General features: G+C 41.6%; 1 protein-coding gene across 4 annotated transcripts; it reads left to right on the forward strand.

Moving 5' to 3' along the window:
• Positions 1 to 9676: 9676 nt before the first annotated feature.
• On the forward strand, positions 9677 to 114044 carry LOC137341681 (protein FAM107B-like). 4 transcript variants are annotated; one of them, XM_068005044.1, is made up of 5 exons: positions 9677 to 9739; positions 10017 to 10086; positions 106322 to 106505; positions 112166 to 112316; positions 113454 to 114044. In XM_068005044.1, exons 1-5 carry the CDS (start codon positions 9737 to 9739, stop codon positions 113571 to 113573), a joined length of 528 nt encoding a protein of 175 aa, XP_067861145.1. In that variant the 5' UTR covers positions 9677 to 9736; the 3' UTR covers positions 113574 to 114044. The 4 variants fall into 4 exon arrangements, with proteins under 4 accessions (XP_067861145.1, XP_067861146.1, XP_067861147.1 ...); XM_068005045.1 differs by lacking the exons at positions 9677 to 9739; positions 10017 to 10086 and adding an exon at positions 29053 to 29244; XM_068005046.1 differs by lacking the exons at positions 9677 to 9739; positions 10017 to 10086 and adding an exon at positions 89933 to 89985.
• The last annotated feature ends 30135 nt before the right edge of the window (positions 114045 to 144179 follow it).

Raw genomic sequence — 144179 nt, forward strand, 5'->3', positions numbered from 1 at the left:
GACTGGGAGATCAACCACAGCTAAAGGGGTTTACTGCCCATCTCCAAAGGCAAAATGCCATCAATAGCAAAGGTAAGTGGCTTTCTTAAAAAGTACTTGCCATTGGGTCTGCTGTTTTTGATTCTGTCATAGGGAAGGTCAGTGATTGGAACAATAAGGGTGTGGGTGTGGTTTCGTGATAACTGTGCAGATGTAGTTGCTTTAAAATCATGTTTACAACTGTTGAATCGTCCCAGTCATGCTGAACCTACCCTGCAGAGTAAATAGGGCAGATTTAACAACAAAAGAGCTGACTGATATTATAGAATCATTTCTATTGGTGAGACTTATCCAGATTTACCTACTCCTTTAATTGAGAAAACCTGAAACCCTTTTTCTCATAGCTTGCTGCAAAGTCAATTTCATAGTGACACCTTACATTATATGTAAATTTGAATCATTTAACAGTATATTCACGTAAATATGATTAGAATAGACAGTGTTTCTTTTTACCCAGAGTCTCTTAAGCAGTTCTGTAAATTATAAAGCAGTACAAAATTGTGAAAATATTCTCCATTTCACTGATTTCTTTAATCATTAATGTTGTTTATCACTCATCCAATTTTATAGATTTTTTTATTGTCCTAAATCCACTTTCAGTTTAATATTTCCTGTTTGGGTCAGTAAAAGACTCTTGTTGCACAAATATTTATTAATAGTCTAGGTGTGGACCAGCGTGTGTCCTAGTGAATAATCTCTCTAATCTGGAGAAAGAATGTTCAGAACATGGTGATCAAAAGAAGGGCTATCTATTCAGCAAAGCAGTTCACTGCTTGCGGTGTAAAAAGAATTAGTAAACGTAGTCTACTAATGGAGTGATAATTGACAGATTCTTTCAATGGGACATTGGCGTCTGGTAAATTATCCTGCAAGACATTCTGCCAGTTTAGTGACAAGTGGAGGACTCAATGATGTGATTGGCAACTCAATGATTTTGCAGTCTTATCGATCACATCTGTTGCTAAAAGTGAAATTTACTTGTATTGAAAAATGTTCAACTAGAACAGCAATGAGCTCTCCGCATCCCTTGCCTAGGAAGGAAAGAAAATGATTCATTCTCCCAAATGCTATCCAATGACCACTCCTGCAAAGCATATGTGTGTTAGTGTTGGTGTTGTATTTCAGGGTTTTTTTTTCCAAACACTTACTATGCTGTTCATGGCTAGATGGCAGCTTCTACAAGCAGACAGAGTCCCTTCTGAATTCAAACTTGTGTTTTCATTCGCTGCGGTATACGGGATAGTGTGCCCAAGTTTAACCCCTAATCACTGTAACCACCCCTACTGGAAATACATGGAGTGTCCACCACATTCTCCCATTACTTTCAAAGGTGGAAAATAGCACATCACCCAAAAAGCACGTACAGGCTAGAAATATCTGTTCAGATTTATTTACAGGCAAATAATATACAGAAGCAGCAAGACATGGCTAGATACGGAAACAGTACAGCACTTAAAAACAGTAGAACTAGAATCAGTTGGCAAGGGGTTAACAAACCTTTTTCAGAAATCTATTTCTCAAAGTATCCTGTAGACAGCATATCCTTTGGATGGAACAATCTTAGACTTTCTAGAAATGTTATACTTGAATAATGTGAGTTTCAATTTGTCCATGAAGTTCATTGCTCTTATGCCTGGACTGAAAGCTAACAGACAGAGCTGTTGCTTTATGCCCCTGGGCTTCTTTCATGTTATAGCCATTCTATCTGAAGCAAACATAAAGAAACGGAAATGTTAACGCTCTCTGCACCTTGGGAGGAAAAGTGTCAACAGCTTGAAAGCCCATAATGTCCCTTCCTCAGGGTCTTCACACTTGATCGTGACTAGAAATCTCGATTCCATCTGTGGATCCAGATACAACATTTCATATAAATTGTTCTAACCATCAAAGCAGTTGTAACTTATTTGGCTTTTGAACACAAGCATTTGCTTCTTTCCCATGGAAAGATGATCTGCAGTTCTACATTTTGAACCTTAGTGAGGGGAGACAGCTTCCATTTTAACTCAGTAAGTAAGGACAAGAATGGTCTCAGCTGTCATTTCCCCTCCCACAAGCCAGATAGCCTGTTGACACTCAATGGTGCCAGCTCTCCATATAATTGAGTGTGGCGGATGAGGTCTACCCCATACCTGATGAACTTAGCATCCCCCAAAGCATTCGGCCGGCATGAGGTAACTTGGAGACCTGCACACAGTGTATAAGGCTCATTAAGGCCCTGGACTGTGTATAAATAGGGCCTGCTCCCTATAATGCAGCTGAAGTGCTTGAGCAGTGCCTATTGAGCACTGAAGGGACGCCCCATTCATATTTTTTTGTTCCCTGCTGATCTTGACCTTGCACCAGGATTACCCACCTTACTTTTATTTGGACCATTGATTTGCTTTCAACACCATGGTTCTTCCCCCTACCTTCCCCAAAAAAGACCATTTTGCCTGTTGGCACCCCACACACTCAGTGCACTCTCATTGCATCATGCGTTATACACTGATGAGATGACCTTGCTTTGTAGGGAAAGGGCAGCTCCTTTGGATGCAGGCGCTACATCAGGTCTGGATTATTGGCCCCACTGTCTAGGTTTGCACATGAAGAATGGCCCTTTGGGCAAGATAACAGGTTACTTGTGTGTATGGAAACATACTCCAGCACGAGAACACATTCAGGAGAGGAAGGAAGAAACTGGGAGAAAAATTGAGGGAAAATACTAAAACACTGGGATTCGTATTGCTATCTCCATATATCAATAGTGGAGTGCTAAGTTATAGAAAATGGAAATTTAATTTCTCTTTAGCCAGAACATGAACATAAAAGTCTCAGCATTTCTTGTGCATACTGCTTTCCAGGAAAGAAAGAAGGAACGAAAGAAAGACAGAAGAAAAAAGAAACAATGGCTTCTTCCTAGAAAGGAGACCAGCAACTGTGATTTTGCAAGCTTGTGTCGATAGAGTGGAGTAGAAACAACATAATGGGAATGTGTGGTGAGGAAACCATTAAAGAAAGAAAGACTTGCATTTATATAGCGCCTTTCACAACCTCAGGATGTCCCAAAGCGCTTTACAGCCAACAAAGTGCTTTTTGAAGTGTAATCACTGTTGTAATGTAGGAAACGTGGCAGCCAATTTGTGCACAGCAAGATCCCGCAAACAACAATAAGATAATGACCAGGTAATCTGTTTTTTAGTAATGTTGGTTAAGTGATAAATATTGGCCAGGACACTGGGTAGAATCCTGCTGCTTTTCTTCGAATAGTGCCATGGGATCTTTTACGTCCACCTGAGAGGGCAGATGGGGCCTGAGTTTATTGTCTCATCCAAAAGATGGCACCTCCGACAGTGCAGCACTCACTCAGCACTGCACTGAAGCGTCATCTTAGATTATGTGCTCAAGTCTTTGACATGGGGTTTAAACCTACAATCTTCTGACTCAAGAGGTGAGAATGGTACTCCTTTTTAATTTGGAAACAGGACAAGTGGCATAGGCAGGAAGGGGGCCTCTAGAAGCCAAAGGAGCTGATGGAAGAGATGACACAGTTAGAGGACATTTCAAGTAAAATTACAAGACAAGGCTACCTCAGATCACTAATTCCACCATTTCTTTATTGATTGAAATGTTAACCTGTTTCCAACATTGGCTAGCAAAAATTCACTTCTGGGAAGGAAGGCAGAATTTGAGCTCATTGGAATATTACATACAAGAGGACAGAGCAGTAATATTGTTCAGTCACCAATGATAGAGGCCAAAACCAGCAATCTGACCATTGGGATGAGAGGGAGCCAAATTAACATATTATATAATGAACAAGGAATTCCAAAGTTCTACAAAAAGTTGTGTGGGTCAGACTGCTTTGCACCAGATGAGGATGTGCACAACTTCTTAAATCCGATGAACCTCCCACATTAATTTAACAACAATAAGAATGGTTGGAAATTTCTTTCTCCCTGTGGAGTGTACAAGTTCTATGAATTCAGTGTCAAAAAGGAAACCCCCGTGTCTAGACAGCTTACCTCCCACTTAATGACACTGGTAACAATCATTCTTTCTGCAGCTGTTAGGAATAGTTTGACAATAACTACACAGTAATTACAGATAGATATCATCCAACTGTTAGTATGCTATTTTCCACTTTGGTAACGTGTGGTAATTTAATTCATCACTGTCACTAAATTAAGATACATAAGATATAATAATGCAAATCAAACAGTTTAACAATGGTCTGGCTCTGTCAGCAATCAGATGATGTTTATGGTCTGTTACTTGGCATCCTCCTATGCACAACAAAGAGATACCAATAATCAGACCTCCTTGGAGGCATCTGATGGTCAGTTCAGGAGTTGTCCCCATGACCTCCATCCCTGGTGTAGCGATATGACTGCCCTGTACCACACAACAAAGTCGGCTGACCACAAGTATCTGAGCAGAATGGCTCTTAGGGATGTTGGCCTAGATATTTGGCAATGCAGCTTCCATTTATCAGAAGTGACTCTCGGGGGGGAGGAGCTAAATACGATTAAAATCACTCAGGAGATGGTACTCAGTAAAATAATGGGACTCAAGGCGGATAAATCCCCTGGACCTGATGGCTTCCATCCTAGGGTCTTGAGGGAAGTGGCAGTAGGGATTGTGGATGCTTTGGTGATAGTTTTCCAAAATTCCCTGGACTCAGGAGAGGTCCCGGCAGATTGGAAAACTGCTAATGTAACACCGTTATTTAAAAAGGGTAGTAGGCAGAAGGCTGGAAATTATAGGCCAGTTAGCTTAACATCTGTGGTGGGTAAAATTTTGGAGTCTATTATTAAGGAGACAGTAACGGAACATTTAGATAAGCATAATTTAATAGGACAAAGTCAGCATGGCTTTATGAAGGGGAAGTCATGTCTGACAAATTTGCTTGAGTTCTTCGAGGATATAACGTATAGGGTGGATAAAGGGGAACCAGTGGACATAGTGTATTTAGACTTCCAGAAGGCATTCGACAAGGTGCCACATAAAAGATTATTACTTAAGATAAAAAATCACGGGATTGGGGGTAATATTCTGGCATGGGTGGAGGATTGGTTATCGAACAGGAAGCAGAGAGTTGGGATAAATGGTTCATTTTCGGACTGGCAACCAGTAACCAGTGGTGTTCCACAGGGGTCGGTGCTGGGTCCCCAACTCTTTACAATCTATATTAACGATTTGGAGGAGGGGACCGAGTGCAACATATCAAAATTTGCAGATGATACAAAGATGGGAGGGAAAGTAGAGAGTGAGGAGGACATAAAAAACCTGCAAGGGGATATAGACAGGCTGGGTGAGTGGGCGGAGATTTGGCAGATGCAATATAATATTGGAAAATGTGAGGTTATGCACTTTGGCAGGAAAAATCAGAGAGCAAGTTATTTTCTTAATGGCGAGAGACTGGAAAGTACTGCAGTACAAAGGGATCTGGGGGTCCTAGTGCAAGAAAATCAAAAAGTTGGTATGCAGGTGCAGCAGGTGATCAAGAAAGCCAACGGAATGTTGGCTTTTATTGCTAGGGGGATAGAATATAAAAACAAGGAGGTATTGCTGCAGTTATATAAGGTATTGGTGAGACCGCACCTGGAATACTGCATACAGTTTTGGTCTCCATACTTAAGAAAAGACATACTTGCTCTCGAGGCAGTACAAAGAAGGTTCACTCGGTTAATCCCGGGGATGAGGGGGCGGACATATGAGGAGAGGTTGAGTAGATTGGGACTCTACTCATTGGAGTTCAGAAGAATGAGAGGCGATCTTATTGAAACATATAAGATTGTGAAGGGTCTTGATCGGGTGGATGCAGTAAGGATGTTCCCAAAGATGGGTAAAACTAGAACTAGGGGGCATAATCTTAGAATAAGGGGCTGCTCTTTCAAAACTGAGATGAGGAGAAACTTCTTCACTCAGAGGGTGGTAGGTCTGTGGAATTTGCTGCCCCAGGAAGCTGTGGAAGCTACATCATTAGATAAATTTAAAACAGAAATAGACAGTTTCCTAGAAGTAAAGGGAATTAGGGGTTATGGGGAGCGGGCAGGAAATTGGACATGAAGCTGAGTTCGGATCGGTCAATGCCCTGTGGGTGGCGGAGAGGGCCCAGGGGCTATGTGGCCGGGTCCTGCTCCGACTTCTTGTGTTCTTTAGATTTGTGGTTGGGATCAGATCAGCCATGATCTTATTGAATGGCGGAGCAGGCTCGAGGGGCCGATTGGCCTACTCCTGCTCCAATTTCTTATGTTCTTATGTTCTTAAATGACCTCCTGTGCCTCCAGTATGGAGGCAGAAAGCGTCTGCTAGTTACGAGCCTGAAGTGCGGCACCAACCATATTGGTAAAGGCCAAAAAATTGGTGTGCAGTGTCCATGCCTGAAACAGGCATTGGTCTATTTGCATATGCAAATAAGGAGCCAAATGCCTGATTGAGGACCCCTCTGCAAGATTGGTTTATCCTGAGTCAGCCAGCGCTGGCTGCACTAACAAAAAACTGGTCTTTAAAGGGATCGCCTATAGGGTGTAACCAACAAGGTAAGATTTTAAAATATACTTACCTGAATGTGGAGACGGCAGGAGTAGGAGTGCTCCTCCAGACCCCACATTTAAAGAACGCAGGCCGCTGCCGGTCCATTGGTCCCCCTCCCGATTACCACCCCAACTTCTTCTAGCCACATCTTCCCCCCACCCCCGACTCCCCCCTACAGGACACCATTACTCCCCAGCAATCACTACCTCCTGACCTGATCACCCACCTTTCCGACTCGATCACCCCCTTCCTGACCCAATCAACCCCTTCCCGGTTGCTCCCCCTTCTCGGTTGCCCTCCTTTCCGGTCGCCCCCCTTCCCAATTTGTAACCCGGACCAGGATTTTGAATTCAATGTACTGGGAGACAGGGATACTTTGGAGGGTGGCAAGGATGGGATGATGAATGAGGAAGACTTAGTGTGGGACAGGATATGGGGCTGCACAGTTTTGGACAAGTTGGAGTTTGTGTATTGTGAACCTTGGAAAGCCAGCAAGGAGAATGTTGGAGAAGCCATTTCTGAAAGTGATGGAAGCGTAGATAAAGATATTAATGGCAGTGAGGGTGGTGATGTTGCAGAGGTCCGAGTAAGCAGTCTTTGTGTTAGATAGGATATGGAGATTGAAGCTCAATTCAGGATCAGACAGGACACATAGGTCACGTACTGTTATGTTCAGCGTAAGCAGGGAGGGTGTTGGAGTCGGGAGCACGGCTGTAGAATTTTTGGTGGAAACCAAATAAGATGTCTTTAGTCTTCCCATTGTTCAACTGGAGAAAGTCATGGCTCATCGACCACTTGATGTCGGCGAAGCAGTCTTGACAACACAACAGTGGCCTGGAGTCAAGGACAATGCTGGAGAGGTAGAGTTGGGTTTCATCAGCACACATATGGAACTACACCAAAGCAAGATTTTCCCCTTAAAAATGTTGAGGTAGAAATTCGTCTTGGGACGGTGGTGCAAAACAGGCGGTTTTGTTTTGGCCACCCGTTATCCTCCCCACTTGATATTCAGTCCCATTGACTTCAGTAGAACTGAATCTCCAGCAAGGCATGTAACGGGCGGCCGATGTGAAATGCCCGTTTAGCACTACAAGATGGATTTCTACCCCATAAACTTTGCATTAAATGTATTGTTGCTGTAACACAATAAATTTTGCAGTAACCTAATATGGCACAGTTTTACAGACATACTCACAAATATCCTTTAGACATTATTGGCACAAAAAAACCAATTTAAGAGTAATGCAAACACTTTACTCAGTCCCAGCAGAGTTCAAATGTGCAACCTTTTGGGAATAAACACTTCCATTTATCCAGTAAGAAATGACAAAATCCATATTCCTGATCAATGGTCATTAGAATAAGTGAACTGGAGTTGACAGAAGTACAATATGAGTCTACTCACCCAAGTTTAACCTCTCTTATACACAGCTAGCTGAGGGCAGACAATAATTTAATACAGGCTTCACTATACAGGCATACTTATTCTGCATCACACTCTAAGTACTTCCTCTGTCACCTTTCCTCCAGGAATTTTAAATGATGCTAATATTTAATTAAACATTAGCATCATTTGAAATTTTAAAATATTTAATTTTTATTTGATTTCCTCAATGCAGCAAGTACATTGTGATGAAACAATATTGATGTTAAAGATAATTAAATATTTTGAATTTGTGCTCATATTTTCTTGGCTTAAAAAATGTTACAGTAAATTTGCATATTTTTTAAAGGGCATTATCATCGTGAAGAAAGTGTTTGGCAGACGTTTCCTTTTGTTTGAGGAGGGAGATGAGCCAGAAGAATATGTCTCACTTTTGTTGCAATGACAACAAACTAGTGGCAAGTGTAAAACCACTGGCATAGAGTTTGTGCAAGTGGCTTTACATCTGTTACTTTTGTGCAATGTTATCTTGTACAAAACAGGGACTATTGTTTTCAAAAGCAAAACACTGCGAATACTGGAAATCTGGAATAAAAACAGAAAATGCCGGAAATATTCAGCAGGTCAGGCAGCATCAGAGAAACAGAGTTAACGTTTCAGGTCGATGACCTTTCGTCAAAACTGGAAGAGGTAAAGATTTAACAGATTGTAAGCAAATACAGAGCCAGGTGGAGAGGGGAGGACAGAACAAAAGAGAAGGTCTGTGATAGGGTGGTCAGCAGGTATGATTAAATGACAAAAGGGATGAAGGTGCAAGGCAAAGGGAGTGGTAATGGGTCAAGTAAAGAAACAAAAGATGGGTCAAGAGGAGCTGTAAATGGCAACATCAGAACCATTACCAGTAGCTGCTGTCCGAAAAAATGGGAGCAGTGGTTATGATCTGAAGTTATTGAAATCAATGTTGAGTCCGGAAGGTTGTTTTTACTCAAGCCTAAAATGATGAAAAAGAAGAATTTAATCCAAAGTGTTTCATCCATAATCTCAGAAGAGTGAGATTGACAAGTTAATACCGAATTAGGGATAAAATAAACTTAAAATTTTAATGCTGGATATCTGAAATAAAAACAGAAAATGTTGGAAATGCACTACAGGTCTGTCAGCCACTGAAAGAGAAAATATAGGTTAACATTTCAATTGGAGATCTTTAACCAAACACAGATCTCTACCCAAAATGTTAACATGTCTCTTTTGTTCAAATGCTGACAGAGTTGCTTTGTATTTACAGCGATTTTTGTTTTTAAACTCTTTAAACTCTCTAAATGGCAAATAAAGGGCATTTTGTGACATGAGCCACTAGGAATTGTATGCAGGAGGCTTATAGCCAGCAGCAAGAGGAGATTTTGATCCCATCAGTACGGCAAGATTCCCAGAGGTGAAAGAACAGTGTAATAGCACAATGCACCACCAGTTGCCCAAAAATATTTAATGTTCAACACACTGTGCAGAAAAGACGTGGTTGAATATAGCTACTGAGAATGACCAAATATGCTTATGAGAGTTTGAGGAATTGAATCTGAAGGAGAGAGCATTGTCCCTGGGATCAAAGCGAAGTATTAGTGAGGCCGATGTTGTATCATTCTGTCTCAGAAATAATAACAAACAGGAAGTGCACTTTCTTCAGCCTGTTGTACCTATGCCTATCGAGACCACACAGTGAACCACAGTTCTGTTCATCCGGTTTCTAACTGTGTCGCAAATTGTGTTTGGACTCTGTTTAAAAATCCAATTCTAAGAAGCATGGTACGTTTGACAGAGTTGTAGACTAAATCTACAGCTTTATTTCTGACGCGACAGTATTTTACATTTTTGTGACTGCGCCACTTAAAGCAGATTGTGAACCGAGTCACTGAAGTACTGAGGTTGCAGAATAACCTACGTTTATTTCGAGATACAAAAGATTATTGCTGCTGGCTCTTGAGGCTCATTTTTTTGTCTTGATTATATGCTGCTATTTTGTTCCTAACTTGTTTTTATTTTGCTTGTCTTCTCGCCATCTTCTGCGGTTTCTGCTAAGCAGCAGCACTCACAAGAAGAGGAGTTATCTACGTTGCCAGATATGCCAGAGACAGTTAATGGGCCCTTATCAGGTACAGTGCAATGTATTGTTATCGTCAACTTCCTCTCTAAATTTCTTTATTGAGTGATTCTAACTCTCAGTTAGCAATTTGTTCCATGAAGTTCCTCCTCTTGGCTAATCGTAGGGATGTAATGATTTCCAATATCTTATCTGGAATTGTGCATTGTGAACTCTTCCAGGGTGAAGTTTTTAAGACACAGTGATATCTAGATGACCTGGTTAGTTTGAGTGCTTCTCTCTTTAGTAAGAGTTTAATTTATAGGTTTAACCAACCACATTTAACTCATTTCGCTTCGTTTCTAAGGGGGTGAATTTTGGCGGATGTTTTTCCTGCTCTTCTGCCGTAACTTCGACAGAAGAGTCGAGGAAACTTCGGATAAATGGCACAAAGAGCGGCTCTTCCGCTGAAGTTATGGCCGACAAGAGGGAGAACCCCTGCAGAAATTCATCCCCTAAGGGTTTTAATTTTTCAATTGGATGATATAAATCAGTTCATGAAGAAACCAGATGCTTTTCTGGAGAGGGAGAGAGAAGGAATTTAATGGATATGATGAGAAGGCAGTTAGGATAGCGTTGACATCTGTCAGACTTGTTTTGGGCCTTTATTGTTATTGTATTAATTTTCAACACACTGTGCAAAAAAGACATGGTTGGAGAATGACCAAATATGCTTATGTGAGTTTGGGGAATTGAATCTGAAGGAGAGAGCATTTTCTCAGGGATCAAAGTGAATCGTTCTGTCTCAGAAATAATAACAAACAGGAAGTGCACTTTCTTCAGCCTGTTGTACCAAGCCTAACGAGACCACACAGTGAACCACAGTTCTGTTCATCCGGTTTCCAACTGCGTCGCAAATTGTGTTTGGACTCTGTTTAAAAATCCAATTCTAAGAAGCATGGTACGTTTGACAGAGTTGTAGACTAAATCTACAGCTTTATTTCTGACGCGACAGTATTTTACATTTTTGTGAGTGCGCCGCTTAAAGCAGATTGTGGCCGACAAGCGGGAGAACCCCTGCAGGAATTCACCCCCTAAGTGCTTTAATTTTTCAATTGGATGATATAAATCAGTTCAAGAAGAAACTAGATGCTTTTCTAGAGAGGGCGAGAGAAGGAATTTAAGGGATATGGTGAGAAGGCAGGTGGAATAGCGTTGACATCTGTCAGACTTGTTTTGGGCCTTGAGGCTTTTTCCTGTCCTAAAAAGTTTTTTTTTCCCTGTTTACATTTGCATTAGTTGCATTTGATTAGTTCCCAGTTTGTTAATTTAAAACATGATTTTATATTTGCTTATTTTTAAAAATGTCTTTCTTAGTAAGTGCTTTAACGTGTTGCACAAAGGTTTGACTCTTTTTAATTAGGCCTTAAGAGGCCTATTACCAAGGGGTGCCAATTTGTTAAATTGACCTTAAAGACAACAGTGCTAATCGCTGCACACACCTGAGGTTTCACTTTAATTGACTTTCCTTCACAGCAGGAATAAAAGTAAAATCAAAACAGTTAGCATCGAAGAGACGGATTTGGGGGCAGAAAATAGTTAAGAGTTTTACACTATTAGAAAACATGAATGACACTATCAGGCCTGGGGCCTCTGTAATATTGGTAAAGGGGGTGAATTTCTGCAGGGGTTTCTCCTGGTTGCCCATTGTAACTTTGGAGGAAGAGCCGCAGAAACGCTGCAAAACGGAGTAAATGGTGCTTACGCCATTTTTCCCAGGTTTTCACGGCTCTTCATGAAGTTGCAGCAGACGAGCCCCCAAAATCAATGCCACGACAATACTTGCTGTCAAGGCTCACATGTGAAGAAGGACCTCAACAGAAGAAGAGGAAAGGAAATTCTGGATAGAAAAGAAAGTTACTATGCTGTCATTTATGGGCTCTCCACTTAAAGCAAATATTTTAGTATAAATTTATCTACATGTGTTTATTCCTGGATTCGGTCAACAACTGTGGACTGAGGAATCATATATCTGAAACTTAAAAATTCTCCGGCTTGAAATGGATAGCTCCCCAATGCAGCAGCACACTCCCTGGACTGATGCTTCGACATGAGGCAAACTTCAGTTGGCTATACTTGATATAACAAGTCATCTCCGACTGGGGGCACTGTTGTTAGTTTAATCAATGTCAAACAAAGCTAAGGTTATCCGACTACTATTAGCAACACGGTGCCAATCTTAATACATTTCCAACCCTGGAGAACGAGTGAAAATATACAAATATTAATACAACAACACACATAAACAGTTGATGCCCTGAGACAACTGAGCTTCCAATAAATAAGCACGGGCATAAACTTCTAAAAAGGTCATATGTTGTATTTATATTACAATATTGCTTCATGAAGAAGTAACTTCTGCGCTACCCAAGGCTGCCAGTTCCCTATAGCCGGCACCATTTACACTGTACTATCTTAGGCTGCCAGTTCCCTGTTGCTGGTACCGTTTACACTGTACTCTCCTAGGCTGCCAGTGTACTGTAACCAGCACCATTTACACTGTACTGTCCAAGGTTGCAGTGCTCTATGGCCTGCATCACGTAGATTGGACTACCCTAGAGTGCTAGTACACTGTAGCCTTCACCGTTTACATTGTATTACCCGAGGCTATCAATACTGTATCAAAAGCAAAATACTGCTGGATGCTGGAAATCTGAAATAAAAATAGAAAATGCTGGAAAAGCTCAGCTAGTCAGGCAGCATCTGTGGAGAAAGAAACAGAGTTAACATTTCAGGTTGAAAACCCTTCATCAGAACAGTTCTGATGAAAGGTTAGCAAGCAGAAATGCTAACTCTGTTTCTTTTTCCATAGATGCTGCCTGACTTGCTGAGCTTTTCCAACATTTTCTGTTTTTATATCAGTACTGTGTAGCTTGCCTTTGTTAATGTTATACTATCCCAGGCGCCCTATGCCCTGTTCCTGGCCCATTTAAGCTGTGACATAGATACCACATCACCAGAGCAACAGACGTATAATTTGCACATTGGCAGTAGTTTGAAAGTTGCAAGAATTTTCTGGCTGAGTAAACACTCAGCTTACCTGTAGACAGAAATGTGAGCCTGTTCTGCACGAGCCACCGACTACTTTTGTTGCTATCTCTGGTGAAAAATCCTTCTTCAGGTCAGTCTCAGGATCTTTGGAGGCAGCATTTACTTTACTGCAATGCTGATGAACTTGGGGCTGCCGCCGCTGGTAGTATTTTATAATAAATGTAGTACTAACAAACCTTGGAGAGTGAGGAGCACAAAAATATAGGCAAGTAGAAATGAGAAAAAACCTTTCGGTTGATCTATCTCTCCCCGTAGTTTGGGTCCACATGCAAGAGCCACTAAGACTCTTTTGCTGTCTTGACATCAAGCCCATGTCCTTATTCCCTCAGTTCTTCTAGAATCGCTTGATTTCTGTTTTCGAATATTTGGGGTAATAGAAACTAAAACCTTAGACTCATTCAAGAGACAACTGGATGCTATGATGGAGGAGTGTAGCTTATTTTCCGGATGGATGAGCTAGAATGGACTGCATGGCCTTCTGTATCTATCATCTGGTATTGTGCTATCATAAGGTTGGGAAGGAGAATCAGAAGGCCAATCAACCCAAGCCAACTCATGCAGTTCTTAGGAACTGGTCATACAAAGGATAAACATGAAAGAAAGTCCCCAGCCCATCCTTTCATCCAGAGAGAGACCACAAGGCAGGGAGACAGAAGAGAAACTGGGACAAAATCATAAAGAACATGCAGTTGTAAACAGCACTGAATTTTTTATAGGCACATTACTTAGTCATACAGAAAGTGCTGGAAATACACAGAAGTCAGTTGGCTAGTTAAAGAGAGGTTTACATTTAAGCTGTAACCCTTTTATGTTAGCCATTTATCAGAACAGTTCTGATGACTGTCTCATTCTAAACATTTAGCTTGCCTTTTTCTTTCAGATACTGACTAATATCCTGTGTATTTCCAGTATTTTCTGATCTTACAAATTTCTAGCATTCATGATGTTTCTTCTCATCACTGGGTTTTATTTATATCACTGAGTAGAAAATATTATAACATTATAGAAAAAAGATGAAAATCAACACTATCCTACATATTAAAAAAACACATATTAAGATGAAAATATACCCAATTAATCTTTCAAATATATTAATCTTTAACAGTTAATATCCCAAGGCACATGGATCAGCATGGTTGCACAATGCAGTTTGCACCTCAAAGGCTCTGTGTCATGGAATTATAGAAAGAAGGCGAGTGAGAACAATGCAGTCGTGGGTGACTCTTTTTCTGTCGGGAGGTATTTGCCAACTGCTCAATGCATCCCCAATGAAAAGTGGCTTAGAGCCAATTTGGGAACTCTCAAGCATGTGTGTGTAAGTTGTGTGAGCCTTGATTGTTGGCAGATTATTCAACTGTCCCCAATCCTGTTACCATCTTATGTTTCTTCCAGTTAAACATTGCAAATTCCGAAACCATCGTCTTCAGCCCCCACCACAAATTCCACCCATCTCCCTTGGTCATTGTCCCAGTCTGAACCAGACTGTTCGCAGCCTTGGCATCCTATCTGACCCCAGGCTGAGCTTGCGACCCCATATCCTCTACATCGCAAAGACAGCCTACTTCCACCTCAGTAGCATCTCCCATCTCCACCCCTGCCTCAACTCATCTGCTCCTGAAACCCTCATCTGTGTCCTTGTCACATCTAGGTTCGACTGTTGCAATGATCTCCTGGCCTGCCTCCCATCCTTCACCCTCCATAAACTTCAGTTTATCCAAAACACTGCTGCCCGTATCCTATCCCGCACCAAGTTCCGCTCACCTATCACCCCTGTGTTCACTGACCTACATTGGCTCCCAGTCCCTCAGTGCCTCAAATTTAAGATTTTCATGCATTTATTTGTCAAATGCATGAAGCCAGGATATAAATTGTATTGAAATCTATCGCTTACATCACCACAATGTAAATGATGTAACTTTTTTCCATCTCCTTTAGTTTGTCACTGTTAAAAAGGACATCTGACACCCAATCCTCTTTTTCCTTTCCAATTTGTTCCTCTTGACTCCTGAAGATGTTAGGTCATCTTGGACGTGGTGTTCCTTTGGTGTCAGCAACCTTCTCCTGCCTTGCCCAGCTCCCTCCCCAGATGGAAATTGAAGATCACGAGGGAAAGGAGCACCTCTGAAGACTCAGCAAGCTTATCTATTGTGCGGTTGAACCATGCAGGGCAAAATGTCCCAGATTCGATCCCCAGCCTCTGCTGATCTCAGCCAAGTTTGGCGGTATAACTGTTGACTTCAGAACCCCTGGATTAGAATTCCAACTTCTGATTGGTATCCAGAGACCTCCCCCGCCCCCCACCCCCCACTGGAAATGTGCATTTGTTGAAGTTGGGTGATGGCAGGATCAGGTTTGGTTGTGATCACCCCCGTGTCGAAATAGCCATACTCCAGGAAGCACCTTTAGAATACAAGGAGAGGGGTGAAAATTGGCAAGAAAGAAAATCAGAGGGAAAATTACCTCGGCCCACTTCAGATATCTGCCAACAGCCCATTCCAGAGTGGCATCAGTGGAGACCCAGGAACAAGTCATCTGCCTATCCTCTTAGCTTGTAGTAGCACAGCAAGTCCCAAAAGGGAGAAGGAGAGAAAACACAATTTTAAAAAAGGGTTACATACTCGATAAAATACCTATCAGGAAAGATTGAAGATGCTGGGGCTCTTTTCTCTCAAAAAGAGAAGACTGAGGGATGACCTGATAAAGGTCTTTAAGATTATGAAAGGGTTTGGTAGAGTAGACGTAGGGAAGATGATTCCACCTGCAGGGGAGACTAGAATTAGGGGCCATAAATATAAGATAGTCACTAATAAATCTAATAGGGAATTCAGGAGATACTTCTTTACCCAGAGAGTGGTTAGAATGTGGAACTCACTACCACAAGGAGTAGGTGAGGTGACTAACATAGATGCATTTAAGGGGAAGCTGGATAAACACAAGGTAGAAAGAATAGTAGAATATGCTGATAGGATTAGATGAAGTAGGGAGGGAGGAGGCTCATGTGGAGTATAAACACCAGCATGGACCTGTTGGGCCGAATGGCCTGTTTCTGTGCTGTACATTCTATGTAATTCTATGTAAAATAATATTACACCAGTGGGAATACATTACCAGGCTTTTCTGGGACCGATTGTTGTCAGTAGTAACACGCCATCCTGTATTTCTTACTCCTATTTACGTCAACAGATGTATCTCCCTTTTGAGGACCTGACATGAATTAGAATGAAAATATTATGGTTGGTGCTGATATGACTTTGAACCTGTCAGATAATAATGCATTAAAAGAGTATGTGCTTGGCAGCATGGCACATTGCTACATGACACACTAAGTCACTCAGTTTTAAGAGCCATGATCTCCAAAAGGATGAGCTTCTGATCTTAGCCAGGGGTTATGTGGGGAGATGTTGACCAGATGTAAAGCCTTTCCCCAATGGCTTAACCATAACATGCTGCTCTTGTAGTGGCTGCTTTCAGAGTGGCCCTGTCAGGCCCTTTGTAAGGAAGATCACTGATGCTTTTTTTCCCCTCTTTGCTGGAGTTGCTGCATAACATAAATTAACATAAAATAAAAAATAAGAGACAATATAATTTAAATGTTTACTAATAATTAACAACACATCTGCGTTCATTTTTATACTCAAATATTGCTATTTTGGTAAGATATTTAAAGCAGGTTGTAAGGTTTGTTTCATCAACAGCTAAAGCTTACTTAACATAAAACGGATTCCAGAAATACACAGCTTTAATCTGATCTAAAAAATGCCAAGGGTTATTCCACAAGACGTCCATCTAGACCGATACAATTAATCATCAGAGATTTAGTTCAAAAAGCATTACAAAATTGAGAGCATACAGAAGCAGTTATAAGTAAAATACCCTTGTTACTGCCAGGGATATCTCAAAGGAGATCATTCAAATGAGAGCATGATGGTTATTAAAAGGAGCAAACCGTAGCCCCATGAGGTGATTGTAATCTAAGGGTACACAGAGAAGGATAACAGATCATTTTAATAAACTGAGTAAATTCTCTTCAAGGTCAGTTAGTTGTAAAATATTGTCAGTTTAAGGGGATCATGACAATTCTGTGGCTTTATTTGTAGTTTACACTGTAATTAATTTTTACTCCAAAGCAACAAGACTCCAGGATTGCAATAAAATATCGACATGGTCCCAATTCAGTCCCCAGTTTGTGCTGACTGATGAATCAGATGATCTAAGCTGGACCTGCGGTAGGGAAGCTACAATTTGTTTCAATGCCTCTGAGATAGAGAGAGGAAAAATTCAGCCAGTGCTCCTACTCCTGGTAACTACCGGTGATGAGGTAAGCACAGTATTGGGCTCAGCTATGATGCCTTCTATGGTCGAATAGGCTGCTGGCATTCACTCTTAACTTTCACATGAAGAATGGCCACTTGCATGAGGTCACTTGGGTGCCCACCCTTGGTTGCAACCTAATTCATCCTTGAAGAAGAGGACGGGAGGGAAAAGAAAGAATAATTATTGATGATTTTGAAACAGCCACAGTCCTCACATTTATAATACATGCATAGTCTCTGCTTTCTCAGTTGTTTTTGTCTTTATAAACAGTGGTTATTTCCACTTGGTTGTTTCAAGTGGATAGAATCACCACATCGGTCTTTGTTCCAACAGAAAACTACAATTTCCCCCTCTAGTGTCCGGATGAATACACTTCATTCAACTCAACCATTTTAAATTTCCAGTACTCTGATACATTTAGTTATGTATATGATATTGAAACTGAACGATACAGAAAATAAATTTTGGGTCTCAGTGAGGAGATTTTTTTTAAACCCTGGAAAGAAAAAGTGCCACAATACATCAGAAATATGATTTTAGGATCCGTTGCACCTAAACTTTTAGGTATAAGCAGATTTATGTGTCAGCAGTCGTAGAGCTTCAAATTAAATCTATTATTAAAAAAAAGTGATTGGCTTTGGCTGATACCTTCAGTAAGGTGCACAGTTGAAAAGAGAGGCCTTAATTTTCTTCACTTTCTTCCATAGTGTGACCTTTGTGCCTATTTGTGTAGCTACAAAGTTGCTCTATTTGATAAAGTGATGACAATTTGATACTCCTACTTATTGAACTGACTCATTGTAAAAGTGCGTAACATACTACTGTATAATGTGTCTGGTCTGTCTGTATTCAAGTTACCTTTAGCCTATTTTTAACCTAAACTTTAGTAATCCCTTGTTTAAGTGGTTCTTGTTGAAGTCAGATGATCTTTGTGCTGACCAGTATTGTGTGGCTGGGGTTACATGGCAGATACACGGTGAACTGAAAAAGGAATGCAGATGTTTCTCTGATTAGAGGCATATCTATTTATTGATTTAAAAACTGTGGTGTAAATTGGTAATTATAATCGTAATCAGGATACTAATCTATAGTCACTTTTCTTCTGTGTATTAGTTTTAATAAATTTTGAAATGCATTGTTTCTAAATTAATTTATGAATTTGTTAAAATTAATGCACAGGGTATAAAAATATCAACGAACATTTTTGACAAATTCTACCCCCCACCCCCGGCCTCCTCTCGTGAAGTTCTGAGTCATTTGCTTAAATATATCCGTGTGCATCTTTACTACACTCCCCTCTGAGTTGAGACTCCTTCCCTGAGTAGTCCTTTAGTCAAGCATCTTTGCTCTATTGTCTTATACAGCTCAGTAGTCTCCGCTGTTTCCTTTCAATATTTAAGAGCTTTTCTTTCCCGTCTTCTCCCGCAGTGACCGTGTGATCTATTGTTCCTTGTACTTATTCCTTTAACAGTTTTTCATCCGCTATATCTGAAAAGTTTTTCATTTTCCTTCTGCTCCACTTGCACCTTCTACTGTTACTTCAAAGTCTTCTTTGTAGTTTATGTAAAGCTGTTTCGTTGTATTGCCCTCTGTAATTGTGTTCAACTTCTTGCATCCTGTGAGGCTGACATTCCCCAGGACGGACAAAAAACAGGAGAAAAACTTGTTTCACGATCATTTTAAAGAAACACTAACACAATTGGGGCCTCCACACAGCATTCTGACACGCTGCTATTTCATTAGCAACAAAAAAAATATCAACTATGATAAAAAAAATTGAACATTTTGTCTGTCGTTACTTTTTTTTTCATTACTGTGTCTCTTAGTTTAAATTAATTTTGAAACATCATACTCAACTTGAAAGTTACACATTTGTTAAAAGACAAGAGGGGTGAAATTGGTCTCGGGCGATCGCACTAAATGGGCCATAATGAATCAGCAGCCCGTTGTACATTTTGTCTCATTTTCTTTTCCATTATGTTAAAGAAAATCAGGCAGGGTGTAAAACAAGCTGCCAATTTGCTTTTGCGCTGTTGCCTAAGACCAATTTCACCCCCAAGATGTCTACGGAAACTCTGTGATTGGACCAAAGCATTCTTAATATGTGAATATTGTGATTGCATAGTCACGAGCCATTAGAAACAATTGATTATCCATCCAGTAAGAAACATAGAAAAACATAGAAAATAGGAGCAGGAGGAGGCCATTCGGCCCTTCGAGCCTGCTCCACCATTCAATATGATCATGGCTGATCCTCTATCTCAATACCATATTCCCGTTCTCTCCCCATACCCCTTGATGCCTTTTGTGTCTAGAAATCTATCTAGCTCCTTCTTAAATATATTCAGTGACTTGGCCTCCACAGCCTTCTGTGGTAGAGAATTCCACAGGTTCACCACCCTCTGAGTGAAGAAATTTCTCCTCATCTCAGTCCTAAATGTCCTACCCCATATCCTGAGACTGTGACCCCTCGTTCTGGACCCCCCCCCCCAAGCCAGGGGAAACATCCTCCCTGCATCCAGTCTGTCCAGCCCTGTCAGAATTTTATATGTTTCAATGATACCCCTCTCATTCTTCTAAACTTGAGTGAATACAGGCCAAGGCGACCTAATCTCTCCTCATACGGCAGTCCTGTCATCCCAGGGATCAGTCTGGTAGACCTTCGCTGCACTCCCTCTATGGCAAGTATATCCTTTCTTAGGTAAGGAGACCAAAACTGCACACAATACTCTAGGTGTGCTCTCACCAATGCCCTGATTTAACTGCATAAGACATCCTTGCTCCTATACTCAAATCCTCTTACAATGAAGGCCAACATACCATTTGCCTTCCTAACTGCTTGCTGTACCTGCATGTTTGCTTTCAGTGACTGGTGTACAAGGACACCCAGGTCCCTTTGTACATCAACATTCCCCAATCTCTCACCATTTAAATAATACTCTGCCTTTCTGTTTTTCCTTCCGAAGTGGATAACTTCACATTTATCCACATTATACTGCATCTGCCATGTATTTGCTCACTCACTCAACTTATCTAAATCGCCTTGAAGCCTCTTTGCATCCTCCTCACAACTCACATCCCACCTAGTTTTGTGTCGCAGCAAACTTGGAAATATTACATTTGGTTCCCTCATCCAGATCATTGATATATATGTATATTGTGAATAGCTGGGGCCCAAGCACTGATCCCCGTGGTACCCCACTAGTCACTGCCTGCCTCCCCGAAAAAGACCCATTTATTCCTACTCTCTGTTTCCTGTCTGTTAACCAATTTTCAATCCATGCCAGTATATTACCACCAATCCCATGTGCTTTAATTTTGCACACTAACCTCTTATGTGGGACTTTATCAAAGGCCTTCTGAAAATCCAAATAAACCACATCCACTGGTTCTCCCTTATCTATTCTACCAGTAACATCCTCAAAAAACTCCAGTAGGTTTGTCAAACATGATTTCCCTTTCATAAATCCATGTTGACTTTGTCTAATCCTGTTGATATTTTCTAAATGTCCTGTTATTACATCCTTTGTAATAGACTCTAGCATTTTCCCTACTACTGATGTTAGGCTAACCAGTCTGTAATTCCCTGTTTTCTCTCTCCCTCCTTTTTTAAATAGTGGGGTTACATTTGCCACCCTCCAATCTGCAGGAGCTGTTCCATAATCTGTAGGATTTTGGAAGATGACAACTAATGCATCCACTATTTCCATGGCTACCTCTTTTAGTACTCTGGGATGCAGATTATCAGGCCCTGGGGATTTATCGGCTTTCAGTCCCATTAATTTCTCCAGTACTATTTTTTTTTACTAATACTTGGTTCCCTAGCATTTCTGGGAAGTTATTTGCATCCTCTTCCGTGAAGACAGAACCAAAGTATTTGTTTAATTGCTCTGCCATTTCCCTGTTCCCCATTATAAATTCTCCTGTTTCTGACTGTAAGGGACCTACATTTGTCTTCACTAATCTTTTTCTTTTTACATACTTGTAGAAGCTTTTACAGTCCACTTTTATGTTCCTTGCAAGTTTACTCTCATACTCTATTTTTCCTCTCTTAATCAATCTCTTGGTCCTTTTTTGCTGAATTCTAAACTGCTCCCAATCCTCAGGCTTGCTACTTTTTCCGGCAACTTTATATGACTCCTCTTTGGATCTAATACTATCCTTAATTTCTTTTGTTAGCCATGGTTGGGCCGCATTTCCTTTTATGTTTTTGCACCAGAAAGGAATGTATAATTGTTACAATTCATGCATTTGTTCCTTAAATGTTAGCCATTGCTTATCCACTGTCTTGCCTTTTAATGAAGCTTCCCAATCTATCATAGCCAACTCGCTCCTCATATCTTCGTAGTTTCCTTTGTTTAGATTTAGGACCCTAGTTTCGGATTGGACTACTTCACTTTCCATCTTAATGAAGAATTCTATCATGTTATGGTTACTCTTCTCTAAAGGACCCCGCACAACAAGGTTATTAATTAACCCCTTCTCATTGCACAATACCCAATCAAGGATATGATGTGGAGATGCCGGTGATGGACTGGGGTTGACAATTGTAAACAATTTTACAACACCAAGTTATAGTCCAGCAATTTTATTTGAAATTCACAAGCTTTCGGAGGCTTCCTCCTTCCTCAGGTGAATTTTTTTTCCACATTCACCTGAGGAAGGAGGAAGCCTCCGAAAGCTTGTGAATTTCAAATAAAATTGCTGGACTATAACTTGGTGTTGTAAAATTGTTTACAATCAAGGATAGCCTGTTCCCTGGTTGGCTCCTCAACGTACTGGTCTAAAAAACCATCTGGCACACACTCCAAGAATTCATCCTCCACAGTATTATTGCTAATTTGGTTTGGCCAGTCTATATGCAGATTAAAGTCACCCATGATTACTGTAGTACCCTTGTTACATGCATCTCTAATTTCTTGTTTAATCCCATCCCCTACATTACCACTACTGTTTGGAGGCATTTGGACAACTCCCACCAGTGTTTTCTGCCCCTTGGTGCTTCTTAACTCCACCCAGACTGATTCTACATCTTGAATTTCTGAGCCAATATCTTTTCTCACTATTGCTCTGATTTTATCTTTTACTAACAACGCCACCCCACCTCCTTTTCCTTTTTGCCTGTCCTTCCTAAATATCGAATACCCGTGGATATTCAGCTCCCAGCCTTGGTGACCCTGCAGCCATGTCTCTGTAATTGCTATTATATCATATCCGTTTACATCTATTTGCACTGTTAATTTGTCTACCTTATTACGAATGCTACGTGCGTTCAGATACAGTGCCTTTAGATGTCTTTTTAACATTTTTAGACATTTTAATATTTTTTTTACTATGGCCCTATTTGTCTTATTACCATTTCTTCTTACCCAGGCCCTATTTGTTGTCTTTTGTTTGTACGCTCTGTCCCTTCCTGACACAATCTGGTTATCCTTACCCCAATCACTTTCCTGCACTGTTTCTTTGTCTTTTCTCTTTAGCAAGGCTGTTTGCTTTGATCCCAGTATCATCGGATTGTTTCAATGCCAAAAAGAAACAACTTATATTTATATAGCGTTTTTCATGATCTCAGGATGTCCCAAAGCGCTTTACAGCCAATGAAGTACTTTTGAAGTGTAGTCACTGTAGTAATGTAGGAAAATGCAGACACTGGATGTCTAGAATTCGCATTAAACCCCACATGTTGCCACTGCATGTTTTCAAAGGGTTTTATGAGTATAAAGATTCTGGACTTTTTATGTGTCGGCTGTTCAGTTTTGTCTGGCTGTGAAGGACAGGGTTCCATGGGTGTGCACCTGTAAAGGCTGTATTTTGTTGGTTTCAGAGTGCTGTCTCTTTCTGAAAGTTATTTACTTTATCCCACTATTGTGCACAGAGGTTTTAGGATCTCATCGAACGGCTTTGTCTGTTTAACACTTTGTGAACTGGCATCAAGCTGCTATATTTGGACAGATTCAAAATCTCACTTCTACTACTGCTTCTGCAAATAACTCTATCCATGAATAAACCTGTTTGATATGTTATGAAAAGTATCTGGTGTGGCTGATATTATCTGTCTTATGAAACATAATGTCATGTCATGTTCTGGTTCATTTCGAATGAAGGTTTGCCTACACAAGCAGAGGTCTTGCATTTCACAATAGAAAAAAGTATCTGTTGTGAGCTCGAGTTGTATTACCAGCCCATCATGATGTAACTGCAATAGTGACCTTTTCACATTTTGGGAGCCGTTATCAAGCCATTTAACATTCCCATAAATTTAGAAAATCAGAATTCAATTGTGCCATTCTCATCTCCTTCTAATGACTGACTAAAAAGCAGCATTGGTAGAAGCTTGAGAGCAGATCACTAGCCAGGGTATAGAACACATCCAGTGGCCTCAGGAGAAGGTGCGAACTAAACAAAAGTAAAAACAAATAGAGAAATTATGCTAATTATTAAACAATCTATACATTTCTAAAACATAGATATAGATTATATACATATGCATTATACAATACAATGAAATGAAACTACATTTTAACCTTGAACATAAAAGGCAGTGATATTTTTCAACAGTACTTTTGCAGTATTTACCAGTTGTTGGCATTGCCACAATCTTTAACATGTCATTTATCTTACACATTGCATGACAGGATCCTTAAGCTGCTAAAACTTGTTCAGAGCTTCTTGTCAGAACAGAGCACTAATTGAAACAAGCCCATAGCAGCGCCACTCACAGACCAGGCCTCTTGACTGAGCAAAGTTTACTGTCTGTTAGAGGTCGCGTATAATGCCAGGGAATAGGGGTTAGGCTGAAAAGTATCACTGGGGTGGTTGTTTCCAGTCAGAAGGGCGGCCGGGACCGTTGAATAACAGCCACCTAATAAATGAATCTTTCATAACATGTACCTTGCAGGGCACACCAAAATGGCTAAAAACATAGGGATCTTCTTGTTTTCTTGATTTATTTCAGAAGGCTGCAATCATTTCAGGCTTCCTGCTATTTCATATAGCCATGGACGTACTTCAGGTTTTCCACAACAAATAGAAATTTTAAAATGCTGGCAGCACCTAAATAATACCACATATTATTGTTTGCTGACAATAACCAAACTTATTTTCTTTATGATTGCTTTTCAGCATTCAAGAAAAAAAAACAAGACATATTCAGGGTAGAAATTGGTGGGTGCTGTGCCCTTTTTGTGGGCGTAAAGCATACTAATTTAACAGTGGGTTGGCCCTGGCTGATGCCTAATACAGGCATTAGGCCCTTAAAATACATTAATAAGAAGCCTAACGCCTGTTGCAGGACCGTTTGGAGAAATTAGTTATCAATGAGCAGAAGCAGGTGGCCTGCCCGGCTCAGGATTCTTCAGCGGCTCCCGCAGATTAAAGGTTTTTAATTTTTTTTTTTAAGTAACCCTTTCTGTGGAGCCAGGACGAGCAGGAATGCTCTTCGCAACTCCACAGTACTGGTGATCACCCCCCCCCCGCACCCCCCCCCCCCCCCCCAAACTCCCTTCCTGGAACTTAACTGAAATTGATTTTTCTCGTGGGGTGAGCTGCCTGTGGATACACGAGAGGCAGCGGCGGCTCGCCCCAAATATGTAGATGAGGCCTGAGGCCCAATTTCGGGACAGCCTCAGGCCTCTCTATTTGGGCGCTTGCTGCGTAATGTAACAAAAGGTCTTCAAGATTATGAAGGGTTATAACACGGTAAATAGTGATAGATTGTTTCCAATAGTTGGTGAGTAATCAGGGAGCACAAATTTAAGATAATCGCAAAAAAAATTAAAGGGGTGATTAGAAAATTTTCTTTGCACAGAGGGCGGTTAGAATATGGAGTTTTCTGCCACAAACTCTTGTTAAAGCTGGGTTGATATTTTTTTTGAATGGAAGTAGATAGATATTTGAAAAAGAGCAATATTAAAAGACGTGGGGAATGAACCAGAAAGTGTGATTAGACTAGATAGCTCATCTGGAGAAAAATACTGGCGCAGACTTCATGGGTTGAATAGCCTGTTTCGGTGCTGAAACATTCTATGATTCTATGAATATCATTAGAACTGAAAAGATCTGTTAGCTCAAGACCCCCAGTAAAATGCAATGGTGAAAAAATGAGAGGGAAATTCTGAGTGACTTGGAACAAAAACTTGTTGGTTTGCAATTTGATTGAAATAAAAAATTTATAATAGGAAACTGGTGATGAAAATAGTCTATGCAACCTGTTCACTGTCATTGCAAAGGAAATAATATTCACTATTTAATTAGTATATTAAACCCCTTGAATAAAATTATTTGTAGAGCCATTGGTTTACAGTGACTGAAAAGTCAAGTTCCATTTTTATTATATGAGATTCTGGGATTTTTATCGATGTTTATAGTTGAATTCCACTGCCTATTTTTCTGTGAAAAATATAAATCAATGCCTTGACCTTATACGTAACTAAAATAAATCCTGTTAAAGGAAATCAGTGTTTTCAATAGATTTTAAAATCCAGTCATGTCAATAACTGTAACACACTGTACCAGAATACTAATGATTAATACAGAGCAATGCAAGGTGAAAACCAAACTGTGTCTCAAAATACTTTGCCCACTGTTACTGAGCAAACCATAATTCATGGAAAGTTTACATAACATCCAGTAATACATTGGTTCCTGGTCTGGCAATGCCTCGATTTTAAAATTCTCATCCTTGTTTACAAATCGCTCCATGGCCTCGCCCCTCCCTATCTCTTAACCTCCTCCAGCCCTACAACCCTCCGGGATATCTGCGCTCCTCCAATTCTTGCCTCTTGCATATCCCCGATTTCAATCGCTCCACCATTGGCGGCCATGCCTTCAACTGCGTAGGCCCTGAGCTCTGGAATTCCCTCCCTAAACTTCTCCACCTCTCTACTTCTCCCTCCTCCTTTAAGATGCTCCTTAAAACCTACCTCTTTGACCAAGCTTTTGGTCACCTGTCCTAATATATCCTTATATGGCTCGATGTCAAATTTTGTTTGATAACGCTCCTGTGAAGCACCTTGGGACATTTTTCTATGTTAAAGACGCTATATAAATGCGAGTTGTTGTTGTTAGTCAGAATATATATTTCACTCATCTCCTGCATTTTCAAGAAGTACAGAGTCAATCCAAAATTCTTGAGTTTCTTTCTTAACCAAATGTCATGCATGCACAATACATCAATAATCTTGAAACTAACTGACAATTACGAACTAGTGTACTTATGAATTCTGTATTATGTTCTTTCTAAAATCTTTACTTTGCAAAGTGATTGTGAAATGCACAATCATAAGATAGAAATTTATTAGGGTTTGGAACTTCACTTCACAGAACAGTGCATTTTCAAAAATAATACTGGGGTTTCTAATGCGAGTTTAGCAATAATGTACCGAGTAATGAAGCAACGTGTGATGGTATCACAACAGGATGTTGCAGCTGAGCCTTAATCTAACATGTGGAAACTAAGCTAGTGCCAGTAACGGCTAGCTTTTGAAATTCAAACGGCTGCCAATTTGGGGGTTGGTGGGGGGTGGGGGTTGGATTAAGTGCCTCTGTTCTTGCTCGATAAACATGCAAAGCATGTGTGCATGAGCATTTGTGTTATTTCACGTCATGTCGCAAGCATGCAGATGCATGGAACTGGTTCTGTGTCGATATGAATATTAAATCTTGTGACTTGATATTGAATAATAAAGATTCAGGTAAATTATATGATTATTTTACTGATTTAGTTTGTCTTTTTTTATATTTGTTTTCCCTGGAACAGGGGAGCGAGCATTATCAGGTTGACAGGCCACATTCCCTTTGTGCACGTGCAGGTGTGAGTCCTTAGGATTTAAGCAGCGCATCAAAATATAAATTAGGTCGAGTGGCACACAAAGATCAATAAAACAACTTGCAGCTTCGATATGGCTCTTCACAGAGACAAAGAGCTCAGGGGGTTTTACAAGCAGGAAAGTTCGACAACAAGTATGAACTGAAGGAAATTTGGAATGAGAGACAAGTCCATGGTTGAAGCGAGAGGTTTTTTAGGAGCCCTTTGAAGGCAGGGAGAGAGGCAGCAAAACAAAATGCTTTGGAAAGGTAATGAAGTAGGGCCAAAAAGATCAGCCTCCGATGGAGAAGCGGAGGAAATGGGAAACAAACAGTAATCCGGAGTCAGAGGAATGCCAGGTGTAGGCTGGGATGAAAGGCTGGAATGTTTTAACACCCCCTTCCCTGAGACTCGACCACAAAGGTTGAAGAGCAACAAGAGGTGCTATTATCAAGAGGAGGAATAGCAGAAACATATCATTTTCATTATAAGTAATGCTATGACACTTCAGAAGTAGATTACAGCAGTCTTATCTTAGAGGCAGCACTATAATACAAACGAGACACCTTACATGCCTCTAGACGCAGGGAATGCCTTCACAGGGTAAATCAGATAGCAAAGATACATGGTCAGCACTGGCACCTCATACCATCAAGCCCGCCATTTTATTCTGGCTGTGGATGTACTGGCCATCCATATAGGCCAGCAATAGGGTGTTGACATTGCTGACTTGCACAGACCCTACCCCAACATTAAGCAGGTGGGGGGGGTTCATGGCTGGAATGGTAAAGTCACAAACACAGCAGCTGTGCCTGCCCGAGAGCACACATTTATAATTGTTCTGCTCTTCAAATCCAACCCACAGTGTAAAAAGGGAGAATTCAGGACACAGGGAGAATTGAAAGCAATTCTACAATGCAAATGAGGTATTAAACTCAATGAGACATTTCGATATGAATTGGCTTTGTGTTGGAGTGGTTGGCAAAGACAGAAAAAGCAGTTTGACAAACACTTTTCAGCAAAGGGAGTGGCTCTTTAAACCTTTGTGTTTATAAATGGAACATGTCTATAGCTTTTGTATTTAATTATTAATGGGTTTTAACATATTTACCCTTCCAAAGTCAAACCTTTCTTAACAACTGAAAAAGAAAAAAAAACCTGCTGAGAGCAAAGAGTTAACAAAGATGCATCATTTTGCTGACACCACAATCCTCATCCACGGGAATGTTTGAATCGTGACTCCAATAGTATGAAGCCCTGGAGTACGAGTTTTGAAATGATTATGTGTGCGGCCGATGGGTAAATGCTGGTCAGGAGCCCATCTGGAAGCAGAGAAACAAACATATTACAGATGCTTTATATCATAAAGAGCTTCGTAGAGAAAAGAGGGGAGTCGCTGACTGCATAAGGAGTCTCTTAGCAGTAACCCTGAGATAGCATTGTTCACCGTTAAGACAGTCTGCTTCTCAATGCAAGGAAATCATATTGTCACCTCTGCAGATCAGAAAATTCCCTCTTAAGAAAAACAAATGGGCTTGCACATAAACAAACATACTTTTAAAAAACAGTACATGGCTCAGCCACAGACAGTTCCTTCTCTATCTATGTGCAGTGCTTGGAATAATTTTTAGCCCCCTGCCTTTCCTTTCACCTCAGGGAGGAGGGGGCTGCACAAATAATCTCTTTGACTTCCTCTTGCATCTGAATTAAATTTGAAGAGGGAGAAAAAAGCTAGAGGGAGGAGTTAGTCCCGAGGGCGGTCCAACTGAGAGAAATACTGTCACGTGACCCGGCCTGCTGTAGTAATCAACGTTTTCAAAGGTTTTCCCTGGTCTTTGAGCAGCACCAGAGCAGTGAATTGTAGGCACGCCTTAATCTTCACTAGCACAGTCTTCATGACAAAAGCAAGGAGGGAGATAGCTGCCTGCTAGACTTCCCTAAGGGGGAGAGAGAGAGAGAACTGTCTGCTACGTCCACTCCAGGGACTCATTTCTTCATAAGGTATGGCAGTTAGTTTTAAACAAAGACCTACAGTACAGTGTGAATGAGTCCTACAGTGTGTAGAAAGCATTTTTTTTTTTTAAAAAAGCTGCTGGGGCTGGCTGTAGTGGTTTGCAACCTTCCATTTGGTACTGGTGTGAAGCCTTTTTAAACACACAGATAGTAATGTAAATTGAAACATAATGAACCACTTATGTGGAAAACGACTAACCCAGCTCGGTGTCTGGCTTGTGTGTGGCTGCCTCACGACAAGAGCATATGGCAGCCTCATGTTGCAATGTGACAGGTTCAGACAAGTAGGTTTGGATAATTGTTACTGATTCCCTTTTTACCTTTGTAATATTCTTACCTCTTGAAACATGCTATGTTTAAAGCAATGTAATTTATACAGTCTCTTACACAATGCAAGATGTCTAATGTAGTTCAGGAAAAATGAGAACTTAAAACTGATGGTCTGTTAGCATGGTTTTTTTTACTGTATTCAGCATTTGGTAATGTGATTTTCCAGTTTAATCAGAGGAATGTGTTTCTTTAAATCAGATTCAAAATGTGTATTTTTGTATCTCCTGTGACCCAGAACAGATCGTGGAAAGTCACTGAAAGCTTTTTTTTTAATATTAGGCGAGTGCTGTCAACCACAGGCACGAGGTAGTCCCACAGATTATGACACTCCGTGTTATAAAGCGGGGGAACTCTAGAGGCTGACAGCATCAGAGACCCACGTAAATGTAAAGCTGCAACGTCAGATTCCCGTTATTTTTGCTGTGGGAATTGTGTGTCTCCGGATCTTGTTGAGGTTTTATTGGGAGTGTTGGCAGTAAGTAAACAGGGGGAGAGCTGTGCACGGAGTCTGCAGGTTTAAGCACCACTTTCGTACAACCCATCTAAGAAACGTAAAAGTGCCTTAAGATGTGGACAGTGCAAATCCACAGCATACTCAAACAATGGGATTTTCCAAAATGTTATTTTGATTGAAATTTTCCAAAACATATGTATGTATCAGTTTATTGTCAGACTAGCAGATAAACTGGTTTTACCTGTAGTAGTTTAGAGGAAAGATGACTGGGGCTCTCAGATGCACAAGTAAACGGTGTTCTCCGATGGCTCAGTGGATAAATGTACCACATGGTGCAGTACTGGGCCATACAAACCAAGGTTCCTGTGTCAGCCCCTGTCATACGATGCTTCGATGTGGAGATGCCGGTGATGGACTGGGGTTGACAATTGTAAACAATTTTACAACACCAAGTTATAGTCCAACAATTTTTTATTTTAAATTCACAAGCTTTCGGAGGCTTCCCCCTTCGTCAGGTGAACGATGTGAAATGAAATCCTCGAAATGAAATCGCATTTATAATTCACAGAACAATGCTTGGTGAGTACAGACAGTTTTTTCAACTGCCCGTTGCCAAGGCAATCAGTGTGCAGACAGACAGGTGTTACCTGCCAGGTCTCACAGAATATACAAATCACCAAAAAAAAACAACAAACAAAAAAAAACAGAGATAGAGAGGTAGAAACATAGAAAAGACAGCAACTGACCCGTTATATTAAAAACAGATAACATTTGTTCGCTGGTGGGGTAACGTGTAGCGTGACATGAACCCAAGATCCCGGTTGAGGCCGTCCTCATGGGTGCGGAACTTGGCTATCAATTTCTGCTCGACGATTTTGCGTTGTCGTGTGTCTCGAAGGCCGCCTTGGAGAACGCTTACCCGAAGGTCGGTGGATGAATGTCCATGACTGCTGAAGTGTTCCCCGACTGGGAGGGAACCCTCCTGTTTGGCGATTGTTGCGCGGTGTCCGTTCATCCGTTGTCGCAGCGTCTGCATGGTCTCGCCAATGTACCATGCTCTGGGGCATCCTTTCCTGCAACGTATGAGGTAGACAACGTTGGCCGAGTCATGTGTCTCGAAGGCCAAGGCGGCCTTCGAGACACACGACAACGCAAAATCGTCGAGCAGAAATTGATAGCCAAGTTCCGCACCCATGAGGACGGCCTCAACTGGGATCTTGGGTTCATGTCACGCTACACGTTACCCCACCAGCGAACAAATGTTATCTGTTTTTAATATAACGGGTCAGTTGCTGTCTTTTCTATGTTTCTACCTCTCTATCTCTGTTTTTTTTTGTTTGTTTTTTTTTTGGTGATTTGTATATTCTGTGAGACCTGGCAGGTAACACCTGTCTGTCTGCACACTGATTGCCTTGGCAACGGGCAGTTGAAAAAACTGTCTGTACTCACCAAGCATTGTTCTGTGAATTATAAATGCGATTTCATTTCGAGGATTTCATTTCACATCGTTCACCTGACGAAGGGGGAAGCCTCCGAAAGCTTGTGAATTTAAAATAAAATTGCTGGACTATAACTTGGTGTTGTAAAATTGTTTACAATACGATGCTTCAACTGATCTCAGTGTCATTGGCCCCTTTGACAGGTTATTTTAGGATCCTCCAGGACGCTACTGAGTCATACAGATCAGGAAGCTCCCAGGTGCAATCTGTGTTCAGTTATACCACTTCCACCTTCATAATAACAATTGTAAACAATTTTACAACACCAAGTTATAGTCCAACGATTTTATTTTTAATCCCACAAGCTTTCGGGGGCTTTCCCCTTCCTCAGGCAGTGTGGAAAAGACACACTGCCTGAGGAAGGGGAAAGCCCCCGAAAGCTTGTGGGATTAAAAATAAAATCGTTGGACTATAACTTGGTGTTGTAAAATTGTTTACAATTGTTAACCCCAGTCCATCACCGGCATCTCCACTTCATAATAACAGACATCTCTGTCTCTAACTCACCCCCCACCATCACTGCAATCCTCATTTATGTCTTTGTCACCTCCAGTCTCAGTTTTCAACACCACCTTTGCTGGCCTTCCAAGCTACACCCTATAAACTTTCCAACTTATCTGAAACTTTGGTGCACCAGCCAATCCCGCACAAAGACCTGCTCGCCTGTCTTCCTTTTTTTTGCCAACTTCCATTGGCTCCCCACCCCTGGAAGTACCACTTCATTCCTGCCCAGTGGAGGGCTTGAAAATCGGCCCCTTGCATAAAGTATCAACCAGCTGCTCGCACCTCTGTAACTCTACCCCTGCCTTAAGGCAGGGAGGGGGGAAATAGGAAAATATAATGATACATACACAATCTTGTTTATATTTAATGTAGGTCAAAAGTTGTTTGTAAGCAGATTTACATATAATAGGACAGTTATGCCAGTTTTTTTTATCGTAGGAGCAAACTGAGATCTGGGATGTGTGCTGAATTTGCTTGTATATAAGGACACTATGTATGAGAAAAGTATTGTTAGTAAATATATTCATATCTAGAGTCTCTGTCATAGCCTGCAACGAGATGTGATCAATGTCTTCTCAAGTGAGCCTGACTGATTATGGTCAGATTCATGAGCGATGATGCTGTTTCTTACCAAGCTCAAGTGGGCTACCCAGCGGTGAAAATAGTTTTGATTTTGATGCTCTCCATATGTCACATTTTCTTAGTGCTGTCATGTGATGGATTTCTCAATTTTTTTTTTCCATTTATAAAATTGCACAAGTGAAGAGTGAAATGCATGTGTTGCTGTTGTCCTCTATTTTTCGCCTGGGTATTCATTCTTCATGTGTGAGCCAAGAGAGCGAGTGCTCTCTGGATATGTAACCTTGGGTGTCATCACAACCAAACAGTACCTTGTCCTCACTGAATCCTCACACATAATCATTTTCTGGATGGAATCACTGGATATAAATCAGGAGCTGAAAGGCTGGCTGATTTTTATTTACTCCTGCTCGAGTCCTCTACAGCTGCCCTGGCAGAGATCAGCAAACTCCATAAAACCAGGAATCAAAATTGGGATCTTTATGGACCCTATAAACCCAGCATTCCAGACAGTGTCTTTACTCACTGAGCCATTAAGCGAGCTGAATTATGATTTTTATTTCTGCAAGTCCACAACTGGATAATTCAGCTCTGATCTCGCCACTTGTGAGTCATCAAGTCTTACTCATATAGACACAAGGTGGCCACGAAATGCCTTATTTTATACTGTTTCTTCAAAAATGTTCTATGACGTGGCAAGTGTGGAGATGTTAAAAATGTTCAACAGTTTTGTTTGTGTGTGTGTGTGTGTGTGTGTGTGTGTGTGTGATTTATGCTGTAATTTGCCAAACTGTCAAGCCTAGTAATACTACTCCACTGGCCAATATGAAACAATAAATCACAGTAACAGCAGATAGGATATGAGAAGGTGGATGATGCAGATGATTAAGGGGGAGCAATAATTGATCTGAACAATTGAATCGTTGGATACTGGTTACAATTCCACTGGTGTACCAGTGGAAAAGCACACAGCTATTGTACGAGCTGCTGAGAAAAATCTACAGACTTGAAAGGCATAAAGGATGTCTATCAAATTGTTACAGATTGTAAAGGTCACGGCTGTATTAGTGCTGTGGTGAGGAATGTTAAAGTAGAGCATTGACAGTGTGATCTGAAAGATTTATGTTGGGGCTGTAGATTCAATTAAGAAATAGCAAAGATAAAAATGGTTACTCGTATCTGTGACCAGTTCTGCTAAATGTTTCATCACATTTCTTTTTATGAAATGTGTGTCTCTTGTAGTTTATCTCTATTAGTTGTTGTAACAGTACTAACAGTACTTTACTGTTACAACAATATTTCCAATTGTCTGTGAGCCCTACTGCAGAAGGTGAAGCATCATAGTTTCAAATTGTAAGTCTCGGGAGTTCCAAATTAATTGTGCATTCGGTGTCTACAAAGTGTTTTAATTGTTAGGTGGGAGGCTGAAGTAGAAAATCCAAGACAGCCCGAAACTTTGTTAAGCAACTGTTATCACGGTGCTATTTCCAGAACATTGCGCTGGCATAAGAGGCATGCCAGACCATGAGTAAAAAATGATGCCATAGCCACACATTTGATTTGGGTACCCCTTATCTTCTGAACGGAATTATTAGATCCATGTTAATTCTTCCTTAACCCTTTAAGCCCATTTCTTCAGCCAAATATTATTTAGATTCAGAGCGTAAGGGTTAACAGTCTCTTTATACGAATAGGTTAATGCTGTTTTACAATATTATGTTAATCCATAAAGGTTGCAACGAATTGCGAGGAACTCACAACTAGGTTTGCAGAAATATTAGGATAATGCTTTAATCCAGATATCCAAAGAGAGAATATTACAGATGTCTGCTGTATTTTGCGATGTCCATAGCGTGCAAACAGCTTTGCCAATCAGGTGCATTACAGATGTGTTCCAGCCCACTTAATCATTCTGCAAGCGCATCATATTAGCATAGCACAGAATGCAATGGTGTTATAAAGCTATTTGATGACCATGATCTTTTTACAAGACCAGCTGATCTCACGTGGCATTGCTCACAAGTAATCTGTGGTCTGAAGCACGATTGTAATGTTTAGTTTCTAACTTGATCTGATCCATGAAAGGTGATCTCATTGAACCATATAAAATTCTGAGAGGGCTTGACAGGGTTGATGCTGAGAAGCTGTTCCCCTGGCTGGAGAGTCTAGAACTAGGGGTCATAGCCTCAATGTAAGGGGCCAGCCATTTAGGACTGAGATGAGGAAAAATGTCTTCACTCAGAGGGTTGTGAATCTTTGGATTTCTCTACCCCAGAGGGCTGTGGATGCTCAGACGTTGAATATATTCAAGATTGAGATCGATAGATTTTTGGACATTAAGGGAATCAAGGGATATAGCGATAGGGCAGGAAGGTGGAGTTGAGGTAGAAGATCAGCCATGATCTTATTGAATGGTGGAGTAGGCTCGAGGGGCCATATGATCTACTCCTGCTCCTATTTCTTATGTTCTTCAATGTTTAGGTATTAGTTGCGGAGAAGTGGTTTAATTAGATTCTGAGGTCAATCGGACACTAATTATTGTTAAAAATTTCTGTAGGTTAGCAGCTGCTTGACTGCTCTACTTGTTATCTCAACAATCTCTCTCGGTTGGAAAAACCACTGGAAATAAGGCCTGTTTTTTTCTCTTTCCGTATCTTTTAAAATATTGTTCAGTTTTGATTTGTTGGTCTTTTATTTGGAGTGTGATGTCTGGAGTCATGGACACTCTTAAAACTTTCATATAAGTAGAAAGATGTTGACTTGCCAAACAAAAAATGTTTAAAACTTTTTTTCAATTGAGAAACCCAGGTGAAGTGGCAAGGCCCATCGTGCAAATCACCAAGAGTACAAGAAAGACAAGATATATCAAGAAGTAGTGGTTAGCTTGGGTTTTAAATCACTTTTTAAATAAGTGAAATTAAATTGCAGTATTCAGTGTGAAGATATATAAACATAATTAGGGAAAGGTTTTTTGCAAAAATGTTTTTGCTTTATTGTAATCTAATACAATTTTGCCTCAATATATTGATATAGTGGAATAATAAACTTGGGTCTGATCGATTTTCTCTTACATTTGCAATTAAATCTAGTGGAAGTCTTGTAATGGGCATGGGAATACATTTAATAAGAACAACTTTTTTTTTATTCGTTCACGGGATGTGGGCGTCGCTGGCGAGGCCAGCATTTATTGCCCATCCCTAATTGCCCTCGAGAAGGTGGTGGTGAGCCGCCTTCTTGAACCGCTGCAGTCCGTGTGGTGACGGTTCTCCCACAGTGCTGTTAGGAAGGGAGTTCCAGGATTTTGACCCAGCGACAATGAAGGAACGGTGATATATTTCCAAGTCGGGATGGTGTGTGACTTGGAGGGGAACGTGCAGGTGGTGTTGTTCCCATGCGCCTGCTGCTCTTGTCCTTCTAGGTGGTAGAGGTCGCGGGTTTGGGAGGTGCTGTCGAAGAAGCCTTGGCGAGTTGCTGCAGTGCATCCTGTGGATGGTGCACACTGCAGCCACAGTGCGCCGGTGGTGAAGGGAGTGAATGTTTAGGGTGGTGGATGGGGTGCCAATCAAGCGGGCTGCTTTATCTTGGATGGTGTCGAGCTTCTTGAGTGTTGTTGGAGCTGCACTCATCCAGGCAAGTGGAGAGTATTCCATCACACTCCTGACTTGTGCCTTGTAGATGGTGGAAAGGCTTTGGGGAGTCAGGAGGTGAGTCACTCGCCGCAGAATACCCAGCCTCTGACCTGCTCTCGTAGCCACAGTATTTATATGGCTGGTCCAGTTAAGTTTCTGGTCAATGGTGACCCCCAGGATGTTGATGGTGGGGGATTCGGCGATGGTAATGCCGTTGAATGTCAAGGGGAGGTGGTTAGACTCTCTCTTGTTGGAGATGGTCATTGCCTGGCACTTATCTGGTGCGAATGTTACTTGCCACTTATGAGCCCAAGCCTGGATGTTGTCCAGGTCTTGCTGCATGCGGGCTCGGACTGCTTCATTATCTGAGGCACTTGTATAGTGCCATTAATTAAAAAAATCATCCCGAGACACTTCACAATACAGCTAGATAGGGGAACAGATGCCAAGCAATGTGGGGAGAAGAGAGATTTAGGGAGGGAGCCTCGGAGAGTAGGGCTGAAGGTATGGGAGGGGATATAAGGCTGGAGCAGATTGTAGACATAGGTGGAGGGATTTGAAGGCTTTAAATAGAGACGTTATTTACTGAGGCACCAATTTGTTCCCCATACTTTACACTGTGCTTCCTTATTCGGAATTATGTTGGAGATAAAACCGTTTCCTCAACACATGTTTCTATTATTTTTACTCAACTTTTACTACACAAGCTTGCGATGCTGGTCTCACATCTAGGAAGGAACCATTGTGCTTATTCTATATAGGGCCTAGAAATTCCATTAGGCCATATTTAATGCAACGAACGGACGCAGGGAACGATCCCTGAAGGTAGAGGCCCGAGGACCGCAAGAAATTCGTTCCTCGGGCCTTTTCTAAAAATTCAGGGCGAGCTGCCGGCACCTGTCACACCTCCATGGACAGCTCTCCCAATGGAAGCATGCAATTTCAGGCCATCTGCCTCACCACCAGCAAATCACCACCAAGAATACAAGAAAGACAAGATATATCAAGAAGTATTGGTTAGCTTTGGTTTTAAATCACTTTAAATAAGTGAAATTAAATTACAGTATTCAGTGTGGAGATGGTGATTTACACTATGGGCACTCCTGCTCCGTAGAAAATTAAAAAATAAATTATTCACATCTTTTTGGCGGTGACTGCTGGGTAGGCCGTGTCCACGAGTCGAAAACCTGAGTGGAGCAGGCCTTAGGACTACACCACTCAGGGCAGCTCAATTTCTGGTATGGGGAACTTTAAACAGGGGTCGGGCCCCTCATTAGAATATGAAAAATGGCCTGATCCAATTTCAGATGTTTTTCAGGCATCCTTGGGGCGCAGGATGTTGTCCCCCAAAATTGGTCGTTTTTGGTCCTGTTTTACACCTGCAAAACGGGCCCAACTAAGACCAATTTCTGCCTCAATATATCTGTTAAGCTTTTAAATATTCATTTTAATTCAGTTATTGGTGTGGTCTACAATGATGATTTATTGTAACCCAAACAACTGTTGATAACATTAACTCATCTTTTCCTAAGTGTTGCAATATAATTGTATAATGGTGGAGAGGAGTTCATGGTTCTTAACCTATACTTTAATATCTATTAAGACTTTTTTTCTGTATTTATAGAATTCAGTTATGAAGTATCAAAAAATTTCATCAGCTGAGAGATTAATGTGAAGCTAAGTTCCTACAATGTTCTGAAGTTTTTCTACGTTTTTAATAACAGGAAGTGCTTGCATTTATTTACATCGTAGTAATGTCCCAAAGTGCTTCACATTCAACAAATTACTTTGAAATGCAGTTACTTTTGATATAGAGGCACATTTGGCAGGCATTTTGCACACGGAAAGATTGCACAAACTGCTTTGCTAATGGTTGAGCGTAGAACGCAAGACAGGATTTTAACCTAATACCCTCGATGGGAAACTGATGGGATCAGATCGGCCATTGAAGTCAGTGGAAAGTAAAATTGGGCGGAGGCGTTAGGTTTAAAATTACCTGCGTTATGTTTGAGAGTCAACAGTCACAGTTAAAGGACTTCTTTTAAACAGCATAAAATGTTGAAAGTTAATTTTAAATGTACACAGAAGTCATTAACATTGTTAACTGTTCTTTTGAAAAGTTTAACTCTTTTTCTCAGCAAAATGCATTGGCAATAATTAAGTTTCTTACTGAAAGTGTCCCATTGCTCAGTCTGGGCCGGTAGGTAGAACCCATCATATTAGCTTTCCCTGAAAGTTCAGCACACACATCTACGCCCGACCTTTGAGGGGTGCCAGTGCTAGCAGCTCCCGACTTGTTGCTCTTACACAGCCAGTGGCAACTTCCTCAATTCCCAAAGTCCAGTCACTGGGCAGCCTCAGTTTTTTTTTAAAAACGGCGTCATCTTGGCAGCAGGACTTGGTGAATGCATTTATTTTACATTGGTGTTGCCATCGGTTACGGGAGACCCATGCATTGGGCGCTGTCAGTGCGAGCGTCCCTCTAAACTCAGCATAAAAGCTAGTTGAAAGTTTCTTTTTTAAGCCCTGCGTTAGAGGTGCTTCTGTCTCTCTGGGCACGTGAAACCTGTGATCTGTTTGAGTTTGCAATGTTTACTTGTGAAAAGGCTCTTAAATATTTTCTTTGTGTTCACTTAGAAGCTTTGCATAAATAACCAAATTGGATTTCTTGGAGGGTTGTACAGCTGGATGAAGTTGTAGAGATAGGGAATAGCGAGGCCATGGAAGGATTTGAATGGCCCAGTGGGTAAATGCACTGTCCACGGTAGTTGTGGCCTGGACAATATTAAGGGCAGTACATTTGATGGCTAAGGAGGAGAAAAATCACTCCAAGTGCCTGCTCCTCATGGCTACCCAACAAGAACAACAACATCTTGTATCTATATAGTGCCTTTGACATAGTAAAATGTCCCAAGGCGCTTCACAGGAGTGTAATCGGACAAATGTTGACATCAAGCCAAAGAAGGAGACATTAGAACAGATGACCAAAAGCTTAGTCAAAGAGTTAGCCATGTCACTTCTTGTTGAGCTAATCAAGACTATGTTTGCTGTGGGATGATATGCTTCGATCTCAGATGGTGTCCTACTTGAGATCCCTGGCTGGCTGAGTGCTGATAAGTTTCATCCCATGCAGCTATAGCCCATAGGTGCAACTAATGGGAGGGGGGAATGAGTGGTGTGTGTCCCTCAAATTATTTAGGCATGGGTTATGTCCCACTCTTGCCTCTGCTCCAAATCATTGAATAGCCTCTGATGTCTCCCAAGTCTTTATATATGGTTATGCCTCCTGATTGGAGAAATTACAGATATGATCTAAACTGTCTAAACAAATATTAGATTTTCCAACACACGCCTTCAGATTACGGTATTATTACTTCAATATAAAAATTTCTATCTAGCAGGTGATGTGAGATCTAAACAATGTCACTCTACTTATACCCAGCTTGCTGTATTCAAATTTTGAGGTTATCCAAAGTTTGAAGTGCCTTTACACATGCTTAGACACCACCACCTTTTGTGCAATGGTGACCAGTGCTTCAGATGAAACTGGAGTGTTTCAGTTTATGGTTTGCTTCTTCTGGTAATGCTTCAATCTCTTACTGTCACCTAGGTAGGGGAGAAGGGAAGTAAGTCTCCCATTGGTTATCAGGTTGACCAGTCATCATTCACGTTGCGTTAACTCGAGCCGTTATATTTGAAATAACACAACATAAAAGGTCATTCAGACCCTTGACAAGATGTGAAATAAATACACCCCATTGCTATACTACTAACTTGGCACCAGTTTACATCAAAGCCAGAGTGAATTTAGTACCAAGTTTCTGGTATAAAAACAGCTATTGACACAGATTTTGTTTTCATGAGGAATCCATTCTTCAAGCCTCCCTGGCTGTGGCAAGCTGTGTCGTGAGCTGTTTGAGGTGGGGAGGTGGGGGGGGGGGGGGGGGGGAATAGCAGAGAGCAAAACGGAAAAGGCTGAGAATAAAGAAACCAGTTTACACTGGGATGTCCCTAAAATCGGGAAAAGTTAATTCACAGACCAAATGGAAAACCCACAGCCGTAACTGGTGATTTAAGAAAAATCCACATTCACTCTTGAGCATTTATAGAATATGGAGAGGTGTGATCTAATACTCACATGAGTGAATTTGGGAAGTACACAAACCCAAGGGTAACATTTTACTCTGCCGTGAGTTAGGTGATTTCTATTTCCTTTTCTTTACCTCATTACTAATGACGTGTGCAGGAACTTCAAATTTAGGAATGTTCTCGTCACAAATTTCTGGCTTGAAAATGCAGGCAAACTCTGAAGAATTAGTTAGTGTTTAACGTGGCAGCAAACGTTCTATTCTGCTGTAATTTTCACAGTTTAGCAATTTCTCTTTTTCAACGATTTAGTTTTTTTTCCAGGTTCTCTCATCCACTCCCCCATGTCAGGCCATAGTTCCACCAGTTCCAGTTGCCCTCTAATACCTCTCTAAATGACCACTTTTCATGTGTGTGCCTAGACTGAGTTTCAGCAAGCCCATCCAGGGCATCATACACCAGTCTAGACCCTGTTTTTGCCTGACATCCACATGGCAATCTGGGTCTATGAGTCTATCGCCAGGATAAGGGTGCCTGATTCAGTAGTGTCAATGTTAGGAGCTGAATTACAGATGCTGGTCTCCCAGGATCCAAATTACAATAACACCCATTTAAAAACACCTTTTGACGAGTGTGACACGTTATTAAGCCCTCTAAATGTAGAAGTGCAAACTTATAGGCTTTAATTTTTTTTTTTAAAGTATAAAACAAGGGTGTGGCACTGGATTTCATGTATGCAGCAATCACCCACACACAAAACAACAAAAAGTTCCATTTGGCAAATAAATGGATTACTACTGTTCTAAAATGACCTCCATTGCTGTTTCCTGCTCTTTCAGCTGATCTGTCAATAATTTCTAATGTCATATTGTAGGTTATTTCTTGTCTGGGAAAATGTGCGGGGTCCCTACATGCAGATCTAGGGACAAATGAAAAAGAAAGGACATTTGTGACTTCTAGTCCTGTTACAGTCTTTATTCTTCGTTATTATACACTGGATCGTCTAAAGGAAAAGCTGGAATCTGCTGAGTGACTCAAATGACAATATTCACAAATCACTGAGCACACACAATAAGCTCTGTAATGCAAAATTCCTGATAGCACAGTGTGACTAGATGAATGTCCATTAACAGCCTGGTGAAAGCCTCTTTTGTAATGGTAAGCTGTGATTTTTATTCAAGCTCAACAAAATAAAAGTCATTTCTATACACTGCAAAGACTGGATCTCTCAGCATAGCTTTAACAATTTATTATTAGCTGGGGTTTTCCTCTAAGTGATATTCAGGTACTTTTGGCAGTGATGCTAGGAGTTCCCACCCCTTCTCCCAATGGTTGCAAGGAGAAAAACAGGTGCTCATAGCATTTGCTCATTGCTTCAATTTACATCTGTTTAACATGCAATCCCCTGGATGGGGAGGAGGAATTGTCCTACTAAAACGACTTGTATGCTATTTCACCAGATTTGAAAGCAGAAGTGCACAGTTATTTAATTTTTTTTTCCCCGGTGTCCATGTTTCCTGCAACTCCATGTTTGAATCCCTCCAGTCAGGTTTCCACCCCTGCCATAGTATTAAAACGGCCCTTATTAAAATCACAAGTGACACCCTCTGTGACTGTGATCGTGGTGCTCTATCCCTCCTCATCTTTCTTAACCCGTCTGCAGCCTTTGACACGGTTGACCACACCATCCTCCTCCAACGTCTCTCCTCCATTGTCCAGCTGGGTGGGACTGTGATCCCCTGGTTCCATTCTTATCTGTCAAATCGTAGCCAGTGAATCACCTGCAATGGCTTCTCTTCCCGTTTCCACACCGTTACCTCTGGAGTCCCCCACGGATTATCGTAGGCCCCTCCTATTTCTCATCTATATGCTGCCCCTTGGTGACATCATCCGAAAACACGTCAGGTTCCACATGTACGCTGATGACACCCAGCTCTACCTCACCACCACCTCCCTTGACCCCTCAACTGTCTGATTTGTCACACTGTTTGTCTGACGTCCATTACCGGATGAGCAAAAATTTCCTCCAACTAAATATTGGGAAGACTGAAATGATTGTCTTCAGTCCCCACCACAAACTCCATTCCCTAGCCACCAACTCCATCCCTCTCCCTGGCCACTGTCTGAGGCTGAACCAGACGGTCAACCTTGGTCAAATAGGATGTTCTGAGATGAGCTTCCAACCACATATCCGTTCCATCACCAAGACCACCTACTTTCACCTCTGTAACATCGCCTGTCTCCGTCCATGTCTCAGCTCATCTGCTGCTGAGACCCTCATCCTTGTCTCTCTTACCTCTAGATTTGACTATTCCAATGCTCTCGTGGCTGGCATCCAATCTTCCACCCTCCATAAACTTGAGCTCATCCAAAACTCCGCTGCCCGTACCCTAAATTGCACCAAGCGCCGTTCACCCATCACCCCTGTACTCGCTGAACTACATTGGTTCCCGGTCCGGGAGCGCCCCGATTTTAAAATTCTCATCCTTGTTTTCAAATCCCTCCGTGGCCTCACCCCTCCCTATCTCTGTAACCTCCTCCAGCCCTACAACCCTCCGAGATCTCTGCACTCCTCCGATTCTTGCCTCTTGTGCATCCCCAATTTTAATTGCTCCACCGTTGGCAGCCATGCCTTCAGCTGCCTAGGCCCTAAGCTCTGGATTTCCCTCCCTGAACCTCTCCACTTCTCCCCTCCTTTTAAGACGCTCCTCAAAACCTACCTCTTTGACTGTCACCTATCCTAATATCTCCCATGTGGCTCGGTGTTAAATTTTGTTTGACAACATTCCTGTGAAGCGCCTTTGGATGTTTTACTATGTAAAAGGCGCTATATAATTGCGTGTTGTTGTTGTAAGGCCTTGCCATTTCAACTTTTAAGTGGATTAACCAGTTTCAGAGCAGGTTGATCTGCACTGTTCCTGGAACTTAGCCTGCTTGAAACCTCCCCCCAAACCAGGAAGAAGCCCTTTTATACATTGCAGAAATGACTTGTGATTGCAAGTATGTTCACTTTCTGGCCACTAACATTCATCAATGGGAAGAATGGAGAGATAGAGACTACCATAGTGGATTATCATTTCTCTTGTGCTAAAACCAATTGTCTACTACATTATTACAACAAACCAGGTGGACTGCTACCTTGGTTTAAGCTTCTATTTTCCCTCAATGTAAAGAAATAAAAACTTTTACACCAGCACACGTTTAGTTTGGAAGGTGGGAAACTGACACCTGTGTACTAGCTCCCCACCTTTACACTGCTAAATCCTGTTCTCTTATTTCTGGAGCTCAATCATGTAACCATTTTATCACAGGTCAGTGACTCAACCCCAGGATAAGAGAGCAGAATTCAGCAGTGTAAACATGGGGATCTGTCACGCAGACACTAAACAGTGGCTCAAATGCTAATTGCAATCTGGTACCTCACTGAAGTACCTCTTCGTATGAGTCCAGTCAATGAATGTAAGCGAGCTATTTCACTGTCTCAGAATCACAGCTGAACCTAATCAAATCCTCGTCTGAAATTCGTACATGAGCACTTCTGACCGGGGTTGTTGGATCGCCATCAGGAGCAGCGACCCTGGCAGATTTTTTCTTTCTCTGGCCCAGGGGACACTGAGAGCAGTTGTGACGCCCCTACCACCACTTTAGCTGAGATCAACTAACACAGTACATTTATCTACAGAGCCACATGGTAGGGCTGATATTAGCAACTTCACATAAATGTTGGCAAATGTAGACAGCAAATATTTAGAAAAATCTGGATGGTTACAACAATATTTGAATTTACAGTGATTGTTGGACATTGAAAGGGCTGGAAGAGCACAACACATGTAGAGAGATTGAAAGCCATTGATGCTGTGGCTCCAGAGCATTTACCAATCTGCCACCAGTTGATGCCATCTGTGGTTTAATGTGTATTTGCTTTACCCATTCTAAGTTAATTACCATTGCAAGCTAGTCATCTTGTAGATTTAATTCTTAGGCAGTATTACCATTTTGTGTGGGGGGGGGCGGTGGTTGGGGTTGTAACGGTTTGAGGAGATCTGGGATTTTTTTATTTCATTTGTTCAGTTATGTATTTACTGATATATGTAGTTATATGTCTACACTGTCTTATAGCAGACACTATACATACTGCATTGTACATAATGTAGAGTGATGAAGATTGAGCTTTACATCATGGCCATGAAGACTAATTGCAGTGAGTTGCATTAGCATTTAGGTGTGCTGTTGTGACTGCCTATTGTGTCAATGTTGTCTGCTTTTTGCAGCCATGCTATCATAGCTTCAAGGGGCTCTACAATCTTTGTCCCCTTTGTGTAGTGTATAGACTATATGGAGAGTTGTTGGCTTGGCAGTCAGTTATTGGCAGTAGGCCAAGAATGGGGACCAGATTTTGGAGAATGTGTCCTGTTTTAGACTCATGTGAGTACATAATTTAAAAAAAAACTGGGCTATTTTTCACACTGGCTGAACCTGCATTGTTCAGTTTGAGAGGGGGAAGGTTTATTTGCTTCCATCTCATTTGGATACATTGCAACTTGGGGAATAAAAAATATATTTTGGCATTTATTACTAATATATTTTTGAGGTGAATTAACATGAGGTGGAATGTATTCCCTCATAATATAATGCTTAGATTTGTATACCACTTTGAAACATCTCTAAATGCTTAACACTCTGAATTACTTTTGGATTATAGTGACAGTTGAAAAGTAGCAGCCATTCTGCAGCAGCAACATCCCCCAAACAGCAATGGGCATCTGGTTAATCTGTATTTTTAGGGTGACATTAGTCAAGATAGGACCTCTGGCCAAATTTCACTGTTGCATTGGTCTGTGTTTCCCATATTTCCATCCTAGATATTCCTCCTCCTCTCTGTGTCAGCTCTGCGTTGAAATAAAGACTTATTGCACATTGTCCTCATCTAACACATACTGTCAACAGCCCCAAAACTGTGTAACACCTTATCTTCCTCAGTCTTCACTTCCTACTACGATCTCCAAGCTTTTAAAATCCAAGCCTGACCTCATTGAACTGCTACTTTCTAATTTTTCTTGTCTTCTCTTACACTGTCCGACCTTGGTGGTGTCATGTACTATGGACCTTGGCCCCTCAGTTCTGGCTTTTAAAAGTTTTATCCACAAACAAATCGCTGCAGATTCTCTTATGCCTCTATTGTGGAAGGGATGCTGGGAGTTGTAGTTTTCTTTCCGTATTCACAACCAGGAATGGTTAAATCTATAATAGTATTTCATATTATTGATACTCTTTTTATTGGTATTTCTGGTGTCTAATTTCACGTTGATTTTTCTACACTCAGTTTAGAAGAGAGGGAACAGGGTTAATCACAAGGAACAAAGTAACATAAAGACTGAAATTGCACAAACATTGGAAAGTTTTGCATTCCGATGCTTTACAAAGGCCAAAGCCCTCAACATTCTTCCTTTCAAGTACAGTTTGTAGATATGGACTTTGTTATTGGAGGAGGGCTACTGGTAACCAAGGGGAAATATCTGTAGCCTTTCCTGTAAAAGTAGGTTTTACTGAGTTGAGATGGGGTACATTCTTGGCAAATTTTAAGCTTCTTTTACTTGATGAGTACCCCAAAATTAATGTAAAATGAGGCTTTTGCAATTCCATCATGAAACAAATCTCATCAGCTCTTCCTTTTAAAAGTTAATTTTGTGAGAATTATCTTCATGTTTTTTTTTGTTTTTTACGCTGGATATTTCCTTACGTTGAGTGTCACTGGCCACTCCTGTAAGCGGAGTTCGTGGCCCAGATGAACCAGAGTTTGACTTTTCCTGCCCAATATCTAGGTAAATGTAGCAAGACCCAAGAGCCAAACAGAGTCCTTGTCACTGTACTCCAATTTACTGGAAAACATCATGTGATCTCCTTGTCTTTGGTAAGAGGAAGAATATGCACTGTAATCAGACCATGGGTCAGGCTGCAAACCACTAGACAAATTTATAACACATTAATAAGGAAAATGAAAGGCACTGAACATAAACACAGAAAATACAGACTTTGCTGTTCCCATTAGAAACAAAACAGCAAAAATGATTTCCCTGGGAAAAAAAAAACTTTCAACATAAAACGAGAACTTAAAATGTAAATCCTTTATTTCTTGCATAGCTGCTCACTACCACAGAGTTCTCTGACTGAGCTCAGATCCCTTGATGTCTTCAGACTGACTAGTGAGCCGAGTAAAGGCAGTGAAATATAAAACTACCACCTGTAACTCCCAGCTATAGAGCTGTCCATTAAAAGGTCCACAAAGAATCATGGCCCCACCCCTCTCAAGAAAACTGACTTGAAAACACACACTTGGCTGTCATTTAAACCTACTATAATACTAAAAAAAGATTCCCAGGATGCCAATCCCACAGGATCCTTGAGCTGAATAGCTTGACCCTTTCCTGGGCAACCCATTGATCTGATCCAAGCACTTGGAACAATCTGTGATTGTAGGAAATTAAGATTTATCCAGACAGCTATCAGGGATGTTACTAGGACAGAATGCCACTCGTGGCTGTCTGCATTTCCCAGACATTAGCATGTTTAGGTACCTTTTTTGTTCCACAGGAACAGCCTAGAGATGCATTCAGCATACTAAACTGTCACGTATATTCTCTGAAGATTGATGAATCAGCTCACAGTACTTAATATTAAATGACAGTAATTTATCCAACAATAAATAATCTGCAAAGACAAAAATGTCTTTTTTTGTCACCACATAAAAAACTAATATCCATACTGCTGCTGCTTTTGTATCTCACGTTAGTGTGAACTGTGGGCACCTTTTGAATCAAAATGTGGGAAAATTATATTTTATAAGTAGAATTCTTCTAATATATAACAGTAATCCTCATCAATATCATTGTAATTAATGTGACACTGTAAAGATAATGAATTAGTGGGGCTGGATTGTAAATGGTTAAAAAAAACAGTTTAAGGTTGGAGCCCTTAAATCAAATTTTTCTTTAAGTTGGATAAAAATTAATTTTGCTAGGATGCTTGTCAAATGATATATTCTGATTTAAGGTCATGTCATACCTTATTGTATGAGATATCACAGTAGAGTACAGTTTTAAATGTGGCAAGATAGCTTTAAATACAGACTGATATGGGCAAGAATACTTGGCGGGCAAGACTGAATAACAAACAAGAATACAAACTGACGCAAATCCAAGAAACGAGTAAATAAATCATAAATGCTCACAACAAAAAGTAAACTTAGAGATGCAGGAACATTACACAATATAACTGATTACATAATCTAAAAATACACCAAACATACAATGCTCCTGTCAACCTTAATACAAATGTCCAAAACTGTAAATCTGAACCATACTAATATGAGATGCAGCCTATGGGACCGAACAAAATCAGCAAATTCATGAAACAATTCTAACAAACTGAAAAGGAATTATGAATTAAAAGAGAAAGTTGGCTTCAGTTTAGCAGATCGTGTATGTTAATCCAGCCCTGGGATCAGTACTGCTGATCCTTATGTTGGCAGTATTGATACAAGTTCTAATGAATTACTACCTCAACAGTTGCCTACTGCTGCCTCTGCACCTGTTCAATCCCTGACTGTATATAGGGGTGGTACAGTGTTGCTATTATAAATGTTAAATTGGAGGTCCCCCAATTACTTAGTTGATAAAGGTAGTGTGCAACTGAGACATGTGGACTAAAAGGTCCCAGGTTGAATTGTTTTGAGTTACTTCATCAAACTGGCAGTGGTATGTGTGTTATAATTTGATATCATATACAAACAGAAAAAAAAATCAACAAGGGTCACATTCCTGGAAAGTACGTATGAGTCACCTTTTGGGTGAGGACAGGATCAGACTTAGGTGGGCTGAGGTACCAGAGAGCTACTGTGCCCATGGAGCTCTATCTCTGTCGTCAAGCAAGAAGCCAAAGTTGGAAGGAGTCGGAAATGCATGCTAAATCTCATTGTTAAATTAATACCAACCTACGAAACTCAGAAAAGCTGATCCAGCCCCCAAAAAGCTGACAATTCAAAAAACAACATAACAGCTGAGAAACAACCCTGAATAAAGGCCTATGGCCATGGCAACTGCTCCAAAGTGATGAAAAAATAAATTTCTTGCTATGGCATTGGATTTAAGGATTTTTATTAGTGTTTTGGGATTGCATTCTACAAGTCAGTTTGGTGTTTCTCTGAAAACTGAAACCAATGGCCTCATGTATGACTTGCGTAAAGAGGTAGTTACAGCGGGAGTGTAGTGGTGTATGAATTTGTCATGACTTAAGCTGCAGATATATCCATCGATTGTATTATAGGAAACACGATCTGAAGCACACCCACGACCGTAATTATTGCAGTGCTAGATTTAGAATATTTGAAGTGGATGTGAACTTCACCTAGTGAAGCATAACTTACTTCCGGTGAGGAGGGCTTTTGGGGACGTGCTCTCCCCGGGTAACTCAGTCGACTCACTGTTACCCAGTGAGCATAAATGTTAAATTTATTGCATTCAGATGCTTAGCCTCCTTCACCCAAGCATTCTGTGCTGCTTGTCTGTGTGAACAGTGTCCTGGAATATCAAGACTGTCACCCTGCTCTGCCACACTTGGTCCAGCAGCACTTGAACAGAAATGCAATCAAATCAGGGTGCTGCAACATTGTTTTACACTTAACTTGGCTGACAAAAAAAAATCTTTCTTTTATGGTACTGTTGCAGGCCTTTAAATCCTGCAGCAGCAGCAGATTTCTCTCCCATCAAACCGTTGAAACATAACCTATGAGCAAAAGAGATGAATCGCAGTACGTCATGTACTGAGTTCAGTCAACCTTCCTGCTGCTGTGCAAAGCACGGGAAGCAAAGCTGGAAAAGACTGTCCGTCCCATGCAAGAAGTGGACACGTTGGCAGTAATGTTTTTAACATCACCTAGAAAAAACACTTCCACACGCTGCAGCATAAAAACGTGAGCGCAGAATAAAACTGATTTATGATATTCTATATTTAGAGTTGTCTCACTTCTTTGTGGCTCTTGGAGTTTGGCACGGGTTGATTGGAGGAAGGGCTGCGGCCTGCACCTTTTGAACTAAAAACCTTGAAACGACAATAACGGACTGGTGGACACAGCTGCAAATTAGGAAACAAACGTCGTTCTGCAGTTAAAGGAATAACACAACCAGACTGCTGCATGTACGACAGCTGCATTGTCCCTCAGTGAGACGACAGGAAACCTCTTTGATTCAGATGTGCCAGTATTTGCCCTAATGATCCTTTCTCTGTTTCTGATTTATGTTTCCTTCCTTGCCAAGAAGGGCCTTAACCTAGATAGTTTAAAACCCTAGACAAATTAATATCAACCCTTCCCAACACAAGCCAGCCAAAATTATCCCTCAAGAAGCAAAAAAACAGCTTTTGTATTTTTCCCACTAACACAGCTGCAAGTTTCAATGTATTCAGCTTCAAGATGATGGCAAATGACACAGACTTCAGTGATGCCTGAGCAACTCCACTCATGCTATTCAATTTACTTTTTGGGTATCTATTACCTATGAAGTTATGTTTAAACCCATGAGCTGTAAAGCTGACGTACAAAAATGATCAGGGATTATTTACTCCAAGATTTCCTCTTCCTAAATTGTAAATTACTGTCCTGGGAGGGTTTTACACACCTGGGAATGGCATAGGCTCTCGCAGCAGAATGCATTAAAAAAGGACTGTGATGTGTATGTTTTGCAGTACGAGTAGTGTTCATTCTAATCACGTTGATCTGAGCTACCTCACTCTCGACGTCAGTAAACAGGGAAACTTTATTGCTTGTGGTTAATATCAACATTCTAATGACGTTACTCGTGTCACAAGTATAATCGTGCTTAATGTAATATTAATCATGCCCACCTGGACCTCTAGACAGTGGAGTCGCTTAATGGCCAGTAAAAAGAACAGCAGCATAGACAGTGTAACTGGCGGCCAGGCCTGATGTGCTGGAGCTTCTGGCAGCAGTTCCAGGACAGAAAGTGTCATGGTTTGATTAATTTCATGGAGCGAAATGTAATCAGGAACACGTGTCTGAATGAAAAGGGAGCGTTTCCAATGAGCAGTAATGCTAAAGGCAAATTTAACACTCTTCGTATTAAAAACAGACATTTTGCATTTGAAACTTTAATTTCCTTCCTTTATTAAATAAATTTTCATGAAAGTCCTTGGTATCTTCCGACCGATTGATGACTGGTTTGAGATTCAAAGCTTTTCTGTTCAGATCTGGAACTCTTCATAACCCCGTTCTCCCGTCCAAATCGCCTCGACTCTATAACAAAGAAGCTGGAAATCTCACCGGATTAGTCTGGTAAGGTATAGAGTTAGAAGCCTTGGTTAGATTTCTTTCCTACTTGAAGCTGGGGAATAATATCAAACAAGTCAAATCTCTCTGGATCCAAATCAGCTCAAAAAGAGTTCCATATGGCCAATATCATGTCCTAAGTGACCTTTGTCACACATCTAACTACAATGATTAAGTGCATACTGCAAATTCTTAAGTGATTTGTTTGATAAACTGTAAGGCACCCTCGACCGCTTTGGCTACTTTTAAACAGGAGCTTGTTTAGGATGGAATCCAGGAGATCGGTGTCTGTGAGCTGCCTCTCTTAAAGTACTAAATGCGGCTCTGTTATCCCACCAGCAGAATCATAGTCCTAGTCTACCACCAGGATGCAGAAGCTAGATTTAGTATCGTAAACTACGAGAACTGGCACATGGGACCCCAGACTCCCGGAATCCGATCTGAACCAGCGCCTGTTTAAAAGCAATTGTAAACAATTTTACAACACCAAGTTATAGTCCAGCAATTTTATTTTAAATTCACAAGCTTTCGGAGATTTTCTCCTTCCTCAGGCAAATGTTTCAAGATCTCCTTGAAGCCTACGCATTTATACATATTGAACAATAATACATGGTGTTTACAGACTGCCCCTGCAACTGCCCGTTGCCAAGGCAATCACCGTGTTCAGACAGAGAGGTGTTACCTGCAGAACCTCCGAATACACATTCAACAAAAAAACAAACAGGGAAAAAAAACAGAGAAAAAAAAACACAGAGAGAGGCAGAAACATCCGGAAGGCAGAGAGAGCCAGCAAATGACCCATTATATTAAAAACAGATAACATTTGTTCGCTGGTGGGGTAACGTGTAGCGTGACATGAACCCAAGATCCCGGTTGAGGCCGTCCTCATGGGTGCGGAACTTGGCTATCAATTTCTGCTCGACAATTTTGCGTTGTCGTGTGTCTCGAAGGCCGCCTTGGAGTACGCTTACCCGAAGGTCGGTGGATGAATGTCCATGACTGCTGAAGTGTTCCCCGACTGGGAGGGAACCCTCCTGTTTGGCGATTGTTGCGCGGTGTCCGTTCATCCGTTGTCGCAGCGTCTGCATGGTCTCGCCAATGTACCATGCTCTGGGGCATCCTTTCCTGCAACGTATGAGGTAGACAACGTTGGCTGAGTCACAGGAGTATGAACCATGCACCTGGTGGGTGGTGTCATCTCGTGTGATGGTGGTATCTGTGTCGATGATCTGGCATGTCTTGCAGAGGTTACCGTGGCAGGGTTGTGTGGCGTCGTGGACGCTGTTCTCTTGAAAGCTAGGTAGTTTGCTGCGAACGATGGTCTGTTTGAGGTTGGGTGGCTGTTTAAAGGCGAGTAGTGGAGGTGTGGGGATGGCCATAGCGAGGTGTTTGTCCTCATTGATGACATGTTGAAGGCTGCGGAGAACATGGCGTAGTTTCTCCGCTCCGGGGAAGTACTGGACGACAAAGGGTACTCTGTTGGTTGCGTCCCGTGTTAGTCTCCTGAGGAGGTCTATGCGATTTTTTGCTGTGGCCCGTCGGAACTGTCGATCGATGAGTCGAGCGTCATATCCCGTTCTTACTAGGGCGTCTTTCAGCGTCTGTAGGTGTCCATCGCGTTCCTCCTCGTCTGAGCAGACCCTGTGTATTCGCAGGGCCTGTCCATAGGGGATGGCCTCTTTGACGTGGTTAGGGTGGAAGCTGGAAAAGTGGAGCATCGTGAGGTTGTCCGTGGGCTTGCGGTAGAGTGAGGTGCTGAGGTGCCCGTCTTTGATGGAGATTCGTGTGTCCAAGAAAGAAACTGATTCTGAGGAGTTGGCAACGGGCAGTTGCAGGGGCAGTCTGTAAACACCATGTATTATTGTTCAATATGTATAAATGCGTAGGCTTCAAGGAGATCTTGAAACATTTGCCTGAGGAAGGAGAAAATCTCCGAAAGCTTGTGAATTTAAAATAAAATTGCTGGACTATAACTTGGTGTTGTAAAATTGTTTACAATTGTCAACCCCAGTCCATCACCGGCATCTCCACATCATGTTTAAAAGCAGCTTATGAAACAGTTTTTCCACTCATTAGACACACGTTCTACCCCCCTGAAGACTGAATGAGTAAATGGCTCTTTCAGTGTGATTATGAGCTATGTGGTTCAGGAAGGCTGCCGTGCTGTCCCTGGTCTGTGCTGAATTAGCTGAGCTCACTCCCGGAGCACTATAATTGGTTTAATGTCCCAGAGTTGATGAAATTAAAATCAGCCAGGATTCCCGTTTGTGACTGCTGAACAGTAATGTCCCATCCCCTCACCACAAGATATTTGTGCAGCGGTCAGATGAGGACAGGATTGCGCTCAACTGTGATATTCTTCATGGTCAAATAGCCTCCTAAGTTCACGTGAGGAATGACAACTTTAGCAAGATAATAGAACGTGCCCAATCCCATCGAATGTAATCATGATTTCCCAACTCCCCCCTCCCCTCAACTTTAATCTAACTGGTAATGGTAGCTGTCTGTGAGGCCTTTTGGGTGCTGTCTAGAACCAGAAGGCATGAGGTCTCCAGTCCTGATTTGGATTTCCTAGCGCTATAAAAGGAAGCCATTTACCTTCTGCTTAACTTCCCAGTGGCTCCCAGACCTGGCTCAGAGTCTTCGAGTGGGGCTGGGTGCAAGGCCTATTGTCTACTCCTGGGCACCCTTCATAATAGGTGCCCAACTGGGATACCTGAAGTCTATTGGGGCCCTCCAGCTTCATTTGCAAAGATGCCCCATGCTTGCATGTTCTCGGATGGTGGGTAAGGACCTGATCGGACTCGGCTGTGGTACACCCACCATCAAAATAGCCAGCCAACACTCACTGTCACAGCTCACACATGAATAATGGTCGCTTGGCAAGATACCAGGGGACAACTTGCACCCATTGAACCATATTACAACAAGGAGTCAATTCCTTTAGGAGACAAGGGTTGGAGATAACCGGCAAAGAACAAAACTTATTCCTACGAAGAAACAGGAACCTTATCTGAGTTTGCCCTCCCTAACACACAGGCACTGAGCCGCTTGTAGTATCCCAACCATCACTCTCGCTAAGTTCAGTTAACTTGGCACAGACTGAGATGGAACCTGGGACCTTTCTGGTCTCTATGGACTATGAGAACAAGCAATTCATTTACACACTGTACCAGCAGAAGTGGGTGCCAAACTGGTTTAAATCACTCAATTTAGAAGCTGGAAGCACTTCAGTTTCTGATTTAACGGTATAAACTGGACATTAGGGAGCTCCAACAATGGGAAATTACCACCCATTCAATTATTCTTTTGCCTGGTAAGGTGCAACACCCATTATTCTTTACAACTACATTTTGTTACTTTTCACTAAATCCTTGTTACAGAATGTGCAAATGAATGTTTCAACACATTCTATATCTCTTCACTGGCTGTTTTATCTTCAGACCAAATTTAGTGCCTGGACTATTATTTCAGATTGTTCCTTTTTAAAAAATATGTTACATAATTCAAGATTATGACAGTCAAAGGTTTGAAAGTGCTTCTGTGTGATAAATTTGCATCTCTAACTTTTTTTGTACCGGTAAAAAATATGACAACATTATAAAGCCGCTGCAGCTTAAACCACCTGTTCACACTGCACGGTACTTATGTACCTGTCCTGTATTGTACTTAACCAAGAATCATGAAGAAATAAGGGGCCTGCACTATTTAATCAGACTTCTACCATCACAACCTATTCAAAATTCATAATGCTTCATGAGTCCAAGCAAAAGAATCTCACAAAAAAGGTATAAGGAACAAAAAAGATTGTCACTGAGCATTTAAGAAGATAACGCTCAGTACCAGAGTGTGGAGAAAACATAGGTTTGATCCTTGTTTAAGTGACCAGTAACATTTTGCGTTGTTAGTTTGTTTTGTAATGTGTGGTTGGGGCAGATGAATCTCGTTTATTTATGTGTGTAAGTGAGAGAGAACACAAAAACGGGAACAGTGGGAGGGAAATCCTTGAAGGATTACATCGCCCATCACGTAAGGACCAGGTGTCTGGATTAAAAAGTCCTGAATTTAGACATGCTTTATAGGCCGATGCTCTTTGCTAATGAGAAGTACAATTGCAGAGATGTTTAGTGAAGTAAGAAAGATGCAAGTTGGATTAATATTTTGGTAAGTTTTTTGGGTTTTTGGTCCTCACTATAAAAACCCACCCTCTAGCCTGGTGGAACAATCTATCTGTTTGTTAATTGTGGCGAAGGACTAAATCAATTTTTCTCCCTTGAAAGTCACTACAATTTGTATTAATTTTGTTCAGAACATTGCATTTTGTATCTGTGCATATGCTGGAATCATGGAAGGAATTATAAAGCAGATTATTTAATATCTGTGATTTTTAGTTTACCTGAAAAAAATGCCTAATTTCTAAAAGTTTGTTTATTCCATGATTGCAGTGTGGCTCAATTTGGATGAAGCCTCTGTCAAATAAAAGTTGTTTTTAACCACACTTGGCTGACTCCCATATTTAATTGAGATTGAGAGAGAATGTGCTAGTCTACTTAGTAGAAAGATAATAAAACAAAGGCAAGAGGCCAAATATCCATTGACAGAGTGTAGTGGATTGTGGAGGTGTCCTTTGTGACATTCAGCTCAGTTCACAGTCTGAACTGCACCAGGCAGAGGCTTCAAGGCCTCTCTCTGCAGGAGGGAAGGATGAACCAGAACAAGAGAATCAGAGTTGGATGGTCCTTACTGCCTCTTGGGAACCAGCCACAAGAGATATAGATGATGGTGTGAGAGCAAACTGTGCATCCACTCTCAATGAGAATGAAGACAGGAGCCAATTTACAAAGAAGAAAAATTATATAAGAAAAGGGACAAAGAAGAAATTCCCCCACTTATTCTTTAAGTTTGCCATAATTCAGAAACCTGTTGTATACCGGAATATTTGATGTTCTTGGGAGTCAGGAAGGGACTTGGTCACTAATAGTTGTACAGTTAGCTGTCTGTAGAGAGTGAAGTATGCTTTAGACTTGCAGACACATTACAAATTCAGTATCCACCAGTTTCAACTAAAGAACATGAATCTGTCTTTATGCCGTAATGACCCTGAATTGAACTGTAGGCTGAGGAGTGTGGGGAGGCTGCTTAAACAATACAATACAGGACCAAAAATAGATTAAAATACTACAAATCTAGGAAAGAAATAGAAAAATAACCATCCTTAAAGTGCGATTAAATAAGATAAGAATGAATAAGGAACACTGCAGTCGAGTAACTGAGGGCAGTCACTTTAATTGAAGCACTCACCCTGAGGCTTCATTTCTTCAATGAATCTGCTTATCCTGAATGACAACCTACCTTACTGCTACTTGTACATTATTGATCAAAGTTGTTGTTGGATAATTTAAGGCATTACCTGATCAATATTTTAACTTGAAAATATATGTTTATTGGTCATTAGAACCTGGTTTCAGAATTGGTTTAGTTGCCTGCCTTTGGCTTGTACCCAAACCAATCCTGGTGTCCATTAGTAACCTATTGCTGTCAGGGACTGCGTGAGGCAGTGTTAGCATGTAGTCCTTTCACCTCCTGGGTCTTGGGTTTGATTTCAGCTCAGACTAGGGATAAAAGGCTCTTCCCTTTATTGTTTGGAAGGACCCTAAGTAGGTGAGTTTGGCAGTCACACAGTGGGCCCAAAAATATCCCTAACTTTACACTAATTTCAGAGTTCCACACAGAGAGACTACAAGCGTGGCTATTATGTGAAATAAAAATATCATGTGCAGTACGAGGTGCTCTTCTGAAGCTGAGGTTAAAGTATATTTTTGACAGAGTACTAGGAACTTTACTCTGTATCCAATTCCTATTGCACCTAACCGGGGAATGCTTGACGCTACTATTGGATGTACAAAAATGATCCCCAGTAGCATATATGCAATCATGGGTGGGGCGGATGAGTGGGATGTGTTTGTCCCAATTTTTATTTTGCATGGGTTATATCCCCCTCTCCTGCTGTTCCAAGTCCTGGAATTGCCCCAATTTCTCCCCCCACCTCCGCCCAAAAAAAAAAATCATCATACATAGTTGCGCAGAGGTTTGGCCAGCAGATGTTTGATGAGCGCACAATCTGCTCCCACCTCAATCTAATTTTTAACAACTTGTGCCCTTTTAACCTATATTCTCAATTGCTGTATTATAACAACAACTACTTGCATTTATATTGTGCCTTTTACACAGTAAAATGTCCCAAGGTGCTTCACAGGAGTGTTAGCAAACAAAATTTGACACCAAGCCACATAAGGAGATATTAGGGCAGGGTTCACAGAGGTAGATTTTAAGTAGCATCTTTAAGGTGGAGAGAGAGGCAGAGAGGTTTAGGGATGGCATGCTAGAGCTTAGAGCCGAGGCAGCTGAATGCATGGCCGTCAATGGTAGAGGAATGAAAATCGGGGATGCGCAAGAGGCCAGAATTGGAGGAGCGCAGAGATCTCGGAGGGTTGTAGGGCTGGAGGAGGTTGTAGAGATAGGGAGGGGCGAGGCCACGGACGGATTTGAAAACAAGGATGAGAATTTAAAAATTGAGGCGTTGCCAGTGCAGGTCAGTGAGCATAGGGGTGATGGGTGAATGGGCCTTGGTAAGAGTTAGGATACGGGCAGCAGATTGATGAGAGCCATCTACGCTATGTTGGTTTTATACAAAATTACTGTTTGTTTCTTTGAAGAATGCTGTTTACATTCCTCTGTCAGTCTGCGCAATGCATATTCTGTTGATGGGTTAGCATAGGGCAGGTATTGGCAAGTAAGAAACTGGCAGCAGGTTTATCATTTTACATATTATCTAGCTATTAAAGATCATCATTGTTTATACTGGGAGGTCTCACTTCAGAAACAGCCAGGCACAGGCTGTTCATAAACTGCGGGCCAATGGTGTGAATGGGAATGTTGGCCTCAAGGTACAGTCGCACTGTGGCAGATGCTGTACCTGCTGCAGTTTGAACTTTGACATGTGTTTTGTCTTGTTGTCATTCATGTCATGCAGCACTTCCTGTACAATGCTGCCATGGCCAGCTAGCTGCAAGGTAAGTGAAGCAGCACTAATACCTCCATTGGCAAAGGTTTCCCCATGCCACCGGAGTCTGAAAAGGGAGCACAGCAAAGTAATTGGCCTTTATTTTTCTGGCCACAGGATAGCTGAGTACTCGGGCACCCCATATATGCTTACAATGTGGATTTGTCACCACTGGCCTTTACAGACCATCCCCAAATGATCTCGTGGCCAGAAATTACGATTGCATTTGTTTATAACAACATAAATGGGATGGAGTTCACTGCTCTGGGAGCCCAGACATAAGTTTCTTAAGATTCAAGTGGTAACAAGCCACTCATATTTTCACTGTCAGTTTATGAAATCAATGAGATTATTTTCTTAGAATAATCGCTGCTATGCACCTATTCTATGTGCAACTGCAGATAAAATGGGTGGCGTTACAAGGATATTGCAACATTGAGCACTATCAACAAGGATATTGCATCATTGGGCAATTCTGTCAACAATCTTGGTGCTGTGCTTCATGACAGTTTACAAGATAACAATATCCCTTTAAAGTCAGCGTGGGATCTTGGAAAACAAAGAGATATGCATAGTGCTGCATTAGTCACATCCTCTGACTATTGTTAAAATTGCATTGCTTAACTCTGACCTTTCCTTGGCTTTACTTTAGTTCTAAGCAAGCATTAGCAAAACACGAGAGATAAAAAGGAATAAATGCCGGAGATCTGAAATAAAAATGGAAAATAGCTGGAAATGCGCAACAGTTTCATCAGCATGTGAGGCAAAGAAAAGACAGGCTAGCGTTTCATGTGGACGTCAGAGCTGAGATAATGGGTCTTTATCCAAAACGCTGATCTGCCTCTTGTCTTTTCAGATACTGAGATCCCCACTGTTTTTATCTGTTTCAATTTTAATTTATAAAACATAACAATATTTTACCTTTTCATAATTGTTTGCTAGAGAAAGTGAACGTGAATGTAAGATGACTCCAGGCAGGATTATAATAGTCAATGTATTTACATTTTGGGCAATGCTGCTTTGAAGATTGTTATGGTTTTGTGTGCTCGTGCTGTCTGATGTTGCTGAAGTTTTTAGAATTTAAGCAGCTTAAAGTATCAGATTACTTCCTGTTGGTGCACCATTTTTTTGGCAAAGTACCACATTCCAGTACAGTGACAGCACATGTATCACCAGCAAGCACTCACTAGTTAAAGGCAAAACAAGCACTGAGCACTAGAGGTTCAGGGTAGAAGGCCACAATCTATCATATCATCTGGTATTTAGCCCACACAAGAGCAATCCCGTAACCTGAATCTTGTTCTTTAATTCCCAACAAGAAAAGGAGACTGTAAACTTTCAAAGCTTGAGCAAGTCACATGACAGTCTGATAGAAACAACACCCTTCCTGTTTGAAGCAGTCCTGTGAAGTGTTTTACTGGCTGTCATAAGATAGAAACAGAAAATTCATAATAGTAGGAAAAGATTTTTTTTATATAAAAGAGCACCTTATCGCTAGATTAAAATATGTAATAACCCATTACCAAGACCACGGGCCTATTGTTTTTTTTCACAGTGACATTCTGTCATGAGATGTCACCAGGATAGTTTAAAAAGTTGAGTGTTTTCATTCTTCGGGGCTGTCAGAATTCTGTGTGAGATACATATGGGCATTCTGAACCCAGATCCTAGTGAGCACAGGCTTACAGCACAAGAGTGCCCCTAATTCGGCACAAGTTTGCATTAAATTTCACTGAAAGAAATCATATATCTCAAGTGGAACTGGTATAAACCATCCTGGTGCTTTAGGAAGTGCTTCTTTGGGGTCAGGGATACAGAAAGCTTTACTTTAGATCTAACTTTACAATGAACTGACCTGGGAGTACTTGATATTGACACTGATGCTTATCTAAGAAAGTGGTCCATTTTTTAGTGCTAACATTCCTTACAATGATGAGTACAAAAAAAATCACCTAAAATGTTTTTTAAAGGTGCCGTGACGGTTCATCTATTTTTTAGTACACAGTACTGAGCATTTCCCTTATGGTATATTCACAAACCACAGGGCATGTTCGTGCAGCTGTTGTGAAAGAACAATTCTTGAAGCATCAGTGATATAAAAAGAAAATCTCACTAGCGAGGTGCCCTGACTCTCAGAATATCCTGGTTCCTGGAACACGTTTGACTATTTTAAAAGACAAGTTTTCATTACTTAAAGTTTTTTTTTGGTTACATGTGTCTTTGTCTGATGAGAGCAAGACGAACGAGGCCATGGGTTACTTCACAGTCGTAGATTCTCCAGCAGGAAATGGGCAGTCACACAATATGAGACAGACGGTTCATCATTTTTTCCCTGAACAAAAATGCAAATCAGAACTAATGCAAAGCTTGGCACACGAAGTGACCAGATTGTAGGACTGACCGCCCAGAGACTTGCCTCAATTCACTTCCACAGCAATCACAGAGCATGTTTTTAAATGCTGATTCATGAAATTTTTTTTTTTTAAAAAAAAACAATCTACGGCTTTAATAACTCGTTTGAAATAAATATGAAATAGGAATAAGACAACTCAGAATTCAGTACACCCTAACCCTTCCGTATTTGGCACTGCTCATAAGAGCTGTCACGTATTTCTTCAATGGGTTATGTCTATTTGCACTTTATCGTCTGGTCCTGAGCATGCAGACCAGGAAGGACCCATTTAATATTTAAATCACAGAACACTACTCCTTTATTAATAGATTTGAAATGAACGTTCAGAATACATGAATTAACATTAAAAGCACTGCTAAAAAAAAGTCAATCAGTTTTACCACATTTATTTCCATCTGACTGATGTGACTTTGCTTTAAATTAGTCACAGAATAACTCCTTGCTGCTTATAGGCAGCTAAAATAGACGTTCTTCTCTCTTAATATGGTCCTTGAGTGTATGACACAGCAGCAAAAAGCTTCTCCTCCCTGACAAACGTTCACCAAAATCACGACAAAGCAAAAAACTAAACAGCACCCAGGGTCCTGTGCTTAACCCTTTCATTTCTTCATCACTGGATGTTTCCCAGGTTTATAAACCATCTGTTGTCTCTCTAAAGGGCCTGCGATTGTCTCGGTGGGAAGTCTGTGCTAAAATTCAGTTCCTGAAAGAGACGGGAACAGCCAGCTCCACAACCTCCAGTTACGTGCTGCCATGTCCGTAGTTGTGAGAAGATCATTGTTTCCTGACACACCAGTGCTGCAATGTGAACTTTTTAAATGTGTTGAGAAATCTCAGGTTTTATTAAAACCTAAGATAAAAATGTAAGATTAGGTGTAGACACAATCGGCTGTGTGATAATATAACTGCACAATGGAACATATCATCATGCATCCTTCCATTTGTATCTAAGGCATTGACGTGTCTTACAGGACCCTCTACCTCTACCTTCTAAACTTTTAGAGTCTCTCGAGCTTTTTAGTGTAGTCTGGATTGTGTGTTTACAATAGGCTTGAATGAAAGTGTGGCGTTTTATCAGTTTGGCTCTACTTGGGGAATAAAAAACCTCATCTGCATCTGTTTTAATAGAAATACATCATTAGTTGATTAAATTTGCAGGAAACAGCCGTCGAACTATGAATGTTTTTTTTTCTGTCTGGATATTTTAAGAAGAGAAGGAACTTTCAAAGTCTGAGGAAAGAAGAGTATGTTTGGAATTCTGACATAGTGTCTTCCAATTCTGTGCTGACTCAGCTGATGTCATCTGGGGCAATGATGTATGAGATTCCTCTGTCAATATTTCAGTGAAGACTTTAACTGCAGGTAATACCTTCATACCTCCTAAGTAGCACTTGAATAGGATTCTCCTATTATAAAGCTGCCTGACCTACAGTCATGCCTGCAGCTGTACACCTCTGCCACTAGAAGAAGATTAATAAGCTCCAGATTCTCCATACCTATACCTAATAGCATCACTAATGCAATCTGAGGGGAAATTTACTTTTTCCTGATTTTCCCATGGGCCACTGAAGATCCACTAGCTAAAACAGGAAATGGAAAAAATTACATACAAACTCATTAACATGTTAGGGACAAATATTGCATAGTGCAGTGAAAGTGTAGGCAGGTAAACATGATCTGTGATAATGTATGGTGCTTGTTTGGGCCTAAAGGCCTTTTCCACTGTCTAAATTTCTTTTATTCTTGTAAAGTTCCATTTTATGTGGACATTAGGTTAGGGCAGGGCATGGCTATGATATCCCCATGACAAAATAACCTGCCAAGACTCCCTGTCTAGACTCACACATGAAGAGTGGTCACTTGCACAAGGTCCTGGAGGGCTACAAGTGATCATAGAACTTTATCCCAGCAAGAGACAGTGCCTTCAGGTGATATGGTAGTGTAGTGGTTGTGATATTGAACTAGTAACCCAGCTGTTGTGAGTTCAAAACATGCGATAAGTTCTGAAATTGAATTTAATAAATATAATAATTTATGGCTGGCACCAAAACAATTATCTTGAAAGCTGCTGGATTGTTATAAAAATCCAATTGATTTCAGGGAAGGAAACCTGCCACACCCACCCACCTATACCTGGTCTAGACTTGATAGAACCCTAGTCCCACGATGTATGGTTGATACATATTGCCCTCTGCAGTGGCCTAAAAAGCCACTAGTTGTAAAAGCAACTGCTACACAAAAAGCCCTTACCTTCTCCGTACAACCAAGGACAGGCAATAAATGCAGCCTGCTTTGCCCACATCTTGAGAACAAATAGATTTTTTTCTTAATAATATTGTACCTACACATTGGGGTAGATTTTCAATTTGTCACCCTGATCTAAACCTGGTATAGCAGATTGACCACCCGTTTCCACTGATTTCAAGGAAAATTGGGCCGTTTCTATTATAGGGGGTCAATTGACAATGCCAGTTTTACACCTGGACAGCAAGTTGAAAATTGACCCCATTACGTTTATAAATACTATATTGGTATGCTAAAACTAGAGAAGGGGGGAAAAGATCAGCCAATGTCACTCTCCTAATCGCCATCCATTGATCCCCACTGAAAAGTGCACATGTGGACATGAGAATGAAACAGGATTAGGCTTGGCTGTGGAACAGCCTAAGACACCCACTGTCTAAGCTTACACATGAAGAATGCTCACCTGGACAAGGTACAGGAGGGTGACTGGTGCCTGTTGAACTATATCCCATTATGAATCAGTGTTATGAATCAGTGCCTTTGGGGTGGGGTGGGGTGGAGATTAAGTGAATAAACAATCCCAAGTAGTACTTTATTTCAGTTTGCTATCCTTGAGCTGGCCATTAGGAAGCATGTAACAGCAGTATGGACTGTCACCCTCTGAATTTTAGAGAAGGAAACATATCTCCATTTAGCTTCTCTCCAGAAAGAAAGAACTTGCATTTATTTATATGCCACTGTTCACAACCTTGAGATGTTCCAAAGCACTTCACAAGCTATGAAGTACTTTTAAAATGTAGTCACTGTTATAATGTAGGGAAGCACAGCAGCCAACTTGAGCACAGCAAAGTTCCACAAATAGCAATGAAATAAATTACCAGATAATCTGTTTTTAGTGATGTTGGTTGAGGGATAAATATTGTCCAGGACACTGAGAACTCCCCTGCTCTCTTTCATATAGCGTCAAGGGATCTTTTACTTCTGTCAAAGAGGGCAGACGGTGTCTTGGTTTAAAGTGTCATCCGAACTGAAACTGAGAGCTCTGATCACAGGAGAAATTATGCAGCCCACCTCTCTCTTATGCAGCAGATATGTTAGAAAATATACTGCGATGCTGGAACTGCCTCTGAAAGCTTTTAATTCACACAAAAAGTTATAATTTATTGTTTATGATTGAAATCAATTGGAAGTATGGCGGTATTTAGGGTAACATAGAAGCATACATGAAAATATTATTTATCACCAAATGGCATAAATAGAAAATTAATCAATGTAACTGAAATGAAACAAGAAATTTCCTTTAGTACAGATAATGCTACATACAGTGCTTGGGATTTGCTACTGACACAAATCAAATCTGTTCTCATTTAATGGGACACGGCCTTTTTGAACGTGTTTGGCAAACTTTATTTTAATGGAGAAGGAAAGTGTCATTTCATTTTATTTTAGTCAGTAGAACTGTACTGTGTATCATTTTGTCACAATCATGTCCTATGCAGTAATACATTTTGATTTGTATCATCAAGTTATGAAAAAGATTTGTCAGTCTGTAATGTAAGTGATTGTTAAGGTGTGTATTTGAATTGGAGCAGGTGTCTACAGCCTTGAAATACAGTGCTTGACACTTTGTCATCGTTCATTCCCTTGTGCTACATCTTTGCAAAACCGAGGGTCTTCCTGTATCAGTTAATACGTTTGCAACTTGGGCCTGATAATGTAATATTAGAAAAAAACCAGCATCCAGTGTAAGATAAATACTGTCCTGCTCAGCCCACTCAGCATATCTTATCACAACATAACCCACAGTGAAAGAAACAGATAAACAGATACAAGAAAATAAACAGTAAGTAATTCCCCAAATTTTCAAAAAACTGCAAAATTTCATGAATAATGAAAAATAGTTTGGAAATGTTTCCAGGCTTTAAGGTAATTAAAACGTTCATTTAATCTACAGTAATGTCCAGACTTTGAGAATGCGTTAAGCGTCATAGCACATCTGCCATCCTTTTATACAATTTCTACAAATTATTGGAGAACCTAATATTTAACAAGAAATAGCTGATACATTGCTAAATCTTAGTAAATGATGCACTGCCAGAATTCTTTGCACAATGTGAAACTGTAACCTTTCAGAAACGTTTTCTTCATAAAACAGCAAGATAACAAACGTCACATACAGGCAGCCTGCGGTCAAGTGGGTTGTGGGAGCATTTTATTGCTACTCACAGTGCTGCCATGTGGTAAGGATTAAGCCATTGTAGTCGGGAGCATTTCCTTGTGGCAGGTCTGGTGGGAAAAGAATGTCAGGATTTGCACTCCTGATTACTCTCCAATCGCTCCCGCTGGGAACCGCACATGTGTGGACGTCAGGTGAGAACAGGACCCGGCTTGGGCTTTGCTGCTTTCCTGCTGTCAAAGAGCTCATTGTCCAGGCTTGCACACAGTCACCTCCCTGGTACTGGTGGGCTATCACTGCTCGTGGCACAGTGTCGCAGCATGAGTCAGTGAAAGGGAGAGAATTTGAGGAGGGGGGAAGAGGAGGGAGATTAAAAAATGACATGGTTATTCCAGCTGTTCTCCACCCCTAGCATCTAACCCAAAGGGGTCAATTTTCGGATGGCCGATTGGGTGCGTTCGTGGCGGGGCGGGGCGCTCCTAAAATCGGGGATGTCCGGAGCCCGGCTTCAACCCGCCCACTTCCGGGTTCCCCAATGACTCGCTTAGATGCGGCACAGCCCCCGCATGCGGGACTCCCACCGGCAGTTAAAGCCGGCAGGATCCCACTTGAAGCAATTATTTACATAGTTCAGGTCATTCACAGAACTGATTGGGAGGATATTTTAGGAGGAGTGGGATTTTCACGTCAACAGAGCGTGTTTCCTGTGCTGGGGGAAACACTCCCAGTTGAAACAGACATGTTGCAGCCACCAGCCAGTGGGAGCTGCAAAGGTCCATTTGACAGGTTATGGGGGAGACCCTCACTCATTGCAGGAGGCCACTCATTGCAGGAGGCCACTCTGTCACTTTGGACAAAGTTTGGCCTGCACCACCCTCCTCCTAACACAAAAATTCACCAACTTGGAACCTCAACCCTGGTGTGCAGACACATTTACCTACCTTGCGGACCCCCTCAAACGTACATCTTCCGGATGGGGGCCGCCATAGCTGCAGTCATGACCTCATCGGAGGACAAACAGCATCACCAGCCTCACCGGCCAGGCCATCCACCTCAGACACGTGGAGCTCCACAACACAGTGCTGTGACACATCCACCTGCACAGCAGGAGGGAGGGCAACCTCAGAGCGAGATGCGTCGCAGAAGGCACTACCCTCGCCACAGGGTCTACAGACTGAGGCTCAGCTTCCTGAACTTCTCTGAGGAGTAGTGCATACGGAGGCTCAGAGTCAGTCGCCAGGTAGTTGCGGACATCCGCAGCCTCCTTAATGACTAGCAGCTCCTGGATGGACCGAGCAGCATCTTCTTACCTGTCGCTGTCAAAGTCACCACTGCCCTCAACTTCTGCGCCTCCGGATTGTTCCAGGGTGCCACCGGGGACATCGCTGGGGTCTCTCATCTGCACACAAGTGCATAAGGCAGGTCACCGACGGCTTATTTCGCAGGGCCTCGCACTATATCAACTTCCCCATGGATGACCTCAGCCAGACGGAGAGGGCAGTGGGATTCCACGCTGTGGCTGGCTTCCCACGGGTGCAGGGTATAATTGATTGCACCCATATAGCAATATGAACACCTCCACACGAGCCAGGACTGTTCATCAACAGGAAGGGCAATCACTTCATGAACACTCAGCTCATCTGTGACCACCACAAGAGATTCCTTCACGTGTGCGCCAGATACCCTGGCAGCTGCCACGATTCCTTCATCCTGAGGGAGTCCAACATCCCGCCTCTCTTCCACGCACCCAACACCCGCAAGGGCTGGCTCCTCGAGGACAAGGGATACCCCCTGCACACGTGGCTCATGACACCGCTGAGGAACCCCACCACCGAGCCACAGCATTGATATAATGACAGCCACATTGCTACCAGGTCTACAATTGCGCAGGCTATAGGGGCTGCTCAAGATGCGCTTCAGGTGCCTTGATCATTCTGGGGGAGCTCTTCAATACGTGCCATAGAGTGGGATGCATTATAGTCGTCTGTTGTGCCCTGCACAACATGACACAATGGAGAGGGGTGCCTCTGGAGCAGGCCCCATCCACATCTGCCACCCATATTGAAGAGGAGGAGGAGGAGGAGGAGGAGGAGCAACCCATGGGCAGAATAGCGGCACACTTGGCTGCTCGTGAGGCCAGGGAGTCACTGATAGGAGAACGGTTCTCCTAACATCAGACAGTTTGAAGAGTTCAGTCCTCATCACCTGGACAGAGGAGCAGCCACACCAGCCCCCTCCCCCACCCCCTGCACAAAACAGTGGTGCAACTACACCTACATCCACTGTAGAATGACCCAATGGGTGGCATCAAGTGTGCGTGTTCATGGTGAACCTCATGAAAGGGACTTATTGCACAAGCCAGTCAAGAATGGGCAAGACGTGGCAGTAGTGGTGATAATAATAAGATTTATTGTGAATGTGAAAGAAAACAAATATAAATAAAAAACATGACAAATCGTCAAACACCCTTGTGCATTCCCTTTGTGCTCACAAAACCTTTTGCTTACGCTTCCTACTACTCCTACATGGTGCTTCCCCTGTGGCTGGAGCAGAGGTAGTGGCAGGTTGCTCATGTTCATGCCCTGACTGTTTAGATGCTTTTGGCCTACAGCCTCTGGGTTTTGGAGCTTGGGAGGGCCCCTCCAAAGACTGCTCCACCTGCACCTGTACAGGGGCAGACTCGGCCACCTGGAGAGGAGGCAGCATTGTGGGTACTGGTCGAGAGGGGGGCAACAGGAGAGACGTGGAAGCGCTTTGAGTGGTGTCCCCACTTCCATGTCGCCTTTCGCCATCATCCCTCTTCTGGGCCTTTTGGCATCTCTTCTCCTATCGAGGCAAAACATAGGTCCCTTAGAGGATGAGACCGGGAAATTAATGGTGGGAAACATGGAGATGGCAAAAATGCTGAACAAATATTTTGTTTCAGTCTTTATGGTAGAGGACACTAAGAATATCCCATCACCGGACAAACAGGGGGCTCTAGGGAGGGAGGAGCTAAATACGATTAAAATCACTAAGGAATTGGTACTCAGTAAATTAATGAGACTCAAGGCGGATAAATCCCCTGGACCTGATGGCTTACATCCTAGGGTCTTGAGGGAAGTGGCAGTAGGGATTGTGGATGCTTTGGTATTAATTTTCCAAAATTCTCTGGACTCGGCAAAGGTCCCGGCAGATTGGAAAACTGCTAATGTAACACCCTTATTTAAAAAGGGTAGTAGGCAGAAGGCTGGAAATTATAGACCAGTTAGCCTAACATCTGTGGTGGGTAAAATTTTGGAGTCTATTATTAAGGAGACAGTAGTGGAACATTTGGATAAACATAATTTAATAGGACATGGCTTTATGAAGGGGAAGTCATGTCTGACAAATTTGCTTGAGTTCTTTGAGGACATAACGTACAGGGTGGATAAAGGGGAACCAGTGGACGTAGTGTATTTAGACTTCCAGAAGGCATTCGACAAGGTGCCACGTAAAAGATTATTGCTCAAGATAAAGAATCACTGGATTGGGGGTAATATTCTGGCATGGGTGGAGGATTGGTTATCTAACAGGAAGCAGAGAGTTGGGATAAATGGTTCATTCTCGGACTGGCAACCAGTAGCCAGTGGTGTTCCGCAGGGGTCGGTGCTGGGTCCCCAACTCTTTACAATCTATATTAACGATTTGGAGGAGGGGACCGAGTGCAACATATCAAAGTTTGCAGATTATACAAAGATGGGAGGGAAAGTCGAGAGTGAGGAGGACATAAAAAACCTACAAGGGGATATAGACAGGCTGGGTGAGTGGACGGAGATTTGGCAGATGCAATACAATATTGGAAAATGTGACATTATGCACTTTGGCAGGAATTATCAGAGAGCAAGTTATTATCTTAATGGCGAGAAACTGGAAAGTACTGCAGTACAAAGGGATCTGGGGGTCCTAGTGCAAGAAAATCAAAAAGTTAGTATGCAGGTGCAGCAGGTGATCAAGAAGGCCAACGGAATGTTGGCTTTTATTGCTAGGGGGATAGAATATAAAAACAGGGAGGTATTGCTGCAGTTATATAAGGTATTGGTGAGACCGCACCTGGAATACTGCATTCCGTTTTGGTGTCCATACTTAAGAAAAGACATACTTGCTCTCGAGGCAGTACAAAGAAGGTTCACTTGGTTAATCTTGGGGATGAGGGGGTGGACATATGAGGAGAGGTTGAGTGGATTGGGACTCTACTCATTGGAGTTCAGAAGAATGAGAGGCGATCTTATTGAAACATATAAGATTGTGAAGAGGCTTGATCGGGTGGATGCGGTAAGGATGTTCCCAAGGATGGGTGAAACTAGAACTAGGGGGCATAATCTTAGAATAAGGAGCTGCTCTTTCAAAACTGAGATGAGGGGAAACTTCTTCACTCAGAGGGTGGTAGGTCTGTGGAATTTGCTGCCCCAGGAAGCTGTGGAAGCTACATCATTAAATAAATTTAAAACAGAAATAGACAGTTTCCTAGAAGTGAAGGGAATTAGGGGTTACGGGGAGCGGGCAGGAAATTGGACATGAATTTAGATTTGAGGTTAGGATCAGATCAGCCATGATCTTATTAAATGGCGGAGCAGGCTCGAGGGGCCGATTGGCCTACTCCTGCTCCTATTTCTTATGTTCTTAAAACACAGAAGCGTGATTGAGTGATGGTTGCATAGTGATCCGCTGCATGCATTGGTGTGGGTGGGGGTGACCATGAGGGAGATGCAAGGGAGGGTGCGTATGAGACATAGCAATGAGATTGTATGAGGATTGGGTTGTGTGGCAGTGTTCAAATGGGAACTGGGGCGGTGAGTAAGTGCAGGCAAGGTGAGGTTGATGGTTGAGTGGATGTGAGGAGTGATGCGAGAGTGTTGTGGTGGCAGTGCAGAAGGGGTTATGTGGTGGTGGAGGTGATGTGGAAGACTGAGTGTGGGAGAATGCATAAGTATACTCATTTGGCTGACCTAGTTAGGTCATTAAAGCGCTTCCTGCACTGGACCCAGGTTCGGCAGATGTTACTGCTGCTGCTGACCTCCTCTGCCACCTCGAGCCAGACCTCCTTGGTGGCAGATGCAGACCACTTCCTTCCGTCCGCTGGGAAAAACGTTTTCCCCCCTCCTCCTGACCCCATCGAGCAGCACCTGGAGTGAGGAGTCTGAGAACCTTGGAGCAGCCTTGCCTCTGGCCTGCTCCATGCTGCCAATTTGGTTCTTTGCTGCAGGAGGAGCATTGGAGGACTGCCCCTTTTAAATAGGGCTCCTCCTGCTGACAGCCTGTGATGCGGGTGCGCAGTGCGCCCGCTGTGCAGGTCTGCAACGGGAAACCCGGAAGCACGCGTAAGTAACTTCGGTTAGGCTGCGATCGCGTGCAGAGCACACAGATTTCACTGGGCGTGTTACCCATGTGCCCAGTCGACCCCCCGCTGCCAACCCGCCTCCCTCCTAATATCGGGCCCAATGCCTCTTTAAAGAAGAATTATGCAGTAAAGCCAGGATAGAGTTAAGAATCTGGAACATTTTAAGTGAGGGCATTAAAAGGACTTCCCACTTAAATATCTTCCCCTTAAAATATCTTTAATCAATGCATTCCCAATTTAGATAACCGTTAGTACAAATGTCTACTCCGACTTCACTAATTAGGAACTGACTTACAGTGAGTGGGTTAGAAAGGTCAGGAAAAAGAATCGTGCAACTCTAACCAAGAGGAACAGCCTTGAACTTGCAGCTGTATAAAAATTGTTATATCCCCATTTCATTTCCTTTAGACCGCCATACTCGTGAGATTTAACTAATTCACATTCTGCCCTCTATCTGAGTCGGTTATTGATTAAATAGATGATTTAGCGGGTAATTCTTTTATAATTTTAAAAGATGGATGTGGATTGTTTTCTTAAGCCAGACAGGTTGGTTTTACTGGATTTATCTTAAATCCACGCAAATGATTCAGTTTAAATTGCTCCAAGACCCAGAAGGATTAATTTTAAACTGCCTCATTTGCGCTACTTATTCAAGCAATGAATCCAAGAAGCACTCCCTCCTCCCCCTACTCCAAACAGGATTACTGCTGATTGGCATGCATGCCAATGTAGCAAAAATAGAAAGGAAATGTTCATATTCTTTTCAGATAACTGACCGCCTATTCTGCACCTCCTATATAGATAGATAGATCAATATCTTCCTCTGTGCATTAGTTTTAATGACACCATAAGCCTGTTTACAAACCACAGATTTATGAAATTGTTAAAACTAATGAGAGAATTTATTTTGTTCTGCGCATCAGGCACTTGGAGCTCCCAGTGCTGGCCAAAATATCATCAGAGGTTTGGCTAGGTCACTTTCATGACACAACCAGATCAGACTTTGATATCCTGGCATAAAAACAGAAATACTCAGCAGGTCAGGCATCATCTGTGGACTCTTGTTTCTCTCACCACAGATGCTGCCTGACCTGTTGAGTATTTCCATCATTTTCTATTTTTATTTCAGATTTCCAGCATCCGCAGTATTTTGCTTTTGTTTTAATATCCTGACTCTTGATTGGCATAAAAGCAGCCCCCAGCCAATTAGGGACCAATTTTTAAAACCCGTTGGCCCCAGCTCCAGACTGCACAGGACTTTTTTTTTCAAATGAGAGGCTCAAATGAATGACCATGATCCACAGTACAGGATGTATGGAGTTTCTCTCAATGATGGATTAGATAATCAGGAAGTGAATCTTTAAAATTATTGCCCTCATGTCTAGTCACAGATGGTGAACTTTTCTGCTATTCATGTTCCACAGAGGAAACCTAACCCTGTTTTATGTTTGTTACTTTAAAAAAAATTGCTTTTACCGGCATTTGCCATTTCCCTTCTAATTTATTAACTCTGAGATTTTTCATAAAATGGCTTCAACAGCAATAGCACCAAAGCATTTTGAGTTGGTGGCAATTAAACATAACCCAGGAGCAGCGGGGGATTACAGTAAACCTGTGCCTTTTGTTATTTCAGATGCACTCTGTGATGCATTGGAACAAGATTATTATCGGTATTTTGCAAATGGGGTAGTTACGATGGGAACTTGCAAATCTAGAGTACGTTCCTCTGTGACCATGTTGGTATTTTGTAAATGTTCCTGTTTTTATTGAGATAAGGTTCAGGCGTATTTCCCTGCTCCCAACATCAGGTCCCACGGATTATTAGTTCCCCTAAATCAACACCTATTCCTACAACCTCAAATCCTATCTACTGCCAGTCATTTATCTGGCTCCTTATTGAAACAATTGTAACAACCCCCAATAGCTCTATTTGAAACAATGTAATCTCTGACTCACCATCAGCAAATCCACCGGAGATCTGCTCGCATTTATAGAAAATGTTGCATCTAGTGTCCATTGTGATTCAGGTGTCACAATTTGGCATTACACAATTATAATTTCTCTCTGACTCTTGGACAAGATTGTCTGGCTGAAATTACGGGTTTGATTTTAATGTGGGACACATTCAGGGTGGGTAAGGATGCAGGACGGGAGGGAAACCCCCGCGGGAAGCTGACTGCGTGGCCTGGGCCATTTTAACTCCTGGGCCTCCTTTAAATGTTCTAGCACTGCCTCCCGCCTAAAACCGATGGGAGTGACGTCAGGGATGATGCTCGGGAGTCCGAGGGTGCCGGGGACACAAGGGACTGGTCCCTGGCGTGAACTTGGTGCTGGGGAGAGGGTTTACATGACAATCTCTGCGCTGGAAGGGATAGGCAGGGCTGGCGAAGCCTACGGACTCCTTGCAGGGCCCCTGAGGGCCACTCCCACTCCTCCTGGCCCAGAAGGATTCCACATAAAAGTAACTTTTTTTTAAACTAACCTTGGCCTCTTCTGGCCACTCCATGGACTTCCCCCATGGTAGAGCTGTTGGGTTTGGCCCAGTGTTGGCCTCCCATATCCGTGAGTAAAAATGGAGTTTCGGTGCCGATGACATCATGGGGCCATGACTTTTCCATGCAAAGTAGGCCCCCATCTACCTGAGGTGGGTGGCCCTCCTGCGCCTGTTCTGAGGTAACGGGGGAACGGGAACACATCGGGAACACGGTACATGCCCCCCACCATCTTAACCCCCTGCCCACAGGAAAATGGTGGGAAACGATCAGTGGAACAGTTAAAATGGAGCGGCAACATTTTCCACTCACAATGGTTCATCAAGTGTCACTTGCATCATTTTGGTGTGTACAATATTCTCTCCCATTGTTAAGGATGGAGTTCCACCAGTTCTCTGCCATGCTATTAAATAGTGAGTGCCACACTACAACAGTGCACTCCATCTTGGAGTAAGGAAAAATTGTCCTACTTAGCATGTATGAGCACGCTCCCTGTTGGCTGTCCACAGACACATTGATTGTAGTCATAGGGAAGCTCCCCAGATAAAGTCAGTATGGTGTCAATCAGCTGCTGAGGGAGTGGAACTAATGTTGGAAATAAAACAAGAGGAATATTTCATACGTTATAGAATATTATGCTTTATGTAATGAAAATACATATTTGGGCTTTTCAAGCTTTAATACTAATAAAGTACTTGCAGAGTCAAATCTCTCATTTCTTTGGGCCATTAATCTTGGTTATTATCCTGCAAACACAGAGCAGGAGTCTTGGAGGTTTTTCATTCTTTTAATGATTGCGCCTTGTAAAATTAAACAAGAAAGTTTAGCAGCTGCGGATCTCGGAGATGAGAAGAAGGTCTGTGATGATCTTATCCCATGAGATGAGGTCAATGTGTGACAGTACCCCATAGGTAACCATTTCAAACTAGCAAATCAGCAATTCAAAGCACCACAATAACTGGCAGATGCTTTGCTCATTTTGTGCCTAGTCTCTGAAGGGAAGATGGATTATTTTCTGAATTTGATTCAAAATTAATTTGGATTTTGTTCTTGCAGCTTGTAGAGTGCATTATAAACCAGAACCAAACAAGTAACGTTGACCGATGTAGTTCATGCCTACAATTTATATTCCAAATATTTGTCTTGTGGTTCATCTCTGAATGGTTCACTGCTTTTGAACCTCTTTTTAAAAAAAACTGAACATAGTAACATGACATTTTGCCTTCACAACAGGCACTGCACCCCAAAAGTAAATGAATTTGTGAAGTGCGTTAAATAAAAGGCATAATTTATTTCTTATTTATCTAACATGTTCCATAATACAGAAAAAGGGATTCTTTCTCTAGTTTTACATCTTACAATTTGATATTTGCAATTAAGATTTAGTAAAGGGTATTATCATTAATCCAGAATTTAGCCAGAGTAAAACAAGTCATCACAAAGAATTACATAGATGAGAAACATGTAGGAGGCAATTTTTGATTCGCATGTGCACCAGGTGAGCGGTGGGCAAGGAGTCTGCTCCTTCCGCCTGAGGATGCCGGAAGGAGGCCCGGTTAATTTTGGTGGTCGGTCCTCATTAAGACTGAATTGACAATATGCCAGTGCTAATTGTGCTTCTAAAAGGCAGCTTGCCGATCGGAAGGGCAGGAAATCTGACCGGATAGAGATCTCAATGGACCTGAGGTAACACCTTATTAGATGGAGGGGTGACATATCGGGCACAAACATGGGAAGTGTTTATAGTAGTAGGGAAAATTTATCGTGGCAAGGAGGTCAATACTTAGAAGCCTTTTAAGGCTAAAACACACAAGCAACTGTCGTAAAAAAAAAAATCAGTGTCAGACTTGCTTCCATCTATTGTGGGTAGAGATGAAAATGACACTGTGGTCTTAACTGTGATTTGCATATATTTGAGGCCCCGGTTTGTGTATAGCAGGAGCTCTGTCGCCGAAATCAAAGTCTACCCGAAAATCGGAACGGGCGGATCTCAAGAGATAAGCTGGCGGGTCAATCCTCCACGCAACTGTGGTCCTGCTACCGCCCATTTTTAGGCGTAAATGGGGCAGTAATGTGATGAAAATTGCCCCCCCCCCCCCCCCCCCCCGCAGATACTAAAATTGAGGGGTATTTTCGGGAGGGGAGTTTTGTAAGAAGAGTAATTAGTCAAGTTAGTACCAAGCCATCCTTAGCATTGTCACAAGTCCAAGACTACTGATATTACATTGATTCAAAGGTACAGCAAGTCCAAATGATTCTTCACAAGCACAAGCAGAGCACGATTAAATTAAGGGCAGCAAGATAGACCGGTAACAACTTTTTGTCTGAAGCTACCCTGCCCTGTCTCTTAATCACATTGCTCTGTACTGTAAAATATGTTCCTCACACGCGCTGACAGATCCTGCAAGATTATCTCGACCTTACCTTGGAGCAGTTTTACAATGTTGAAAATTGTGAAGCAGATTAAAATGAAGAAAGAGAAATGATCAGGTATAGAAAATGGGGAAAATACAATTTAAGAAACATCTTCGGAAAGAAGCTCAGTTGAAAAATTACCAAAGAGGATCGCAAGATTAACACCTCCATTCAAATAGCAAATGGGGAAATGTCATAGGATGTTGTGCATTTATCTATTCTGGGGAGTTGGTGACAAGGTGTTATAAATTTAAAATAGTCAGTGAATAGAGATGTTAGGAGAAATTATGTAAAGGATTGTTGGAACGTGGAAAGTTTTGCCACGGGGTGGTTGAAGCAAAGACCATTGCATCTTTTAAGGGAAAATTGGATAAATATTTGAAGTAGAGGAAGGTACAGGGCAATGGGATTAGTTTTTGGCCGCTAGAGTTGGCACAGACGTGATGGGCTGAATGGCCTCCTTCTGTGCTGTAAACATCTATGGTTCCACGAAACGCACAATTCGTTCCCCAACTCACTGTCTGTGGAGATAGGGTGACCCAAAGAGCCTTTGCAAAAACTGTCATTTTCACGAATGATAAAAAGAATTTGCCACAAACAAGTTGCACAGGTTGTGAAAAGTTACTTTTTCTGGAAATACAGAGTTGTACCATCTGAAACAAAAATTGCATTTCAGTGTAATTTTTAAAGGGCCTTTAAAATGAAGATCTATGATTTGTCCGTGTGCGTATTCAAAAGTGCACCATCTTCATGGAAACTTGGTTTGCAAACTATTTCATTACCCACACGTCATAAAACTACTTGTCCCGCTCTGCAACAAAGTAAGAATATATTTGGGAAAACAAAGTTTATTTACATACAATAACATAACAACTAACAATGCAGCATATTTTTACAATTGCTTACCGACCTAGGACAGACTGGAATCCAAATCAGATTCAAATTAGAAGTCATTGTCAACACAATGTTCATTCAACTACAGTAAGCAGCTTACACAATGTGCAACCAATGCATATAACCACAGTTTAAATTTGGAACATCTGACTACATGGCTAAAATGATAACAAAACCAATTTAATTGTGAAGGACAAAACAGTTCATATTTTGTTAAAGTTGCCTTAAAATTGTTGAAGATTATTTGTGCAAAACATTTTTTGTTAACTTTCAGAAAGTATGGTTCCAGTATTTGTTTAGTGTACACTACATTTTCAATATACTGGCTTCTGATATGGTGGATGTTATTTATGGCTCCTTTGCTCACCTGTATAAGAAGTTCTTTAATGGCTCCCAAAATGTGAATTGTACAAACAAAAAATTGACTAGGATAAAGCAAGATACAAGGATATAGTTAACATCAGCCTGTATTTGCATGTCTTCAAAAATATGTTATATTCAAATTTCAATTTTTCAAGAGGGGTAAATTTCCTCCCTGACCTCAATTGTGTTCCTTTACCAGTTTTTGGGGCCAATTTTGCTCCTCCAGAAGTCATACGCTCTGGCTGGGGTTTTACATATGGTCTCTGGTACCTTTACCCAACAGGCCACTGTATCATGGGCAAGCCCCGACAGTGAATGTTGATGGACTATTTAGCAGTAGGAGGTTTCAGAGCCAAGCCCAATCCTGCCTATACCCAATGTCCACAAACACATCGGTCTGGATTTTCTGACTATTTTGCCACAGAAAGATCTTGGTATGATTGACATTAAAAATGTTACCTTTTTAAGTTAAATCCAACTCTCAAGGGAGTAAACTTACCACAGCAGCTAAAAGATGTTCATTGGCGATAAATGGGCTAGATTGTGGGTAGAGATTATATGCTACTCACATACCACTTTGAACTAAGAGGGTAAGAGTTAATATCGTAGGTTTATTGGGACCAAATGGGGCAGCAATGGGATGAAAATTGGTTTTAAGAAAAGAAATCTTGTTGACATACTGTCCGAGATCGGCTCATTACAATTTTTCGGTGGACCTCGATTTAGGCGGCCAGCACATCTGTCAGAAACAAACAGGGGCCTCAAGAATGTTTGTAAATAGAGGTCAAATGACACCGACACCGTTTTCTTCTCTACCCACGTTGCTATCACCAGTTGCTCAACCCACCCACAAACCATTCACGGTACAGGTCGGGAGATGGCCTTTCCAGCGGTTTTTAAGCTGCTGTAAGAGAAAACCGGAAGCAGGTCTTGACGCTCTTTTTTTTTTTCTCTCTGCATTATTTCACCTCCTCATTGCTGTTAGTGCTACAGACATTTCCCTGCTGCTCCATTTCACTCTTGGTGCGACTGCCCCATCCCTTTTAAGATGCTGCTGCCAACCCATGACAGCCAGCTGCCCTGCCCTGCAGGATTTTCTGCCCTTCCAAACAGCGAGCTGCCTATAAGCAGCGCAATTTGCACTGGTGACTCACCTGTTCAAAGCAAATAATGCCCAGAAATTGCCCAGAGATTGACAGAGCAGATGACCTGTCCACCCTATCTACGATATATATGAAAATTGCCCCCATATGTCAATATGTCATTTTGAGAATAAGAGATAGTTTCTGGGGATCCACACCCTGGTGGTGGCGGTTAGCTAATTTAATTGGCAGCCCTACTGGCAATCCCCAGAGAGGGGGCGGGTCAGTCAGCTGCTAATTTGATGTCTGGGAGGAAAAGAGAACAAAAAGGGCCATGTTAGCCAGTCAATTCCAACAAAAACTGCAAGAGGCAGACCTTCGACTGGGCTGGAAGTTAAGATATAGTCAGTTGGTTTTTCAGCTAGAGGCTGACTAGAAAGAAAGGAAAGTTCAAAAGTAGCATACTTCTTGCTATTTTGGATAGAGTAGCGCAGTTTAGTTCTTTTATATGTCACGGGATGCACTTTAGAATTTTTTTCAAACTCTGGGAATACTATCCTGTTCAGTCACCTGTATTCTGTAAAATAAACCAACTTCTTTGATTTTGATTCAGTTTTTTGATCAGGTAACAGAGGGGGTGGATGAGGGCAACGTTGATGTGTATATGGACTTTCAAAAGGCGTTTGATAAAGTGCCGCATAATAGGCTTGTCAGCAAAATTGAAGCCCATGGAATAAAAGGGGCGGTGGCAGCATGGATACAAAATTGGCTAAGTGACAGAAAACAGAGAGTAGTGGTGAACGGTTGTTTTTCGTTCTGGAGGAAGGTATGCAGGGGTGTTCCCCAGGGGTCGGTACTAGGACCACTGCTTTTTTTGATATGTATTAATGACTTGGACTTGGGTGGACAGGGCACAATTTCAAAATTTGCAGATGACTCATAACTTGGAAGGGTAGTGAACAGTGAGGAGGATAGTAATAGACTTCAAGAGGACATAGTCAGGCTGCTGGAATGGACGAACACATGGCAGATGAAATTTAACGCAGAGAAATGCGAAGTGATACATTTTGGCAGGAAGGATGAGAAGAGGTAATATAAACTAAATGGTACAATTCTAAAGGGGGTGCAGGAACAGAGAGACCTGGGGGCATATGTGCACAAATCTTTGAAGGTGCCAGGACAGGTTGAGAAAGCGGTTAAAAAAACATACGGGATCCTGGGCTTTATAAATAGAGGCATAGAGTACAAAAGCAAGGAAGTTATGTTGAACCTTTATGAAACACTGGTTCAGCCACAGCTGGGGCATTGTGTCCAATTCTGGGCACTGCACTTTAGGAGGTGCCTTGGAGAGGGTGCAGAAAAGATTTACTAGAATGGTTCCAGGGATGAGGAACTTCAGTTACGTGGATAGACTGGGGAAGCTGGAGTTGTTCTCCTTAGAGCAGAGAAGGTTAAGAGGAGATTTGATAGAAGTGTTCAAAATCATGAAGGGTTTAGATGAAGTAAATAAAGAGAAACTGTTCCCATTGGCGGACGGGTCGAGAACCAGAAGACACACGTTTAAGGTGATTGGCAAAAGAACCAAAGGCAACATGAGGAAAAACTTTTTTATGCAGTGAGTAGTTATGATCTGGAATGCACTGCCTGAAAGGGTGGTGGATGCAGATTCAATCGTGGCTTTCAAAAAGGAATTGGATAAATACTTAAGGGAAAAAATTTGCAGGGCTTCGTGGAATGAGCGGGGGATTGGGGCTTACTGGATTGCTCTTTCAAAGAGCTGGCACAAGCTTGATGGGCTGAATGGCCTCCTACGCTGTAACCATTCTATGATTCTATCCTATGATTTTCCATTGATTTATCCCTGGCTCATTGTCTCACCAGAATGGTTATCAGTTTTGTCTACCAGAAGATTGGAGAAATGCATTTGAGGACACCTGTGAAAGATATGGTTTCCATTTTGTATGACAGGAGGGAATATTGTTGCCTTCCCCCAGGCTATGCTGTTGTATAAATAGGTATTGGGATGTATGAGTTAACTCTAGAACGCCAGAGGCACGGGGCCCACTTGTGGGAGTGACAAGTGCCACGGAACCCAAGAGAATATCCATGGCAGCCCAGAAATGTAATAAAATTCTTTCCAGCAGGGATCACTGGATAGAATCATAGAAAGTTATGACACAGAAGGAGGCCATTCAGCCCACCGTGTCCGTGCTGGCCGAAAAAGAGCTATCCAGCTCAATCCCACTTTCCAGCACTTGGTCCGTAGCCCTGTAGGTTACAGCACTTCAAGTGCACATCCAAGTACTTTTTAAATGAGTTGAGGGTTTCTGCCTCTACCACCCTTTCAAGCAGTGAGTGCCAGACCTCCTCCACCCTCTGGGTGAAAAAATTTCTCCTCAGCTCCCCTCTAATCCTTCTACCAATTACTTTGAATCTATGCCCCCTGTTCACTGACCCCTCTGCTAAGGGAAATAGGTCCTCCCTATCCACTCTATCTAGTCCCATCATAATTTTATATACCTCAATTAAATCTCCCCTCAGCCTCCTTTGTTCCAAAGAAAACAACCCCAGCCTATCCAATCTTTTCTCATAGCTAGAGTTCTCCAGCCCTGGCAACATCCTCGTAAATCTCCTCTGCACCCCATCTAGTGCAATCACATCTTTCCTGTAATGTGGTGACCAGAACTGTACGCCATACTCAAGCTATGGCCTTACCAATGTTTTATACAGTTCTAGCATAACATCCCTGCTCTTATATTCTGTGCCTCAGCTAATAAAGGAAAGTATCCCATATGCCTTTTTAACCACCTTATCTACCTGTCCTGCTACCTTCAGGTATCTGTGGCCATGCACTCCAAGGCCCCTTTGTTCCTCTACACCTCTCTGTATCCTCCCATTTATTGTGTACTCCCTTGCCTTGTTTGCCCTCCCCAAATGCATTACCTCACTCTTCTCCGAATTGAATTTCATTTGCCACTTTTCTGCCCACCTGACCAGACCATTGATATCTTCCTGCAGTCGACAGCTTTCCTCCTCACTATCAACCACACGGCCAATTTTTGTATTGTCTGCAAACTTCTTAATCAAGCCGCCCCCCCCCCCACGTTCAAATCCAAAACCTTAATATATACACAAAATGCAAGGGACCTAGTACTGAGCCTTGCAGGACCCCATGGAAACAGCCTTCTAGTCGCAAAAACACCCGTCAATCATTATCCTTTGCTTCCTGCCACTGAACCAATTTTGGATCTAACAAGCCACTTTCTCTTGGATCCCATGGGCTTTTACTTTTTTGACCAGTCTGCCATGTGGGACCTTGTCAAAAGCCTTGCTAAAATCCATATACATTACATGAAACACGTTACCCTCATCCGACCCTCCTTGTTACCTTGTCAAAATTCAATCAAGTTAGTCAAACACAACCTTCCATTAACAAATCCATGCTGACTATCCTTGATTAACCCTTCCCTTTCTAAATGACTATTTATGCTGTCCCTCAGAATCGATTCCAATAAATTGCCCACCACCGAGGTTAGACTGACTGGCCTATAATTACTTGGTCTACCTCCTTCTCCCTTTTTGTACAATGTTAGCAGTCCTCCAATCTTCCGGCACCACACCTGTAGCCAGGGAGGATTGGAAAATGATGGTCCGAGCCTCTGCTATTGCCTCCCATGCTTCTCTTAGCAGCCTGGGATATGTTTCATCCAGACCTGGTGATTTATCTATTTTCAAAGACGCTAAACCCCTTAATACTTCCTCTCTCACTATGTTTATCCCATCCAACATTTCACACTCCTCCTCCTTAACCACAATAGTGATCAGGAGCTGATTTTTACCCTCCCTGGACCAGGGTGCTGAAGCTGATTGTAGCATCCAGATGCCACCCCAACTGAGATCAGCTGACTCAGCACATGGTGAATCAATGCTGGGATCTTCTGATCTGTATAAGCTAAGCTAAGCTATATGCTCCTTTAACCGATTGAGGAATTGGGAGAGTTTGAAAATACATCTTTATAGTGTCCCTATTAATTATGTTCTCAAATTGAAAAAAACTTATTTTTTAACTTCCTTTTCTCTGGTAAAGATAGATTAACTCCCATGGATACACAATCTTGGAGAGTTAGCTGAAACTGTCTGGGGATGGAGGGAGAGGGCATTTTCTTCCTGTATTGCCAAGTGAGCTAAATGGTGGTTTGACCAAGGGACTGACTGTTAATGGAGATTTCTGTAAGTAAGACTGAACTGCAGTGGATAGCATGTATACAGTAGTTTAAGTAGGGATTATAAAAGGGCAGATTTTCAAATTGTTTCTAGGTTCACAGTAATAAAGATACCAGTGCTGTTCTGTTTTCATCTGGCAGAAGGCATGCACATCACAGTATAAATGATGCACACCATCCCAGACTTGACTCTCCCCTTATCGAGATGTTTTGCCATCATAATGCACCTAGTGTACTAGACCAATATGGTGTTTGTACTATTAGATGGTAAAATCAAAAGCAGCTCTGTGACTATGGCCAACTAAATTAACATGTCCAGTGAGCAAGCCATGTGGCTGCTTAGCGTGTTGGTGCCCCAATGTGCTGATCATTTGGTAGGCTTCAGGTTAATATCTACATCTCCCAATCTGGCAACTTCAAAGAGAATCACTGACTGAATTCAAGTGAGGTGTGAACTTGTATGGCACCAGTCTGTAGCACAGTAAATCAGAGTGACATCATACCATCCTGTCCTGATTTTATTTTTCAATTAGAAAGTGTGTGTAACAAAACTTATTTAGCTTGTGAAGGTTGTAATTATCAGTTGCTTTGAAACATTAGCCAGCAAAGAGCTCAAAATGGTGATCAGTGGGAGACTTAAATCACAGCTCAGGGAAGTGGGTATCCGCCTGAAGGGAAATGAGGTCATTGCCAGAGGAAGCTCGAGTGGAGCTTCAAAGTTGACATTTTACCATCAGATATAAACAGTGCAATCAAAGCCTTGAAGCACTGGACCTTCATTATAATCCTAGGTAGCCTTGCCAAATGCTTCTTATGGTGCATTTATTCATATCTCTTAAGTGCTACAAATTTATATGGAGCAGTGCACATTTCCGATAGGAATTTCACTTTGTCATCATCCCCTACCACACAACTTGCAGTTATATAGCACCTTTTAATCTAGGAAATGCTCCCCCCGGGCATTTCAAAAACAAGGGTAGGGAAGATGGCTGCTGAGCCAGAAAAAGAGAGATTAGGAAAGATGTGAAAGCTTGTTGAAAGAGATGAGGTTTTTTAAAGATGGGAGAGGCAGATAGGTTTGGGTGAGTGTAGGACTGAGGCGATTGAAAGCTCTACCATCAATGGAGGAAAAGGAAATACAGAGAAGGCCAAAGTCCGAGGAAAGGAACATTTGAGGAGGAGATACAGGACTGGAAGAAATTGTAAGAACATTAGCCTAGATTTCCTGAGCCTTTCACACCAGTGTTTGGAATGGTTTCTGGATGAGCATGTGTAGGGGTTTAAAATTTAAAGGGTGGCAAAGACAAGTGCAATTGATTGCAGAACAATTGATTGAATGAGGCAGGCCATTTAAATTGGAAAAGAAATTCCTTTGAGGCAGCACCACAGGGAGCCTGCCAACCATCATTTAAATTATCTGACTCCAGAAAATCCAATGGGATTAGCATTGGGAGCCATAGGCAGGCAAAAAGCCCACCCCGCCGCCAATCTGATGGAATTCCTGTTGGTTCGGAAAAAACAGGCCTTTGAAACTGAATGTTCTACATTGCCGTCTTCAGCTGAGTGTTTTTAAGTTTTTTTGATGGTCGCTTCAGATGTTGACCTCCAAGTTAAAACCCTAATCATTCATTCTGTCATTTATATTGCAGTGAATTCTGGTGCCACAGAAAATGTTTGCTAGACATTTTAGATGCATGTTCCACAGATTGCTCCATAGTGTGTCCCACATTCAACCATTTGAAACAGTGCCTTAATATGACATGATTCCTGTTTATACTGTAGGGCAGATTCAGCAACATCTCACTAACTGCGAGAATGGTGCCTGCTCAGTTGCTCCAAAGTTACATTTGCTCCTTTACTATTTTGGCTGTGTGTCTTCCTCAATGCCAGGGGAGGTCACATGGACCAGAGGGGAAACAAACCATCTCCTGCAGTTGTTTCTGGCCTTGAGAGGCAATTCTGTAGTATAAATGGAATAATGAGATTGGGAGGTTTGTGTTTGCTTTGGGAAAAAAAGTGTGTATGTGTGTGATATCTCTCTCTCTCTCTCTCTCTCTCTCTCTCTTTCTCAGGAAATGTCAAACCTACTGTACTCTGGGGCTGTTGGTCTCTGGGCTAAATGTTCATCAAGCTGCGGTAGGACTCAAGTGTTTGGATGTCTTGTGTAGCCTCCTCCCTCTCCTCATTGCAGGACTGCTGAGATCTATAGCATGGTTTTGATTATAATTGACGTAAGAAGACAAATAGAGGAAGATGTCATTTAGCACAGAGACAATAAACAGACGGAATGGGGTGCAACTGAGAAAATTAGACTTTGGCGCCGTGATTGTGATTAATAATGGCCAGGGGCCTTGTCTCAGCAATGCAGGAAAGGACTTCCCCACTCAAACAGTATTTCCTTTCTTCAGCCCTGACAACCCAGTTGAGACTGGTGAAATTCTCACTCCAGGGAAACATGAATGCAGAAGTCAGTTCACACTAAAATTCAAATTGAGATGAAGTAAGGTGGGAGGAGGCTTGTGTGGAGCATAAACACCAGCATAGACCATAGACCTCTGCCACCCCCACCCCCACCCCCACCGAAGTCACCGACTCCTTGCTGGGATGTAGCTCCACAGGCACTGGGTCCTCCAATAACTCCTTGAATTGGGCATTACTCATGTGTGAGACTTGTACTTATTGGTGTGTTATTACTCTTTTGGAGCTTCACAGCCTAGCCCAATTATTTCCTCACTTGACATCCCTACATGCACACTTCCAGCATGGGTTGCTCGTTATCAATCAGTAGCAGGAGCTCTGGACATATTTTCCCCCCACCCTAACCCAGTGGTACTGAGGCCAGTTGTCGTAATTGTACTCTTAGTGCCTCCTTGACTTAGAGCAGCTAACTCAGCACTAACTTGGTCTCGAACCTTGGACCTCCCTGCTTTGTATGGTTCAACTACTCACTGGATAAACTTCCTCAGCCCCCAGGAGAGCAGGCAACTTCTTAATATTCAAGTGTTTTTGTGGAAAAATATACCATGTTGGTATTATTAGATGGTGTGGATTTTTTTACGATGTCAAACTACATTGCTAAAATCTGGCCTAATGAATATTAGTGGCTTAATTAATATGAATGAAAAGAAAAAAAGACTTGCAATTATATAGCACTTTTCACGACTATTGTTTTTTGGCTGGTGCTGGATTCTAGATTTTCAGCTAGTTCAGTGTTCTGTTGATTCTTTATTCATTCTGAATTTTATACATTTGCAACCGGATCTGTGTTCTATCGGTTCTTCACTAGGTCAGTATTCTATAGGGTTCTTTGTTAGCTTTGTGCTCTACAGATTCTCAGCTTATTCTGTACTCAATAGGTTCATGGTTAGAGCTATATTATATAGACTACATGTTAGTTTTGTACGTTTTATAGTTCTGTTATCTTTGTTATAGCTCTGAGAATTTTCCCTCATTCCATAAGCAATTCCTCACTTTAACATATTTCTGATAAGGTTTTAGAAACATGAAAGATTTTTTTAAAAAAAGACCTAGAGTGCTGTAGAATCAGGGCTCCAGTTCTAGCCTATGCCCAGCAGAATTTCCTGGCTCCGAGAGTTGGAAAGGTAATTATGAATGTATTGCACGTAATTGATAGATGTATTCAAGTAAAGGCCTATATGCTGTTTGCATACACAATGACTGAAGAGTCAGGGCCAAAAGGAAGGATAGAAGCTGGGGGCCTGGAAGATGTAGCTGTTTGAAACCATAATACTCAAAATGATCTCTGATAAGAGCGGCTCAACAAGAGACAATTGGGAACCAGATAAGCAAACAAAATGATGGATTACAAATAAATTGTTGAATGGAACAGAATGGGGTCATTATTTCTTGGGATTTTCCAATATATGTCTCGATGCTGTATTCTGTCCTGAATGCTTATTTCTTAAAGGAAATGAGCTGATTGTGATAGTGAACAGAACCATCGCTGACTGACAACTTGGAGTCAATAATTTTAGTGGAAAGACAGGTGCATATTCAGGCATACTGGCAAGGCAAATATAGGCTTTTAAAAAATATTAAAATAAATTTGCAACCAGATTAAAAAGGCTAATGGGGACATCATATGAGTGGATTTTATACTCTCTGACCTTTTCAGCTTTTTATATGATATTGCCAGAACCAAATTTCAAAGGGCCATTTGTCTAAAGTAATTAGCTTAAGGATGTTTCTAATACAAAATAATATATTTGAATGCCTAGTTTCATAAATAGTGTATAATAGAATGAAGGAAGACAAAGTATTGATCCAATAAAAAAAAATCTTGCCTTCACAAATTCTGTTTGCTGTTTTCCACAGGCAGTCACTGTTAAAGAAGCATGTAGTTATGTTACATTTTATAACTACCAATGTCCTATCTTTTTATTGCAACAATTGAATCCGACAATATAACATGAGACAATCATGTCTACAACTCCATAAACCATAATGGCTATACAATGAAAATGAAGAGATATGTCAACATTCTATGTATATAAGCCAATTCTATCTCTCGCTCATATAAATGTGTTTTTTTTTATTTGTTTATGTAACCGATGATTTCCCTTTTGAAATGATAAAATCTGACTAATTGGCTCAGTGATTTCCTCTGTTCCTGTTTGCACATTACTCAAGAGGTTTGTGTCAATAATAGCTTAATAATTCTGTTTATGTGGACGCATCTTTATTATAATGTATTGTTATGAAAACTAAAGGGAAAATCATTTTCCATTCTATATCATTGTGATGTCCAGCAAAGATGAGGGAAAAGATGGAGAAGCGCATCAGAACAATATGCAGAATCCTCGGTGGGGGGAGAGGGAGAGGGAGAGGGAGAGGGAGAGGGACTTTCAGGTTGAGCTCCAAATGGTGGGGGTGGGAAGGGAGGGTATCGGCAGAGCGCATGGCTCATATATATGGTGGAAACCGGGCAGGCGGGCAGTTAAAATGAAATGGATGAAATAGCCACTCAGTACCTGGTCCATTCCGATTTTAAAATGCCTTATTTTTCAGGCATATGAGATGCTTGCCTGAGTCAGGCCCGAGCCCCTCACGTGTACGCAAGTCGGGGTCCTATTGTGGCAATAGAACCCCGATGCCATCTTAACCCAGAAGAGAACTGCCACCCTGGCAGGTACAAGCAGGTCCAAAGACCAACTAGGCCTTTCCAGGTAAGTTTAAAACTTTCCTTTGTGGCACAAGGAGGAGCAGGAGTGCTCCGCTGACCGCTTAGGAACCCCCTTGCCTCCTCCACCCCTCCATCCCCGCACTTGCATTAAGCCCGTTGGGCTTCCCACTGCCGATCCTGGATGGGCATGGGCTCGATGTGCCAAGTGGCCTCCTTCTGTGCTGTAACCATTCTATGATTCAATGCAATCATTCTGTGGACGGGCCAACTGTTTGCTAGGCTGCTTTGCCAACCCAGAGTGTTAGTGTCGCTTAACCAGTGTAAGGAAGGATATCAAATAAGTTACAGGAAGGTGATCTTTTAGGAATTGTTGAGGACATGCTAAGTGAAGCAATATAATTTATTATTCTTTCAGGACACTTGTACTACAGGCACCAATGTGAAAGTTGCACCTGTATAGAGCAACTTTGGACTGGCAGGTCCAAGTTATGCCACCAGTTCTGCATCAGTTTCCAACCAGAGAAAATCAAGTTGTGAGCGTTGATTAAATGTAATGTCAGCAATGAGCTGATGGGACAATCGGCTCTTTGGCGATTAGTAGGATTAAAAGTTTTAAAGTTTCCAGCTGGTGCAAAGTTGAAATGGTGAGACTCCCTTAATGGGGTTTCCTTACATTCCTTGCATACATTCCTTACATAAACCCTATCAGGGCAACTTCATGCACAATTTGCATTCATGTAATGCTGAAACTCTCCTTTAATATTACAGAAACCTCTAATAAGATCTCTTCTTTGCACTGAGTGCTTTATTGGCAGAGTATGACACAAAATAACTCGTATTAAAATGGAGTGCTTTCCAAAAACATGCTATAATATGGTTTGTGTGCTTTTTTTTTACTTGAGCATTGAAGCAACTCTTGTTAAGATAACATTTTTATTCGCAAGTATTTGTAGCGCCATTGGCATGTGTCAGTGGATAGTAAACCGTTTCAAGATCAGGTCAATGGCAGCTGGGCATAACATTAATGCATGTAAGTTGGGTCAAAACAGTGTGACGTGAGCAGTATCACATCCCAATATAGTAGTTTGTACTTCACAGTTCAATGAAACTTCCTTTAAAAAGAGAACCATAATGGCAAAGTTAAATTTTAATTAGTTGCATGGCTGTAATGAACACAGCCTTATATGCTCAGCAGCAGTCTGTAACACTTGGAGAGATAAAGTCAGCAACACTGTAAAAGTATTTTTCCTCTGATTTTTGCATGCTCAGCTCATGGAGACTGAGGCAGCTCCTTTTTGTTTCTGCAGAAAAATGAGAGGGCAAACATCTGAAATTTTTAAAAAATAGTTTGGCTCAAACATTTTGACCATTGCATAATGTCTTACAGTATATGTGTGTGTGTGTATTATATATATTAATTATCAACTACATATTTAGCACTTTGAACTTATTTTTTCCAAAGTTCCCTCTGCATGTCCCCTCTTTGTCCTGCTGCAGGTGACTTATGCTGGGCTAGGATTTCATAAACATTGGTGGCCTAACAGTATATTACTCGAGGGGCAATCCTTCATGTGCGAGCCTGAACTTGTGAGTCTTTGCAAACTATTTAATTAAGGGGGCACCATAACTAAGACTAATCCTGGTTTTCACCAATGAATGAACACATAGACACCTTGGAGATACTAGATAACAAACAGGAGTTGAAGCCCTGCCCAGATTTTTCCTCTCCCTAGCCCAAGAACTCCATGGCCAACTGTAGCACAAATAAAATAATGGGGGTTAGTTAATGTGTTCCAACTGCCAGTGGGCAAGGCTCTGCAGTGGTAGTGCGAACTTGTAAAATTACCCCTGACATGTCATTGCCCAAGCAGCTAAGCCATCAAGAGAGCCTCAGATCAGCTCAAACCAACGTATGCATTTTTCTTTCAAAACAATCTTTTTGAGAATCTTTAGTGTCTCTTTGTCATTTTTCTCAACCAAGATAGATGGTGTTTAATTTCTGTTGGTTCATTAATTATTCAGATGTGTCATGCTCCCATGCGTACCATTTAATTTGGTGGATATAAGCAGAGCCTCTGGGGTTTACCTGACAATATTAGCCACTTCCCTCCACGGACTATATATAATCCGAGCCATCATGAACTCGATCCAGTCCATTTACTCTCCTGAGGGAAAGTTCTACATAAATACTTTTGTTCATCAAAAATTATAATGCAAAAACTCGTGAATATTAATCCAACATCACATTTCCACTATTCAGTCATGGTATGTTTCTTTCCAAACAGAATTGTAGCTGCAGCTAAAAAAAAATGACGCATAAATACAATGGATTCCTCTCACCGTCCTCTCATTTCACAGGATAATAAGATAAATATGAATAAGGAAGGCCATTCAGTCCTGAAAGGTAGTTCCCCCTATCATGGCATCCAACTGTTTCTTAAACGATTCCAAGGTTTTTGCTGAGACTACCCTAATCTGGAATTCTATACCATGTGTTAACACTTTTTGTGTGAAGAATTTCCTGACATCAATCCTACATTTGCCTTTGACTGTGCAAGTGCCCCCAATTTTCCTTCCCCCCCCCCCCCCCCTCCACAAAAAAAGTCGCAATTCTTTATAGACCTGCATGCATTTATTGTCTAATAATATTTCTTAATTGTTACCTCCCACAGCCTTTCTTTTCTGTCCTTATACAGTGTTTGGCTGTGGATGAATGTTTTATTCAAATGTTCTTGCTTTGCTTTGTTTGACTAGTATAGTAAAAGTGCTGGTGCTCCCCAATAGTAAATGTACTGGACGTGGATATCAGCTGAAGTCAGGGCCCAGTTTAACACTGATGCTCCCCACAGCTGTATAAACCTGATGACAGTTACTGCTTGGGATCACTTATGAAGGTTATTTTGAGGTACCAGAGGGCAGTTGATACCTGCAAACCTATTCCACGGAATGAGTCAACATCTTCAGTAGAAGGGAGGGCAAAATCGGAAGGGGGTTGAAAGTGACGAGAGTCGAGTATACATGTGAAGGATATAGTCAAAGTTAAACTCCAGTCAATTATGCTACAGTGTTAATATTATTATATACGCTGGATGTCACATTTGACTGAAATTACATTTGAATGAATAAACAGTCAAGATGCTGCCAGTGTTGCTAGGGAACGGTATGTGGTCAATATTTATAAAACGTGTTGCTCAATTCATGCTGTTTCCTGATATTTTCCAGCCATTAAGATCAATGCTGGAAAACAGGATCGGTGCACCGACCTCCACACCCAGTTTTCAATCCACTACCCCGTCGAGTGAGAGTCTTATCACCATCCAGCCTCAGCCTCTTATTTACCTTTTTGAAGTTTGGCTTAAGTGATACTTGAATTCGAATTTGATCCCTGGGGTTTCTCGATTATGTCAGAACTCTGAAACTGAAGCTCAGCTCACTAGAAGCTGTAAGTAATTCTGCATCTACCTGCATGTGCAATCCCTATCAATATGCTTACTCCCTCTGTAATATATTGTAACAGAGGTAGGATAGAGAAGGCAAAAAACTCGGAATTTGTTTTTAAAAAAACAGGCATATGCTGTGATAGGGGTGGCCTGTAGCTTTTTTCTAGATGGGTGAGATGGGAGAAGCGAATGGCCTTCCTCATTCATATTTATCTTGCGATCTTGTAAGCATAACCGAGACAACTGCCAATCCCTGTAGGTAATGCAACACAGGTGCTTGAGTTCTGCCGTGACGTCGGAAAAAGTGGGCAGGTTCTTATGGTTTCGGCTCTTTCCCAAATAAGGACTGAGATTAAAAGGCTACGTTAATGTAATGCTTTAATGATTAGCCGGAAGATTTTGAATTAGTTCTTGGGTAATAAAACGCAGGCTGTCAAACACTGAACAGAGTGTTCCCTGGCTTGGCAAATAACAAACCAACCACTTGCGAAGGTAGTGAGGAGTGGAATAAAAACATTCTTTTGCAGCATGACTACAAAGGAGAAAGGTCTTGAGAAATATTTTACTGAAAGGGAATTGCAACCTGGCAAATATTCAAAAGTGGCAGCAGCGCTCAGGTATCAACTACAGTCCATGGTTCAAGGTAAGCAGTCACTGCATTGTTTGTATAGGAAATTGGAGGGAAACCATGCTGTGTTGCTATTAGATTTTCTGTCTGATGGGTAACACCAGTAAAACATACAACACAAGGTCAACAGCACAAACAGATGGGCTCTCAGTTTTGCATTTAATTAATTCTCATAGCAAGTTATTTTTGTGACAATCTGGGTGTTTTTGCTGCTTTGAACAATCAGTTGGCTTTTGTTCACACAAAACGGGCTCATTATTGTTTAACTTGTACTACACAGCCTTTGCATTTTCAGGTTAGGTGAAGTTCTATATATAGTCAGTAATAATATAGATATATATTAAATGACAGAACTTGGCTAGTTCTAGTCTTTGTAATAAGAGTAGAAGCTATTCTCATATGATGTCAGAATATGAAAAGGGGGGGGGGGTGGGGTTGTCTCTTGATTTGTCTTTGAGTCAGGACCTGGTACTCCTGTAAATCAGAAGGAAAAGAATGGTGGCCAAAGGAGAAGGGCATAGAAAGGATAAAGGGATAATGGCTGTGTTGACTTGTTTTGGATAGCATCAAGTAGTGGTTGCTTGGTTATTTTTTTGACAGAAATTCCTAATATGCTCACTGGCAAGCTTCCATGGAAATTTTAAAAGACATTTTGGGTGGATATTTTCTTAGAAATGTATTTAAAAATACATTTCTGATATAATCTCAATGTTGCTTTTAGCAATCTGGGAACAAGAAATATCAGTACAGCTCAATATCATAGTGAATGGGGCCACATCCAGGAATTCCCCCCCCCCCCCCCGGACCCCATGCTTCCACCTAACTTATGTGCCACATAACAGCCACTTACTGAGATACAAGAGACTTTTACTTGGATACTAGTGGCTCGATTTTCGGGAGAAGGAGCGGGTGCGTTGGGGGCGGGGGGCTCCGAAAATCACTGCAATCCCAAGCGGGTTCGGAGCCTGGCTCCAACCCACCGACTTCTAGGTTCCCCAGTAACTCGTCTGGGGGCACTCCTGAATGCGGAAGTCCCACCGGCGGGATGATACTTTGCATAGTTTGTCAGATAGTTGAAGTACTTAACTGTCTCGACATTTTGGCAGGGGTGCGATTTTTGAAGGATCCCCAATGTGTTTCCCGTGCTGTGGTGGGAAACACTCCCTGTTGCAACAGACGTGTTTCAGCCAGCAGCCAGTGGGAGATGTAAATGCTTATTTGACAGGTGGGGAGAAAAGGCCACTTATTGCAGCAGGGCATTCTGTCACTTCAGACAAAGTTTTGGCTATAAAATCTTTGTGTTTTCACTCAAAATTTTTACTTTCCACCCAAAACTCTGCTGTTCAAACATATTTAACTACTTTGCTGACCCCCTCAAACTCACACCGGCAATATGGGGGGGCGCCATGCTGCATTCACCACTACATCCGAGGATGAGCAATATCACCAGCCTTGCCAGGCACAGCATCCACTCCCGCCACTTGGAACTCCGCAACACAGTGCTGCGCCACAGGCACCTGCACAAGAGCACAGAGAGAGCGACATCGCAGGAGGCACTACCCTTGCCACAGGTTCTAAAGACCGAGGCTCAGCTTCCTGGACCTCTATGAGGAGCAGTGCATACGGAGGCTCAGTCAGTCGCCAGGTAGTCGCAGACATCTGCAGTCTCCTTCATGCCGAGCTGCTCCCGGCTGGGCTGAGCAGCATCTCCTTACCTGTCGCTGCCCTCAACTTCTTCGCCCCCGGATCATTCCAGGGTGCCACTGGGGACATCGCCGGGGTGTCTGTCATCAGCACACAAGTGCATAAGGCAAGTCGCTGACTGCTTGTTTTGCAGGGCCTTGCACTGCATCAACTTCCCCACGGACAACCTCAGTCAGATGGAGAGGGCAGTGGGATTCCACGCTGTGGCTGGCTTCCCACGGGTGCAGGGTGTAATTGATTGCACGCATAAAGCAATACGAGCACCTCTACACGAACCAGGACTGTTCATCAAAAGGAAGGGGTATCACTCCATCAACACTCAGCTCGTTTGTGACCACCGCAAAAGATTCCTTCACGTGTGCACCAGATTCCCTGGCAGCTGCCATGATTCCTTCATCTTCCTGGAATCCAACATCCCGCCCCCTTCCATGCACTGAACACCCGCAAGAGCTGGCTCCTCGGGGACAAGGGGTACCCCTGCACATGTGGCTTATGACACTCTGAGGAACCATCACCAAGCAACAGCGTTGATATAACGACAGCCACATCGCCACCAGGTGTACAATTGAGCATGCTATAGGGCTGCTGAAGATGTGCTTCAGGTGCCTTGATCGTTCTGGGGAAGTGCTTCAATACGCACCACACAGAGTGGGACGCATTATAGTAGTGTGTTACACCCTGCACAACATGGCACAACAGAGAGAGGTGCCGCTTGAGGAGGTCCCATCCATATGAAGGAGGAACCCATGGGCACCTGGCTGCTCGTGAGGCCAGGGAGTCACTGATATGTGAACGGTTCTGCTAACGTCAGACAGTGTGAAGAGTCCAGTCCTCTCACCACCTGGATAGAGCAGCGCCCACACCAGCAACCACCCCCCCACCCCTCCCTGCATAAAGCAGTCCTGCAACTACACATACACCCACTGTAGAGTGACCCAATGGGTGGCATCAAATTTCAGCGTTCATGGTGAACCTCATGAAAGGGCCTTATTACAGAAGCCAGTTGTGAATGGCCAAGACGTGGCAGTGGTGGTGACAATAATAATATTTAATACGAGTTCAACAAAAAGCAAATATAAATTTTAAAAAAAACATGACCAACCGTCAAACACCCTTGCGCATACCGTTCGTGCTTACAAAACCTTCGCCTTTCACTTCCGACTACTTCCACGTGGTGCGTCCCGTTGCTGCAGTAAGGTAGTGGCTGGTTGCTCTTGTTCATGCCCTGACTGATTTTGATGCTGTAGGCCTACGCCCTCTGGGTTTTGGTGGCCCGTGAGGGGCCTGCCAAAGACTGCTCCATCTGCACCAAAGACTTAACCACCTGGAGAGGAGGCAGCATTGCGGGTACTGGTTGAGAGAGGGGCAGCGGGTGAGACGTGGGAGCGCTTTGAGCAGCATCCCTACTTCCATGTCCCCTTTCGTCATCATCCCTCCCCTGGGCCAGGCCCACATCACTCCTACCACTCTACTGGACAACAGTTTGGAGGACATGTGTGAAGCCTTGTGAGGCCAGTGCTAGTGTATCTGCCTGCCTGTTTAAGGCGCAGAATGTTGTTCACTGAGTCTGAACGGCCGTTGTCAGGGCCTGAATGGACTCGTTTGTGAGCCATGCTTGAAGCTCAGTTGAGGCTAGCCTTCCCTCCATCGCAGACATTCCCGCACGTCCCCGTGACACCATCTCTGAGATGCCCTCACGCCCCCGTGACACCATCCCACTCATGCAGGAGTTGGACTCCTCCATCCTCTGCGCTATTGTGGAGGGTGCTGCTGCCCCTCGGTCATTCTCCTTTTGAAGGATAGCCCCCAGGGTTCAGCATCTGTGTCCAGCTAAGCAAAGCGAACTCTCCACAGCTGCCCCTGCCACCAGTGTGTGTGGTAACTCACCATGTCCGACCCCAACTAACTGCAGACTAGGATCCACCGAGGTGTGAGTATCTGTGCTGGTGGATGGCTCGCTCAGATGTGACGGTGCACCCTCAGAGATCAGCAGGTGCTCTGAGGAACCGCCCTCTGCCATCACGGCGGTCGCTGAAGGCCCTGTAAGAGAACAGAAGGCAATATTAAGCATCATCACAGATGTATCATGTTGCAATGAGCATACTGAGGTGCTGAAGGTGGCAAGGCACGTTAACATCAATTCATATTGTGTATGCTGAATGTTAAAGTTCTGTCACCAGATGTTTGTCGGGTGCCAGTCTCGGTGTCCCCGACGGACAGTCTCTCGAGGGTATGGCTCAGCTCCAGCGCCTCCTGCTCTGCGTCTGTGAGGACGACGATTTGTTGCGGCCCCCCTCCAGTCCTCGCCCCCTCCTGTGCATTCTGGGCTCTCTTCTCCTATAAGGGGAGAAAGTACAGACGTGTGAGTGAGTGATGGTGACGTGGCCAACCTATTGATGCATTGGCTTGGGTGCAGCTGACCGTGAAAGAGATGCATCAAAGAGTGAGTATGAGACAGAGCCATGATATATGAGGATTGGGTTGAGTGGGCAGAGTAATGGGGAGGTGAGGATGAGCCTTAAGTGGGTGTGAGGAATGATGTGATAGACTAGCGTTGGCAGTGCAGAATGAGTTGGGGGGAGGGGATGGTGATGTGGAAGACGGAATATAGGAGAATGAGTAAGTGTACTCACTTTGGCTGACCTAGTTAGGCCATTGAAGCGCTTCCTGCACTGGATCCAGGTGCGGGAGATGTTGCTGCCGCTGCTGACCTCCTCTGCCACCTCGAGCCAGGCCTTCTTGGTGGCTGAGGCAGGCCACTTCCTGTCTGCCAGGTAGAAGACATCCCTCCTCATCCTCATCCCATCCAGTAGCACCTGGAGTGAGGCATCACTGAATCTTGAAGCAGCCTTTCCCCTGGGCTGCTCCATTGTGTGTGGGTGTTTGCTCCAGGAGCAGCCATTGGAGGACTGCCCCTTTAAATAGAGCTCCTCCAGCTGACAGCCTGTGATGCGGGTGCGCAGTCCGCCCGCTGTGCAGCTTTCGGACGGCAAAAACGGAAGCCACGTTAAGTGGCTCCAGTTGACCCGCGATTGCGTGGGAAACGGACATTTTTTATTGGGCGGGTTACCCATGTGCCCAATCACCCGCCCCCCTCCCCCTCCCTGCTGTCATCCCACCTCCCCGCTAATATTGGGGCCTAGGTGTCAGCCTTGGCACACTCTCCTCTGCATCAGAAGGTTATGGGTTCACGTCCCACTTCAGAGACTTGAGCACTAAATCTAGGCTGACTTTCCAGTGCAGTACTGAGGAAGTGCTGCACTGTCGGAGGTTCTGTCTTTCAGGTGAGACATTAAGCCAAGGCCAGGCCTGCCCTATCGGATGAATGTAAAAGATCCCATGGCACTATTTCGAAGAAGAGCAGGGAGTTCTCCCTGGTGTCCTGGCCAACATTTATCCCTCAACCAACACTGCTGAAATATATTATTTGATCATTATCACATTGCTGTTTGTGAGACCTTGCTGTGCGTGAATTGGCTGCTTCGTTTCCTACATTATAACATTGACTACACTTTCAAAAGTACTTCATTGGCTGTAAAGTGCTTTGGGACATCCTGAGGTCATGAAAGATGCTAAATAAATGCAAGTCCTTCTTTCTGACATGTTTCCCTGTCAAATATTAAATTGTATAGCAATTTAATCAAAGGGACTGAGAGTGGCACATGACTGAGTTTATGATTCTTCTACTATTTGAGGCTGAGTGTTATGGATTTGTGCCTTATTACTTGATATTCAAACCTTAAGTTTATTGAGCACTTTTTGTTCAAAGTATGTTATGTGATAAAATGCCATCCAACTCTAGAAAGCTCCTCACTAACTAAGTATGCAGTACCCAAACAATAGTGTTTTATCTGGGATCAGGTAACTCTGGAGCAGCTCCTAGGTGAGTTTGAATGGATGGAGTAATTCCGGGATGCAGGTGGCCCCTCCCTGAAACTGACATGGTCGGGGAGTTCTGGAGGGGAGGAGAACCAAACTGATGTGTCTCGGTGAGCTAAGAAATTCAGCAGTGCACTTAGAATCATAGAAGTTACAACATGGAAACAGGCCCTTCGGCCCAACATGTCCATGTCGCCCAGTTTATACCACTAAGCGAGTCCCAATTGCCTGCACTTGGCCCATATCCCTCGATACCCATCTTCCCCATGTAACTGTCCAAATGCTTTTTAAAAGACAAAATTGTACCCGCCTCTACTACTGCCTCTGGCAGCTCGTTCCAGACACTCACCACCCTTTGAGTGAAAAAATTGCCCCTCTGGATCCTTTTGTATCTCTCCCCTCTCACCTTAAATCTGTGCCCCCTCGTTATAGACTCCCCTACCTTTGGGAAAAGATTTTGACTATCGACCTTATCTATGCCCCTCATTATTTTATAGACTTCGATAAGATCACCCCTTAACCTCCTACTCTCCAGGGAATAAAGTCCCAGTCTGTCTAACCTCTCCCTGTAAGTCAAACCATCAAGTCCCGGTAGCATCCTAGTAAATCTTTTCTGCACTCTTTCTAGTTTAATAATATCCTTTCTATAATAGGGTGACCAGAACTGTACACAGTACTCCAAGTGTGGCCTCACCAATGCCCTGTACAACTTCAACAAGACATCCCAACTCCTGCATTCAATGTTCTGACCAATGAAACCAAGCATGCTGAATGCCTTCTTCACCACCCTATCCACCTGTGACTCCACTTTCAAGGAGCTATGAATCTGTACTCCTAGATCTCTTTGTTCTTTAACTCTCCCCAACGCCCTACCATTAACGGAGTAGGTCCTGGCCCGATTCGATCTACCAAAATGCATCACCTCACATTTATCTAAATTAAACTCCATCTGCCATTCATCGGCCCACTGGCCCAATTTATCAAGATCCCGTTGCAATCCTAGATAACCTTCTTCACTGTCCACAATGCCACCAATCTTGGTGTCATCTGCAAACTTACTAACCATGCCTCCTAAATTCTCATCCAAATCATTAATATAAATAACAAATAACAGCGGACCCAGCACCGATCCCTGAGGCACACCGCTGGACACAGGCATCCAGTTTGAAAAACAACCCTCGACAACCACCCTCTGTCTTCTGTCGTCAAGCCAATTTTGTATCCAATTGGCTACCTCACCTTGGATCCCATGAGATTTAACCTTATGTAACAACCTACCATGCGGTACCTTGTCAAATGCTTTGCTGAAGTCCATGTAGACCACGTCTACTGCACAGCCCTCATCTATCTTCTTGGTTACCCCTTCAAAAAACTCAATCAAATTCGTGAGACATGATTTTCCTCTCACAAAACCATGCTGACTGTTCCTAATTAGTCCCTGCCTCTCCAAATGCCTGGAGATTCTGTCCCTCAGAATACCCTCTAACAACTTACCCACTACAGATGTCAGGCTCACTGGTCTGTAGTTCCCAGGCTTTTCCCTGCCGCCCTTCTTAAACAAAGGCACAACATTTGCTACCCTCCAATCTTCAGGCACCTCACCTGTAGCGGTGGATGATTCAAATATCTCTGCTAGGGGACCCGCAATTTCCTCCCTAACCTCCCATAACGTCCTGGGATACATTTCATCAGGTCCCGGAGATTTATCTACCTTGATGCGCGTTAAGACTTCCAGCACCTCCCTCTCTGTAATATGTACACTCCTCAAGACATCACTATTTATTTCCCCAAGTTCCCTAACATCCATGCCTTTCTCAACCGTAAATACCGATGTGAAATATTCATTCAGGATCTCACCCATCTCTTGTGGTTCCGCACATAGATGACCTTGTTGATCCTTAAGAGGCCCTACTCTCTCCCTTGTTACCCTTTTGCCCTTTATGTATTTGTAGAAGCTCTTTGGATTCACCTTTGCCTGATCTGCCAAAGCAATCTCATATCCCCTTTTTGCCCTCCTGATTTCTCTCTTAACTCTACTCCGGCAATCTCTATACTCTTCAAGGGATCCACTTGATCCCAGCTGCCTATGCATGTCATATGCCTCCTTCTTATTTTTGACTAGTGCCTCAATCTCCCGAGTCATCCAAGGTTCCCTACTTCTACCAGCCTTGCCCTTCACTTTATAAGGAATGTGCTTACACTGAACCCTGGTTAACACACTTTTGAAAGCCTCCCACTTACCAGACGTCCCTTTGCCTGCCAACAGACTCTCCCAATCAACTTCTGAAAGTTCCTGTCTAATACCATCAAAATTGGCCTTTCCCCAATTTAAAATTTTAACTTTTGGGCCAGACCTATCCTTCTCCATAGCTATCTTAAAACTAATGGAATTATGATCACTGGTCCCAAAGTGATCCCTCACTAACACTTCTGTCACCTGCCCTTCCTTATTTCCCAAGAGGAGGTCAAGTTTTGCCCCCTCTCTAGTCGGGCCATCCACATACTGAATGAGAAATTCCTCCTGAATACACTCAACAAATTTCTCTCCATCCAAGCCCCTAATGCTATGGCTGTCCCAGTCAATGTTGGGAAAGTTAAAGTCCCCTACTATTACCACCCTATTTTTCTTGCAGCTGTCTGTAATCTCCTTACATATTTGCTCCTCAATTTCCCGTTGACTATTTGGGGGTCTGTAGTACAATCCTATCAAAGTGATCTCTCCCTTCTTATTTTTCAGTTCTACCCATATGGACTCAGTGGGCGAACCCTCGGATATATCCCCTCTCACTACTGCCGTGATGTTCTCCCTAATCAAGAACGCAACTCCCCCTCCTCTCTTACCTCCTGCTCTATCTTTCCTATAGCATCTGTACCCTGGAACATTGAGCTGCCAGTCCTGCCCCTCCCTTAGCCATGTTTCAGTAATAGCTATAACATCCCAGTCCCATGTACCCATCCATGCCCTGAGTTCATCTGCCTTGCCCATCAGACTTCTTGCATTGAAATAAATGCAGTTTAATCTAGTCTTCCCTTGGTCTTTGCCCTGCTTTCTCAGACCATCTGTCCGGTCATGTTCTGTACACTCTCCCTTACTGCCTTTTGTTTCTGTCACCACTTTATTTCCCACTGACTTCCTGCATCGGTTCCCATCCCCCTGCCACATTAGTTTAAACCCTCCCCAACAGCACTAGCAAACACTCCCCCTAGGACATTGGTTCCAGTCCTGCCCAGATGCAGACCGTCCAATTTGTACTGGTCCCACCTCCCCCAGAACTTGAGCTGGTAATACGTACATTTTTTTCACTAGAGATGGGCGGGCACTTTGAACTGAAAGTACTGCCCTAGATTTTCCTTTCCCCTTTAACAAAACCTTGGAGACCAAACCATTCTTTGTAGATTTTGTACTTGCTTGAAGTTATGGAAGCAACCTGATGGAAGTGCCTAGTAGCAAAGTGCACTAATGTACGAACAAAACAATGGTGGGAAGAAGGTCTGATAATCGAGCTCCCAAACTCGGCCATATCAATAGCAAGGTTAGCGTCTTCAAACAGAAGGAGGAGGAGGAAAAAAAACAACAGGGGAGTCAATGGATGGTGCTCTCCAGGCAACTAATTACTAAGTGACATTGGCAGAGTTCTGGAACATTAGAGCACTGCAGCTGATTCCATTGAAAATTCAAATACTGAGATTGAAAGAATTTTTGCTTCAAGGGTATTAAAGGTTACAGAACCAAGGCGCGTAGATGGAGTTAAGATACAGGTCAGCCATGATCTAATTGAATGGCGGAACGAGCTCGAGGGGCTGAATGGCCTACTCCTGTTCCTATGTTCATTCGTATGACTCCTGACTCGCAGTTCTCCCACTGTTTACTGCACTTCTGCATATAAATGGCTTGATCTGGGGGTAATGAAAATGTAGGTGTATGAACGTGCCATTGGATCAAGGCTTCCTGTTCCAACAACCTAAACTTGTGGAGCTGATTCACTGTATTTATACTCCAGATCGCCATATTACACAGTGGAGTCTGGCATGCCTATAGAGACTGGTATCTGACACTAAATGTAAAAGTGAGGGAGCATTACGTGGAGGTTGCTCTCCCAAGACGAGCACTATAAACTTGTTAAAGTATCTTCGGGAAGGGATTATACACTGCTGTTTGCTTGGATGTGCAAAATAAAGTAGAGAGAGATAGCTGAAAATGGGAAACTTTTTTTAAAACAAAAATCTGGCTTCAATTAAAATGCCTGAGTCAGATCAAGGTATACCTCATAAATAAATATATTGTATTGATTCCTATAACATTATATACAACCGTTAACTCAAATAGTCTCTGAAATTTGGCGTCGACCCCTAAGTTTTCTACGTTTTTATGGAAGCCTCTTATCTTTGTCAAGCCAAGTGCGGAAAAATAATATTTGATAATATCTGGGTGGAACCTAATACCAGACCTCCAACCATGGATTGTCTGTGGGTGTCTTTATGATTTATAACCTCAAGCTGATTGGGCTTCAATTCAGATGAAAAACCGTTCTAAAAATGCTAGTTATTCAGAAAGACACGGACATGCTGTCTTTCTTCTTAATTGCAGTTACTGTACTCTTCCTGAACTGTCAGTTCTCTGCTGCCTTAGATAACATAGACTTTCAATATTTACAGAGGATGCAGCATGGGAAGGTGTGATATGACAGATTTCCACGAGTGTCTGGTCTGATAACTCACGAGACAGTCTCGAGTGGATACTCGAATGCACCACGGACCAGAGTAGTTTTTCACATCAACCCTCCCACATTAAACAATATAGTTTCCCTCTTTTTTGTAACTATTTTCTGCTTCCCTGAAGGAATTGACTATTCGCTGCGATACGTTTCCACAGTTGCCCATCACCTAAATAGCTATTCCACATGTAGGAGCCCAGACAATGAGTGTTGGCAGGTTGTTCAAACACACGGTATTGTTTATAACACAGGACTTAATTCATTTTCTTTATTTCTCACCTGTATGTTAATTTAAATGAATTACAATGTGGGCTCCGAGGTCTGTGCACTCCTCCAATTCTGGCCTCTTGTGCATCCCCAATTTCCATCGCTCCACCATTGGCGGCTGTGCCTTCAGCTGCCTAGGCTCATTAGCTCTGGAATTTCCTCTTTAAACCTCTCCGGCGCTCTACCTCTCTCTCCTTTTTAAGACATTCCTTAAAACCTCACTCTTTGACCAAGCTTTTGGTCACCTATCTAATATCTCCTTATTTGGCTCGGTGTCAAATTTTGTTTAATAATCACTCGTGAAGTGCCTTGGGATGTTTTACTATGTTAAAAGCGCTATATAAATGCACGTTGTTGTATAATGAGTGCAGGAGGTCCTCTCATTCCCATCATTGTACTGTGAGCTGCCTCTCTTGCTTGCCTGGTCATCATGGTTGAACAATAGTTCAATGAATGTTGAATTCAGTTAAACATCAATGAATCTGACATTTCATACAAGAGTTTATCAAAATATTTTGTTCTTTGGATTTTCGTCTCATTGAAGTCATTTATGTAAGGGGTAGTGAATATGTCACTGTGATTGTATCAAACTCATACAAAACATCAGCTGCTGACATTAATAAATTTCACGGTATGTTAACTTTATAATGCTGCCACTGGCAGTAGTTCTAACTGTGGCGCCAGTACTGTAAGGTAAATTAGACAATTTACTGCCTCCAGAGGCACCCACACCCTCCTGAAGAGTTGTTTTTCCCAGCGTCTGCAGAGCAGCAATGTAAATGTTGTCTCTGGTGGTGATGGCTGCCATTTTTTCTGGCCACAGGCAGACTGAGGGCTCAACTCACCTGAGCAGACCAGCAATTCATGATTACTGGCCTTCCCCTGTCAGATAGTCACAAAATAAAGTTATGAATCATGACTTTCAATCAATTAACTATGAACAAGATTGGCATGCTGCCTGTGCTATGGAATCCACCCCACAATGATGTGGTAAGGCTATCAAAGAGCCATTTTTTACTTGGAACAGTTCTATATTATAAACACATTCAAAGAATGGTCCTCAGAGACTTCAGAAGACAAAGACACCATGTAAACTCCACTGTTATTTGCCTCCTGATGATGTAACAGTCTGTAGATATGCATCAGGCCCGAGGAGCCCATCCCTTCTATACAGATTAGCCCCAACTGTCCAGCTTCTCACCATACCCCTCTATTGCTTCTCTCTCCAGAAACATCTTGAACCCAGTTATACTGTCTGCTTGAATGGCCTCCCTGGTAATGTATTCCACAAGTTATATTGCCCTTTGGATGAAAAAGTCCCACATGTCTTTCCTTTCTTACTCTAATTTCCTGATTCTTAAATGTGTCCCTAAAATGTCGCAGCCTCCTAACTGGAAAGAAAGAAAGAACTTGCATTTATATAGTACCTTTCATGACCTCAAGACATCCCAAAGTATTTTACAGCCAACTAAGTACTTTTGATGTGTAGTCACTGTTGTAATGTAGGAAACATGGCAGCCAATTTGCGCACAGCAAGGTCCCACAAACAGCAATGTGATAATGTCCAGACAATCTGTTTTTAGGTGTTGGTTGAGGGATAAATGTTGGCCAGGACACCGGGGAGAACTCCCCTGTTCTTCGAAATAGTGCCATGAGGTCTTTTAGGTCCACCTGAGAGAGCAGACGCTGCCTTGGTTTAATGTCTCATCCGAAAGATGGCACCTCCAACAGTGTAGCCGGATCTATGTCAGTAAACAGCCTGCAGGAGGAGAAAAATGATAGAATATGGAGAGGAAAAAATTAATAATTTTAAAAATGCTAATAGTTTCAAAGTACACTCTTCAAAGTGCTAGCAGAACAGATCCAGTAACATTTTGGCTGTTTTTAATCACTAAATTTGTTAAATATGTGCGTGTGGTTTCTGTTAAGCAGAGTAAAGGGAAATGAGAGATGCTATGTGGCAACCAGAGTCCTGAATTTATTTTTAGTTTATATATTGCCAACTCCAACCCATCTGGATTTATAAACCTCCCTAAATACTCTTCTGATTAATACCATAACCTAGAGAACTGAGCATTGAGGGACAATTATGTACCTGTTAATTTTTCTCTCTGAGAAAACTAAGGGAAGATTTGATGGATGTTCTTAAGGTTGTGAATGTTTGTAAAAGAGGAAACTATAGTTGGCTCATTTCACTGTTTGATCAAGCAATGGCCAATAAATGCCTCAAGTTTTCCAAATTGCCTATGGAAAATCCTTCTCCCATTTTTACTCCCATTTTGTGAGGCAAGAAATGCTAAAAGCCTAAAAAAATATTGCTGAGAATCAAACAGAATATGCAACTTTCTTGTCACAGATCACAAGACCCGTTCTTTCACAGTCAGTACAGTAAATTTCAATTAACATGGTAGTGAATGAGTTTATCATATTTCCAGACCATTTCACACATTCTTTGTGGTACAAGAATTTTTAGGAGTGGGAAAATGCCATCAGAACCAGCAAGCCTGCCCCTTTTTTTTATAGAAAGGTAATATTGACCATCCTCCTGCTATGGTTTCAGACACTTGGTTACAATATTGAAGATGATTAAATAATGTTTTGTAAGTGTTATGGGGCAGTTTGTGACACGCAGCCCATGCACCTTCAGGAAATCATGATGAGATGTTTTCTGTAACCATCTGTTATTAGCTTTCCCACTTGACTAGACTAGAGTGAAACTTACTTTTTATGTTAGAATATTATTTTGATGACATTTGACTGGTATGAAATCCATTTTCCAACTTGTACAAAACACCTTTTTGTAGGTTGGTTTTCATGACTTGAAGCAAGAGAGTGCATGACTTGTGTCTGTGGTGCATCACTGCACAGTGGCACTAAAGTTGCATGGTAAATGAGAAGCTCAGAAGCAGGCAGAAAGGGATTTGAAAAGCCTTGAGAAAGCTTTGTGGCCAGTCCTCTAATTGTATTATAAAGTTGCTTTTAAAAATAGATAGAAATTGTTAAAGTGTGACGAATAACAAGAATTATAGGTGATTATCTACAGTCTAAGTTTATAATGTGGGCATTTCTTTGGAAACATGCAATTAAACAGAAGCTGTTTTCAACAACAAAAAAAACTCTTCACCACTTTTGTCCTGAAGCTACAATATAGTATAATTAACTCATGTAGTTCTGATAGAATCCTTGTAAACCAAGACTTGATTAATTTACCTGGTTATTCATGAAATAAAAACAGAAAATGCTGGAATTGCACAGCAGATCTGTCAACATCTGAAAAAGGAAAAAAAAGAGATTAACATTTCACCCAGAGACTCTACATTGTTAAACCTCTCTCATTACCAAAACAGCAATGATGTTAAAAGGATTCGTTTTGCTTTATGGGCAAATTTTAAAGTTTTCCAACCTTTTTTTTCTGACTGACCTAGTAGATGTACCTGTTGTAAACTACTTATAAATTACTATTTGTGATGTTCATGTATAAACATCTTACATATTTGGATCACATTTCTCTATCCACTATTTATTTTTAAATAAACTGGTTACCACCTCCATTTAAATAGCATACAGTAATTTATAGCCTGATATATCCTTTTGAACTATATCTTACTAGAACTTTGCAAGAAATATCTTTTTTGTACATCTAAAGGAGTTCATAAGGAATTTTCTTTTGCTAATAGGACTATATAGAAAGCTTCAGAAAAAACACAGTTGAATTATGCCTGGAGCATGATTGTATTGCGTTCCTTCAATTGCCTTGGTCTAGTTTTTTCTTTTCTAAAGTTTGGATGTGGTGTAACACCTTGTCTCTTATACCTCTTTTATGGTTTTAATTCTGATTTCAAATTTTAATGAACTCAGAAGCAAGATATGACAATAGATGTGTGAAGAATTCACAATGCCAACCCATCATGATTTGGCCAAAATGACCTGATTAAAAGTGTCCAGTGCAGATTTTCAATCACAGGAACATCCAAGGATATCCAAATTGTAATTAATACCACCGCGAATAATCCTGGCTATCGCCATCTTTGGGCCTGTGCCTACATATTTTCCTCTGGATAATTAACAGTTGCATCAGAAATTGAAAATTGGGTCCAGGGTGTTTTATAAATGCTATTGTCAATGGTTCAGCAAGTTCAGTGAAGGAATAGTAGACCGAGAATTAATTTAAGGTACAAGCCAAGTGCCTTAAAGGGATACCAACCGCATGACAAGGTATTTTTGATACTTCTTTGCAAGCTCACAACAGATTAGACCATTTGTATTTGGCATCTATGTGATGAAATGTCTCCCTGTTTTTGTTTTCCCTCCCTAAAGGGGAAAAAGAGTTACCAAACAATTTTTCATGAAGATAGAAAGAGAATTTGTATCACAATGCAATAGCTACAACACTGATGTGAAATCATCAATTCACTTCATACCAAAAAACAGCACAACAAAATCAGAGAAAAATTTCCTCTCTATGCTGGTTGCTGTGAATAAAAATGTTCATAAAGAATGAGTTTATAATTTTGTTACGCATCACACAAAGCAGAGATATTCCCTCCCCAAAAGTGCAGTAGAAAGGGCACAATAGAATCTTGCCTAGGCAACATAATGCTCAAATCTAATTCCAATCCCTTATTCAGGTTGCACTCTCTTGACCAGGCTTCTGGAGAATCAGTGTCTGAATGGAAGACCTTCCTGTACTATACAAGTGAGAGAGAGTGGAATTGCCAGCCCAATGGAGAGGTTTATGGAGTGGACTTTTTCCCTACCTGCCTCACCACCCAGAACAACAAAGGTGTGGGTCATGGGGATGGGGGCATTACAAATTTTCTTTTATTATTTATCCACATATTTTTCAACTTGGGTTAGGTCTGCACCTGCCCCTGAATCGTCTCCTGGCTAGAAGGCACAACAACTCAACCCACACAGGACATCTCACAATCACTGCACCCCATACCAGGTACCTCCCCACTTGGGAACTAAGTAGAGCGGGACATTTAACCTCTAACCTTTCCATTCTGACATTGCACAAAGGAAATAATTTGAAACCTTATGGGGATTAATTTCCTGTAGTGGCACATACGTTCAAATAAACTGGTTAACAATTGACTATGAATTATTCACATTTGAATCAATTTTTATTTTTATTTTTTTTAGAGAGTGAAAAGCCAGAGTTGGAACACGAAGTGCCAGATTTTGGAAGGAGTATCATGGCTGAGCCAGACTACATAGAAGATGAGGACAGCGCAGAACTCATTAGACCCAGGAAGCTGATCAATCCTGTGAAAACATCAAAAAATCACCAGGATCTTCACAGAGAGCTGATAATAAACCAGAAACGGTAGATAAATAATTGTCTGAATTATACCTTAACCGGAATTCCCCCCCTAAACCTCTCCACCTCTCTTTACTCCCTTAAGACGCTCCTTAAAACCCACCTCTTTGACCAAGCTTTTGATCATCTGTCCTAATATCTCTTTGTGGCTCCTGTGAAGCGCCTTGGGACATTTTACTATGTTAAAGGCGCTATATGAATGCAAGTTGCTGCTGTTGTCATTTGAATGATAATTAAAAGCAGCAGGGAATCCTGCCTGATGGCTCAACAGGTAAATATGGCGCCCAGTGTGGAACTGACCCACAGAGACGAGGATGGACCTAAATTTGATTCCTGTACTGTGCTGAGTCAACGAGTCTCAGCCAGAATGAGACTCTGCAATTGGCCACAGCTCTCCTGTGCTAGTGAAGGAGAAAAAAAATGAACTGAGGTTCCACTGTTGCTGTACTCTAATTTTCTTGCAGTGAAAACACTTGAAATTCTTTATTTTAATACTGAGAATTTCTTTAAAAAAACAAGCTAGCTTCAGTTGAATTATTTAGCTTGTTATGGGAATAAGGAAAAAGAAAAATAAAAAGCAGGGAAACTTTGTGCTGCATGAACTATTACACTGTCCTGTTTCAACTCTACTACACCGATGTGATGTACTATTTGAAAGAGTACATATGGCGACTGCCTATGATTCAGCTGGCGTTTACCTCACCATGTGGTAAAACCAGACGGTCCTGTCTGTGCCAGGAATAGCCTGTCTTGTTGCAGCTGCAGGCGCTAACCTGTTTCATTGGCTTCTCCTGTCTCTTTTTTTCCAGAGGGAGCTGCAAGCAGGGAATTATCAGCAACTTGAGAGCCATCTGCCTGTTCGTGTGCTTCTAGCTGCATGTCACTGCTGGAGTCTGGGTCCTCCCTTGGGTCATTGCTCTGTTCAAAAGCTACAAAGCGTTGCACTTCCATGAGACATCTGAATCCCTCCCTTATGGTTCTCTGAAGCCTGTCTCTGAAGTGCATTACATAACCGTTGGCTTCAATCTCCCGGACTGGTTTCAATTGCCTGAGGGGATCGGAGAGGAATTTTCCAGAGTATTTTTTCCCGTATTGGCCCTGGGTTTTTTTTTTGTTTCTCTCAGGAGATTACATGGCTGCAGGGGTGTAGCAAGTGTGGTCATGATGCTCCAGCCGTCATGAGTGTAGGGCAAGCTTGATGGACCAGCTGGTCTTTACCTACCGTCAGTTTTGTATGTCGTATGAAGTTATTGTGTCAAGGAGTGTGGACGTCAACACCATCAGTGGAAACATTCCTGAGATGCTCCAACTGTACTTACTGTCTGCATGACTGGCGTATCCACTGCTGGTTTATACTGATACTGCATGCTGCTCAGTGACAGTCTTCAGAGCAGTTAACTCATGCTTCACAACTGTTCAAAATTTGCTAGTAGAGTCTGCAAGTATAACAAGCCCAGTTCGCAATGTGTTCTGCAAGGTAGCAAATGACTTGTGTACCCATACGTGTTCATGAAGTGCCATTCATTTTATACCTGGCCCAGTGAGGTTCAAAGGACAAAAGGACTCTATGACCCATATGGCTCTTGCTATACCTCCTGTCAGCAGCAATGGGCCCTTCTTGAGCTGCCACCTCTACTCTTCCCGACCCATGAGAAATCTTTGAGATTCCTCATTTATATCGCTATAACCCTCTAAAGTCTGCGCCTCCTGGTTGGTTTGTGCATCCTTGAAGTGGTGATAACACTGAGTGCTTTGCTGAGGCTTGTTGCTGAGAGGGTCTGGCTTGCTGCTTTTGGTGTTGAGAATATAAGGCAAATATGTCAATGTGCAGAGTTGGGCTTGTCATTGAAGCTGCACAAATAGTATATGGTACATTTCATGGGGCAACACAGTCACTTATTTATACCTGGTGAAACCCATTTTTCAGAGTTTGCAGAGTGAGCGTGAGGGCACCTAATTTGCATGGAGCAGGTGGCTGGGTGCCAGTGCCACTGCGGGTGCAACGTGATTGCCCATCTGCCCCATGTAACTAGAAATCCGGCGTCTGACCACCTTTTGGGTGGGGTTGCTCAGACCCCAGTTATGTCCCTCCCTGCCCCCCACCACCCGTATAAGGCGGCTGATCAAGATAGGTTAATTTTAAAATTAACCTTTCATAGGGGCTCCAGGCCATTTGCTTGCCCTGCACCTCTTCCACCCCCCCCCCACTGCCCCCAACCCCACCGGAGGGTCCCACTTGCACTCGTCTGGAGGACAATGTGCCTCGTCTGAGTCTGGGAAATGGGAACTCCCAGAGTAGGGAGAACCTGCCCACAGCTTCTCCTTCCCACCCCCCAATGACGTTTGTAAAAGGTAGGCACAAGTTCCGCCCTTCACTAAGTATGTGAACAGTGGAGACCCAGAGAAACTGGGTTCTGCCAGTTTCCTGCTGGAATGATGGTGGGAGGCTGGTAGAACTCCATCCACGCAGATTTTCAGGGCCTTTGTATTTGACCTGTCAGCTCATGCACTTCTTATTGTCAGTCTGTCGGTGCTGTTTATAGTGTGCACATCAAACAGCCTGAGGCCATTATCCCCTGCAGAACCATCTGGATGGGCTTGTGTTGGAATAAATTGTAACTCATAGTATTTATAGACAAAAAAAATTAGCTACAGCTCATTCTCTAGTATGGAAATAGGTTTAAACTAAGTGTGGTACTAATTTTCAATCGGATGGGGGTAGATTTTTATCTTTGCTACCTGGGCGTTGAGCATCTACTGGGCAAAGCACAGAAAGGATACTCTTTCGAGGAGGATCGCATGCCTATTGCTGAACCCACTGGATTTCCCCCCCCCCACTCTCCCCATTCATTTTAATAGAAAGAGAATCAGGCTTCAATAAGGGCCATGCGGTCCTACCCACCAGATTTCCCTCTGCGTTCAGACCAGGCGGTAAAGGTAAAGATCGACCCCATGCCTTTTTTATGGTTGTAATGTGTCGCATCATAGAATTCTGGATTTTTTTTTTTATTGAAAGGATTTGGGATAGAGTTATGTTGTGTTTTAAAATAAAGTGAATTTGCACAGGTTTTTTTTTAAAAAGCCACATGCTGCAGGCGTTGAAGATGTGTATTAAAGCCAGATGAGCCCGTTTGTAAAATGTCATAGCTGACAGTCCATTTCAAACTGATTCAATGAGGAACAATTGTCTGATACCAGGCCTATTATCCAGAATGACCCCCATTCATCTTGGGAATAGGAGGAGAGGTTTTCTTTAAACCTCCACCCCAGGAGAGGAGAAGAAGCTGATTTTATTGACAGGATTACTAGTGAATCACTCAGTGGGGACAAAGTCAGATTCTCAGCACTCCCACTGGCTGGGAACAAAAAGAGGAGGGCAAAGGGACACATGGGCTGTCAGTTAGGTGTTTTAAACAAGAGCCTGGGGCCCAGAACTGGAAGCTAAAATGCATGAGGTCAGTTTTTATGGTTAGAAGTTGGATAGAATGTAAGGTAATGAATGCCAAAACAAGTAAATCAGCCCACAAAACGGAATGAACAGGAGGTTGAGTAAAGTAAATGGAATTGGGTTTGACTGTTTCTCTGTTCACTTGCTGTTTGTAAATAAAACAGCTTAATAATTCATATCTGGCATCATGTCATTGTATTTCTCAGTCTGCCTTCGGACTGACTGGAGAAGCGAACATGACTGTGTGAGTGAAAGTCTCAATATCCAGCTCAAATCACCAGGGGATCCCATTGTTAGATCCCTGGGCTACACTATTGTAACATTAAATATTGGGCAGCGGGGGCACACTGCTGAATGTAAGACTTTAAAATCACTTACAGGAGTGACCTGCACCACTGTACCCAAGAGAATATCTAAGGCATACCTGAAACTTGTAAGATGATGGGAGTAAATTTCCTCGGGGCTTCTCCCACTTGTCTGCAACAGAGTCAGATATCCTGCGGCTATATGGGAGATTTAAGTTGCTTTTATATCGGCCTTATTTTGGTTCAGAATCTCAGAGACCAATGCCCATAAGCTGTCATCTGGCATTTATACTTCTAAATCTAGCTCCCTTATCCCAGCGATTCACGAATCGGGTACCTGGACGAGGAGCCAGATTTATTGCTGTAAACACTGGGAACTGGTTCACAGAGACCAGTCTCATCATAGAATCATAGAAACTGTGCCACAGAAAGAGACCATTCAGCCCATCATGCCTGTGCTGCTAAATCTGAAATTTGAATTATAACAGCGGCAGTATAAAAGTAGCTCCGGTTTTTCGTGGGTCTGCGTTTCTGCCACCTGGATAACTGTGCTGCCTTTAGTAGTGTAAACGTCAGGAGCCAGCTCATGGACACTGGTCTCCTGGAGTCTGAATTAAAACGAGGCCAATTTAAAGCAGCTTTATAGATTAATTATTAGAAGTGGTGTGAGGGATCGCTAGAGAGGTGCATGAATCCAGGACAGATATATGGAAGGTGTCCTTACTAAACAATAATGGGCATAAGGGAGGGTAGCACTCTAACTCAGGACAAATAGATTGAGTCTTGTAATAAAAATCTTGCTGACGGTTACTGCATGACTTCTTCTGATTAGCATGTACTTTTATTCAAAAAAAAACATTTAAGTACAGTGTAGTAAAATAATATCCTTGTTAAGCATATCGCAAGTGTTTATCCCCCACTGACATTAAAAAAATCTAGCAAACCAGTTGTATGTCACATTGTTAATTCTGATCCCATTGAGCTGCAATTATTAAAAGTAGGAACTTGTGATAAAGGTTAAGCACTTTTGTCTCCCTCGGTTTCTTGATTGGTTTCTTTAGTACACACAGTATGAGTTTTGGGTTTTGTTGACTGTTCCTGCAAGGTACAGGAACACACATTTTGATTGGAGAGTTTGAGTTCTGATTCCAGTCAGATAATAGGTTAATGTATTACTTGTTTAAATGGCCAGTCTTTTCATTTCAACCACAGGAATTCGAGGCTAGTTCCATAAGCATTGTCTGTATTTGAAGGCTGTGAAATGGCAGACAATCTTTGTAATTAAGTGTTTTAAGTTTGTCCAAATCTTTTGTTCCAACACATCGTTACAAGATCTTGAAACAGGTCAGTGAAATTAAGCCACATTCAAAGACAGCATGGATTAAAGATAGGGCTACAACACAGCACCTTAATTCTCTGACCCACATACCCTTCAAGCACAGTTCAAAGTTGGGAGCACAGGATCGCTGAATTTACCCTTTTTATTTTAACCTTTTTTGCTGGTTTATTTATTAGAGTAGTCCGTTACATTTACTGCAGTGTGTACATTCCCAATGGGCAAATTCTAGCTCTGAAATAGAGTTGTTAGAGCAGATTATTCTAGGAAATAAGCTTACCCCAAAACCATGATGATGATCCATTTAAATTAATGTTACTGGTGTAACTGAGATTGCACTCCATATAAGTAGAAATGTAATCAAATTATGCGGTCTTGTCTATCCCAGAGATGATGTTATGGCGCAGGTTGCCCATGGCCTATCAAAGCTTAAATTCACTTCAGCCCACCCAGCCAACTGTGGATCTTGTGGCCCTAACTGCAGGCCTGTAAGACACATGGCACACCTCCCAAGTTCGATAGTTGTTACTTATTTTCTTGTGTCACATCCCTAACTTGTGAAATGTTTTATTTTCAGGGGCATTGCTCCTCAAAACAAACCAGAGCTGCAACGAGTGATGGAGCAGAGAAAGAGAGATCAAGTAGTTAAACAGAAGAAAGAGGAAGAAGCTCAGAAGAAATCAGACTTGGAGCAACAGTTAATGAAACGTCAACAGAGGCTAGTCCAGGTGGGAAAACCAGCAAAACAGTGTTTAAACAGTTTAATAGACAACTCCACCTTAATGATATGGGGTCCAAGTTACTTAAGATAAAATCTATGTTCTACGTAATGGAAAACATCCCTCCTACAATGTCCCACTTGAAGCTTAATTACTTAAATTAGTGCTGTATCATTGCCAAAGTTTACAAACCCAACCCATGGTGGCACATTTTATATGTGGTAAAGTTTCAGCACAATACTGCAGTCGTACTCAACAGAATTTCAATGCTAAATATATGTGGAGGAATGGGGAAACAGAATTAATGGCTTTCTTTTGAGCTATATTTTTTAAAATTCAAATCCAAGCCTGTATATGCCAGGCAAAGTGGAAAGTATTACTTAATTGTTTGATTTGCTTGTTGCTACCAGAGACTTCATTTATCTTTGACAGCAAAATGACGTTCATTGCTGGAATAATCCATTTCTTGCCAAGAATGTCTCCTAAATGGTCCCTATGTTTCTTCAATAAAAACAAATGGGGATTATTTTCAAAACACACGCATTACTGCAGGGTTATAAACTTAGTAATAAAACCTTCATTAAAAACGAACAGACCTTGAACAGCCCAAATCACTGGGCTGAATTTTGTTGTTGGTGCTAGTGAAAATTGATCACACATGCTTGCACAAAAAACACTTTTTTTGGAGGGAGAACACTATTGTGAAATTAATGCAGTAGTTTTTAGTCAGTTTAAAAGAAAAAACGGGGAATGTTGTAACTATGAAATAAAAGCAGCAAATGCTGGTGATGAACGGCAGGTCAGTCGGCAGCTGAAAGAGAAAGATAGGCTAATGTTTCTGGTGGGACCTTTCATAAGAACTGCTGATGAAAAGATCCACCTGAAAGATTAACCTATCTTTCAGATATTGACTTGAGCTGCTGTGCATCTCCAACATTTTCTATTTTTATTTCTCGCTGCAATATTCAGTTTTTCCTTTTCTGTTCTATGAAATTATGATCCCTCTGATGTACAGTGAGACTGTCGATGAGAAAGTTGCAGAACAAGCACTAGATTTCCCAGGAGTTCTGAAAAGAGTTGGAATTGTATGGTTGTGACACGGAGTGGTGGTGCAGCTGCATTAGTGACCATTCAATGTTGTTTCAGATTGAACAAGAAAAGCTGAAAGCTGAAGAAAAGCAGGAAAATGCACCTGAATTTGTCAAGATGAAAGGTAACTTGAGGCGAACCAAACACGAGGAGAGCGGAGACGTGCAGGTCTCTTAGATAAGGACATCACGTATGGAACTCTGAAGTTTGTAGAGTGGTTTCTGTTTTTCCAGCCACAAGGATCGGCACGGTGGCTAACGGCTTAGCAACAAACTCCAGCAGCACAAGAGCTTTTCAGCAAGCAGCTCCCTTCATCACAGCGCACTGTCCGCCCTGCACATTTGAAAGGGGCTCATTTGTGCAGGACAGCTTTCAGAGCGATGACTGACTTCGGCGGGGAGGCTCACAAGGCTCTTTACAAATGGATTTGATTCGAGTGGGATTCCAGAGCATTGGCGAACTGTTTTCTTCATTCCAGGAATATGACCTGATAAAAATGTATCACTAGAAGTAGAGGATGAAACATTGATACTGAGCTGACTGTGGATGAGTTATTTGACCACTTATTAGCATTTAGAATCAGCCAAATCTAATGCAGGCACCAGACGGCTGTTGAGACTATTGGCGGGGGGGGGGGGGGGGGGTGAAATTCGACTTCAGCGATAACACAAAACGGGCGATATTGAATTGGCAGCCCGTTTTACACCTCACGCTGAAGTCAGTGGAGAAGAAAATCCGGGGAGGGGGGCTGGTGGGAGGTGTAAAACACGCTGCCTGTTCGCTTTCGCCAGATCCGCGCTACCATCAAAGTCAAATTTCACCCCCTTGGACTTTTCTTTATGAACTGCAGTATATTACAATGGTATTATCCTTTGGGAATATAAGCTGACAAATTACCATCGGCACTAGTCGGAGATGAACATTTGACATGTTTCTATGACTTTCATATATTTCATTTTTGTAGCAGAGGTGCTCAACCATTTAAAGTAAATGGGATATTGGCTCCATTCAAATAGTGGTCAGAAAAATATCTTAAGAATGCATGAACCTCTCGCCCATTAATATCAGTGATGGTAATTTCTAAACTGTAGTTAAACGATGGTAATTTTCCAGCCACTCCTGTGTTAGGCAACATCACTCTCCACTGGCACATATCACAACACATAGGGACACTGCCTATGATTTTTTTTCCTCCATTGAGGTTCCCAGACCAGTGCATCCATTTGAAATTTGACCCCAGTGGATACATTTTTGACACCGTTTACGGATCTAACAATATGCAAAAAAAAAGCTTTCATTCCTCACTGAATATCCTTCTAAAGTCCATTGGAAATCTAGATCAATGACCGTGCACTCCAAATTTTGATAAGTATTTTCAACTTTTTTTATATTAAGTTTGCAAAGTGACAGGACAAATTCTATGAAATTTGTAATGATTGAATACTGTTAATTGAATGATTTATATTTTGTCAGGCTGGTGTGCAAAAATGTCAAGTGTTTTATAATCCTGATCCCACCTTTTTTTTTTCATACCTTTGCATCATAACTGTATACTATGGTGCAGTGTGAAACAGCACTGATGCTCTGACAGTGAAAATTAAGAGTGGTGTCATTTTGTGGAATCTATTTTGATGTAACTCAATAATAGTTGATGGTGTTTTATTTTCTGGCAAGACTTTAGTGATACAAAACTGTGCAAGGGTATTTTTTTTAAACCAACAGCCTTCTAGATGAAATTGGTAAAGTCCATTTTTAAATCTGATTCAGTCAATGCGGAAGATCATTATTGTAACCCAAATGTAATTGTCGTTTTGTTGATTAGTTTTGTGTGATCAATAATTAGTATATCTCAGAATGTATTAATATATTAAAGTCTTGCATAAAGCATGCATCACACCTTAAAGTGTTTGTAACAGAAAACATCTGTCACATTTTTCTAATTGGCTGAAGTTTCCCAGTGTCCAATCAAAAAACATTAACACATTTCATTTCTCCAAACCACCACCTCCTGAAAAAAATGACAACTGAAGATTTTCCTCATTGTGAACATTGCTGCTGGAGTGAACCAGTATTAACTCATAGCTGAAGTAAAATCTAATACCAGTAGCAGCAAAACCTATGGCTTACTTTAGGGACATTAAACAAACAGCTGTTTTTTTTTCTATTGACCAGATAAGTTCTCAGAAGTTTTCCAACCTTGGTGGCAGTGATGGCATGCTGAACCACTGCAACATGTAAAATAATTATTAAAGCAGTTTAAAAAAAAATTGCCACTGGTAAAATACAGTATTAAAATTAGTTATCATATCCAAACTGCAACATGAGTTCTCCTAATTATCAAATACTTTAGACATGGATGGATTTCAGGTATATAGGACACCAGCAATTATCCTTTGTCTAAAACATTCAATAATATGTAATATATGCATGAAACCTATTGTTCAACTTATGAGAGGGAGGAGCTATGACACAGCCCAAGCAATCTTTCTAAACCAAGTAATTATTTTTGTGCAATAATTTCATTTAAAATCAAACAACATTTTTGAACCTTTAACTTCTGGCCTGCCTTTCTCTTTCTTCTGTGCCTCTGTTTCTTTGATTCCAGGACCATTGTTCCTCTGAAATTTCCATTTTGCTCCTAGCTCCAAATGCATCATGTTATAAGCTTTCTGTCCCTCTGTCTTCACTATTGAAATCAAGACAGTTCACACCATTTCCTGGTCTAATTTATCATTTCTGAGGACCTCAAATCTGCAGAAGTTGTTACACCCATCTGTCGTCTTGCTCATATAATCTACGTGCTTTTAAGACCAGAGTTTGATGACACCTAACCACAACTTTTTAAATTTACTCCATCTTCTCTCCTACTCTTTTCAACTTTGGTGTTCTGCACTACAGGCTTTGGGTCTATTGCCAAGTATATCAAAGTTACACAACATGGAGAAATGGAACATGAATTTTATTCCACAAGTGTAGAAGACCATGCATCCTCTAAGTAACCGTCTCAAATGGATTATGAAAGTGTATTGACTGGAGAAGGAAACTGCATATCCTGCTGTTCCATGATAGTTTATCCTATTTATACCACAGTAGAAAATTGAGGTTTTCAATGATGTCATGTGGAAGTCACTATGGCTCTATGAGGAGTAGACACCATTGTAATAGAGATATTATATATCTCTTGGCATCATCTTCTATAGTTTCTACCAGTGATTTTCACAACTGTGAAAGCAAGACATGGTGTGAAACACAGGTAAAATTATCACTTGCTATCTCTGTTGTGCACTTTGCATCTCTCAAAGCCGAGTATCCTTGTGCAACACTTGATTGCACAAGCTTAAAAGAGCACCAATTATAGAACGCATCTTGCCGTCTGGTCACCATGGGAACTTGTGTGATTTTCATTTTCCAAATGCAGTGTATTCAATAAAGTTTCATGCTTTGAAACATCATAAAAACTTTCCTTTTAATTTCAATCAGTAACAGATGTGTAATAATTGCAGTGCTAGAGCTGCCTTACTTTATGGAAGAGATTTCAGAATTTGCTGATATCTGCTCATCATGAATCATGGTTCTTTGACTCTCATGAAACACATTCAACAATGTTATTCCATTGCAAAGAATAGAAAACAATTGTTCAATGTGTCATATTACCACAACTGTACTATACCATTGGTGAATCCATCACCACAGAATAGTCATTTTCCGAAAGGATAAGTCTTTTGAAATAAACATTTTTGGAAGCCAGGATTGAAAGACCATGGATGCGATGCCTGGGACTATGTGAAAAGACTTGAACATTTCGTGCACAATGTGCCTTAATTTCAACTTTAATAGCTTCAGTTTAATAAAACTATGAATCCATAATAAACTTGAGATGACTTTGAGTCTAGAGGTGCAGCCAAATTAATTACCTGTGGCTCAAAGGAATGCTCTGGAATTTAACCAGTTGATTAAATTCTGAGTTAACGCAATATCATTGGTTTAAATCAGAATACCTTGTTCAAAAGTTTAGTGTATCGTCAATCCTTGAAATGATTTATTTGTACAAGTATCAAAAGGGCAGAATAATGGAGTATTAGCCATAAGTGGTGTAGGTATCAGTATACACAGTGATCATGTGACACAAATCCTATTCACTGCTTGATGGGGGAATCTTGTGATCGGATAAACATTGGGAAAAAATGGGTGTCTCAACCTATGCTTTGAGTTCCTTTGTGATGGTTTTATGAAAACTATCACTGATTATTCATACTAAAACTGTATAAATTAGAAGGCATACATTTTTGATAAGTTTATTTTAGCATTTGTTGCATTGCTGCATGTTTGTTGCTTCTTCAATGATGGTTTTAAAGTATTATGCAAATTAAGAAGTGAAAACAGTGAACTCTTTTGAAATTAAAAAAAAATTGCTGCTTTTGTATAAGAACATTTTGCATTTGTGTATCTATTTCAGAGCATATTGATTTTTGGCAGTAATGGAAACCACTGCAGATGCATTATAATTTGTAACTCAAGAACCTATTACTGTAATACAATTTGAGAGATAAGTTCAAGACCAAAGTGACTCAAATAGCTGCTGCAATGGCATAGTGGGTAAAAGTACCCAGTGGGATACTGATCATGCAAACCAAGAACCACCCATACTGAAGTAGCTGACTGCAACTGGAGTGGCAATAGGTGGTGCATACAGTTGGCCATAGTGGCCCTGGGCTAAGGAGAGGGAAAATAAGGCAGCATTCCCACTCCCATCCAGTGGCTTGCATTGTAAATAGGGTTGCCAACTCTGGAGATATTCCTGGAGGTTTGATCATGTGACACCTGATCACATGACATTGGCAAGTGTTACTGCATTTACTTTCTAATGGTTGGGTCACCTGTAGTTGACTCTTTTTGCTCGTGGTTTTGCGCCAGCAGCTGTTCGAGTTCTGAGAACCAGCAGGAGGCCGCTCGTGAGCAGAGAAACAGAGGATGGGAGAGGGATTCACGGCGGGGTTTGGGGGGGGAAAGAGGACGGGAAATCAAAGGTGGAAGGAACTTTGATTCCACCAGTAACTAATAACAACTCACTGAAATTTCAACGCTAACTAATATTAATACTGGCAACACTCAGATTAACAACCCACATAAACAACGGTAATACCATCGCTCACATAAGTCTATATGTAACTGGCAGTAATAGGTATAACATCCTGATATCCTACCTGTAAATAATAGTAATCCTATAACCCACTGATATTTACCCCATAATTACAGCCAAAATCCCCCTGCACTGCACAAGGTGCAATCAGGCTTCCAAATTATTGCCACTTTTAACAGACCCCATCTCTCTCCCTTTCTCCTTGGACTCAGGTTCTGTGTGAAGGTGACAACTCTGAACTTGGGGGTCTTAGTCAGAGCCGATCTGTACTTGGATGTCACGTGCTGTGCCCCACCACATTCCCCGGTCTCCCCCTCTCCCCGTCTCCCTCTCTTTCCCCCTTCTCTTTCCCTCCCCCCCCCCCCCCCCCCCCCCAACCACCTGAGCCCCAACCCTCTAGTCCCCAGTCTCCTTCATAGAAGTACAAGGATGAGTAAAGTGAGCCTCAGTGAAAGACTTCACTTAATTCACTTCTAGGGCATTGAGTAAATTGTACGAAGCACCTTATGTTGGATCTGTGTGTGAGATCTTCTAGCATGTGCTGGTTGTATGAGCAAAAGATCAGGATTCTAATACAGATCCTGTGGGAAATTTCTAGTGTTCCCATTCTAGGAAGAGGTTTTAAGATATTTGCCCAGACTAAATAATCGCAAACTCACATCAATCCTAGAATAATATTGCTGATCTTTCTATAATGCAAACCACTTTGAAGAAAATTAAAATCATTGGCTTGGCATTTGCCATCATTGGTGACCAAACAGTTGTTTCTCCACACCTAGATAGGATAGTGGGCCAGTACTTTGAAGATGAGCAGATGTGCTCATCCAAGTCGTGGAAATTATTAATTTAGGATTATCTTCCTAGGCGAACCAACATTGCAGCATGAGAATTCCTTTTGCTTGGTATTTGATGCCTCATAATTGAACATCTCACAGTAACTGAATTCTTCACTCTTGAGTGGAGGAAAATACTACATTTTAAGGAACATAATTTTGTACTGGGTATGTTTCATTTGCACTTAAGTACTTCATAGAAACTACTGGAATCTTGTTTTAACTTAGTGGCAATTCACAGAGCTTGATTTTTATTTTATTTGGACTTATTGGTATTTCATTGTGCATGTAAAAGGCATTGTGCTACATAGTACTGAATTTTGCTATGAAATACTTTGGGGATGATTTTAACCCTACCGACCTGGCACAAACTGGACGGGTTACGGGAGCCAACTACTGCCAATTTTAACCAGCTCCACTGAGCAGGCAGCAAGATCACCCACCCAAATCTGGTGGGGTCTTTACATAATGAGGTCATCAGTACCTGACTGCAATTTTAACTGGATGGCCTGAGTGGGAAGCAACTGTGGCTTTCTCACCAAGTGAAGAAAGTGGGAAGAGGAGCTGGGGCCAAAAGAGACCCAAACAGGTGAATTTTTTTTTAAAACTTTCTTTTGAGGAGCTGGGAACGACCACCAACAAAACAAAAATAAATATTCTTGATGGATTTCCATTCTACGCTCATGTTTTCTATCCTAGCATTGATGTGGAATAGCTTATTGAGGACTGATGTTGACTTGTAGACTGAAAACTGACTCTAAATAATACATAGGATTACATAAATAATTGCAGATTGGCATTATTCATCAAACATGCCTTATCCTATTGCGAACTTAGTTCTAATCAAAATGCTACAGAATGGCATGTGTTTCCACACAGTATCAGGCACTCTGAGCTTGGGAATTAGAATCAGAGAATAACCCCCTTTATTCAGAAGAACATCATTCCTGCACCAGCAAATTTTCCCCATTAGCTTCTGTTCTTCAGGTGATCTGCAATCTTTTAAAACATATTCTCTTGCTTGTTGGCAACGAATGGATTAAAATCAATATGTGGCTGTTATAAGGAGTACACGTACTATGGTTGTGCTGAGCTCATGATGGAAAATTACTGGGTGCTGTTAAACAATAGTGGCTAGCCTTAGGAACCGTTCGTTGCCTCTTATTTATAATAACAGGGAAGAACACATACTTGAGGGGTGGATAAGTCAGAGCCAATGGAACAGGGTGACAAACATTAAAAACAAGATAAGACCCAAGAACTGTGCAAGAAGCAGACTTAAAAACTGGAATTGAGTGTTTTTTGCAAGGGAGGAGACTTAACATTCATGAGGAGCCACAGTACATCACAGTAAGTTATGCTAACAAGCATGCCTGTATTTTATAATAAATATGTGAGCCCACTGGGGAGCTATCAGTGTCATTTTCAGAGAACCACCGGACTAGATGTGTAAGTATATAGACATAGACATATAGACATATTGCTCGCGAATGTGCTATTAAATAATCATCTTATGCTCGCTTCTGTCTCCGTACTCGTTATTGGATGAAGGAAAGTCCAACACCAGTGCCTTATTGCATGGCTACAAAGGTCAGTCATCATGTCACATGCCCAGGAGAAAGGAAGTGAATGAAAAATTTCATAAATAACCTGAATATATGGTGCCACAAAATTCAGGCAGAGTGTTAAACATTGGGCCAGAATTTGCTGTCAAAATAAAAGCAAGGCTAATGGCGCTCGCCGTTATTTATGGGTAAATGGTACAGCAACTTCAGGCGAGGAGCAGATGATAGTTAAATGTGAATATCCAGAAGTTGCTGTCCGAGTTAGCTTAATGAAAACAGCACCTCGCTGCTTTTTTTTTTGGAACTTGCTGTATTTGCCCATTAAACTCGCCACAGAAAGTTAAATCTTGTCATTACAAATGCAAGTACCCTTTTAATGACATAAGTATTAATTGCCAATCAACCTCTGGCACTGAAAATTAACTATTACAAGTATGGCATCTCATTCCTTTTGAAATTTTCAGGGTGTTTTTAAAAATGTTATTTTAAATCTTAACTTTTTTTCTTACTTTTCCTTTCTGTCTCTTTTTTTCTCTCTTAATCCAATCTTTTTCTCCCTCTCTTTATCTCTCTTTCTGTATCTGATTTGACATTGAATTCACCCTCCTTCTCTGTCCTTCCTGTGTTTATTTCCAAAAACCTTAAATCTCATGGTTAAGGAGATACCCTATTGCTTGCCCTGATCACTCAGGTCCCAGATGCCCTGTTTCCCTCGCTGGGCCGTTATCAGCTCGCATTTTCAGCAACTTTGGGCTTAAAAATGTTTGCGCTGAAGGCTGCAGGGACAAGTCTAACTAACGGCAGACACCGTTAGATGCCCTGCTGCAGCAAAATCTGGCCCATTCTCATAGCAGTCAGTGAGGAAATTACAGATAGACAACAGAATAGTAAAGGGAGGGCCTTTTAGTGGTTACGACGAAGGCTAATGGGATTATAAATAGTTACAATCTGAATAACAACACAACATTTATTAGCAAGAGTATTATTCATAATCTCCTAACCACCAACCCAACATTTCTCCTGAGTATAGCAGATATCAGAAATGTGAAAATGTAATTTTGATTATATCTATCTTTGTTTATTTATTAGAATATATAATTAATGTATACTTTTTTAAAAATAAAGCTTAAATAGGCTGAGAAAATATGACAATTGAATTTCTTAGTGCTTATTTAATGTGTGGACGGTTTGCAGGTCTCCCTTCTCTGCTGAAAATGCTGATTCTTCTTGAGCCATGGTTCTCCATTCTTCATATGAAAGCCTAGGCAGTGGATATCAGTTAGCTACTGAACTGGAGAGGGCATCACAGCAAACCTCTATCCTGCTGTCACCTGCCATGAACACACACTTTTCAGCATAAGTGACTGGTTAGTAATCAGGAGTGAGAACCTAGTTGATTTTCCCCCTCTCTAGCTGATGGGCACCGAGGGTAATTCAAAACCTGGGGCCTTCTAGGTCTGCATGTCTTCATAATGTACCAGATGATGCTTCTGTTCACTGGACCAGTCTAAAAGCTATAGGCTTTCTTCATTTTAAGGACATTTGTTCTACCTGGTTAATAGAAAGTAAAAGCGTTACAGTAAGTTGGATAAAATGCCAATGCAGCACACTTTTGCTTTATCCAAACTGAAGATCACAAATGAATGACTTGGGAGCCACCACTGATTCAAGTTCACAGTGGGGGTAATTTTCACTTTCGGCAGGGCCGGAAAGCTGACGGTAGTGGAATGGCTGCCCATTATAGACCCTGCTGATTTTCCTTTCTTTTGCTGTTTTTAAAAATAGAAAGGGAAATCGGACGGGGTCTATGAAGGGTGGCCAATCTACGACCACCAGCGAAAATTACTTTAATAGATTTTAGCCATGTTACAAGACAGAATGACGACTAGAAGCAATGTGTTCCATGTCATGAGGAGGACTTTGGGTAAGGACAAAACCAAATTCAGTTGTGATGTGACCCGACCCTTCCACCCCCACTCCTTTCCCCCACAGTCAAGTCACATGATTTTCTGTTCAACTTAAAATTACATTCTTGGGACATTTGACCACATACATTGAAAGCATTTGCTGCTATATATAACTTGATGTTATTGTAGTAATAGCCTAGTAATCTTACTAAGTTTTGTTAGATATATACAGAATTTGCATATAGAGGCTTGCATTAATATGGACAAGAATGCCATGGAAATGAACGAAGGAAGCAAGAATCAGGACTTCAAACGTTCTTGTGTTACAATTCAGGCTCTTCCCAACACTCGAGTTCATGCTCACAGAAACAAGTTAATTCCCTTATTCCTTATAGACCTTGTATGAATAAATTAGCATGCAAAGGACTAAAAACTGTCCTTTTCTTAAGTTACACACGGGAAAGACGTACAGGATGCCCACTGTACTCTCCTGATTACTCCAATAGGCAAAATACATCATGCCGACAGACCATATATTTCAGGCTAAACTAAAACTACCATTTAATGCAAGATGCAAATTTATACAGAAACAAAATAAATCAGCAGATAATATAGTACTACAGTGCTCATCAATATTTAATTTTTTTTAATGAAATCAAAAGAGCAAAGAATTATCAGAGTCCTTTAACTGGATCTTGGATTAATGTAACAGGGGCACTTCAGCTCCATGGAGATCTGCTTTGCCACCATTACATAACTCTGATTTGGCTGAGTGAAGTAAAATATAGTAAAACGTTGCAGTAATTATATTTGGCCCAGGTAGCATATTGTGTCTCAAAGACAAAAGCCGACCTGTCATGATAAATAAGTATCTTTGAAGAAAACCCAGACTCTTTCTCAACATCCTGGTAATTAATATTAATTATTTCTATTCGCTGGTTGGTTGGGAAATGAGAAACAACCACTCTCCCACACACACACACCGTGGCTTTCTGTTGAGATGTCTATTATGTCAGGCTCAAGAAAGGCCCACTGGATCTTGTATTTGGGCACGGCACACCTTACCCCTTTGTGAAACATTATACATCAATAACCCCTTAAACGTGACACAGAATGTGCTATTAATATTTAATGCCTTTAGACAGGATTGTGTATTTTCTCGATGTATAAGCGCTCAAAGCTAAAAAGGAGAAAAACTCTTTAGCAGAAACAGCTGTCATCGCTCCAATTTTTCAACAATCCCATTGCATTGGCTTAGCTAAAATTCATTTGTAAAGACATTTTAATATAGACCTGTTTTATAACATGATGCAGGCTGAAGCCCATATCAGTTAGAAGTAGCATTATAAGAACAAGCAGAGATTGTCTGCCATCAGTCAAAACATTTATCCTATCAAGACAAGCGGACTACAAATGTAACCTCAACAAAGTAATGTATATGGGTCTGTGTTAAAGTGTGCATACCTTAACACAGCTGTTGGGTATTCACAGCCAACTGCTGTAACCCTGCCTGTCAGAGATCACAGATCAGTTGCTAGACCATGGAGACCTTATCCCTTTTGCTTTGTATGAGATGGATCTTTAAAGTATCACGATTCAGACCAAATGTTCTTGTTTACATGTCCAACCTCAAAAAGCCACATCGAAATATTTTTTGCATTTAAGTGTTTGATAGATATGCTGAAATATTTTAACATTCTCTGAAAATCACATTGCAAGTTTTAAACTGGAGGACTATAAATATTTTGGTTTTGTAAGAACTGGGAAAGGTTATAATGTGAGTCATATGGATTTAATATTTGATGGTGCTGAAATTCATACTACAAAAAGTAATACTATATCTCTTCCTGATTGTTAGATTTATTTCAAGTGAGAACAGCAACCAAGTGGAAACTGACATCTTATTGGATTAGCATTAAGTTGCCTCGATGTGTAGTAGTAAAATACCACTAGCTCAGTGGAATTCCATTACCTCTGGCTTTAATATTGATGATTCAGCAGGGCCTCTGGAGGTACAACTTGCCTATAGATAGCCGATGAATGCCACTAGTCTGCCAATAAGTTATTAATCAGACGTGAACTGAGCGGACCGCAGAATCTTTGCATCACCCTTTTAACCAGGATACAATTGATGGCCAACAATATTCATTGTTTCACACAGTTTATGATGAGAAACAGGATTAAATTACTTCCCAAGAAAAGGTACCAACAAGAGAGTGCAGTAATTCTACAAGAAAAGACAAATATTTCCATTTTAGAAAAATTAGGAATCCTTTTATGAAAATGCTCATCGTTCTTAAATTTTTCCCACTGTCTGGAACCTTCAAGGAAACCATGTTAATATATTAAGAAAATATTGCAGCACAGTTAAAGATTGAAAGAAAACCATGAATGTTGAGAATCCAAAATAAAAACAGAAAATGCTAGAAATGCACAGGCAAATCAGTCAACGATTGAAAGAGAAAGGTAATGTGGTCGGATAATATTTGGATGGGATGCTTCATCAGAACTGGTGAAGGATCGTTCTAATGAAGGGTATGATGCAAAACGTAAAAACATGAAAAAAGTCAAGGATGGGAACAAGCCATTTGACCCATCAAATTTCATCCATCCAGCACATTAACTCATCCACTACAGCATCTCATTGTATTTTGAATAATTCCATGTCTCTGCCTCTACTGCTTTGTTTGACAGACCACTTCAAACATCTGCCCTCCCCTAAGCCAAAAGCCCTCCCCCACCTCCCCCCCCCCCAACCCATCTGTTGTAAATTTCCTTGTCACTGATATCAGGAAAAAACCTGCTGCCTTAAAGAGTGATAAATGCCTTGAATAATCTTTCGAACAAGATAACAGAGAGAAAAACATTACAGTTGACTTGGATTAGAAGTACAAGAATTGTTACAATCTGGAATTCTCTTCCGAAACCCTTCTGCCTTATCACTTGTGCCAGCACTTTGACAGTACTTTCTGCCACTTTGCGTAATCCTCTCTCCTTGTTCCTGCTTGGTATCGTCTGAAAAGTATCTTGGGACACTCGTTACGTGAAACATGCAATATAGTGCAAATCCACATAAGTACCACTGATGAAATCAAACTTTTCACTCCAGGGTGAATCCACACTCATTTAAAACCAGATTCTAACTCCAGATATATTCAGTAATCAAACTGTGGGCCAGTCAGAGGAGATTTCACTCTCATTTCAATCACACTTGAATACTGAAAGCTAAATGAGCTTGAATGACAATATACTGTTGTAATGGCTGACTGGAATCAACCAGGGAGTGTAAGGGGAGTATTTGGTGAACAAAAAAATTACTAAAATAAAAAATAAAAACATAAATGTGAATGAATATCAATAAATGGCCTCACTGATTATTTTACCAAATTAAAGATAGGCAGAATTTTCAGTTTAATCTTCTGTTTTATCCTCCCCACCCCCCTCTCAATTTCATGAGTCATGCTAGGTGTTAGTTGGTTAATGGATAGTAGACAGCTGAGTCCAATCAAGTCTTATATTTAATTTTCATACACCAAGATAAGATAAATAGAAATGAAGGAGGATATTTGCCTCATCCAGCTCACTCTACCATCCCAGAATTTAATTGCCTTGTATAACTCCAGAGCTTTTGTCTCCACTACTGTTCCTTTGTATGAAAAAGTGCTTTCTAACATCAGTCCTGAAATTGTCTTTTACCAGTTTGTCCTAATATTCTGTTGTCCTGAAGTTATGGTCTAATTTGAAATAATGCTCAGAATTGATCTATTCTATTCTACTAGTATCTCATACACTTCAATAAGCTCCCCTCTCATTCCAAGTTTTTCTAACTTTTCCTCATGACATTAGCGGTCAGCCTTCTTACCTTTCTTTGCAGTGTTTCTTGGACTTGGATGTTTCCCTTGTGCCTAAATGACCAAAACTGAATGCAGTATTAAAGGTGTGGTCTGATCACAACACTAATCTTCAGCACAATGGCCTCGAACTTAAAGTCTACTGATTTGGTAATATAGTTCAACATTCTGTTTCTTTTGTTAGTTACTGCTGTACAATGACTGGACACGGTGCTTCCTAAATGTCTTTCAGCCTCTCCCCTAGCTAATTCAACACCATTCATTAGGTAAGCATGTCCCCCATTTCTTCCTCCATCATGACTCTGCACTTGTACTGAACTTACTGACAACACGTAACCTAAAAATATTGAGGTTGAAATCACGTTGTGCGGTATTAGTGTCAAACACATTAACACATTGTATAGAATTCCTTTCTGCTGTTTTAACAAAGGCAATAATCCAGTTAAAGCCTTTGTTAAAATAACGGACAAAGGAATTCATATGAATGCATTCATTATTAATGTCCCACAGCACAATTTTAGCTCCATCAGCCATACAACTATTTTGCAATAGGTTGTAATTGACAACGGTGCTTAAAATACACGTGATTTCCAGCAGTGCTTCACTCACTATTGATGAGTACAGTTATTTCCATTCTAATGACAAATCTCTGAGTCATTAGAATTTACATTTACAGCATTTGACAAATGTAATGTCATTTACAGCATTTGCAGAAGGCACAAATTGACAGGTTCATTTTCCTGGAGTGTATTTTTTTTTGTACTTGCAAACAACAAAAAGCAGAGCAACTACTTGCAAGGCAGGACTGACGAATTATTATGGAATCCGTTTGGGATTTGATTGTCAATTTTTTTCATGAGTCGTACTGAACTAAACATTTCATTCTGCAATTTTCATTCCGTTTTTAAAAGGCGTACTGAATAAGTTGAGATTTTTTGGTACAGTTTTGAATTATAGACAAACTATTTTTATCTCTTTCATGACATTTATTCACCTTAATGTTATCCTAATCTCTGAAAAATCCCCATTTGAATGAATGATGAAGTCGGTTCAGCAGCTGTTTTGGCAGAAACATTCCTGTTAAATGTGCTGCCAGCAGGAATCGGCTCCATCCCAAGAATTGTGCAATTGGCCCATCCCACATCCCAATTCCACATCTGAACAAACTGTAGGCCATGATATGCCAAAAGAATCTGAATGAGCTTGTCGTGTCTCATTTGCTCTTCAGCTCCTAGGTTAGGATTTCTAATCTAAGGATCAGTAATTCTTTCATTCCACCCCGCCCCCCCACCCCAGTGCCACAGGATTTCTCTCAGTCTTAAAGCACCACAGAGAGCCCCAGGCAATGAGTCCTGGCTGATTCACGCCATCTCTTAGCCACTGGGGAGCACAGTTTAGGGAGAAGACAATAAACAGCCATTTTTTTTTAAAAGCAATTAATCCAGTTTTCTGTGGGTGCTGTTGTTATGACCGGGCTTTGCCATCTGCTCATTTTGCCCTACAATAAAATTACAGATGGTGCTGCAGGATTTTCTATTTATTTTTTACTCTTTCATCATCTCCTTGTAGATGACTCGTAACAATCAGCACTGCTTGGACATCAAGAGAGTGAGAATGAGGAGGATGAACAGAAATATATTCATTATCCTTTGTTTTACCAAAAAATAAATCTGAAAATGCTGGTGAGAGGAAAGATAAATTAACATTTTAGGTTAACTTCATCAGAACTCCTAACTAGATTCTGATGACAGGTCTGTACCTCGAATATTAAACTCTCTTTTCTCTTTGTAGGTGTTGATGATATGTATTTCTGCGATTTTCTGCTTTTATTTCAGATTTTCAGCAATTTCTCCTCTGTTTTTACAGTCTGGTTTGTACAAACACTGTAAAATTTCAGCCTTTTATCATCTTCATATTATACAGAGTTGCATCAAATGGAATCATTTCTGATTATCACAGCTGTAGATTTTAGAGCAATGGAGCTGATAAAAATTATTTAAAAGCAATGTAGTGTTGATATTAACAGCTTCTGGAATATATTTTGCATGCTTTTAAATATTTTTTAAATCAGTAAGATAATTTTATTCTCTTCCCTTCCCTTTCTGAGTGTCTCATGGCGCCATGCATTAGACCCAGGGCAAGAGGATGAGTGGGTGATTACTCCCGCAATCAATAGTTGTATGACAAACTGCTGGAGATGTATGAGGGTGGCTGCCCTTTCTTGTAGGAAGTGTCAGCCCTCTGCTGAGTGTTTCCCTCTTTTGCTTAGCTATTTAGAAGTGTTTTTGCAAATTACAAGTGGAAATCTATTTCCTAGGTTTATGTCAGCTCATAATACAGACTGGGGGCCATTTACAGCCAACGCACTTTTCACCTGTAGACATGCGCATGTGGCTTTGGGCCACCATTCTTGCCCAGTCTGCCAGTTGGATGTTGACTAATCTGGGATTTAGTGCTGGTTCCTCTTGTTTTGGTTTCCGGCAAAAGATACAATTAAGAAAGGGCCCCATTTCATTAAAATATTAAAATTTGCTAGAAGTATTTATTCTACATAATTCCTTTCTTGCTCCTCCCATGGGAGTTGCTTAGCCTCCATTTGGCAACTGCCCTCTATGATATAATCAGAATGAGCTCACTGCATGAGAAATAGCAGGCATGGGCTTGCATCCTATCACTCCAAAGTGAGGCCCTCGAGCAAGTCATCGATGGGAATTGCAGCCCTCAACAAGTTCATTGTATCGTAGTAGGTACAGGACAGGAGGAGGCCTTTCGTGCCTGTGCTGGCTCTTTGAAAGAGCTATCTAGTTAGTCCCAATCCCCTGCTCTTTCCCGATAGCCCTGTAAATCTTTTCCCTTCAAATATTTATCTGATTCCCTTTTGAAAGTAACTATTGAATCTGCTTCCACCTCCCTTTCAGGCAGTGTATCCAGATCATAACAACGCGCTGCATAAAAAAAAATGTTTCTTCATGTCACCTTTGGCTCTTTTGCCAATCACCTTAAATCTGTGACCTCTGGTTACCAACCCTTCTGCCACTGGAAACAGTTTCTCCTTATTTACTCTATCAAAACTGTTTATGATTTTGAACACCTCTATCAATTCTCCCCTTAAGCTTCTCTGTTCTAAGAGAACAAGCCCAGCTTCTCCAGTCTCTCCACATAACTGAAGACCCTCATCCCTGGTACAATTCCAGTAAATCTCTTCTGCGCCCTCACCAAGGCCTTGACATCCTTCCTAAAGTGTGGTGCCCAGAATTGAACACAATACTCCAGCTGAGGCCTAACCAAGTTAGTGCTACATCTCCTTAGTGTTGTAAAGTAAAAAGCACCTGTGCTGTATTGCTTTTTCCAAAAGCAAATTTGTTGATTTTCCTGCTCAACATTATATTTATTTATCAGCTCTAATAAAGCCAGCTCTCGCTGACTTAAAGGTTCCCTACATGCAGCTATATTTCTTCTGGAAAATGTCTGTTGCAGCTGGATGTAGACATTGAAACATATTGGGGGTAAAATTGCTCTTTTTGGTATTTCATATTTTGTGTTCACTGTCTTTTTTGATAAAATTAATGAGTAGAGGAATTTCACTTCCAGTGAGTCAACTGTACGTTTGAAAGCACTGGAAGAGTGGAAAATGTCTCCACCGTGTGGATTAATTGTGATCTACAATCTATAAATAGGGCGAACCTGCAGGTCTAATAATGATTAAATAAAGAGATTGCACATCTCTGAGAAACCTCTCAAAGTGCTTCACATACAATACTGTGAAATACAGGGAATGGTGTTGTGAAGGCAAATTCAGCAGCAGATTAGTACAAGCAATATCCTACAAGCAGCAATGCGATAAATGCCAAGTTACTCTGCTTTCAGTTGTAGGAACATAGAAAAGTACAGAAGCTCAGAATATCATAAACAGTCCCTACCACTTACACAGAATGTGCTTATATAGACAGTCACCTATATCTGGCAAATAGCGCTAACCATTTGCCATTACCATCGGAGTCAATTATAAAGGCACCCCTTATGATGTATTAAGTCACAGCCTATTTCATGCAGTTGAATAAATTCTTCGGGCCTCCGTGGGAGAAACCAAACGACAATGATTGACCCAATGTGTGCTGTCCCCTGTACTTACCGATTTAAAAGCTTCGCTGATTTCAGGCAAAGTCAAGTCTTCAAGTAGCTTCAATCAGCTGTTTGCACCTCGTTAATGTGCAAATACCTTAGTGATGGGATTCTTAGCATTGGTATTGAATCTGATGGAACTGTTCACAATTACGAAAGGCAATTAGAATGTTCCCACTACGTGCAGAGAAATACTCTGATGGCTAGAAGAGGTTTTTGATGCAGAAGTGCTGTTTCTTACAGACTCTTTCATTGCCACAACCTATTATGGTTTTACTGTCCACCAAGTATAACGGGCAAATCGCGTTAACTAATTGGTACTAAGAACACTGGGGGAAGACAACAGAGAAGCAGAAGGAAGATTGGGGGTTATCCACGTAATATGAGGATTACAGTGTCAGCTGTGGCTCAGTGGTAGCATTCTTGCCTCTGGGTTATGCGTTCAAGTCCCACTCCAGAGACTTGAGCACACAATCTAGGTGGACACTTCAGTGCAGTACTGAGAGTGTGCTGCAATGTTGGAGGTGCCGTCTTTCGAATAAGACGTTAAACCGAGGCCCCGTCTGCCCTCTTGAGGTGGGTGTAAAACTTCCCGTGGCACTATTTCGAAGAAGAGCAGGGGAGTTCTCCCGGGTGTCTTGGCCAATATTTATCCCTCAAGCAACATCACTAAAATAAAAGCAGATTATCTGGTCATTATCACATTTGTTTGTGGGACCTTGCTGTGCACAAACTGTCTGCAGCGTTTCCTACATTACAACAGTGACTACGCTTAATAAGTGCTTCATTGGCTGTAAAGCACTTTGGGACATCCTGAGGTGGTAAAATGCACTATCAAAGTGCAAGTTCTTTTTTTATATACAAGTCATGCTGATTTTGCTGCAGAAACACAGCTTTTTCACCACTAGATGTCAGTCATGTCATTAGTGTGTCCTTGTTGACTGCATAATCTGCACAACAAACAACAGAAACAAAATTGTGAAAAGTTCTGATTTTTAAAAATGTTCTATTCCTTGCCCATTTTCTTCCCTCCCAATCTCTCCTAAAGATGTTGGCCCCAAAGTTCATGGTATCTGCTGTTATCTGGGCGGGAACTCCATTACGCCAGGTCTCCCCCCCACCGCTGTTTTTTTGGACACTTCCAAATTCGACCAGAGGTGGCAGCAGATGGTTCTTGTGTCGGCCCCTTCCCCTCCCAGTGTGAATGTCACCAGGAGAGGTGGCACTGGCGGGACAACGTCATCTGCTGGATTTCCTGCCAATTCCGCCCATTTAGACCCCAGTGTACAATGATCAGATCCTGGTGGAAGGGGGCCCTTGTGTCTGAAGTGCCAGTGAGCTGCATTCCCCCCTCCCCCGACTAAGACAGCACCCCAGTTCATAGAATCATAGAATGATACAGCACAGAAGGAGGCCATTCGACACCCCCCCGCCACGGTGCCTATGCCGGTTCTTTGAAAGGGCTATCCAATTAGTCCCACTCCCCTGCCCTTTCCCCACGGCCGTGCCAATTTTTCCCCTTCAAATATTTATCCAATTCCCTTTTGAAAGTTATTATTGAATCTGCTTCCACCACCCTTTTTAGTCGTTCTAAACATGGCCCAAATATGCTAATAACCATGACCTGGGGATTTTGGATGGGATCAGTGACACATCTATGGGGCAAGCAGAAGTTCCATTCCACTCCTGATCCACCCTTTGGAAGCTGTCCAAGGAATTTCCAGGCTATTGATTCCTGTGATTAATGGGAGTTCTATTACAATTTAAATCAAATGAAGCTGTATCAATTTTTATTTATTAGTACAAACTATTTAACACAGACCACTTGCTTTGTCCAGAAATGGATCGATTTAAGGTAATGTGTCGGTAACATATACAAATGGACCGGGGTCTCACAGGAAGCTATCCTGTTAATTTGATAAAGTTGGTGCAACTAAGGAAGACGCATTGGGCTAGATTTTCCAACTGGCTATGAACAATCAGAAAATCTAGCCCGTTTTGTTTTCCTGCACACCAGCTTTCAACTTCAGTAAAACAGATGTATCTCAGGAATCTCATCAACTCTTCTGATTTCATCAGCATAGAGATAAAAACCAAAAGACTCCATGTGGTTAGGGAAAACCTCATGTTATGTTACAAATGCTACTGCAGGTTTAGTATTTCTAAGATAGTGAGTGAAGTTCCGCCTAGTCCAATCCACCCCCCTGTTCACTCCCTGTGCCGTTTAATATTTCTCTTTTTTTAAGAAACTACTTCGCTTTAAAAATAATTTATGGACTCTGCTTCAACAATAGTTTGCAATAGTGAATTCCACATTCTAACCGATCCTCCTCGCAAATAATTTTTTCTAACCTCTTCTTTAATACTTTGTGTGATTGTCATATATTTGTGCTCTCTCGTTATTGTCTCACTGACCAGTGGAAACAATCTGTCACCATTTACTTTATTATAACCTTTCATAATCTAACAAATCAGCCCTTAACTTTCTCAGCTCTAGTGAAAAAAAACCCTGACACACCAAGTCTCTATTCATAACTGTAACCCCCCATCCCTCGTAATAGTCCAGTGAATCTAAGCCTTTCCCAGTGCTTTCATATCCTTCCTATTATAGGGTGTCTAAAACTGCACACAGTTCTCCAACTGTAACTCAATGAAGGTTTTGTACAGGTTCAAAATTTCTTCCTTGCTTGTGTATTTTATGCCTCTAGATTCCAAACTAAGGATTTTGTTTGTCTTTTTAATGGCCTTATTTACTTGTGCTGCCACCTTTAATGAAGCTCCTCCTGCATCTTTGAGATTGAGGGAACTCACTGTTTGGGGAATAACAGACACAAACTTGCATCTTACCACTCTGTGCCCTGGCATAGTGAAGCACCAACAGCTCAGAAAGCCACTTTAATTCATGCGTCAGAATATCAGTGTAATTACCTATTGCTTTATTTAGTCCTTAAATGGGGGGAAAAGAGCTATTCTGCTTCGACTATCTGAAAGGCTAATACATAGGGGATTAGTGCAGGTGCATTAAATGATGATGTGGCAGCTGTAGAAATAGGATTTTTATTTGCTGGTCAGCAGAAGTGTTATAAATGGCTTCATTATACTGTCCAACATTGTCCCCTCATCATTTTTTGGCACTTTCTTTTCAGAGCCTCCATAACTGAACTTTTCACGACTCCTACAGTACTTTACAGTTAACATGATGATTCCATAAATTTATGTCGAATTTGATTTATTTCTTTTCTGTATTGCCTGAAGGGATGAAGGGATGAAGTGATGTTTGATGACTGTATATTACTTGTACTTTGCAGTTAAAAGTAGGTAACAAATTGTTAATCTCACTATATCCCTTGGGTTGCGGTAATATTAAGATTGTGATCATGGCTTCTGATGGTAATGCTCAGAAGGCATGTACAGCCTGCTAAATTACTGCTGTGATCAGTTTGTACCAATCATGCTGGAATAAATATATATTTTTTAATGCAGTTTTTAAAAATTAGATCATTTGTAATCTTATTTCCAGAATCGCTGGTTTATGATAACTGAATAAGTCAAATTCCATTTGTATTACATGAAATTCCAGGATTCTTACCAATCATATTCACCAATTCTATCTGTTTATTTTTCATTAAAATGGAAAACCAGTGGCCTTGACCATAATATGGGGCTATTATTCCCCATAATCAGGGATACTGGTTTATGATAATTGGATAAGTCAAATTCAGTTTAATTGCATGGGATTCCTGGATTTTTACTGAAAACTGCAAACCAAAGACCTTGGGCAGAATATTGTTAGCGTACAATTGATCCATAAAGCACCTTTGACAACTGATTTCATCAGGCCTCTGCCAAAGGGCCTCACCTGAAACATTAACCTATCTTCCCCTTTCAGATGCAGTGCATTTCCAGCATTGTTTTCTGTTTCTATTTTGGTCTCTTATCTTTTCCTTTTTGAAATGCCTTAATTTTTTTTTCCCCTGACAGTTCCTCTGTAACATTAACCTCTTCAAAGCCCTAGCAAACATTCACACTATCATTGGAACTCATACTTCCCATACACGTTTTGGTGGTAAAAACCCAAGTTATGCTTGGAACCCTGTAAAAAGATTCATTCACATTATTCACAGCTCTGCCAGGTTATATCTAAAGTGGTCAATAAGGTGCAGAAGTCTCAGTTTACTGTACTGATAGAAGTTTTTGAAACAGTTGTCTTTTACTTATCACAGAAACTCCACTTAGAAAGAAAGAACTTGCATTTATATAGCACCTTTCATAACCTCAGAATGTCCCAAAGCACTTTACAGCCAATGAAGTATTTCTGAAATGTAGACACCATTGTAATGTAGGGAATGCAGCGGCCAATGTGCGCACAGCAAGATCCCACAAACAGCAAAATGATAATGACCAGATCATCTGTTTTTGATGTTGGTTGAGGGATAAATATTGGTCAGGACACTGGGGAGTAATCCCCTGCTCTTCTTCAAAATAATGCCACAGGATCTTTTACGTCCACCTTAGAGGGCTAACGGGGGCTTCGGTTTAATGTCTCATCCAAAAGACAGCACCTTCGACAGTGCAACATTGCCTCAGTACTGCATTGGAGTGTCAGACTAGATTTTTGTATGCAGCGCCCGTTTTTAAGGTGCTAAATGGCCTCCTAAGCCTCCAATATGGTGGGCAGGAAGCGCGCACTCATTACGAGCCGGAAATCCGCTGTCCGCTATATTGGTAAAGGCCAAAAAATTGGCGTGCAGTTCCCACGCCTGAAACGGGCATTAGGGCCCTTTGCAAATGCCCTTCCCGGTTGCCCTCCCCCCACCCCCACCCTCCGCCCCTTCCCGGTCTACTTTAATCACTTACCTGAAGGCCGCTGCTGGCGTCCTAGCGGCCTGATCTTCCATCCCGCTTCATCGGCGAGCTGCCTGTTGCTGTTCACGGATTGCTGGCTCAATGGTAATGCAGCCCGAGACCCAATATCAGGTGAGCCTCGGGCCTCACCATTCAGGCACAGGTATTGATCCATCCAAAAATAGGTGCGACCAAATTTCTAGGTCAATAATTTTAAAGGAGAAGCTAAGCACGTGGTTTACATTAAATACCAATGGCTTATTAGAGATTTTTAACTTTTTTATGGCTGATTGAACTTTATGCACTTTGGTTTTAACATTTGGTACCAAACAAAGATTATAACCCATGGCCCTACCGGAAAAGAGTTGTGTTGCATGTCCCTGAAAACTTTGCTGACTGGTTGTAGTGATGTTGCTACACCTGCTTGGAATACTATAATAACCTGTTATGGTTCAAAACAATTTTGCTCACAACCACATTCGGCAGCTCCCCAGAAGCTTACAAACTCTGGGGTCAGAAATCGGACACCCCTATGTAATTACTGGTGACCTCCACTCTGACCACCCCCCTCCCCAGAGTATGCAGGTCTGTGGGTTGGAGGAAGTCACTTCACTTTAATGTTGCTAGGAGGTGTCCATGCCATTAGGGACATCACAGATGCACACCTGACCAGGGAGATTGTACAATGCAGGGGAGTGAGCCTGCCATGATGGGGGGGGGGAGGGGTTGTTGATCCCCCCCCTCCTGCCCCCGCCACCCCCAGGTTCCAGGCCTGGACCCCCAGGTGAGCACCACTTGCATAAGCCATGACGATGGTAGGCCTTGTTTCTCTAAGCATAAAGGCACCAGATGGATACTCAGGCTGGAGACAAAGAAACCCGGCCCCCCACCCTGTGGCTCGCTTCGTCCAGACCATGCCCCCTCTAACATGGGCGATCTCGTTTCGGGTGGGCAGAGAAGGCCAGAGCCCTGCATATCCGGGTTCTGGCCTGATCTCCAGGCCTTCCACGCCACTTCCACCAGACTTACAGTGAGAGTGCACTGGAAGGGCCATGATTTTCATCCCCACGATGTTTCAAACAGACTCACTTGCCCAATCTAGATCTAACTAGATGCCCAAAGCCAACTTTGACACCATACTTAAGTATACATCTCAAAACTGTCATATTCAAGCTGCTGCATCGTTACAATAGACTAATTCCTGTCCACATTATGCTGTCCACTTGGTTGAAATGGAACGTAGAGAAAGAGAGGAACATTTTGCTTTAAAAAAAATGGCATCAGACATTTTCTTTTTAGAAGAAATCATACCATGCAAGGCACGATACAAAACAAAATGAAAGTGTGAAACTAAAATCATTGTGGGATTTCTGAGTAACTCAGAGCACACATGAACTTTTAACGGTGGGAAGGAAAGTCTGCAATCAAAGTCTCTTCAAAAAAAAGCCCCGAGTGCTCCTACCTCTAGCCACTGCTGTGCTTTTCAGAGAAGTTTGTTTATCTCGCCTTTTTGTAATGTTGAATAATTCTCTAGCAGTCATACCATTTGCACGAACCAAATTTAATAAGATAACTACAAACTGACAAGACTGCCACCAAGGAAATAAGTGCATTAATCATTAGACTACTTGTGCCATTTTGGCAGCATTTTTAAATCACTTTTTTTTAAAAAACAAATAATTATTCAAGTTGTTTTCTAAAGACCCAGTAAAGTTCTGTAATAATATTAATCAGCAATTAAAGAGATATTGTAGGGTTAATATACCCTTTATTTATTGTCATGGGATGTAATTAGTTGTTGGATACCTTGGTATCTTTTTTGTGTCATTTAAAAACTGTAACAGGGAGTAACTGGTCACAATTAAGTAGCAATGTGATGAATGTGTTTGTGACTATTTCCTCTGTTCAGTATTCCTAGTAAAATTGCAAACACGTTTTAAAAGGGTTTATGATTTTGCTAGAAATATCAGAATCTTCCTGAGCACAACTACAATGTCATTACACATAGAGGAATTCTTACCACAAGCTTTAGATTACTTGATGGAATAGAATACTATTCATAAATAAAATAGTCTTTATTATATTTAAGATTGTAGGATTAAATGTTCTTATTTTTAGTGGTGTTAATGCACCTAAAATGCAAAGTACACACATATGTAATGGCACTTTTTTCATTTACATCTCAAGATCTTTTTGGTATTCTAGGACTGCAGTGCTCAAAAGGGGGCCTGTGAGCTGAATGCAGCCCACTTCAGCATTTCACTCGGCCCACTGTAGCCTTAAATCATGCAGCCAAAGACACAGCTCCTGGTTCCCAATAAATGGGTGTGATTTGTTCAGCTCCCGTCCCCCGTGTACTGTAGCCCAGCGCTGAACCAAGGTGCAAATCCTAGTTTCCATGGTGAAAACTAGTGGAAGGCACAGCAGAACACAGCAGCCAATGAATCTCGCCCCACGATTGCATTCACCCCCAAACTGAAATCAAAAGTAAATCAAGCTGCTACCTCATTGGTAAGAGCTAAGAACACTCCCACACTCTCTTTGGCTGGCTCACATGTCAGTTGATGAGGCTTGCTGGTGTTTATAATACCATAGTATTTTACAGCACAGAATGAGGCCATTCACCCCATCACGTCTGTGCTCTTTGGAAGAGCTTTCCAATTAATTCCACTCCCCTGTTTTTTCACTGTAGCCCTGTATTTTTTTTCCTTTCAAGTACTTATCCAATTCCCTTTTGAAAGTTATTTTTGAATCTGCTCCCACCACCCTTTCAGGCAGTGTATTCCAAATCATAACAACTCGCTGCGTAAAAAAATGTTTCCTCATGTCGCCTCTGGTTCTTTTGCCAATCACCTTAAATCTGTGTCCTCTGATTATCGACCCTTCTGCCACTGGAAACAGTTTCTCCTTATTTACTCTATCAAAACCGTTCATTATTTTGAACACATCTATCAAATCTCCTCTTAACCTTCTCTGCTCTAAGGAGAACAACTCCAGCTTCTCCAGTCTCTCCACATAACTGAAGTCCCTCATCCCTAGTACCATTCTAGTAAATTTCTTCTGCATCCTCTCTAAGGCCTTGTCTTCCTTCCTAAAGTGTGGTGCCCAGAATTGAACACAGTACTCCAGCTGAGGCCTAACCAGTGTTTTATAAAGATTTAGCATAACTATTTTTTTTGTTGAGTATAAAAAGCAATGAAGTTATGCTAACTTCCTTGTAATTCAGTAGTGGGGTTGCATTTACTTTGCTTTTTCATTCACCGGTTTTCCCCACAAGTCCTTCCTCAGCAATCCCTGCTTCCATTCTGAATGTTGAGTCCAGAAAGATTATCCAGATTTTCCATAATCAGCTGAGAGGATTATCTGAGGGTTTACTGAAAAACTGCGCTTGCCAAGCCTTAACATTCAGTAGGTGAGAAAGGGGGACGTTGCAGTAAAGAAGTAATTACCAGAATTTGAGTTTTAAGTTGCTTTTTTTTTCAGGTTGTAATTTGCAGGTTGTATTTAAATAAGAGTGCTGGACTCTGCCATCTTTGAGGATGGGAATGTTAATGGAGCCTCCCCCTCCCATTAGTTGTTTAATTTTCCACCACCATTCACAATTAAAGCAGCTGAAGCCTCTGCCGCCAAGTGTTGTGACTGAGATTTTTGCATCAGTCTGTTGGCTGCAGTACAATGAACGGAGAGGCAGAGCTGACGACAATGCTGTCCTCAACTCTTGCCTTCTCCACATTGCACTGTGAGCCCCCTCTGCAGACAGCAAGCGTATCAAGAATCTTCAATCCACAACACTTGCTGCCCCGGAATGCAAAATTATTAGACGTAAATGTTGTTAACTCAGCTTTGCCCCAACACCCACGAGTCATTCAGGAGTCCTGTGATATTTTCAATTTTCTTTTTTAGTTGCTCACAATTCACGTGAGAAATTTAAATGAACAGAAAGCTCAACGGTTAAATTTTTCACCTGACTTGAAATCAATCAAATCAAAAAAAAATTCCAATAGTTGCTCACAAGTGAGTCGCAAGTGTTGGTACAACTGTATGTGTGCTGTTCCTCATTGACTTCTGTTTAAACACTTCAGTGCAACACTGAGTGAGTGCTGCCTGTTAAACCAAGGCCCCATCTGCCTTCTTGGGTGGACGTAAAAGATCCCTTCGCACTACTTAGAAGGAGGACAAGGGAGTTCTCCCTGGTGTCGTGGCCAATATTTATCACTCCACCAACATCACTAAACAGATTATCTGGCCATTATCACATTGCTGTTTATGGGACCTTGCTGTGCGTAAATTGGCTGCCACGTTTCCTATATTACAAAAGTGACTACACTTCAAAAATACTTCATTGGCTGTAAAGTGCTTTGGGATGTCCTGAGGTTGTGAAAGACGCTATACAAATTTTCTGCTCCCATCAGTAATGCACTCCCTACACTGTCCTAATCTGCAACTGAAGACATGCAAATAAGCTGACTTCAGCAAATTGGGTGCAGACAGTACACTTCCATTTGAGTCTATCTAACTACACCAAGAGGGAGATTTTTACTCCCTTCGCCCGGCGGAAACGGATCAGTAGCAGACTTCAAATGGAGATGGTAAACTTCCATCTCGTTCCCACTCCACCACCGTATTTTCCACAGCCTTCCTCTGGGTGGCCAAGGCACCACACCTGAATCAGGCATGACATACATAGGACCATAGTGTCACTATCACTGCCAACTGAGAGTCTGCTATTTGATGCTGTGCTCAGCAAAACCAGGAGGAACTGCAGAAGCAGTTGTACTCCTTCTGGGCCCACAAAAAACTCCAGCCAAGCTGCCGGCTCGATTGAGGCTTCCCTCGGGATCACCTCACCCCCCCCCCCACCCCACCCCAACCTGAGACTCGACTTGCCGGCCAGCTCAGCAAAGAAGCCAACCCATGTCCCGCCCCCCCCACAACCAGCGAGCTGCAGCAGGTCTGCCGTTTGGTGCCCGCAACAGCATTTAAATGAGGCGCGAACCCGAATTTGTTTCGGGCCTCACACCGGCACAAACAGAACCGTCACTCCGCTGACTTCACGCCCACGTCAGGCAGCAGTCAAATTTCTCGGTGCGTGCGTGCAATCGCTCATGATACAAGATTCCAAAATAAGCATTCTCTGAGTATGTTTGTGTGACACAGTGGAATCTCCATGATAGAGATGCACCACCTGTTGGACAATGAAAGCAACTGAGTCATCAAATTTTGGGCTTGCACCTATGGTACAGCAGTATCCAAGTGACAAGAATGAAGATAAGTACAGCACAAGTAACATAAATTGAATGTTATCTTTTTTGGACTGTGGGGTTAATTTATCTAAAAGAGGAGGAGACTGGTGTTTGCGAGCTGTGTAATGAGGTAAAATGCTTTGTCTTGCAAAAATTCTGGCAGAAAGTCAGCAAGATGGATAATTGGAGCATGGTTAATGGAGGTTCCACTGTATCATATTTGAATATATTGGAAAGTTCTAGTCTGACTATATCCAGCCTAATGAATGTGCAGACAAATAGCAACAAAGAGTTGATGGTCATGAAGCTGATCTGTATTCTGACTGCGCTGGTTCATTTAAGTCAACGGCTGAGACCATTAAGGAATAAGTGCAAATCTGAGAGTTGAGATTTATGAGGACCGTGACAAGCCGCAGACAGAAACCTATCTGTTTCGACTTAGCTGGTTGTGGGAGAGACCAGGGATCAGTTTGTACAAAACTAAGGCAGTTAGCAGTGAGTTTCGGAATATTGATCATGAGCTTCAAATTGTTGACAGTTGCGCCCAAAGAGCCTACGTTGTGTTGGATTAAAGAAAGAACGTGATCTGAACAAAGTAGGGGCTAGGACAGTTAAAAGAGATATCAGAGGTCAAAGGGGAGGATGTGGAAAATGAGCCAAAGTCACTGTCAAGAAATTAAATACTAAGCAATGGAAACCAAAACAAAATGGTGTAAAAGCTCACAATTATTTCTGTGGTGGTGCATATCCATTCGAATGCGAGTGCCCAGCAAAAGGAAAATTATGTTAATACTGCACTGCTACATTGGTGTCTCTGTGGAAAAAAGTGTAAAGAACCAGAGAGCTGGTCTGAAACTACAGAACAAGGGCAGTAAGCAAAAGGACAAAACTCATCAAATCATAAATAGCAGCAGTTCAGAAGAGGACAAATATCTGTTTCACGTCAAAGAGAAAATGAAAGAGAAGGTAGCTCTGTGTCAAGTAAAGATGCAAGAAACATGCTGTGGATTAAAGGTGTATTAGTGAAAGTAATGATTGAGAAACATTATTTTGGAGTTTCGGTTTAAAAAATTTGCGTGGAATACTATTTCAAAGTTTAGGTTACAGAAAAGTTCAGTGAAGCTGTTTTCACATGAATCTGTCACACTTCTGTCAATGCTCCATAATTTCATAGCAACAACAAAAGGCAGTAAAGAAAGTCACAGTTGCTAAAATGTACATCGTGGAAAAGAAATGCTGCATCTCTTCTCAATCTAAAACTGAAAACAGCTGGAAATGCTGAATGTAAATGATAGAGCAAATAAAATGAAAGAAAGTGGCATTGTCAATGAAGTACACAAGGAGTTTCCAGACATCTTCGAAGGCATTGGTAAGCTAAAGGGTGCATAAGTGAAAGTCCACATAGATAAATCTGTGCAGCCTTTTGCACAACATTTGAAATCCACATTCCCACCAGAAAGAAAATTGTGAAGAAACTAAAAGAGGTAATGGAAAATTATATTATTGACGATGTAAATGATTCCTCTTGAAAATCAGTGCACAGTATTCATCTCTAAGGGTGCTTATACTTGATGAAGTTAGAAGAAAAAGAGTGACACCTGCTTAAGCCACAATACTATACCTGGACAAGATCTTTGCAATTCTGGAAGTTATCAAGACTGATAATGGTACACCATTTAACAGTGCAGAATTCAACAATTCTTAGGGTATCTGGTATTTTATCACTGGAGGATAACACCATATTGGTCAGAATCTAATGGAGAAGCAGAACGATTCATGAGCGTTCTTAAAAGGACAACCCTTTCCACCCAAGTTGTGATAATTTACAAGAATCGACCGTGCTAATCTATGCACAAGGACGGGTGAACCATCTGTTAAAACCTTGTTCAGTCAGAAAATGAGAACATTCGCATATAGTAAAACAAAGCATAATATTATAATCCAGGGGAAAGTGCATTGGTCAAAAGGACAAAATAAAGGAATATGCTGATAAAAGAAGGCTTGTTTAAAAGTCAGAGATCAAGAAAGCAAACATGGTATGAATGTGAGCAAGAAAAAACTACCCATTCCATGTACATCACAAAAGTATGTGACATACTAAAAATATCAGCTGTGACTGCAGAAAGAGCTGGTTGTAGGTTCACAAGGAATGTGTCCAAGCGTGACAAAGATGTCATTTTGGTCTGTATTCGACTTTTGATTTGGATTCTTCATGGCTAGAATCAGCATTTAAAGGAGTTAGAATCCTATAAGCGTGCATGCTATTTCTCAATGGAAAAGATATCAGCTTAAAGACCAAATTAGTTGGCTGCATGGGCTTCACAAGGTGTGAGTTTCTATGGCAGGAAGAATGGCATGCCTAAAGTGTAAATTGTTTCAACTGGCTTGAAACATTGCATTCAATCACAGTCTTCCTTGTCATTGTCAAAAATTAGCTTTCCATTCAATATTGATGTTGATCTAATGAAATTATGAGAGAGGCAGTCATCTATTGCCTTTTGTCTCTGTATCACTTCAAAGGGATTTGACATTGTGTTTCTACATGATATCTGTTTTAGCAGGGAGAGTCAGTATTCAGCTTTCCAGCCAGAGATGAGCTCACTGTTTTAGGTTTTGTGCTGACTAGCAAAAAAGCTGGGTTAACCCTGTGGCTGTGATGTAGTCCACAATACAAGAAGTGAGTTTATGTTTTAAAGTTGATGTTTAGAGAAAAATATAATATTGCCTTTATTATTTTATGTATTAAGAATAATAGAGAAATGTGCAATTCAGTGTTTTATGCTGTTCCCTATTTATTTGCTTTGGGTAAATAAGGCCACCTGTTGGTTCAGAGCCTCAGTCTCAGACTGACAAGAATGTATATTCAGTCTGCTTTTCAAAGAGAGGAAAATCACGTGGTGACATGTGATATAATCCAATAGTCGGTGTACAGAGTAAGTGTTCTCTTTTGCAGTTCCTGGGCCTTGATATCATTTATCTAGGTATTGTGCTGATAAAGGTACACTGCGAATTGTTGGGGATGTGAGGTCTGCTTACTGAAGCAGCTGGTGATAGTGAACACAAAAAAAAAATCTGGAGTTAAAAACCTAAAAATGCGACTGTCTGGTTAGAAAAAAGTAGAAGTGATTGACATAAATAGTTCTGAAGATGATGGAACTGAGCTTGAGTTAGGTGAGAACGAGGAGCCAGTGAGCATAGGCCCAACAGAACAAAGACACTGGGGGGAATGATCAGAGCGTGCACACCACACGGCCCGACCATGTCCAACCTAACATGG

Source organism: Heptranchias perlo, chromosome 24 (assembly GCF_035084215.1).
Source record: "Heptranchias perlo isolate sHepPer1 chromosome 24, sHepPer1.hap1, whole genome shotgun sequence".
Classification (NCBI taxonomy): domain Eukaryota; kingdom Metazoa; phylum Chordata; class Chondrichthyes; order Hexanchiformes; family Hexanchidae; genus Heptranchias; species Heptranchias perlo.

Coding starts and splice junctions, on each gene's coding strand:
- LOC137341681 (XM_068005043.1), top strand. CDS start 90,512: ATGACTACAAAGGAGAAAGGTCTTGAGAAATATTTTACTGAAAGGGAA. Junction 90,627..106,321: donor ACTACAGTCCATGGTTCAAG/GTAAGCAGTCAC, acceptor TATTTTTTTTAG/AGAGTGAAAAGCCAGAGTTG. Junction 112,317..113,453: donor GTCAACAGAGGCTAGTCCAG/GTGGGAAAACCA, acceptor ATGTTGTTTCAG/ATTGAACAAGAAAAGCTGAA.